At 43.6% G+C, this 144,179-nt stretch overlaps 2 protein-coding genes and 2 long non-coding RNA genes across 7 annotated transcripts; 2 read left to right on the forward strand and 2 right to left on the reverse strand.

The window, feature by feature from the left end:
- Positions 1-30,563: 30,563 nt before the first annotated feature.
- On the forward strand, positions 30,564-33,163 carry LOC117519462. The gene is made up of 3 exons (XR_004563289.1): positions 30,564-30,601; positions 30,700-30,809; positions 32,692-33,163. It is a non-coding gene; the product is annotated as an uncharacterized LOC117519462 (long non-coding RNA).
- Positions 33,164-38,089: 4,926 nt separating this feature from the next.
- On the reverse strand, positions 38,090-59,049 carry LOC117518266 (GDP-L-fucose synthase-like). 2 transcript variants are annotated; one of them, XM_034179359.1, is made up of 11 exons: positions 58,923-58,966; positions 56,457-56,461; positions 51,974-52,125; positions 51,742-51,856; positions 51,538-51,666; positions 51,391-51,464; positions 46,771-46,904; positions 39,995-40,126; positions 39,832-39,911; positions 38,364-38,463; positions 38,090-38,275 (listed from the first exon to the last, which is right to left on the reverse strand). In XM_034179359.1, exons 3-11 carry the CDS (start codon positions 52,096-52,098, stop codon positions 38,220-38,222), a joined length of 945 nt encoding a protein of 314 aa, XP_034035250.1. In that variant the 5' UTR covers positions 52,099-52,125; positions 56,457-56,461; positions 58,923-58,966; the 3' UTR covers positions 38,090-38,219. The 2 variants fall into 2 exon arrangements, with proteins under 2 accessions (XP_034035250.1, XP_034035249.1); XM_034179358.1 differs by lacking the exon at positions 56,457-56,461 and having other exon boundaries at positions 51,974-52,152; positions 58,925-59,049.
- LOC117518267 lies at positions 38,362-39,954 on the forward strand. The gene is made up of 2 exons (XR_004562934.1): positions 38,362-38,466; positions 39,834-39,954. It is a non-coding gene; the product is annotated as an uncharacterized LOC117518267 (long non-coding RNA).
- A 3,667-nt stretch (positions 59,050-62,716) lies between the features above and the next one.
- Positions 62,717-89,217, reverse strand: LOC117518268 (leukocyte elastase inhibitor-like). 3 transcript variants are annotated; one of them, XM_034179361.1, is made up of 8 exons: positions 88,750-88,814; positions 80,359-80,368; positions 73,114-73,305; positions 70,684-70,821; positions 70,483-70,600; positions 67,868-68,010; positions 67,540-67,707; positions 62,717-63,163 (listed from the first exon to the last, which is right to left on the reverse strand). In XM_034179361.1, the coding sequence occupies exons 3-8, from the start codon at positions 73,279-73,281 to the stop codon at positions 62,762-62,764; spliced, it is 1,137 nt and encodes a 378-aa protein (XP_034035252.1). In that variant the 5' UTR covers positions 73,282-73,305; positions 80,359-80,368; positions 88,750-88,814; the 3' UTR covers positions 62,717-62,761. The 3 variants fall into 3 exon arrangements, with proteins under 3 accessions (XP_034035252.1, XP_034035254.1, XP_034035253.1); XM_034179363.1 differs by lacking the exons at positions 80,359-80,368; positions 88,750-88,814 and adding an exon at positions 89,206-89,217 and having other exon boundaries at positions 73,114-73,302; XM_034179362.1 differs by lacking the exon at positions 80,359-80,368 and having other exon boundaries at positions 73,114-73,302; positions 88,740-88,877.
- Between the last annotated feature and the right edge of the window lie 54,962 nt (positions 89,218-144,179).

Genomic DNA, 144,179 nt, shown 5'->3' on the forward strand with positions numbered 1-144,179 from the left:
ATGGGTCACAGAATCCTCCACATACGGGTCATATTGTAAACAGTTAAAAAGAGAACTAAAATGTTTTCTCCATAGTTCAACAATATTATCTTCACCAGAAACTCCTTCAACAGTACAAGGAAGGGAAGATTTACAGTTATTGAGGGACCGCACCTCTTTCCAAAAGTCAGTAATACTGTTACCCATCATTTTACTAGCCATAGAGTCGGCCCTCATGGCTTGCTCATTTCTAGAGATAAAACGAACAGCGTACTTATATCTGGCATTAGCCAGCTTTTTACTCTCAAGCTCTGGGCCCAGCCTAGGTCTCCCAGCCAGGACCCACAGCTTATACGTTTCCCGGGCTTCAGCATGATATGGGGCCACATGTTCATGCCATCCAGGTCTTACTTTATTTTCCCTGATTCTCTTGTTTTTAGCAAGCGGTTTTCCAGCTTCATACAGAGCAGCCACTACAGCATCATACATGGCACATAGGTCATTCTTGTGTTCATTTTGACAGTGAACATCTTTACACAAAATGGCTTCTTTGGGGAGATGAATATTATTCAGGTATTGTACTGTGTGTGTTTGATATGTTACCAAGTCCTCATCAGAGAGATTGACCAGTCTATTTTAGTAGACACATTACCTCTAACATTATCAATGTTGGTAATTATAGATGGCAATTCTGCAACATTAATAGTGAAGGCCAAAGGTATGTGATCTGTTAGCGCTACCCCATATTTAATATCCATTTTCTCAATGGCAGCATGACCATCAGCTGTACTGAAACAATGGTCAAGCCATGATGTAGTGTGCCACGCTTCACTTATGTATGTATAACTGTCTATAGGCAACAATACTTTACTTGATAGAGTGAAGTTATTATCATCACAGAAGCAGGTCAGATGATGAGCAAATAGTGAACTGCTGTCAGACATATCAGAGTTCATATCCCCAACCACATATACACTGCAGCTGCTATTATCTTGAATAAAAGCATTAATAAAGGCCAGTCTCTTCAGATACTCAACCTCATTTTCACTGGACTCATATGGAGTATAAACATTTAAAACAATAAAGTTATTACATTTGTGAATATATTGTAAACCAATACACCAGTCCACATCAAGCCTTACTGGCTTTATCACAGCATCAAGCTTTTTGTTCCAGAGAACAGCCACCCCACCAGAGATTCTGCCTCTGACAATAGCTTTGCTGAGGTCAGTTGTTGACTCTCCCACTCCAAGAAAATTTGGATCAAGAGTGTTTAATTTATCCAAATCTTGTTTAGCAGTAAAAGTCTCTTGCAAACATAAAATGTCACATTCTGCCAGTAGACTGTCTGTTGGAGTTATTCTGTAGATACACTGTTTTGTTTTATCATGCATGTTTTGTGTTCTCTGCTCTGGTAGAATGTAGTTCTCTCTGCTCTGATAAAGTGTATTGTACTGATGTGATGGGTGAAGGTTGCTTAAGATATGTGACATGACGTGTTTCTGCAAGTTGTGGTATCTCTGTGTGCACGCTAAACTCTTTTTCAGGACATGTGAAGATGACCCAGGCAGGATGCAGCCGTAAGCGGACCAGTGAGATAAAGAATAGAGAATTGAATGTTCTAACCATAGTGTGATTATGATACATTAGTCCTTGTGTCAGAAGAAGTGTGATTAACTGTTAGATGTCTTAAACACATCTTAATCGAGCCCAAGATTAAGAAGGTTCTGAACGTCCTGAATGTATTGCGCAATCAGCAGTTTCTGCTGCAACAGCTCACGCGCTATTACCCTTCCCCTCAGGAGCTGTACCGCCCATGTATGTAGGGAAGTCCTTAATAAAAGGAGTGGGAGCGCAGGCCAGACTTTAGTGTAGCTTTGGTGTACAGCCTGACTGCACTCCTCGCGAGCTTAAAATTGAATTCTATCTCCCACTTGTTTTTATTGCCTGGTTGTCTCTTTCTCTTATCTAAAGGTAAACCCGACACTGTCCACAGCAGAACGCTGAGCTTTATCTCCATCACTCTGCCCTAGCCGTAGGCCACGGCAGTTGTAGGATATCACCCGAATTGACGTTTCCATAACGACTAGCTGTCACTGACCGCGGTGGGCACTTTGCGTGGCTCATAATAACGCCTTATCAGAGCTCCTTCAGGCCACAGTTCAGGGTTATACATTTCACCAACATCATTGCATTCAGCAGTGACTTTAAAAGAGCTAACCCTGCTGCTACGTGCATTGTCAAATTTCTGGCAGGTGACAATTCTGTTCAGTTTACATTTAAGGTACTCAGCAAGTGTGTCTGCATCAAGGTCTGGGGAAAATTTTGTCGCAAACACATTCACTATTTTTGTTGGGAAGGTGTCGTAACACGGACCCACAACAGGGGGCGCAAATGAACGGACAATGGATAAGACAAAGAGTAACAATTTAATGTTGTGAAAACGCACAACGGAATACAGACAGAAATATGTAATGCCAATTATACACAAGGTGACGTGCGGGCAGGCTCGAAGATAGGAGACCTCTGGCGATCGAAGAGCCGGGACCCACACAGCTTCCACCACCAACGGCCTGAAGAACACTGGAACCGCCAACTCCTGAGTCCCCAGGTGGTCACCGTCTTCCGTTGTCGACCCTGGTACTGCTGGCAGAAGATAGACAAAGTTAATGGTGGGTGTGTGAATACACACCCAGCAATCCTTCACACTCAGTTCCTCCAGGAGGGAGAACCTCCACCTCCAGATACGATATCACCCGTGCAGCTCCTGTTTGTCTCCTTTCTGGATGGAGTGAGAGATGAAGACCGTCGTCCTCTCACTGTCCGCCAATCCAGCCTTCAACAGACCTCACAGGAACACGGCTGCACACAGATCACTGTTTAGATTCAATAATAATCACTGCAGAGAAAGATTACCTTGAACGGTAGCTGATTTCTCGGCGAGGAGGTGGAGTTGCAATCCGGCTTTTATGGGATGGTGGAATGAGTGACAGCTGGTGCGGTTGACGAGTGACAGCTGTCACTCTCTGTTGCTTCGGCGCCCTCTCATGCTTGAAGCCCGCACTCCAAGCAGGGCGCCGACTGGTGGTGGTGGGCCAGCAGTACCTCCTCTTCAGCGGCCCACACAACAGGACCCCCCCCCTCAACGGGCTCCTCCTGGCGCCCGACCAGGCTTGTCCGGGTGTCGATGGTAGAAATTGGCCAGGAGGGCCGGGTCCAGGATGAAGCTCCTCTTCACCCAGGAGCGTTCTTCGGGTCCGTACCCCTCCCAGTCCACCAGGTATTGAAAACCCTGGCCCTTCCGACGGATGTGCAGGAGCCGACGAACAGTCCATGCCGGCTCCCCGTCGATGATCCGGGCAGGAGGTGGAACGGGTCCAGGGGTGCAGAGTGGTGAGGCGTGGTATGGTTTTAATCTGGACACATGAAAAACTGGGTGGATCCGCAGTGAAGCTGGGAGTTTCAGTTTCACTGCGGCCGGGCTGAGGATCTTGATGATGGAAAAAGGTCCGATGAACCGGTCTTTCAGTTTTTGAGATTCCACCTGGAGTGGGATGTCCTTAGTCGATAACCACACCTCCTGCCCAGGCTGGTATGCAGGGACCGGGGAACGCCGGCGATCTGCATGGGCCTTAGCCCTCGTCCGGGCCTGCAACAGGGCAGAACGGGCGGTCCGCCACACCCGGCGGCACCTCCGCAGGTGGGCCTGGACCGAGGGCACCCCGACCTCTCCCTCCACAAGTGGGAACAATGGGGGCTGATACCCCAAACACGCCTCAAAAGGGGAGAGGCGTGTAGCAGATGAGACTTGGCTGTTATGAGCATACTCGATCCAGGCCAGATGGTTACTCCAGGCCGCCGGATGCGCGGAGGTTACGCAGCGGAGGGCCTGCTCTAACTCCTGGTTCGCCCGCTCTGCCTGGCCGTTCGTCTGTGGGTGATACCCGGACGAGAGACTCATGGTGGCCCCCAGTTCCTTACAAAAACTCCTCCAGACCTGCGAGGAGAACTGGGGACCACGATCCGAAACAATGTCCGATGGTATCCCATGCAGACGCACGACGTGGTGGACCAGGAGGTCTGCTGTCTCCTGGGCCGCCGGGAGCTTCGGGAGGGCCACGAAGTGGGCCGCCTTGGAGAACCGGTCCACTATCGTGAGAATGACAGTGTTGCCCTGGGACGGCGGAAGGCCCATGACGAAGTCCAGGCCGATGTGGGACCAGGGGCGATGAGGCACAGGCAGGGGCTGGAGGAGGCCCCTGGTCTTGTGGTGATCAGCCTTGCCCCTGGCACAGGTCGTACAGGCCTGGACGTAGTCCCGGACGTCGGCTTCCAGCGATGCCCACCAGAAGCGCTGCTGAACTACTGCCACGGTCCTACGCACTCCGGGATGACAGGAGTACTTGGATCCGTGGCAGAAGTCCAAGACGGCAGCCCTGGCCTCTGGTGGGACGTAAAGTCTGTTCTTCGGACCGTTCCCCGGGTCCGGGTTCCTTGCCAGGGCCTCCCGGACGGTCTTCTCCACGTCCCAGGTGAGGGTGGCCACGACAGTGGACTCGGGGATGATGGTTTCGATGGGGTCTGACAACTCGGCCTTGGCTTCCTCTTCGTGCACCCGGGACAGTGCATCGGATCGTTGGTTCCTAGTCCCGGGGCGGTAGGTGATCTGGAAGTCAAAGCGTCTGAAGAACAGGGACCAACGGGCTTGTCTGGGGTTCAGCCGCTTGGCGGTCCGGATGTACTCCAGGTTCCGATGGTCTGTGAAAACCGTGAAAGGCACCGTAGCTCCCTCCAACAGGTGTCTCCACTCTTCAAGAGCCTCCTTCACCGCGAGGAGTTCCCAATTGCCCACGTCATAGTTGTGTTCAGCGGGGGTCAACCTGCGGGAAAAGTAGGCACATGGATGGAGAACCTTGTTGGACTCCCCACTCTGGGACAGCACGGCTCCTATCCCTGAGTCAGAGGCGTCCACCTCCACTATGAACTGGCGAGTAGGATCAGGCTGCACCAGAACTGGCGCAGACAAAAACCGGCATTTCAACTCCCTAAACGCGGCTTCGCACCGATCCGACCAGGTGAAAGGGACTTTAGTGGAGGTCAGGGCAGTCAGCGGGCTAACAACCTGACTGTAACCTTTAATGAACCTCCTGTAGAAATTTGCAAAGCCGAGGAACTGTTGCAGCTTCCTACGGCTTGTTGGTTGGGGCCAATCTCTCACCGCCGCAACCTTGGCCGGATCCGGGGCGACGGAGTTGGAGGAGATTATGAACCCCAGGAAGGACAAAGAAGTGCGGTGGAACTCACACTTCTCGCCCTTCACAAACAACCGGTTCTCTAACAACCGCTGCAGGACCTGACGTACATGCTGGACATGAGTCTCAGGGTCCGGAGAAAAGATGAGTATATCACCCAGATATACGAAAACAAACCGGTGCAGGAAGTCCCGCAAAACATCATTAACCAATGCTTGGAACGTCGCGGTGGCATTTGTGAGGCCAAACGGCATGACCAGGTACTCAAAGTGACCTAACGGGGTGTTAAATGCCGTCTTCCACTCGTCTCCCTTCTGGATCCGAACTAGGTGGTACGCATTTCTAAGATCCAGTTTGGTGAAAATTTGGGCTCCATGCAGGGGCGTGAACACCGAATCCAACAGGGGCAACGGGTATCGATTGCGAACCGTAATCTCGTTCAGCCCTCTGTAATCGATGCATGGACGGAGTCCGCCGTCTTTTTTACCCACAAAAAAGAAACCCGCACCCATCGGGGAGGTGGAGTTCCGGATCAACCCGGCGGCTAAGGAGTCCCGGATGTAGGTCTCCATCGATTCGCGTTCCGGCCGTGAGAGGTTGTACAGTCTACTGGACGGGTACTCAGCGCCCGAGATCAAATCGATGGCACAATCGTACGGTCGGTGCGGGGGAAGAGTGAGCGCCAGATCTTTGCTGAAGACGTCAGCAAGATCGTGGTACTCCTCGGGCACCGCCGTCAGATTGGGGGGGACTTTGACCTCCTCCTTAGCTGTGATCCCGGGTGGAACCGAGGATCCAAGACACTCCCGGTGGCAGGTTTAGCTCCACTGCGTCACAACCCCAGACGAGCAATCAATCCGGGGATTGTGCTTCACCATCCATGGAAACCCCAAGATCACTCAGGAGGTAGAAGGTGTTACATAAAACACGATCTCCTCCCTGTGATTCCCAGACACAGCCAAGGTCACGGGCTGTGTCTGATATGTAATTAATGGGAGTAGAGTGCTATCTAGTGCCCGCACCTTCAATGGTGAAGGCAGAGCCACCAGAGGGAGCCCTACTTCCCTTGCCCATCTGCTATCCAGCAGATTCCCTTCCGACCCCGTGTCTACGAGTGCTGGGTGGTGAAGGGTTAAATCCCCACTCAGGATCGTTACTGGGATTCGTGCAGATTTACGGGATTTCCCCGTGTGCATATTATGGCCCACCCTTAGCCCAGTTTCTAAGGACGGGCGTTGGAGTTTGATCGTTTGGGGCAGTCTTTTAACATGTGCTCACAAGAGCCACAGAAAAAACATTCCCCGCGGGCCAGCCTCCTTTGTCTGATATTTGATTTTACTTTGGCCCTGCTCGTGTCCATAGCTTCATCAGCAGGGGGAGCTGTTGCCACACGGAGCCCTCTGGCAGTGGAACGTGGGGACGATGACACCCTTTCGGACCCGGAAGAAAGAGGGACGGCTTGTGCCCGACCACGCCCCCCGGCCTGCTCCCGACGGTGTTCATTCAACCGGTTGTCTAAGCGTATAACCAAATTGATAAGCCCGTCGAAATCTTGCGGTTCCTCCTTAGCCAGTAGATGTGCCTTCAGGACCGGAGACAGTCCGTTTACGAAGGCGGCGCGGAGCGCAACGTTATTCCAGCCAGACCTTGCAGCCGCGATGCGGAAGTCGACTGCATACTCAGCTGCGCTCCGGCGCCCCTGTCTCATTGACAGCAGCACGCTCGAGGCGGTCTCGCCTCTGTTGGGATGATCAAACACCTGTTTGAATTCCCGTACAAACCCAGCATATGACGTTAGGAGCCATGAGTTCTGTTCCCAAAGCGCCGTAGCCCAGGCCCGTGCCTCTCCTCGAAGCAAGTTAATCACATAAGCCACCTGGCTGGCATCTGATGCGTACATAACTGGACGCTGTGCAAAAACGAGCGAACACTGCATTAGGAAGTCTGTGCACGTTTCGACACAACCTCCGTACGGTTCTGGAGGGCTTATGTATGCTTCAGGGGACGTTGGGGGGGGGGGGGGGGGGGGTCGTTGAACAACCAGTGGAACGTCTGTATCAGGCCCAGGACCAGCAGGAGGAGAGACTGCAGCAGCGCTCGAGTCGCGCGCTTCCACTCTAGTGGTGAGAGCCTCCATCCTCCGATTGAGGACAACATTCTGCTCGGTTACCAAATTCAACTGAGCGGTGAAAGCGGTAAGGATTTTCTGCAGATCACTTACCACACCTCCTGCTGATGCCTGCGCTCCTTGTTCTTCCATTGGCTGTTCAAGCTGTGGTTGACGCCCCTCGGGATCCATGACGAATGGCCGAGAAATCCTGTTGGGAAGGTGTCGTAACACGGACCCACAACAGGGGGCGCAAATGAACGGACAATGGATAAGACAAAGAGTAACAATTTAATGTTGTGAAAACGCACAACGGAATACAGACAGAAATATGTAATGCCAATTATACACAAGGTGACGTGCGGGCAGGCTCGAAGATAGGAGACCTCTGGCGATCGAAGAGCCGGGACCCACACAGCTTCCACCACCAACGGCCTGAAGAACACCGGAACCGCCAAGTCCTGAGTCCCCAGGTGGTCACCGTCTTCCGTTGTCGACCCTGGTACTGCTGGCAGAAGATAGACAAAGTTAATGGTGGGTGTGTGAATACACACCCAGCAATCCTTCACACTCAGTTCCTCCGGGAGGGAGAACCTCCACCTCCAGATACAATATCACCCGTGCAGCTCCTGTTTGTCTCCTTTCTGGATGGAGTGAGAGACGAAGACCGTCGTCCTCTCACTGTCCGCCAATCCAGCCTTCAACAGACCTCACAGGAACACGGCTGCACACAGATCACTGTTTAGATTCAATAATAATCACTGCAGAGAAAGATTACCTTGAACGGTAGCTGATTTCTCGGCGAGGAGGTGGTGTTGCAATCCGGCTTTTATGGGATGGTGGAATGAGTGACAGCTGGTGCGGTTGACGAGTGACAGCTGTCACACTCTGTTGCTTCGGCGCCCTCTCATGCTTGAAGCCCGCATTCCAAGCAGGGCGCCGACTGGTGGTGGTGGGCCAGCAGTACCTCCTCTTCAGCGGCCCACACAACAATTTTAGTCTTCACAGTTTTGATGGTACTGACACTTCCAGTGCCAGCTATGGACGCAGAGCCAGGTCTTTTACGCACCACAGAAGTGGAAGCGTGCCCATCCAGAGCTGTAGAGACAGCAGCCTTTGTTTTTGGCCGGACCGAAACCGGCTTACCCTTTTTCACAATGGTACTCCATCGCGGGGATCCACTGGAAGCCACTGATCCAGCAGCATGGCTCCTCACAGCTACATCCACGGCAATAGACTCATCTCCATCACACTGCACCGGTGCGGTACAGCGCACTACGTCACCTGTCGCATTCAGGTCCGCGAAGCCAACGGCGCCTTGATGTAGGTCCTCATGCAGCACATCACCACTTCTCACACCCGACGGCGACATCAACGGCTCCATCGCGCGCGCTGTGTCTCCCGTTGCCTTCAGGTCCGCGGCTCCCAGCACGTGCTGCGTATCGCCTCCTCTCACCCCCAGCAGCGACGGCTCCATCACGCTCCCCGGGCCATGGTGAGAGGCCTTGTCAGGCCCCGGAGCAAACACTGCAGCAGCTTGGCAGCACTGTAGCAGCTAGGCACTCCAATACTGTCACTCACCTGTTGATCTCCGCCGTTTCAGCACGAACAGTTTCACAAACACCCGTCTGAAGCTGGGTGATGTGTTTTAGAGCTCCCACTTCCGCACATAGCTGCTCCATTCTCCGAAGCAAATAGGAAACATCTAGGCTTGAGAATGTCACCGGCGGCAGCTCATCCAAATAGTGAGACACAAATCTGGGGATATCCTCCCCCCGTTCATTTAAAACTTTGAGGCAGAGATTTATGTTGTTAGCATCTCTGTTTTGTCCTTTGTGCGCAATGCATTGCTGTAAAGTCCCCGGACAGACTTCAAAGAGAACTTTCTTGGAGGCTTCAATCGCTTCCGAGTCAAAAGTGTTTGTAGCCAACAGCACAATTTCTTCCTGGCTTAGAGTTTTGATTTTCACAGCAAGAAAATTTAAAAGTTCGTCCTCCATTATGACTTTGCCGTCGTCCGTTTTAAAAATCTCTGGTTTTAATCATCGGCGTTTGAAAGCAGGAGCCCCCAAACTAGAAACCAGCAACCAGCCGTATCCGCCATATTGGAAAAAAAAAATCATCATTGATGATATGGGACTGCATGTCAGGTAAAGGCACTGGGGAGATGACTGTCATTACATCATCAATAAATGCACAAGTTTCCATTGATATTTTGGACACTTTTCTTATCCCATCAATTGAAAGGATGTTTGGGGATGATGAAATCATTTTTCAAGATGATAATGCATCTTGCCATAGAGCAAAAACTGTGAAAACATTCCTTGCAAAAAGACATATAGGGTCAATGTCATGGCCTGCAAATAGTCCGGATCTTAATCCAATTGAAAATCTTTGGTGGAAGTTGAAGAAAATGGTCCATGACAAGGCTCCAACCTGCAAAGCTTATCTGGCAACAGCAATCAGAGAAAGTTGGAGCCAGATTGATGAAGAGTACTGTTTGTCACTCATTAAGTCCATGCCTCAGAGACTGCAAGCTGTTATAAAAGCCAGAGGTGGTGCAACAAAATACTAGTGATGTGTTGGAGCGTTCTTTTGTTTTTCATGATTCCATATTTTTTTCCCTCTGCTTGGTCTAAAAAAGTAACCGTTACTGACTGCCACGATTTTTTTTTCCTGATTTCTTATAGTGTTTCTTAAAGCAAGAAAGTTGCCATTTGAAATGACTTTAGTTTTGTGTCATGTCTGTGATCTGCTTTTTTTCTACAAAATTAAACAACTGAATGAACATCCTCCGAGGCCGGTGATTCCATAATTTTTGCCAGGGGTTGTATACACCACAAATACATACCATACATTAACAAGGTTATACATCATATTTATACATTATTTAATTCAATTATATTTTTCATTATATCCAGAAATTATTAAATTTTCTTAAAACAAACTAAAGAACCACGTAATTTCAACAGGACATTCGTTCCAAACCTTCACCCCTTTAACTGAAACACAAAAACCCTTTACATTGGTGCATATAGGAGGCTTCTTGAATACAGCACATCCTCGTAAACTATATTCAGAGTCCCTCATCTTGAACATGTTCTGGACATGAAGTGGTAAGGCTTGGTTGTTAGCTTTGTACAAAGTTTGTATTGTGATGTAATCCACTAAATCTCTAAATTTCAATAAATTTAAAGTCGTAAACAGGGAATGCGTTGATTCAAGATAATGTTTGTTACAGATGATTCTAATGGCACGTTTTTGTAAGAGAAATATTTGATTGGTGTTTGATTTGTAAGTGTTACCCCAAGACTCAATACAATATGTCATATATGGTGCTATTAAAGAATGATATAAAGTAAGTAACCCTTCCCATGACAGTATGTCCTTGGCCCTGTACATGATGGCAATAGATTTTGACATTTTCGATTTTATGTAATTTATATGTGGTTTCCAGCTGAGTTTATTATCAATTATAACACCTAGGAATTTATTCTCAGTTACTGTCTCTATTTCCATATTGTTAATGGTTACATTTTTACATTTAGGTACAAGTTTATTTCCAAATATAATACATTTTGTTATGTGGGCCGCTGAAGAGGAGGTACTGCTGGCCCACCACCACAAGAGGGCACCCTGCTTGGAGTGCGGGCTCCAAGCACGAGAGGGCGCCGGACCCTGAAGAAGTGACAGCTGTCATTCATCCCCTGCACCAGCTGTCACTCGTTCATCATCATCATCACCATCTTAAAAGCCGGATCGTGACTCCACCTCCTCGCCGAGAAATCGACTACCGTGAGGTACTTTTCTCTGCTGATTAACACGTTGTGTAGGATTCTGAACTTCTGTTGCAGCCGGTATCCTGTGGTGTTCATCCTTATCTGGGAAGTGGCGTGGAGCGTGACGACGACAACCGCGCTACAGATAAGTGGTCACACTAGGAGCTGCACGAGTGTGTGATTCGGAGGTGGAGGTTCTCCTCCTAACCGTGTACAGACTGTAGACCACTGAGTGTAAGGATTTACACTCATTCATCTTTTCTCTGCTTTCTGCCAGCAGTACCAGGGTCGACAGCCGAAGACAGAGGTCACCTGGGGATTCGGGACTTGGCGGCTCCGGTGTTCTTCAGACCGTTGGTGGTGGAGGCCGTGTGGGACGCGGTCTCTCTCTCGTCGGGGTGTTCTATCTTCGAGCCTGCCCACACGTCACCTGGTGTTCATTGACTTTGCAATTTCTGTACATTTAGTTGTGTATTGTCACAACAGTAAATTGTTACCTTTTGGCTTACTCATTGTCCGTTCATTTGCGCCCCCTGTTGTGGGTCCGTGCTACGACACCTTCCCAACACATTTAGTTTTTCCAAGGTGGAGTGACAATTTGTTAGCGTTAAACCAAGCCTTAAATTTATCCAATTCATTTTCCACAGTGTCCAGAAGCTCTTCAAGATTATCACCACTGCAGAACACAGTTGTCATCTGCAAAAAGGACACACCTCAGTGATCTTGACACCCAACTTATATCATTTATATACAGTATAAATAACAAAGGACCTAACACCGAACCCTGGGGCACCCCACATGTAATTTCCCAGAGTTCAGAGTCAATGTTGTTATATTGAACGTATACTGAGACAGACAATGTAAATAACTATTTATCCAGTCATATGCCAGTCCTCTGATTCCATATTTCTGTAATTTGGTTAGTAATATTTCATGGTTAACAGTGTCAAACGCTTTCTGTAAATAAAAAAAATACTTACTGTATATTGCTTATTATCAACTGCAGTCGCTATATTTTCCACAAAATCCATCAATGCATGTGAAGTAGTCCTAGATTTTCTAAATCCATATTGTTCTTTGCAGAGTATCTCATGCTTTAGTAAGTAATTATTCAGTCTTTTTACAAAAAATTTTTCTAGTATTTTGGAAAATTGTGATAAAAGTGAGATAGGTCTGTAATTGGAAAAGGTGTGTTTGTCACCAGTTTTAAACAGAGGTATTACTTTAGCTATCTTCATTTGAGAAGGAAATTTACCAGAACTTAATGATATATTACAAATGTAGCTGAAAGGTTTTACTATACAATCAATCATTTTTTTCAAAAAAAGCCATATCCAGATTGTTGAAGTCAGTAGATTTCTTGCTTTTGGAATTATGCACCAGATCAATTATTTCTTTTTCATTAGTTGCACCAATAAACATTGACACAGATTTATTGAATGTTATTTTATTTTCCCAAGAGTTGGCGCTCGATGAATCAATATTGCTAGCAAGATTTTTCCCCACATTGACAAAATATTCGTTGAAATGGTCAGCAATGGACTCATTATCATCAATCACAGTATTATTCAGAAGAAAAAAAGGATAATCTCTAACATTTTTGTTCTTTTTTATTATTTCATTTAAAATGTTCCATGTATTTTTTTATGTTATTCTTGTTTTTAACAAGTAACTCACTATAATATCTTTTCTTACTAAGTCTCATAATATAAATTAATTTATTCTTATATATTTTATATTTACTTTCAGCTTCCTTTGTTTTTAATTTTATAAATTGTTTATACAGTAAATTCTTCTTTTTACAGGCCCTCTGAAATCCCTTGGTTATCCATGGTTTATTGCTGTGTCGATTAGTGTATATTTTGTCAACAAGAGAACAGTGTTTATCATATAACTTGGAAATAATAGAAATGAAACCATCATCAGGATTCATCAACATCATCAACTTCATTCCAATTCTGGCGTAGTAAATCCTCCCTTAAATTGTCAATAGTTATTGGTGTGACTTTTCTACTCAACTTTTTAAAATCCTTTCGAAACACTTGACCATGTGATGCAAAAACAGTGAACACTGGCAGGTGATCATTAATATCACTTACCAGTAGTCCCGCACTGAGATTACCAGATATGACATTAGTTAGGATATTATCTATAAGGGTTGTTGAGTTCAAAGTTATTCTACTTGGATGAATGATAGTTGGAAATAATCCCAAACAATATAAAGAATTTATGAACGAGGTAGCTTGTGGATGATTGTGAGGATTTAGAAAATCAATATTAAAATCACCACAGATGAATAAATGTGCATTCTTATTAATTTTGTTGTACATTCCCATAATTATTTCTTCAAATGTATCGATATTTGCTCCAGGAGCTCTGTATATGCAACTAACAACCGTATTATTTGAATTTATAGATGTAATTTTGACTGTAACATATTCCATAATAATATGTCAGGTTTGTGCTCGGCTAGACATACAGGAAAGAACCAGACAGAGAGCCGACATGTCTTTAGTGAGCTTTGCCAAGGAGAGAAACACAGAGCCTGACAGCCTCGTGCAGTTCTCTGACTGTGACCTCCTGGCGGGCTCTTTTATTGAGTAAGAAAAACAAAAGATAAGAGGAGTGAGTTGCAACATGTGTTTATTAGTCATATGTTTGTAATCAACTGAATCATTCATTACGCCATTAGTCATGTGTAGATACATTTGTAATCAACTGAATCATCCTGATTTTGTACAGAGTGAGAACTGAATCATTCCTGATCTTAGGTACAGAGTGAGTGGTTTTGCTGAAGCTTGCTAAAAACTATAAACAGGCTGCAGCTGTGAATATCTGAAAGAAAACAGTGTGCAGATTTTTAACATACAGAAAGAACAATTTGCAAATGAGCAGATGTTAATAGATGATAATGAATGATAAACATGTTTTTGACAGTATAATTTATCTAACAATTATCAACTGTAAATGACATGTTATTGACTAGTTTGCAGTTATAATCAGACCTTACATACAATGCCACGCCTCCGCCTCTTCTCATCTGTCTATTAACCAGAAACAATTGATAACCATCCAGCTGTACTAAATCTTGATTGACATCAGTTAACCATGTTTCTGACATAGCAATCACTGAAAAACTTTTTTTTGGATGTTATCAGACAATCATTTATACTTGAAAACTTCCGGGAGAGACTTCTACTGTTAAAATGTATTATTGAAAAATCTCCATCATTGATTTTATAATCATTAAATTGTTCTTGTGTGAAGTAATTGCAATGTCGCTCGATATTATCACTAAAAAAAGGATCTGGATCCGATTCCAGTCCAAAGTGGCGAGAGGCAGAATGACTGTAATTAAATGTTTCCAGGCAGAGCTCCTTAGCAGAAATAAACTGATTATTGACCATGATCATTATGTTTTATGCAGATTTTCCTCCATCGTCACAATCAACCAGTACATTTCTTTAAGTATTATTTCACAACTATATCACCCAGGACACGCTGGAGGGACTATATCTCTTGGCTGGCTTGGGAATGCCTTGGGGTTCCCCCGGAGGAGCTGGGGGAGGTGTGTGTGGATCGGGAGGTCTGGGTGGCTTTGCTTGAGCTGCTGCCCCCGCGACCCGACTCCGGATAAAGCGGAAGAAAATGGATGGATGGATTATTTCACAACTTACATCAGTTAAGCTTACTAAGGTCATGTTCATCTTTAATCCATAGGGTTTTAGCTTGTTCAGGTGTTCCATTTAATTTAATGTAAACTTTACAATTAAATGTCCATGTGGCCTGTATCTTATTTTGTTTTCTTAAGAGTCGTGCCTGTCTTGCTAAGTCTGAGTTCTTTCTGGTCAAGTGTTCATTAATATATACATTGGTTCCTTTTAAATTCTTTGCTTGTTTTAGAATTGCAATCTTCTGTTTCCTGTTTGTAAGCCTCAATAATGTGACTTTGGGTTTATTTTGACCTCTCTGCGGTAAAAGGTGACTACTTTCCATATCATTGGGGTTTATTAGAATTCCTTTGTCCTTCAAAAGTGAAATCAGCTGTTCCTCCACAGAGAGGTTGTCCATTTCAGAGGGCTCCCCTCCTGGGTCCACCGCTCTTCCATAACTTCGAGGCTTAATGTCCAAACCTGTGATGAGAAGGTCATTTGACCTGGTCTGTTGTTCGAGTTCTGCAATTCGATTTTCCATAAGTTTTAATGATTTGTCTTTTTCTTCGTTTGCCTTTTGTAATTCAGCAACTTGCTTTGTTAAGTCCAATATTTTTTGTTGTTGTGAAATAATTTTAAGTTGATCAGCCACTTCTTTAATAGGCTTCATTTGTGCTGACATTTCATTTAACATTTTTCTGATGTCCTCAAGTTCTTCCTCCATAAACGCAGTACCCTTTTTTGGAGCCATAGCTGACGGGCCCTGAAGGCAGGCCTGCGACGCCGACAGCAGGGGCTCCAGCAGGAGCGGCAGCCGCAGATGTGATGGGCCTCAGGACAGGCCGACGTGGCATGAACAACCCTCGATGGCAAGCCGACAAACGGCCACAGCGGAACTCTAGCAGCAGCGGCCGCAGCGGATCTGATGACAGCTGATGAACGCCGACGATGGTATGCAGCGGCACAGCGGATCTAACGACCTCTGAGGCGGCTGACACGTGCTAACGGTGGCGTCCCAGACGAGCGTTGACAGCAACACACCAGCAGTATTGCAGCCGCAGATCTTACAGGCCTCGAAGGCAAGCTACCGGGCTCCGACGGCAGTGTTCCAACCGTTGCAAAAACCGCAGGACTTACTTCGAGCTTTTCGCTGGCAGTCACAGTAGTGTTCCAACAGCAGAAGCAGAGCAGCACTTCAGTTAGCCTCCTAGAGTTGACGCCACACCCCCGACTCAAAGTACAAATGTTGCAGCTAGCAGTGACACCACAACCTGACACAAAGTACAAATGTTGCAGCTAGCATTACCAGCACTTCTGTTAGCCTCCTAGTAATTTGTGTGATCGGTTGCTACTTAAAACTTAAAACTACTTCCTCACTAGAAGCAGGTAGGAAGACATTCACAAAGTTTGAACCGGTACAGTAACACCCGGCAGGTTGCCCACCACGACACAAACAGGGCTCCGCTGTGAAGTCTCACCTGCTGAGCCGAGCCAGGCCTGGATCACATGAAGCCGCTCCTCTATGCGGCTCTGCATGTTATCCAGATAGCGTAACGCAACTCCCAGCGTGCTGTTCATGCACTCCAGCTTCCTCATCAGGTCAGCGTAGTACTGTGTGGACTGGTCTTGGTACTGCAGGAACTCGGACATGCTGTGGTCTGATCGCGCGCACACGCACACCACTGACACAAGCTATAGGTTAAATAGCGCTTTGATCAATTTACAGTTGTGATGCACTAGTGATTACCAATTCTCTGGTAGATGTCCTGAGCTTGGTGTCAGACATCACCGAGGTCTTTGACGATGGCGCTGTGGCTGTCCTGCACCTCCGAGCTGTGGATCTGTAGATGCTTGCTCACATTTTCTGCAAGAGAAGGCACAGAAGACACCCATCCTTATATTTCCTGGAATGAGTCCGTGTCTGTGTTGATTTAACAGCTGATTGACCCTCTACCCACCTACACTCCTCAGGAATGTTCCCAGACAAGACCGGATACATAATCCCTCCACAGTGTGTTCTGTATCTACAGAGAACTAGACGGGCTCCACAAACTGACAGAGGGAGGTTTCCTAAGATACTCAATTGGCTCCTGACACAAACCAGAACTTCTACTTTGAGTTCTTTCTGCCTTGAAGATTGGGTCCAACCACCAGACAATCAATCAATCAATCAATCAACTTTTTTCTTGTATAGCGCCAAATCACAACAAACAGTTGCCCCAAGGCGCTCCACATTGCAAGGCAAGGCCATACAATAATTATGAAACACAGTCTACGTCTAAAGCAACATAACCAAGGGATGGTCCAGGGTCACCCGATCCAGCCCTAACTATAAGCCTTAGCGAAAAGGAAAGTTTTAAGCCTAATCTTAAAAGTAGAGAGGGTATCTGTCTCCCTGATCTGAATTGGGAGCTGGTTCCACAGGAGAGGAGCCTGAAAGCTGAAGGCTCTGCCTCCCATTCTACTCTTACAAACCCTAGGAACTACAAGTAAGCCCGCAGTCTGAGAGCGAAGCGCTCTAATGGGGTAATATGGTACTATGAGGTCCCTAAGATAAGATGGGACCTGATTATTCAAAACCTTATAAGTAAGAAGAAGAATTTTAAATTCTATTCTAGCATTAACAGGAAGCCAATGAAGGGAGGCCAACACGGGTGAAATATGCTCTCTCCTTCCAGTCCCTGTCAGTACTCTAGCTGCAGCATTTTGAATTAACTGAAGGCTTTTTAGGGAACTTTTAGGACAACCTGATAATAATGAATTACAATAGTCCAGCCTAGAGGAAATAAATGCATGAATTACTTTTTCAGCATCACTCTGAGACAAGACCTTTCTAATTTTAGAGATATTGCACAAATGCAAAAAAGCAGTCCTACATATTTGTTTAATATGCGCATTGAATGACATATCCTGATCAAAAATGACTCCAAGATTTCTCACAGTATTACTAGATGTCAGGGTAATGCCATCCAGAATAAGGATCTGGTTAGACACCATGTTTCTAAGATTTGTGGGGCCAAGTACAATAACTTTAGTTTTATCTGAGTTTAAAAGCAGGAAATTAGAGGTCATCCATGTCTTTATGTCTGTAAGACAATCCTGCAGTTTAGCTAATTGGTGTGTGTCATCTGGCTTCATGAATAGATAACGCTGGGTATCATCTGCATTACAATGAAAATTTAAGCAATGTTGTCTAATAATACTGCCTAAGGCAGGGGTGGCCAAGTTCAGTCCTCGAGAGCCACATTCCTGACACTCTTAGTTGTCTCACTGCTCCAACACACCTGAATCCAATGAAAGACTCGTTAGCAGACTTTTAATGAGTCTTTCATTGGATTCAGGTGTGTTGGAGCAGGGAGACAACTAAGAGTGTCAGGAATGTGGCTCTCGAGGACCGAACCTGGCCACCCCTGGCCTAAGGGAAGCATGTATAAAGTGAATAAAATTGGTCCTAGCACAGAACCTTGTGGAACTCCATAATTAACCTTAGTCTGTGAAGAAGATTCCCCATTTACATGAACAAATTGTAATCTATTAGATAAATATGATTCAAACCACCGCAGCGCAGTGCCTTTAATACCTATGGCATGCTCTAATCATTTGTGATTAAAACCACAAGCTCCTTAAATTATTTCACTTGAGGAGCCAACCTACTTCAGATTTAAAGAGGGGCACCACCAGTTTCCAGAAGACTACCACAAAGTGATCCTCATCCAAAGTGCTTCACTGAACTGTGCACCGGCGGGTTTGCTGTGAGAACCAACAGAACCAGATCATATATATATAAAGTTTGAGGAATGCCCTGAAGATCACAACAACAGACACGCCATCACTCGCCGGATCTTGTCCATATCGCTCTGAGTCTGGTCTGCTTGAGGTTTCTTCCTCTTTATCACCAGAGGGAGTTTTTCCTTAAAGGTTCCACCTATGTGCTTGCTCAGGGTTGAGAGATCGGGAAGGTTGGGCCTTACTCGCATGTGTAGCACCTTGAGCCAGCAATGTTGATTTGGTGCTGTATAAATAAAATAAACTGAACTGAAATGGAATTTACTGATCACATAAAGTACACACAAATAACTGATAACTGAATCAAAAACAAGTAACTGATTGAATCAGTCATTTGTTTATTTTTTTAAATATGTAAATGTGTCTGTGTTGGCATTTACCAGAAGCACAATTTGCTACAAGCAGTATATATGACCAAACAAAAAACAAACAAACAAAAAACCTACCCCTTTATGACATCACTTCCTGTTTTGTATTCAAGTTTTAGAATTTTGGACCTTTTTTTATGTTTTGGCCTGGTATTGATCTTAGAATAAGAATAAAAGTACAGATCATATGATCTTTACTTTAATTTATGATCTTTACTTTTATGTTTTTCTCCTGCCTTTAATGTGTTATTGACTAGTCTGAACAACAAGAAAGATTAGCGTCTGGAAGACATTTGACAGCAGTGGAAAAGATATTTATCATCACAGAGAAACAGACGTTATCACGAAGCATGATGGATGAGAATATTCCTCAACCTCAATGTATGGATCTTTCAGAAAATACAGCACAAAACAGAAGTGTTATTGGAGACGAGAGGAACAGTGTCGAGAGGAACAGTGTCGAGAGGAACAGTGTCGAGAGGAACACTGTCGAGACGAACACTGTGGAGATGAACCGGCAGCGCCGGTGGTCACGGAGGTCACAGCGGCTTGATCACCAAAACAAGGAGACAAACATGGATCAGGAGCAGAGCCACAAACAGCGACAACAGAGTCACGAGTTAAGGCAGAAATCTGAATTCCTCAAACAAAGTGATGATGAGGAAAAGCAGCTAAAAGAGCATGAGGAGCGCCAGGAAAGGCCGCTAAAAGAGTTCAAGGAGTACAAGGAAAAGCTGCTAAAAGAGTTCAAGGAGAACAAGGAAAAGCTGATAAAAGACAGTGAGGAGCGCTGTGAAAAGCTGCTAAAAGAGCATGAGGAGCGCCAGGAAAGGCTGCTAAAAGAGTTCAAGGAGTACAAGGAAAAGCTGCTAAAAGAGTTCAAGGAGAACAAGGAAAAGCTGATAAAAGACAGTGAGGAGCGCTGTGAAAAGCTGCTAAAAGAGTTCAAGGAGAACAAGGAAAAGCTGATAAAAGACAGTGAGGAGCGCTGTGAAAAGCTGCTAAAAGAGCACGAGGAGCCCCGGGAGAAGATGCGGTTGAAGTGTCAGCAGTGTGAACTGTCAGTGTCAACTGTCGAGACGAACAGTGTCGAGACGAACAGTGTCGAGATGAACAGTGTCGAGACGAACAGTGTCGAGACGAACAGTGTCGAGATGAACAGTGTCGAGATGAACCGACAGTGCCGGTGGTCACAGAGGTCACAGCGGCTTGATCACCAAAACAAGGAGACAAACATGGATCAGGAGCAGAGCCACAAACAGCGACAACAGAGTCACGAGTTAAGGCAGAAATCTGAAATCCTCAAACAAAGTGATGATGAGGAAAAGCAGTTAAAAGAGTACGAGGAGCACCAGGAAAAGAAGCTAAAAGAGCAAGAGGAGCGCTGTGAAAAACTGTTAAAACACAGCAAGGAGCTCTGTCAAAGGCTGCTAAAAGCATGTGTGAGCAGGTGTGAGCAGGGTGAACTGTCAGTGTCAACTGTCAAGATGAACAATGTCGAGACGAACAGTGTCGAGCCGACCACTGTTGAGATGAACACTGTCGAGATGAACACTGTCGAGATGAACCGGCAGTGCCGGTGGTCACAGAGGTCACAGCGGCTTGATCACCAAAACAAGGAGACAAACATGGATCAGGAGCAGAGCCACAAATAGGGACAACAGAGTCACGAGTTAAGGCAGAAATCTGAATTCCTCAAACAAAGTGATGATGAGGAAAAGCAGTTAAAAGAGTACGAGGAGCGCCAGGAAAGGCCGCTAAAAGAGTTCAAGGAGTACAAGGAAAAGCTGCTAAAAGAGTTCAAGGAGAACAAGGAAAAGCTGATAAAAGACAGTGAGGAGCGCTGTGAAAAGCTGCTAAAAGAGTTCAAGGAGAACAAGGAAAAGCTGATAAAAGACAGTGAGGAGCGCTGTGAAAAGCTGCTAAAAGAGCACGAGGAGCCCCGGGAGAAGATGCGGTTGAAGTGTCAGCAGTGTGAACTGTCAGTGTCAACTGTCGAGACGAACAGTGTCGAGACGAACAGTGTCGAGACGAACAGTGTCGAGATGAACAGTGTCGAGACGAACAGTGTCGAGACGAACAGTGTCGAGACGAACAGTGTCGAGATGAACAGTGTCGAGATGAACCGGCAGTGCCGGTGGTCACAGAGGTCACAGCGGCTTGATCACCAAAACAAGGAGACAAACATGGATCAGGAGCAGAGCCACAAACGGCGACAACAGAGTCACGAGTTAAGGCAGAAATCTGAAATCCTCAAACAAAGTGATGATGAGGAAAAGCAGTTAAAAGAGTACGAGGAGCACCAGGAAAAGAAGCTAAAAGAGCAAGAGGAGCGCTGTGAAAAACTGTTAAAACACAGCAAGGAGCTCTGTCAAAGGCTGCTAAAAGCACGTGTGAGCAGGTGTGAGCAGGGTGAACTGTCAGTGTCAACTGTCAAGATGAACAATGTCGAGACGAACAGTGTCGAGCCGACCACTGTTGAGATGAACACTGTCGAGATGAACAGTGTCGAGATGAACCGGCAGCGCCGGTGGTCACAGAGGTCACAGCGGCTTGATCACCAAAACAAGGAGACAAACATGGATCAGGAGCAGAGCCACAAACAGCGACAACAGAGTCACGAGTTAAGGCAGAAATCTGAAATCCTCAAACAAAGTGATGATGAGGAAAAGCAGTTAAAAGCGTACGAGGAGCACCAGGAAAAGAAGCTAAAAGAGCAAGAGGAGCGCTGTGAAAAACTGTTAAAACACAGCAAGGAGCTCTGTCAAAGGCTGCTAAAAGCACGTGTGAGCAGGTGTGAGCAGGGTGAACTGTCAGTGTCAACTGTCAAGATGAACAATGTCGAGACGAACAGTGTCGAGCCGACCACTGTTGAGATGAACACTGTCGAGATGAACACTGTCGAGATGAACCGGCAGCGCCGGTGGTCACAGAGGTCACAGCGGCTTGATCACCAAAACAAGGAGACAAACAAGGAGAACACTGTGGAGAGGAACAGTGTCGAAACGAACAGTGTCGAGAGGAACACTGTCGAGACGAACAGTGTCAAGACGAACCGGCAGCGCAGGTGGTCACTGTGGTCACGGAGGTCACGGAGGTCACGGATGTCACTGTGGTCACTGCAGTCACCGTGGTTACTGTGGTCACTTTGGTTACTGTGTTTCCTGTGGTCACGGAGGTCACAGTGGTTACGGTGGTCACGGTGGTTACGATGGTTATGGTGGTTATTGTGGTCACGGAGGGCACGCTGGCTACGGTGGTTACTGTGGTTACTGAGGGCATGGTGATCTTGAGGAGCAACGGGAAAGCTGCAAAAAGCTCTTGAGGAGCACTGGGAAAAGCTGCAAAAAGATCACCCTAACCCTAACCCTAATAAATAGTAAATATTTATATTTATTTACAGTGTCTGTTTTTTTCAAGTTGAAGTTGAAAAAAACCTCCATCACACGAGAGGCCGAATGAGCCTGAATGAGTTGAATGAATGTCAAAGTTGGGTGCATTTGAAAGCCTCCGACAGCCATCTGAGTGCAGTCCAAACACTTAGGCACATTCGAGCAGCCAGCACGTGCCTCTGGAGGGCAACCTTACTGATGTCAAAATCAGAGTTCAAAATGCCACTTTTCCGATCCACAAGGTCATCCTTTCTAATTGCAGCCTGTACTTCACGTAAACATTTCCTTTTGAAAAAAATAAAGAGCAGTTAATAAAATGAGCAGCAAACTTATACAAGAGTAGTGATAATCAGTATGGCAACAGTAACCTTGAAAAGTTACTTTATTATACATAAACAGTTACATTTTATATTTACTTTATACAGTTACTTCATTAGCAGCGACGGACAAATAACCAAAACCAAAATTGAGTACCCAGAAAAGACGGACAAATAACTAAAACCAAAATTGAGTACCCAGAAAAGTAACTATTAGTTACCTGCTGATCAGTTACTTTGATGATTACTCAGTCTAAAGAGTAACCAAGTTAGATTACTTGTTACCTTATTAGTTACATTACTTATTAGTTACAAGTTGTCAACAGCTCCTAATAAAGTAGCTACATAAAGCTGCTAATGAGCCCTGAATGAATAGTTGAATGAATGTCAAAGTCGGGTGAGTGCAGTCCAAACACTTAGGCACATTCGAGCAGCCAGCACAAATTGCAGAGCGCACAACCTCCCACACCTAGCACCACATCACTTTTAAAAATACACGAGTTTACACAATACTATTTAAAAAATAACATAACAAGAAAAGAATTAAGAAGTATAAATACCAAGAAAATATATACAAATAAATATTGCTAAAATATATTATTAAACAATAATTAAAAAGAAATAAAAAATAAATCCCCACCTGACTGGAAAATCACTAAGGGCCCTTGGGCAAGGGCTTTAATCCCCTATTGCTCCCTTCAGGGACCATTTTATGGGGATTACACAGATTTTTCGGCACATTCCACTGTTACAGGAGTTTTTTTTCATGGAAAGATAAGAAGCAGAGGGACCACCTCCGCTGTGTTGGTCTCACAGGACGGCTTTGAGATGGCTTTCAAATGGCTTCGGGTTGCTTTTCAGTCGTGTGATTATCCGAGAAATTGAGCATGAGCTGGACATGCCCCAACATGTCCTGTGAGGCTTTAGAAATGAACGGCATTGTGGGTCGACAGTAGCATTAAACTTGGTCTGTGGGCAGGAGGTTGGGGTTCGACTGAACTGCGCACTTTAAGCGAGCTGTGAGAGGAAAACTGTTACTGAACAACTTCTGTCAGTGATCTGCGTTTGGGGAAAAAAAACAAAAATGTAATTTACATCTTATTGGACCTGTAGCTTTTCCTCGCTTTGGGTAAAGGTCATCTGGTTATCATGTAGCTGCTGTTGTAGCTGTTGCAACCAAGATTTTGCTCGTTTACTTTGCTTCAAACGATCAAATGTTTTGTTGCAAAACTGTCAACTGGGTCACAAGAAATCTGTGGATAAGAAAAGCTGCAAATTAACTACCGAAGACTTGAAGAATTAAATGTGTGTCTAGACGTACAGCATGCTCAGCGCTCGGAGACACAAGACTCACAAGGAGAAATGTCAAGATTGGACCGAGAAATATCTGAAGACAGAGTTTTCAAAGGTTTTGTGGACTGATGAGACATGCCTCTTGTTGGACCTGTGCCCACTATAGTACAGCAGATAACTGAAAACAGCAAGAATGGTGACAAAGGTCAATTTCAGTTTGTACAGGGTTCAAAAGTTGCTCCAATCTTTGTAAAATGTGAAGCACATTACTGAGTTAATAAATCAAATCAAATCAATTTTATTTATATAGTGCCAAATCACAACAATCACAGTTGCCCCAAGGCACCTCACATTGCAAGGCAAGGCCATACAATAATTACCTAAAAACCCCAACGGTCAAAACGACTGGTACCTTGTTTCCCATGTAACAATAAGAAATATACTCAAAACCTGGATTAATCTTTTTAGTCTCTGGTGGTTGGCTCTCACTGTGGTATTGTATCACTTCCTGTTCCGGAGCACAGTGGTGTTTTGCTGTATCTGTTTGCTGTTTAATCTGCATAGTTTGATTGATCTAGATAACTAGATAACGATTTGTTTCACAGTGTTCATCTTCACGTGCCTTAACTAAAGCACTCCCTCTGCTGAATCACCTCAATTATTTACACATTATTCACTTTGTGTGTTTTTAGGAATCCGCTAGCTTAGCACAGCTACTAGCTCTTAGCCGGTTTAGCATGGCAGCTTCTCCTGTCTCTCCCGCACTTCTCTGCTCTGGGTGTGAAATGTTTAGTTATTCCTCAGCCTCCTTTAGCAGTAATGGTACTTGTAATAAGTGTAGCTTATTCGTAGCTTTGGAGGCCAGGCTGGGCGAATTGGAGACTCGGCTCCGCACCTTGGAAAATCCTACAGCTAGCCAAGCCCCTGTAGTCGGTGCGGACCAAGGTAGCTTAGCCGCCATTAGCTGTCCCCCAGCAGATCCCGAGCAGCCGGGAAAGCAGGCCGACTGGGTGACTGTGAGGAGGAAGCGTAGTCCACGTGGTCATTACTGTGAGTTTCTCTGTGAATTTTCAGACCTTTTGTCTGACTTAGTGCTTAGATAAGATAATTATAGTGGGCGATTTTAACATCCATGTGGATGTAAAAAAAGATGCTGAGAATGACAGCCTCAACACTGCATTTAATCTATTATTAGACTCAATTGGCAAAATGTAAATGAGTCCACCCACCACTTTAATCATACTTTAGATCTTGTTTTGACTTATAGTATGGAAATTCTTCAATTTGTGTGATCATTTCTTAATAAGATTTACATTTACTTGAATGGACTACCCAGCAGTGGGAAATAAGTTTCATTACAGTAGAATTAGTAGCTACCTAAGTAGCCACCTGCAGAGTAGCTACCTAAACTCTGAGTGAGATAGATTATCTCGTCAATAGTTTTACATCCTCATTGAGCACAACTTTGGATGCTGTAGCTCCTCTGAAAAAGAGAGCCTTAAATCAGAAGTGCCTGACTTCGTGGTATAACTCACAAACTCGCAGCTTCAAGCAGATAACCCGTAAGTTGGAGAGGAAATAGCGTCTCACTAATTTAGATCTTCACTTAGCCTGGAAAAAGAGTCTGTTGCTCTATAAAAAAGCCCTCCGTAAAGCTACGACATCTTACTACTCATCACTAATTGAAGAAAATAAGAACAACCCCAGGTTTCTTTTCAGCACTGTAGCCAGGCTGACAAAAAGTCAGAGCTCTATTGAGCCGAGTATTCCTTTAACTTTAACTAGTAATGACTTCATGACTTTCTTTGCTAATAAAATTTTAACTATTAGAGAAAAAATTACTCATAACCATCCCAAAGACGTATCGTTATCTTTGGCTGCTTTCAGTGATGCCGGTATTTGGTTATACTCTTTCCCTCCGATTGTTCTGTCTGAGTTATTTTCATTAGTTACTTCCTCCAAACCATCAACATGTCTATTAGACCCTATTCCTACCAGGCTGCTCAAGGAAGCCCTACCATTAATTAATGCTTCGATCTTAAATATGATCAATCTATCTTTATTAGTTGGCTATGTACCACAGGCTTTTAAGGTGGCAGTAATTAAACCATTACTTAAAAAGCCATCACTTGACCCAGCTATCTTAGCTAATTATAGGCCAATCTCCAACCTTCCTTTTCTCTCAAAAATTCTTGAAAGGGTAGTTGTAAAACAGTTAACTGATTATCTGCAGAGGAATGGTCTATTTGAAGAGTTTCAGTCAGGTTTTAGAATTCATCATAGTACAGAAACAGCATTAGTGAAGGTTACAAATGATCTTCTTATGGCCTCAGACAGTGGACTCATTTCTGTGCTTGTTCTGTTAGACCTCAGTGCTGCTTTTGATACTATTGACCATAAAATTTTATTACAGAGATTAGAGCATGCCATAGGTATTAAAGGCACTGCGGTGGTTTGAATCATATTTATCTAATAGATTACAATTTGTTCATGTAAATGGGGAATCTTCTTCACAGACTAAGGTTAATTATGGAGTTCCACAAGGTTCTGTGCTAGGACCAATTTTATTCACTTTATACATGTTTCCCTTAGGCAGTATTATTAGACGGCATTGCTTAAATTTTCATTGTTACGCAGATGATACCCAGCTTTATCTATCCATGAAGCCAGAGGACACACACCAATTAGTTAAACTGCAGGATTGTCTTACAGACATAAAGACATGGATGACCTCTAATTTCCTGCTTTTAAACTCAGATAAAACTGAAGTTATTGTACTTGGCCCCACAAATCTTAGAAACATGGTGTCTAACCAGATCCTTACTCTGGATGGTATTACCCTGACCTCTAGTAATACTGTGAGAAATCTTGGAGTCATTTTTGATCAGGATATGTCATTCAATGCGCATATTAAACAAATATGTAGCACTGCTTTTTTGCATTTGCGCAATATTTCCGTAATTATTGTATGGCTTTGCCTTACAATATAAAGTGCCTTGGGTCAACTGTTTGTTGTGATTTGGCGCTATATAAATAAAACTGATTTGATTTGATAAATCAATATGCAATCAAATTTATTCGAGGAACCAACTTCCATCATAAGCGCCTCAAAAGAGGGGGCGTGTTCTGCGCTCGTGAGTCTGCATGTGTACCTGTTCCGGTACACCGCAGCCAGTCCTCCACCACGGCGGCAGGGGCGGGGCTTCCCAACAGCCAAGCAACCCACAGGACAGAGCTCATTTAAATGAATGAACTCATTTTCCCTCATTTTCAGCTTAATCGTGCGTCCTGCGTCGTGCAGTCTACATGGAGTAACGAGCTGCGTTTAACATCTCACGACCACCTCCCGATTGGGAATCATATGGTCGGAAGAAAATCAAACTTGTTAGATATTTTGATCGGCCGTCGTGACTCGTGAGGGTTACGCGCTGTTGAAGCAGCGCTACAAGCGTCTACGCGCTGATTACCTCGCGCACTGTGCATGAGCAAACACCGGAGAGAGCAAACAGTGATCTCATGTAAAGTCTTTTTATTTTATTTTTTTTATTGCGTTCCCTCGCAATGATCTAATATAATATTAAAGTTCATGCCTATCAGCGCGCACACTGAGTGGAATCAGGTGGGGAGAATGAACGTATATGCGCGTACGCGCGCGCACACACACACAGCAGACAACAACAGGATTTACGACAGATGAGCACAGCTGTAAGACTCCGTATGAAATATAGTTTATTTATACAACAGTGTAAGTAGCAGCACCTGTAATGAATGTTTGTTTTCTTTTTTTACCGTCCTCTCATCAATCATGTTGCTGTCTGCTGTGTGTGTGTGTGTGTGTGTGTGTGTGTGTATAAGTGTGTGTGTGTGTGTGCAGTCCGACGTGGTGTTTTTGAACGTACAATGTGAGCAGTCAGATCGCATCAGCGCATCGGGCTGTACAGTGTGAGAACATGAATCTGAACTTTTGCGCTCTGAACTTTTAAACCCTGTGGTTTTGTTGCACAGTTTGAGCTGGAGCCAAGTACAACGATTGAAAATATCGTACAGTGTCTGTCCAGCTTAAGTCAGTGAAGTCTGTAAGTAGCTGGAAGACGTGGTACTGGACTACAAAGGTTGATACGGCTGACATCCGGCATAACAGGCATGCCGGCCCTATTTACCATTTCCCTCTTCACTCTGTCTTCTTGAAAAAATATCAGTGAGCTTTGCACACTTGGCAGCAACTTCCTCCAAAGCTTTTCTTTTTCTTAATCTAGCCTTTTCACCTCCACCTGGCTTTTTTCTGTCCATCTTTTCACTCACGGGTCACTCCTCCTATACGAGGTCTGTCCATAAAGTATCGTACCTTTTTATTTTTTTTTAAACTATATGGATTTGAGTCATGGTTTCATGTCAGACAAGCTTGAACCCTCGTGCGCATGCGTGAGTTTTTCCACGCCTGTCGGTGACGTCATTAGCCTGTGAGCACGCCTTGTGGAAGGAGTGGTCCCGTCGGATTTTCATTGTCTGGAAATGGCGGAATGATTTGGGGTTTTTTCCATCAGAATTTTTTCAGAAGCTGCTAGAGACTGGCACCTGGAAACCATTCGAAAAATTTCTCTGACTTGCGGTGAAAATTTTACGGGCTTCACAGAGAATAAGGTCTGTTACTACAGCTTTAAGGACCCCTTTAAGGACGTTCGGTGCTCCGAGCTGCGACGACGCGGCACAAGCCACTGGACCATTTCTAAACAGATGGCTCTGTGGATACGAGACCATCGTGTGCTCTTTCTCTGGTTATCACAAGAGCTGGACATCAGCCATTTTCCGGCAGATTTCACTTTTAACGAGAGATTTTGTCATGGAAAGCCATGCAGAGGCTTCGCGTGTCACGACCAATTCGCTTTGGAAGTGAGACAAAGGAACACCTCCGTTTCGGCGTGTCAGAGGACGAGTTTAGACATGCCTATCTCGGCTTTCAATGCTTACCAGTCGAGTGAGTTATAAGAGAACTTGTGGAGAGCTGGGCATGTCCGAACTTGTCCTCTGGCACGCCGAAACGGAGGCGTTCTTTGTCTTGCCTGAACAGCGAATCGGTCGTGCATATCAGCCCAAAGCTGGTGGTGCTGCTGCCGCCGCCGCCGTGTGAAATTGTGGCACCAGAGAAGCTGCCCGTTGTCTCGTCCACACCGCGGAGGTGAGACGCCAAGTCCTCCTGCAGGGCTGGAAACCAAGTATCTGTAACCGGTTAGTGACTGGACCTACAAGTAACTCTGTGAATGAAACGCCATCTTTTCTGGCTCCGCCCCTTCAAAAAGATCACTTCAAAAGGTTACTGCAACTATTCAGTCCACCGTTATCCAAAACTGTCCCTCCACTGACCTTTTCTGTAAATCCACCTCAAATGTGACTAGTTCTGTGTCCCCTCAGCAGGTTTTTTTGAGATGTGCATCGTTATTTTAAGTTGACTAAAAAAAAAAAAAAAATCTGAGTGGGTTATCTGATGTCTTCCAGCGAACTACTGGATCATGACAGTTTCATATCAGGTATTACATATAAACCTTAAGACCTCAAGTACGGTGGCCGCGAGAGGCTAAACACTTCCAAATCAACACTAGCAAATGCATAAAACAGATGCCTGCATCAATTGAGAAACAGAAATTCACACGTTGCATTGTAAAGCTCCACAACGCCATGAAGTACCAACGATGACCCAACCATGTAGCAGTAAAGATAATAAAGCTCTGGGATGCACTCGGGATTTCTCCACCACTGCTTTATATACTAGTTCACATCTTCTTTGTGACGGTAGTTGACTAGTTTATTTAACCGACATGTAAGAAAGACACACAGTGGAGTTCAGTGCCGCTGCACACAACTTACACATAACTGTTGCGTGGTCATGTTTTCTATAGTGTTTCAATATGTATGAATGTTTTGACCATTTAGCCTTTAGCTAAATGTTGGTGCCCACTGCTACAGTAGCTGCACTTTTGTCCACAACTAGTTGATTGCTGCCTAGAGTGCAGTCTTATGACAGTCAACTAGTTGTGCCTCTTTTTGTGTTGCATGTACTTCTGTTGTGCTGTGGTTATTGCAGCTCATCTGTTTTTACATGTTGTGCGAATTTGCCGCAGACAGTGGCTTTCAGTGTAGAAACGCCACTGGCTGCAGATATGTAATTGTGTGCTATAGGCTATTTGTTTGCATTTCCAATTTGCAAGACTTCTTTTTTTTTTTTTTTTTTTTTGGTGCAACTCCCTGTTTAATCAATGCAGCGTTGTATGCATTTGTGAGTGTTGTGGCATCTCTTGGCCACCGTACTTGTGTCCCATCTTCAGTTTGTTTACACTTGCATACTTGTGTGTTTGCTCACAGGTGATGTGGAGCCTCTGCTGCTTCAATCTGGCGTCACAAACAGGATGTGGGTCACAGAGTATGTTAACATGCACCTGTGACTTCGGGATGAAGTCAAAAATGGTGGGGAGATGTGTAGCGGGATGAAAGTCCCGGGTCCCAATTGAAAAGACGTTACCGCTAGCTTGGCTAACGGGGAGTTCCCCTTTGGCTGACCTGGTAGAGGAACGGTCTTTTGGTGCGAGCCGCGTGGGTTCGATCCCCCACCGTCGTCCCGGCCACGAAGGTCCTGCTGCTTCACCAACAATCAGCAAACCCGATCACTCCACTCCCTGGACAGTAACGTCCCGGCGGCATGCACGGCACCACAATGTTAAGAGAACAGTGTCCACACCGGAACGCCACAAACTCACTGAATGTGGTCTTATTTTCTTCAGGCTCTGCTTGATGAAACCCCACCCAGGAACCCCAGAGGAGCGACAGACTGGCGTGATGTTGGGAATGATTCCCGAAGTGCAAGTCCGTCCCTGTCGGTACTCAGTAACCGGTCAGTATTTGATCCAATGTGGCCTTTAAGGACATGTGCTCCAAACCCCACATACTCATCGTCTTGCATAATATAGAAGTGCACCTGCATGCACAATCAATGCTGCAGGACCAGTCAGTCCACCTGAGGTAGTAATCCAGGCTGCTTGTTGGAGCGTCAGAAAATAATTTTAGTTAACGCCCATAAAGACGGCGGCCTGTCGTCTGTCATCTTCACCAGTTACTCAGAGACTCACTGAACCTGGAGCTGCTCCCGCAGAACCCCACCAGCCGTTCAGCCAACCGGGACTTGAGAAACTCCAGATCTTTAATCTGATTCTGGTGAAATGAGTCCATCTGGTTTAGTTAGTTATCACCTGTAAGACCAGTAGGGGGCGAAGCAGGAATGGATTCAATCAATACGGTGAACAAAATCCATCCGATGTTCACCAAATTTGAACCGTATAACCTACATAAGTATCACATAGGAGTTTGAATTTGACCATAATCTGGTTTCACCATGACCTTCTAAGGACCGCCCACTTTACAGACCAGATTATTTTACTATTCCATGATAGCTGTAGAGTTTGACAATTGGCTCTCTTCCGTATCCTAACCTTGGTCTGTATAAATTATAAACCTTCCAGCTTTAAGATTTGAAAGCAAACCCGCCGATATTGTTTACCCAAATCTTGCCGCGGTAGCGCAGCAACACTGCCGGCTGTTTTTATTTACAACTACAGCATCTAAACACAAAAGACGAGCTTCAGTGAATGTCTCCTCAGTTATCAACCAAAGTGATCAAGCAAACGCTCAATGCCACTAGCAGCACTTCCGTTGTCAACGTCGATATTAGAGTTTGTCACACTTTTATTTAAAAGAGCCTTTTAAAATGTTTGATTTTATCTGTGTGGTTATGTTTTATGAATATATTTTATTGTTCTTGACCCTGTACAGTTTGTTTTTAGTCTCTGCTCTGTAGCACTTTGAGATTCCATGGAATGTAAAGTGCATTACAAATAAAATGTATTATTATTATTATCACTGATGGAAGAGCTGGTAGGCGTGTGACAGATTGGTGGAAATGCCACATCTGGACATTTTCCCATGATGCTGTGTGAGGTTTGGCCTAATTGACAGACGGAACATCAAACTGAAACTGGTCTGTTGAATAACCAGCAGGGGGTGCTGTCTGCACAAACAGTCTTACCCAACTGACATTGACAAGCAGTTGATTTTGTCACTTGATGGGCGTTCCCAGTTTCTGCGTGGTAAGAGATCTTGTAAATCACTTCGCAGGTGTTATGTGGTTACAAAAACAGAGTTTTTAGATGTCAAAGTGTTTTTTCTCACTAATATTTGCTAAATATGAGCAACATTAGATTTATTCAGAAATGCAGCTGTTTCAGTGCGTATTCTACCGTCTTGGATTATTTTGTTTGAGCCAAAGACCAGCTGACGTCACGCTGCGTTTTCACTCCGATTGGCGGTTGCTGTGCCACGTTGTTCAGCATTTGCATAAAATAGACTGGCGGTATACGCGACTGTTGTCTCTCCGCTGCAACACGCCCACTGTGAAAATGAACGGCAAGTTGTCGCTTGCTGACTCTTGTCGCTAATGTGACTGTTGGGTTATTTTATTTGGGTCAGTTTTATTTATTGCTTTCTTGACAAAATCCTTGTACTTGTATTAATTCTTTTAAATTATATTTGTTGTTGTTCTGCTGATGTTGGAACCTGCGCTGGTGAAGCAACTTGCAGTAACTTTATCGCAGTTTGGTGTTCTATAAAAATAGTATAATTTGTATGTTGAGTCACATTGAGTACATTTTTCCACTTTTAAAATCTTTGCATGTTTATGTTGGATGAGTTTTATCGGAGTCGTGTTGTCTTCCACGCGGCAGCTCAGCATCAGGACGCCAGCTGTGCAGCGCCGTCACGAAGATCGGGAAGCCCTGCAAGAAGAGAGCCACAGCGGGGCAGGAGTACTGCAGAGTGCACGAAGGCGGCCACACCTCCTACATGGACTGACTTCCTGTTAGCACTGTGACATCACACCAGACTCCACCTTCCTGTGGTTTGTAGTATTTTGAGCAGCTGGCGTATTCCGCTGTCAACCCCAGTGCATTGGGCTCAGTGTTCAGCCTGAATTTATTACTTTTTTTTTCTTCCTGTTTGTTTTTCATGTAAAACAACTTTTAAAAGCTCTTATTCCTTTTACCTTCTCACTTGAAAGTTAATAAAAAATGTTTTAACCTTTTGTGTGTTCACACTACATATTTAAATGCAGTATGATGGAACTACTTTTCAAAACCTACAACTAGAACTTTATCTCAGATTCCTTTAGGTTCAAATGGCCTTGAAATAAACTCCTTAAAATATCACGATTCCACCATCCATCCTCAACCGTCACTATCCCTGGTTCTCAAGACCAGGCACCTAAGTGGTTCTACTCTACTCTTTTCTACTCTATTTTACTCTTCCTTTTTAGACATACCTTTGTAGTATGCTGGCATAGTTCCACCTTAGAATTGGAATAAAATATATAACATTCCTTACTGAATTTTCATGATTGAAAGGTTTTTGAAGTTGCATTTTTGTGGTCCACCTCCTATTGGCTGTTAGCAGCAATCGAAAACATTTTAATTCTGGGAAAACAAAAACAAAATGTATCTTCTAAACTTGGTATTCACTGCAGATCCTTGAATGCCTTTTGGGAATCTAAGGTGTCCAATCTGCCTCGTTCTTGCACGTTTTGTTTTGGTGCTCACTGCTGGGAAATCTGTCAGTTTTCTTTTCAAATATTTCATTTGTGCATTGTTACACAGAAGTAGTCACCACCTACTTTAAGAACTCGTTAATCAGTTCTGCTTTAAGTAGAAGGGGGGAAAAAAAAAAAGCCCACCGGATATACTGCACGTGCAGGGTATTTTAATTATTGGAGTGCTGCAAAAGTTCTGGTTTCAGTCACAGAATTGCAGCGAGCTGATCTGAGGATTGTTATGGTGCTTTCGCAAGATATAGTTTAGGACTACAGGGGCAGAGCCTGATGGAGGTTTGCTTATGTGTAAAATAGTGATATTTTAAATATGGGGGTGAAACATGGCAACACGACATTCAATCATGAATTCCGTGAAAACGTATGCAAGCCTTTATTGTATCGTGTGCCGACGGCCCGTTTGAACAGATGCACACAAGCAGAAGGTTTACAGTGGGTCTTCATATGGAGCCCCAAAACCCAAATACGAACAAAACAATAGAATTTCAGAAACTGACTATACTGTGCGCACAACTATTAGACGAGTTTTCTTGAGGATTTAATTCATTGTTGAACAAATTCAGTGCTGTCAGCAAATCCAAAATGTTAACCCCCCAAACCTGAATGTTTTAGGAAAGAAAAGTGAGTTTCGGCTTCCTCTGGAATGTGTGTGGGCGTGCGCACAATTACACAACTAAATGAAAACCTGTTCATGAGTGAGAAAGGCACAACTAAGAATTAACACCAGATATTTCAAATGTGTTCAGTGATCATTATACCCATCTTTTCAGTAGCTGTCGTGATCCGTCTGTCCGTTTCTTGGTCTGTCAGGTTTTGGTGCAGCTGGGACCACGGCCTCCCAAACTCTGTTCATTAGCTGTAATTTCTCTCACGTTTAAAAGGGGCCCACCAGTTCACGGTAGTGTTCAAGTCAAGTGAGGACGGTTCCTGTGTTTTTATTCCATCCTCTCTGAGGCCTCTGCTAGTGAACCCATGGGGTGCTGTGCGGCATAAAAATCATACCTGCCTTCTATGATCCAGACTTTGCCTGCACCACTGCTTAAAGAATCTTCTAAAAACTGGCCGGAGGTTTGAGAGTTGACTTCAAATCTATTTTCAACCCACAAAGCTCCAACAGTTCATCCTTAATATATTATCTCGCTGCCATCTGACTCAGCGTGTGTCCAATAGTAGTGGAGCAGATAAGTTTTGATTCTTGGCCATAATTGTTCACTTGATGATACAAGCATCAGATTTGGCATGAATGTTCTTCATAAATCAGTGTTTGAGGAGAAAGTGCTGGCCACTTGAAAATCCAATATGGCGGCCAAATAGGGGTCAATGAATTACACAGGGGTCAAAATGTAAAGATGTTCCAATCATATTGAAAAGTATAACGTTATTTGATCATAAATATTCCAAAAAGGTATAGTTTGGACTATCTATGACTAAATGTTATGGGGTAAAAACAGCAAGAATGGTGACAAAGGTCAATTTCAGTTTGTACAGGGTTCAAAAGTTAAAGTTGCTCCAATCTTTGTAAAATGTGATGCAAATTATTGGCTGAGTTAATAAGGTTTTTAAAAGTAATAGTTTGCACCATGTGTCATGCTCAGTTGTCATGTTACAGGCTAACATATGTCACATGCCATAGAATCCAATGGACATCCACACTGACGTACTTTGCAAACAAAGCATTCAACAGTCAAAACTATTCAATTTATTAACCCTATTAGCTCAACCAATAATCTGCACCACCTTGTACCAAAATTAGAGTTTAACTTTTGACTCCTGTACAAACTGAAATTGACCTTTGTCACAATTCTTGTCATTTTTACCCCTTAACATTCAGTCGTAGATAGTCCAAACTATACCGTTTTGGAATCTTTATGATCAGACACACTGTGGTATAGCTTTCAATATGACGGGAGCATTTTTAAATTTTGACACTTGTAATTCATTGACCCCTACCTGGCCGCCATATTGGCTTTTCAAGTGGCCAGCACTTTTTTCTCAAACACTGATTTATGAAGAACATTCATGCCAAATCTGATGCTTGTATCACCAAGTGAAGGATTGTTTCAGTTATCTGCTGTACTACAGTGGGCACAGGTCCAACAAGAGGCAATGTCTCATCAGTCCACAAAACCTTTGAAAACTGTCTTCAGATATTTCTCAGTCCAATCTTGACATTTCTCCTTGTGAGTCTTATGTCTCCGAGCGCTGAGCACACTGTACGTCTAGACACACATTTAATTCTTCAAGTCTTTGGTATTTAATTTGCAGCTTTTCTTATCCACAGATTTCTTGTGACCCAGTTGACAATTTGCAACAAAACATTTGATTGTTTGTGATCACGCCTCAATAGCTTGGCTATTTCAAAAGCATTTCATCCCTCTGAAAGACCATTTACCATTTCTGACTTTTCAGTGCTGATTAAATCTTTTTTGGCCCATTCCTTGATATAGGACATTAATCTCTTTAGGCCACCCCACCCCAAACTTCATAACACTTGAGTACTTAAATCCAATAAGCAGTCAGGTTTATATAAGGTGGAATTGGAAAATAGGCACAGAAATGATGAGGTCAGAATACTCACTCGTCTAATAATTGTGCACGCAGTGTAAGAGGATGGCTGGATCAGATCCACAACTGAAACATCTTAAACGTAGCGAGAACACCAGTATGCAGCTTAAAAAAATGAAAAGTGGCTTTAATTCTAAAATCCCACTTTGTACACCTCAGTTCAAACGCTCATTCTCACCCTGAAAAACCGTAATTACGCCACCTGGTCAAAACAAACACCATTTGTGTATTAGATTTATCCGATACACACACACACACAAAAAAAAAAAAAAAAATCACACACACGCACAAGGGATCAGATCGGGTGTTTACATATATAAAAATCAATTCCAAGAGAGGATCCAGCCACACTGATACCTGACCTGTAGAGAATCTCAAGTTCAAGGGTGTAATAGTGAAGACAGCGAAGTACAACTTCCAAATCTAAAAACCCTCCACAGTAACGGTACAGTAGTGTTCAGAATAATAGTAGTGCTATGTGACTAAAAAGATTAATCCAGGTTTTGAGTATATTTCTTATTGTTACATGGGAAACAAGGTACCAGCAGATTCTCACAAATCCAACAAGACCAAGCATTCATGATATGCACACTCTTACGGCTATGAAATTGGGCTATTTGTAAAAAAAGTAGAAAAGGGGGTGTTCACAATAGTAGTGTGGCATTCAGTCAGTGAGTTTGTCAATTTTATGGAACAAACAGGTGTGAATCAGGTGTCCCTTATTTAAGGATGAAGCCAGCACCTGTTGAACATGCTTTTCTCTTTGAAAGCCTGAGGAAAATGGGACATTCAAGACATTGTTCAGAAGAACAGCGTAGTTTGATTAAAAAGTTGATTGGAGAGGGGAAAACTTATATGCAGGTGCAAAAAATTATAGGCTGTTCATCTTCAATGATCTCCAATGCTTTAAAATGGACAAAAAACCCAGAGACGCATGGAAGAAAACGGAAAACAACCATCAAAATGGACAGAAGAATATCCAGAATAGCAAAGGCTCACCCATTGATCAGCTCCAGGATGATCAAAGACAGTCTGGAGTTACCTGTAAGTGCTGTGACAGTTAGAAGACGCCTGTGTGGAGCTAATTTATTTGCAAGAATCCCCCGCAAAGTCCCTCTGTTAAATAAAAGACGTGCAGAAGAGGTTACAATGTGCCAAAGAACACATCAACTGGCCTAAAGAGAAATGGATGAATATTTTGTGGACTGATGAGAGTAAAATTGTTCTTTTTGGGTCCAAGGGCAGCAGACAGTTTGTGAGACGACCCCCAAACTCTGAATTCAAGCCACAGTTCACAGTGAAGACAGTGAAGCATGGTGGTGCAAGCATCATGATATGGGCATGTTTCTCCTACTATGGTGTTGGGCCTATATATCACATACCAGGTATCATGGATCAGTTTGGATGTGTCAAAATACTTGAGGTCATGTTGCGTTATGCTGAAGAGGACATGCCCTTGAAATGGGTGTTTCAACAAGACAATGACCCCAAGCACACTAGTAAATGAGCAAAATCTTGGTTCCAAACCAACAAAATTAATACCTCGCAGATGTGAAGAAATCATGAAAAACTGTGGTTATACAACTAAATACTAGTTTAGTGATTCACAGGATTGCTAAAAAAGCAGTTTGAACATAATTTGAATTTGTAGCATCAACAGCAGAATTATTGTGAACACCCCCTGTTCTACGTTTTTTTTTTTTTTTACTAATAGCCCAATTTCATAGCCTTAAGAGTGTGAATATCATGAATGCTTGGTCTTGTTGGATTTGTGAGAATCGACTGGTACCTTGTTTCCCATGTAACAATAAGAAATATACTCAAAACCTGGATTAATCTTTTTAGTCACATAGCACTATTATTCTGAACACTACTGTAACTCACACAAATGGCGTCACTACAACAGCAGCTACATGATAACCAGATGACCTTTACCCAAAGCAAGGAAAAACTACGGGTCCAATAAGATGTAAATTACATTTTTGTTTTTTTCCCCCAAACGCAGATCACTGACAGAAGTTGTTCAGTAACAGTTTCCTCTCGACATCATAAATGACTCTGAACCATCTCGTTCGGAAGAGCGAGTGTTCACTTGCGAGCTGTTTCGTAGTTGGCTATAAACCAGTCACTGGTCTCCTTTAAAGCTGTAATAAAAGAAGACGAGTTGCAGTCACAACCAAAACCTTTAACAATGGTTTAAAGTATTGATACACACAATAGCTCAATCCCCACCTTGCTTGAAAGGTGTGAACTGGAACTCCGGAAGGTACTTTTTCAGCTTTTCATTGCTGGCTGTCTTCTTAAACTGGCCGTCTGATTTAGTGGTGTCATACTAGTGATCAAAGGTTAAAGAAATTGAAGTACATTTTCAGTAAAGCACACGGTATGTACATATAATGGACTCTACCCAGGTTTCAGATTTCAAGCATTCCAAGTGATCCCTTTTGACTGGGGAGGTGATTGGATGGAGGTTACAGAGACCTCAGTTTGAATCCCCATCAAGCCAGATGGGGGCGGGGTCAGTCACTCATACATGTCTTTATTTATGTGACTAACTTCATGTTTTGCCGAAACATTGGCAACCATATTCTTGAGGGAGCTGTGACAAAGACTGTTAAGTAAGACCATTCGGCTGCTCCCTTGTTTACACTCAGGGTCGCCACAACAAATACGAGGTGGATCCATATGTTGAATTAGCTCAAGTTTTACGCCAGATGCCCTTCCTGATGCAACTTCACATTAGACTGTTGAGGATTCTCCCAAATACCCAATAGTCTTCTCTCTGTATGACTGGAGCGCAAGACAGATTTGCAATGGTTGCAAAGGTACTGTGGCACATAGTATCAATGATGGCAGCAACACTGTTGTGGGGCGGTTCTGCGTATGTGGCAGGACCGTCATGCATAGGTCAGAAAACTGGTTTTCCCACCAAAATCTTTGCAAGAGTCACCAACATGTGCACCTCTGTTGCCCTCCGTGGCATGCTTCTTTAAATCCAGTTACCACATTTTAGAGTCGTTGAGCTGTACAACTGATTTCCAGTCGGCAACACATCGTAGACATCCATTTATTTCCCTGTAACAGCTGAGAAACTGGCGGGCACACACCTGCGCCATTTTATATTGAGCCTATGGCGAGGTGATCGTAATCCTCAGTGTGGGTCAGGATGATGTCTCTTGCAAACAGTGTGTCTCAGTGAGATACCACTGTGAAACACTAAGACAAGCGCAACACAAAGCGTGGCACACGCCGCCACTCCTACGTTATGTTGGTGTCGTTTTACAGGTGGTAATAAAGTCTGGAAACTATTGCTACACTGTACTGACCTCAGTTTTCAAAAGGATCCTTCTTGTAGCCTCCCCAAGACACCACTAAAAAATGGTTTCAATCAGACAATGCGTCCTTAAGTTATTGTGTGGAAACAAAATATTTAAAGATTGACGCCCGAACAAGCTGGGGTGTGGGGCATGAAAACTTGTTTTCTTCACTTGCATTCATGCCTCAGCATGGACATTGTGGGTATGGTTCCATCCAAGTCCTGTTAATTTCTGTGTGGAGTCTATATGTTGCTCCGTGACCCCGAGTCCTCCACCTCAAACCCACATGGAGACTAGTGTCAACCCCATAGACAAGTGGCGAGCTGCAAATGACCACGTGCTCCTTTAATGACATTATCCGCCTCTGAACATTTAAAGGATACAGTCACTTCACCTTTAAAGCCCATCACTTCCACAACTGCCTCTGCTGCTTCTTTGATGGACACCTCGTCTTCTTCACCAACTGGAACATCACCACAGTTCAATTTAAGATGCTCTCCATTAAATCCAGTTTCCACAGTCAACATTTTGTTTCGGGGAACTCACCGGACAGTATAATGGGCTCAACTTCATCATAATCCCTCAGAACCCAGAGAATGAGGCGAGCCAGGTCCAAAGAGTAAATGAACTGCCTTCTGGGTTTTCCAGTGCCCCAAATCACAAAAGGATGATTCTCCTCTAAAAAAAAAAAACGTGATGAAATTCAAACAGAATTTTCTTTTACACATGGCATAAATGATAACTTTTATATTCCAAAAAAAAGTACCTTCTAGAAAAATCAACCCTAGACTTCATTCTTCTTTTTAGCAGTCTTTTTCTGAGATGCTCTACCATATCCAACCCCTGACAAAAATTATGGAATCACCGGCCTCGGAGGATGTTCATTCAGTTGTTTAATTTTGTACAAACAAAACAAAGCAGATTACAGACATGACACAAAACTAAAGTCACTTCAAATGGCAACTTTCTGGCTGTAAGAAACACTATAAGAAATCAGGAAAAAAAATTGTGGCAGTCAGTAACGGTTACTTTTTTAGACCAAGCAGAGGGAAAAAAAAATATGGACTCACTCAATTTTGAGAAATAAATTATGGAATCACCCTGTAAATTTTCATCCCCAAAACTAACACCTGCATCAAATCAGAACTGCTCGTTAGTCTGCATCTAAAAAGGAGTGATCACACCTTGGAGAGCTGTTGCACCAAGTGGACTGACATGAATCATGGCTCCAACATGAGAGATGTCAAATGAAACAAAGGAGAGGATTATCAAACTCTTAAAAGAGGGTAAACCATCACGCAATGTTGCAAAAGATGTTGGTTGTTCACAGTCAGCGGTGTCCAAACTCTGGACCAAATACAAACATGGGAAGGTTGTTAAAGGCAAACATACTGGTAGACCAAGGACGACATCAAAGCGTCAAGACAGAAAACTTAAAGCAATATGTCTCAAAAATAAAAAATGCACAACAAAACAAATGAGGAACGAATGGGAGGAAACTGGAGTCAACGTCTGTGACCGAACTGTAAGAAACCGCCTAAAGGAAATGGGATTTACATACAGAAAAGCTAAACGAAAGCCATCATTAACACCTAAACAGAAAAAAACAAGGTTACAATGGGCTAAGGAAAAGCAATCATGGACTGTGGATGACTGGATGAAAGTCATATTCAGTGATGAACCTCAAATCTGCATTGGGCAAGGTGATGATGCTGGAACTTTTGTTTGGTGCCGTTCCAATGAGATTTATAAAGATGACTGCCTGAAGAGAACATGTAAATTTTCCACAGTCATTGATGATATGGGGCTTCATGTCAGGTAAAGGCACTGGGGAGATGGCTGTCATTACATCATCAATAAATGCACAAGTTTACATTGATATTTTGGACACTTTTCTTATCCCATCAATTGAAAGGGTGTTTGGGGATGATGAAATCATTTTTCAAGATGATAATGCATCTTGCCATAGAGCAAAAACTGTGAAAACATTCCTTGCAAAAGGACACATAGGGTCAATGTCATGGCCTGCAAATAGTCCCGATCTTAATCCAATTGAAAATCTTTGGTGGAAGTTGAAGAAAATGGTCCATGACAAGGCTCCAACCTGCAAAGCTGATCTGGCAACAGCAATCAGAGAAAGGTGGAGCCAGAATGATGAAGAGTACTGTTTGTCACTCAAGTCCATGCCTCAGAGACTGCAAGCTGTTATAAAAGCCAGAGGTGGTGCACCAAAATACTAGTGATGTGTTGGAGCGTTCTTTTGTTTTTCATGATTCCATAATTTATTCCTCAGAATTGAGTGATTCCATATTTTTCCCTCTGCTTGGTCTAAAAAAGTAACCGTTACTGACGGCCACAATTTTTTCCCCCTGATTTCTTATAGTGTTTCTTAAAGCCAGAAAGTTGCCATTTAAAATGACTTTAGTTTTGTGTCATGTCTGTGATCTGCTTTTTTCTACAAAATTAAACAACTGAATGAACATCCTCCGAGGCCGGTGATTCCATAATTTTTGCCAGGGGTTATAGATCCACTGAAGCAACAGGCCAAAACTTCATCCATCCATCCATCCATTTTCTTCCGCTTTATCCGAGGTCAGGTCGCAGGGGCAGCAGCTCAAGCAAAGCCGCCCAGACCTCCCGATCCACACACACCTCCCCCAGCTCCTCCGGGGGGAACCCCAAGGCGTTCCCAAGCCAGCTGCGAGACACAGCATCTCCAGCATGTCCTGGGTCTTCCCTGGGGCCTCCTCCTGATGGGACGTGCCTGGAACACCTCTCCAGGAAAGCGTCCAGGGGGCATCCAAAAAAGATGCCTGAACCACCTCAGCCGGCTCCTTTCGACGTGGAGGAGCAGCGACTCGACTCCGAGCTCCTCCCAAGTGACCGAACTCCTCAGCCTATCTATAAGGGATCGCCCAGCCACCCTGTGGAGGAAACTCATCTCAGCCACTTGTACTCGCGATCTTGTTCTTTTGGTCATGACCCAAATCCCATGACCATAGGTGAGGGTCGGAAAGTTGGGTGACAGTGACCGCATCACTGCATATGCTGCACCAATCCGTCTGTCGATCTCACGCTTCATCTGTCCCTCTCTCGTGAACAAGACCCAGAGATACTTAAAACTCCTCCACTTGTGGCAAGGACACTCCACCGATCTGAAGAGGGCAAAGCACCTTTTTCTGTTTGAGAACCATGGCCTCGGATTTGGAGGTGCCGATTTTCATCCCGGACGCTTCACACTCGGCTGCAAACTGCCCCAGTGCATGCTGAAGGTCCTGATTTGAAGAAGCCAACAGAACATTGTCCACAAACAGCAGAGACAAGATTCTGTGGTTCCCAAACCGGATCCCCTCTACACCAACTGTGCCGAGAAATTCTGTCCATAAAAGTAATGAACAGAACTGTTGACAAAGGGCAGCCCTAGCGGACGCCAATGTGCACTGGAAACAGGCTTGACTTACTACCGGCAATGTGGACCAAGCTCCTGCTGCGGTCGTACAGGGACCGGATAGCCCTTAGCAAAGGACCCCGGACACCAGACCGTGTACTCCCGGAGCACCCCCACAGGGCGCCTCGAGGGACAAGGTCGAACGCCTTCTCCAGATCCACAAAACACATGTGGCCTTGTTGGGTGAACGCTCATGAACCCTCGAGCATCCGATGGAGGGTGTAGAGCTGGTCCAGTGTGCCGCAAGCAGGACGAAAACCACACTGCTCCTCCTGAATCCGAGGTTCAACTATCGATCGAATTCTCCTCTTCAGTACTCTGGAATAGACCAGAGGAGGAGTGTGATCCCCCTTTAGTTGGAACGCACCCTCCGGTCCCCCATCTTAAACAAAGGGACCACCACCCCGGTCTGCCAATCCAGAGGTATTGTCCCCGACCGCCACGCAATGTTGCAGAGACGTGTCAACCAAGACAGTCCCACAACATCCAGAGACTTAAGGTACTCCAGACGGATTTCATCCACCCCAGGAGCCTTGCCGCTGAGGAGCTTTCTGACCACCTCGGTGACTTCGGCCTGGGTAATGGATGAGTCCGCCTCTGAGTCCCCAGTCTCTGCTTCCTCTTCGGAAGATGTGACGATGGGATTGAGGAGCTCTTCGAAGTATTCTTTCCACCACCCGACAACATCCCCAGTCAGGGTCAACAGCTCTCCACCTGCACCGTAGACAGTGTTGGTGGAGAGCTGCTTCCGCCTCCGGAGGCGTCGGACGGTTTGCCAGAATTTCTTGAGGCCAACTGATAGTCTTCCTCCATGGCCTCCCCGAACTCCTCCCAGACCCGGGTTTTTGCCTCTGTGACCACACAGGCTGCAGCATGCTTAGCCTGGCAGTACCTGGCAGCTGCCTCCGGAGTCCCACCTGCCAACAAAGACAAGTAGGACCCCTTCAACTTGACGGCATCCCTTACTTCCGGCGTCCACCACCGGGTTCGGGGATTGCCGCCGTGACAGGCACCAGAGACCCTGCGACCACAGCTACAAGCGGCCGCATTACAAATAGAGGTGGAGAACATGGTCCACTCGGACTCCCTCTCTCCAACCTCCCCCAGGATCTGGGAGAAGCTCTCCCGGAGGTGGGAGTTGAAGACCTTGATGACAGAGAGTTCCGCCAGTTGTTCCCAACAGACCCTCACGATACGTTTGGGCCTGCCAGGTCTGACTGGCTTCCTCCCCTCTCAGTGGATCCAACTCACCACCAGGTGGTGATCAGTTGACAGCTCAGCCCCTCTCTTCACCCGAGTATCCGAGACACGTGGCCGAAGGTCAGATGGTACGACTACAAAGTCAATCATCGACCTCCGGCTCAGGGTGCCCTGGTGCCACGTGCACTTATGGACGCCCTTGTGCTCGAACATGGTGTTTGTGATGGACAAACTGTGGCTAGCACAGAAGTCCAACAAATGAACACCACTCGGGTTCAGATTGGGGAGACTGTGCTTCCCGATCATCCCCCTCCAGGTCTCACTGTCGTCGCCCACGTGGGCATTGAAATCCCCCAGGAGAACAATGGACTCTCCAGTCGGAGCACGATCTAGTACCCCTCCCAGGGACTCCAAGAATTTCGGGTACTCTGCACTGCCACTTGGCCCGCAGGCCGAGACAACAGAGAGAGACCTGTCCCCAACCCAAAGGCATAGGGACGCGACCCTCTCGTTCATCAGTGTGAAGGCCAACAGATGGTGACTGAGCTGGGGAGCAATGAGCAATGCTACCCTAGCCCGCCGCCCCCCCCGTGGGCAACGCTAGAAAAGTGGATCACCCAGCCCCTCTCCAGGAGTTGGGTACCAGAGCCCAAGCTGTGCGTGGAGGTGAGCCCGACTATCTCTAGTCAGTACCTCTCAACCTCCCTCACAAGCTCAGGCTCCCCCCCCCCCCCCAGCGAGGTGACATTCCACGTCCCAACAGCCAGAGGCTGTGAGTGCAGACCGGGCCGCCGGGCCACCCACCCTCGACCCCTACGACCCCCTCTGCAGGTGGTGAACCCACAGGATGGGCCCACGTCGCTCTTTTAGGCTGGGCCCGGCCGGGCTGGGCCGGGACAATGGAGTATATAACCCTAGACTTCATTCTTCTTTTTAGCAACGTCTTTTTCTGAGATGCTCTACCATATTGACCCAGTTAAGCAACAGGCCAAAACTGTTGTGTGCAAAGCATCAATGTAAAATGTGGTGGTTCTGTATCCTGGTTCTTGAGAGAAGACCTCAGTGGAAAAGTCTATCCCCTTTTGCTGGTGATGGACTCTGATACCATCATAGTGCTAGATCTTCCATTGTTGAATAGGCTTGAGAGCTACTTTGGTATTACTGGTAGACAGGAACATATGTCAACCATGAGAAATATTACTAACAGTTCTTAATGCATCTTGTATAACTACCAGAGACTGCTAAACAATACTTTACTTTGAAACAACCTCACGTAAAGCATGGGGTACCACAGGGTTCTGTATGAGGCCTGCTTATTCCCCCTTTACATGGCATCTCTTGGACAGATATTACAGAATTACTTTCCCCGGGCGCCTAATGGCGACTTCTGCTCCTACTGGCAATTAGGCTGGGTTGAATGCAGTAGACACATTTCATTGTGCAGGGAACATGTTCTTCTGTGCATATGACAATAAAATTCCTTTGAATCCACCGTTACACTGATGAAACATGCAGATTAATGAAATTATCTCTCAAAGTACGATGCTAGAGAATTGTGTGGCATTAGTGGAAAACCGGAATGTCCTGCCTCAGCAATGTGATTTCCTGAATTTGTTTTTTTAAGATTCTGTCTCTCACAGCTGAAGTGCATCTACGATAAAAATTACAGAACTCTCCATTCTTTGTAGGTGGGAAATCTTGCAAGATCAACAGTGGATCAAATACTTTTTTGCCTCACTGTATATACACATGTGACTTCTTAGTTTTTTTATTTTAATACGTTTGCAAAATTTTTTAGAAAAAAAACCTTTTTCATATTGTCATTATGGGATGTTGCGAGTAGAATTGAGGGAAAAATTAACGTGCTACATAAACAGTGGAAAAAGTGAAGTGCTGTGAATAATTTCCAGATGCACTGTACACTAAAAATTACCATCAGATTAGGTACTCATTTGCAACAGTATCAATACCAACATCACCAACATCACAGAATTCACCTACTCTGTTCAAAATAAAAATGAAAGTTGGCCAAAGAGAAACGATGGATGGAGAGGCATTATGTATGATGAGATTGCACCGTCTCGATTGTCATCTGCTGTTAAAGCTGTGACTTCTGGTTGACCTGACTCAACCTATTTGAATACTCTACTTCACTGCATTGCCAGGAAACAGGGAAAAAAACCCTCAAATTTCAATCATCTTCCCTTGAAGATAAAAAAAAAAAAAAAAAAAAAAAAAAAAAAAAAGTATTTTCAGCTTCTCCATTTCTGCTTGGGGTCGCCACAGTGGACACATCATGCGTGTTGATTTGGCAAAAATTTGATACAACGCTACATTACACCAATAAAGGGCACGGGTGACCTTGAACCAGTAGCCTTCTGTTTTGAAAGCAAGTGCACCAACCACTTGGCCAGACATGCTGCTCCCATGTGTTATATTTTATGGTAGACTGGAATCCTCATGCATACTTTTTTTTAAATTTTTTTTTTACATGGTGTGCCACTATTGTGCGACCTTTCACTGAAATCCATAAAGCAGTTTAGTAGGAGGTGCGCTAACAAGATTCATGGACAGATCCATGCTCTTAGCGTGTGAGCTGTGAGAGAACATGGCATCACGCATTTCCCCTGCAGAAACTATAAAATATGAGGGGCTTTTACTGAATACAACTTACTTTGTGCAGTGTACGCTTTGTGGATGAGGCCAGGCAGAACGTGACAGTCCTCGAGGTTGAAGTTGTCATGAGGGCCAAACACATTTGTAGGAATCACAGCTGTGTACTTACGTTTATGCTGCTCGTAACACGCCCTGTGAAGTACACACATACTTTTATAGACTGCCTGCACTGGAATCCTTGATGTTATACCAAAATAACAGCTTTCGTGACAACAGTAAAACCAGATTTTGCTCTGGGAGTCATGATGGGGTTCATGAAGTGAAGTAGTTCAAGTACCTTGGGGTCTTGTTCACGAGTGAGGGGACAATGGAGCGCAAGATTGGCTGAAGAATCTGCGCAGCAGGGACGGTGTTGTATTCGCTCTGCTGTACTGTGGTGACAAAAAGGGAGCCGAGCCAAAAGGCCAAGTTCTCAATCTACTTGTCAATCTTCATTCCTACAGTAGTGTTCAGAATAATAGTAGTGCTATGTGGCTAAAGAGATTAATCCAGGTTTTGAGTATATTTCTTATTGTTACATGGTAAACATGGTACCAGTAGATTCTCACAAATCCAACAAGACCAAGCATTCATGATATGCACAGTCTTAAGGCTATGAAATTGGGGTATTAGTAAAAAAAAAAAAAAAAAAAAAAAAAAAAAAAAAAAAGTAGAAAAGGGGGTGTTCACAATAATAGTAGTGTGGCATTCAGTCAGTTTGTCAATTTTGTGGAACAAACAGGTGTGAATCAGGTGTCCCTTATTTAAGGATGAAGCCAGCACCTGTTGAACATACTTTTCTCTTTGAAAGTCTGAGGAAAATGGGATGTTCAAGAGATTGTTCAGAAGAACGGTGTAGTTTGATTAAAAAGCTGATTAGAGAGGGGAAAACTTATATGCAGGTGCAAAAAAGTATAGGCTGTTCATCTACAATGATCTCCAATGCTTTCAAATGGACAAAAAAAAAAAAAAAAAAAAAAGAGACGCATGGAAGAAAATGGAAAACAACCATCAAAATGGATAGAAGAATAACCAGAATGACAAGGCTCACCCATTGATCAGCTCCAGGATGATCAAAGACAGTCTGGAGTTACCTGTAAGTGCTGGTGCCAGCATCATGATATGGGCATGTTTCTCCTACTATGGTGTTAGGCCTATACATCTCATACCAGGTATCATGGGTCAGTTTGGATATGTCAAAATACTTGAAGAGGTCATGATGCCTCATGCTGAAGAGGACATGCCCTTGAAATGGGTGTTTCAACAAGACAATGACCCCAAGCACACTAGGAAATGAAAAAAATCTTGGTTCCAAACCAACAAAATTAATGCCTCGCAGATGTGAAGAAATCATGGAAAACTGTGGTTATACAACTAAATACTAGTTTAGTGATTCACAGGATTGCTAAAAAAGCAGTTTGATCATAACAGTTTTGAGTTTGTAGCGTCAACAGCAGATGCTACTATTTTTGTGAACAACCCCTTTTCTATTTTTTTTTTTTACTAATAGCCCAATTTCATAGCTTTAAGAGTGTGCATATCATGAATGCTTGGTCTTGTTGGATTTGTGAGAATCTACTGGTACCTTGTTTCCCATATAACAATAAGAAATATACTCAAAACCTGGATTAATCTTTTTAGTCACATAGCACTACTATTATTCTGAACACTACTGTACTCTCACCTATGGTCAGGAGCATTGTCATGACTGAAAGAACTATATTGCAGGTACAAGCGGTCTAAATGGGCTTCCTCAGGAGGGTGGCTGGTGTCTACCTTAGAGATAGGGTGGGGAGCTCGGAGTTGAGCTGCTGCTCCTTCGCGATGAAAGGAGCCAGCTGAGGTGGTTCGGGCATCTGGTAAGGATGCCCCCAGGGCACCTCCTGAGGGAGGTGTTCCAGGCACGTCCATCTGGGAGCACACCTTGGGGAAGACCCAGAACCAGGTGGAGAGATTTTATCTCCACACTGTCCTGGGAACACCTCAGGATCCCCCATTCACAGGTGGATAATGTGGCCCAGGAAAGGGAAGTTCGGGGTCCCCTGCTGGAGCTGTTGCCCCCGTAACCTGATCCCAGATAAGTGGTTGAAGATGAGTGAGTCATGATGGTACTGAAATGGAGTTGAATGAGGCAATATCTATGGATGTGGAGGGCAGTTTAGAGTTGTGAAAGACTAGCATTAGATCCTCCACTTACAGCTTTCACAGCTCGATTATGGCTGGATAGAAAATATAAAATGAATGCAGCTGGGTATTACAACATGTTTTCTTGATACTGTATCGGTTCTCCTGCACTCATATCAATCATTTAATGGAACTAAAATGTGAAGAAATTTCCCCTCAAATCTCTGCAATCAGTACAGCCTCCACTCCAGCAGATGTCACTGTATGACCAGTTGGCTGGTTGCCTCCTGGCACCCACCAAAAACGCCATTATTTCAGAGATGAACATGGAGGAAAATAAAAGAAGTTACTTCAATTTTTTAATTAAGCGTGGAATATACAAAATAAATACATAATGAACACTTACAGACAATAATTCATGGTGGCCTGAACCCTAAAACATAATTTTGTCCATAAAGGAGTATTTCCTTTGAGGTATACAGTATTTACGACACGGAGTCTAAAACACCACGACGCAAAACGGAGTGGTGTTACTCTGTGAGAAGCATTCAAACTGTATAATGCACGGCTTCTCGTTGTTTAATTCGCTTATACCATGGTCCCACACAGTGAGCTAACACTCAAATATTTATTTAAGTTAACAGAACTTGATAAAAATGTGGGAGTATTTTGGACTATTTTATACCATTCTCAAGATATTTTGCCTCCGATGCGCTTACCGAGTTCGCAGGCTTGCGCCGCAGCCACTCACACTGCCCCACTCACACCGCCCCACTCTCTGCTGTATGGAGCTGCGGCCAACTCTAGAAAACAAGTCCAGAAACTACGCTCGCTGTTTTGATACGGAGCGCTGCGGCAGCCCGCAAGGATAGAACTGTTCTCTTCTTCTTTCCCGTCTTCAATCTTGTCTAGTTCGTCCGATGTTAAATCTTTATGCCGTTGCTTTTGATGTTCTTCTTGTTTGCTCTCCTGCTTTTTCCATTCCTCAAACTTTTTTATTTTGGCCCAAAATATTATTATTATTATTATTATTAATTAAATTGGAAATCCATGTTTTATCGCGTTTCTGTCATTCACCTGTCAAAACACAGCTGATCTGTGCGTTGCTGTGGTGGCGACCAGAGCGGAGTGATTATAACAGTGACTTAACTCGCCGAACTACGTGTGCATATACATGAAAATAATGCATGCCAGTTAGACATGGAATTCTCACTGACCATGGTATGAAATATATATAATATATACACTCAACAAAAATATAAACACAACACTTTTGGTTTTGCTCCCATTTTGTATGAGATGAACTCAAAGATCTAAAACTTTTTCCACATACACAATATCACCATTTCCCTCAAATATTGTTCACAAACCAGTCTAAATCTGTGATAGTGAGCACTTCTCCTTTGCTGAGATAATCCATCCCACCTCACAGGTGTGCCATACCAAGATGCTGATTAGACACCATGATTAGTGCACAGGTGTGCCTTAGACTGCCCACAATAAAAGGCCACTCTGAAAGGTGCAGTTTTATCACACAGCACAATGCCACAGATGTCGCAAGATTTGAGGGAGCGTGCAATTGGCATGCTGACAGCAGGAATGTCAACCAGAGCTGTTGCTCGTGTATTGAATGTTCATTTCTCTACCATAAGCCGTCTCCAAAGGCGTTTCAGAGAATTTGGCAGTACATCCAACCAGCCTCACAACCGCAGACCACGTGTAACCACACCAGCCCAGGACCTCCACATCCAGCATGTTCACCTCCAAGATCGTCTGAGACCAGCCACTCGGGCAGCTGCTGAAACAATCGGTTTGCATAACCAAAGAATTTCTGCACAAACTGTCAGAAACCGTCTCAGGGAAGCTCATCTGCATGCTCGTCGTCCTCATCAGGGTCTCGACCTGACTCCAGTTCGTCGTCGTAACCGACTTGAGTGGGCAAATGCTCACATTCGCTGGCGTTTGGCACGTTGGAGAGGTGTTCTCTTCACAGATGATGCGAAGGAGATGTGTTGCACTGCATGAGGCAAATGGTGGTCACACCAGATACTGACTGGTATCCCCCCCAGTAAAACAAAACTGCACCTTTCAGAGTGGCCTTTTATTGTGGGCAGTCTAAGGCACACCTGTGCACTAATCGGGAGATATTAATGGTCCACACCAGAGAACTGTATCATTGGTTGCCCCATGAAAAAGCACGTTAATGAGGAGCGCATAATAACTGTCCAGTGTGAAATGGCGGCCAATCCTCACTTCTTGCCCACACCAACTGAAAAGAGTGACTTTAATCAGCAGAAAGGTGAGTCACGATTGACATTTTTAAATGGCTTTGATGGAGGTTGATGAATGAACTGTGGATCTGCCGCTTATGAATCAGAAGCAGCAAGTCCACAATCAACATAAGGAAATGATCATTTTCCTGCTACGTACCCTAAAAAAACAATGTAACAACCCAACTGCAGTGCAATGTTTTTTCAGGCAGGAGCATAATGGGCCTCAGGAACCATTTGCATACCTGTTGAAAATGTCAATCAGTCTTTTTGCATACGCGTAGCCAAAGTTTGACGTGTGAGGTGGACCATTGTGGACCTGAAACCAAGAGATAAAAGCTGATCAGTTGCCGCTACAGAAGGACAAGCAGAAACATGCCAGTGCTTCTTACCATTCTCTCATCGATAGGGTAGGTGGTTTTATCAGGAAAGATGCAGGTGGAAAGGCACGACACCACTTTTTCAACGCCCATTTCAAGAGATGTGTTCAACACATTATCATTCATGATGTAGTTTTTCCTCTGGAAGAAACAAACATCATCAACAATGGCAACTACAGACTAGGAAGAACCAAAATGTTTGCAGTGTCTTCATACCAGAAAGTCCAGGTTGTACTTCATGTTCTTGAACAGACCTCCCACCATGGCAGCCAGGTGGATGACATGAGTGGGCTTATATTTCTCAAACACCGCCCGCGTCTCCTCCATGCTCCTGATGACACCACACAAACAAAATTAGACAAATGTTAAATTTGACTGGCACAAATTTGTTAAAACATTTTTTTTTTTTTTTTAATAAATGTGAACAGAATCAACAAGCAGTCCTTACAAGAGGTCAGCATCTTTGGAAGAGAGGAATATCCACTCTTCCCCTTCCTTGGGTCCTTGTTCTTTGACCACATGCTGTACAGCATGTCCCACCAAGCCAGAGGCACCAGTTATCATCACCTTCATTGTTCTGTTCTGTTTCTGCACAGATCACTGTATTTTCCAGAGGATAAATTGCACCTGTCAAAAAACACATTGGGGTACAACAATAACAAATGAATAAATACCAAACATTTTTTCTATAAGTGGAATTTACTGTGTAACACAGCATTTCTCTCCGGGCAATTTAACAATGGAAGGGCAGCACAAGTGCACAGCACAGTCTGTGCTGTTACTTAAGGACTGTTAAATTCCAAAAATAAGATAGATTAACAAATAAACATGCACTGGACAACACATTGGATGTTATTTGATACAGCTTGGACAAAAGAAATCAGACAGAAACTGTAACTTGGAGACGTGAACAGTGCAGGAAGTCCTCACTGTGGTGTGCAGGGTTCTCGCCAGTGCAGTTGAGCATAGGGGATACTATGCTGTGATTTGAATGAATGAATGAATAAATTTATTCAGCACAGACAGTCCAACACAAAACTTACAACGAAGAAAGAAAATGGATTAACAATGCATCCGTGTGCCTGAAAGTGTATAGGCAGAAGCAAAGCTTATCAACACCTACCCCTTTAACCAAAAATAAAATGATCTGGTCTGAAAGGAGTGGGGGGGGGAAGTAAAAACCCAACTATTCCCACTCCCATTTTCAACCATTTCAATTTATTCAGCTTAAAGGACACAATCTGAATGCTACCAAAAAAAAAATTTACATTTAGAATTTGGCAACACACAAAACTCAACCTTCGCCAGCAGATACATATCTTGAAAACATCATGTCTTTATACTGATTTTTAAATTGATTGATATTTGGACATCGTTTGAGTCCCTCCATCAGGTTATTCCATAGTCTAGGGCCGCACGCGGAGACACAGAAACCTTTCCTAATCGTCCGAATGCCAGCAATTTTAAAATGATACAAGCCCCGTATTATATTTTCCCTCTCTCAGTAAAAAAATGATTGAATTCCAATGCTACGTTTACACATAACGACAAGTCACGAATGCCACGAAGTATACATTCTTGGCCAATGATCACGAATGTGATGATTCGGGGCAGAGGCGTCAGGTGTCCTCAGGAACTGCTGCAACCTGTTACCACACGTTACGATTAATGGCACATGTTGCCGGAGAATTATCAGGAACCATTACACACGGTCAAGAATAGTGTTCCGCATTGTTGCACGCTATTGCGCGTAACAGCGCATCGTTAAGTTCTGTCACGTTGTGAACGAGGTGAATTTTTTCTACACACACACACACACACACACACACCCATATTCATCCAACCAAATTCAGATCGCTCCAGTTTTTCAGAAGAACTGTGACTGCATGCGTAGTTGAGCTCTGTGCCATGGAGTGGTGCAGAGAGGATGAGGAGACGGACAGCGCCAGATGTGTGGCTTTATGCGGCTCTCGTCTCGTGCATTTTCCCAAACATCAGGCACATGCAGCAGGTGGAACACCTGCAGGAGCGCGCTGAAGAGCACTGAAATTTGACTTTTAGCCGACATGGTGTCAGCAATAAAACTGAATGCGATGCAGCAGGGTTTAATTGTGCACGCGCTTCTTCCTCCGCCGGACTGGAGGAGGTGCAGAGATGTCTGGCTGCACATGAGTCTCCTCTCCCTCCCCTGGTTCCTCTGGCTCAGACTCGTTCTCCCACTCATCAGTTACAACAGCAGGTGGAACACCTGCAGGAGCGTCCTGAGGAGCTTCAGCAGGAACTGTGGAATGACATTTGGAGCCAAGTTTAATTGTGCACACGTGACAGAAAACTGGTTTGTCTTGGCGAACAGTCAAATGTGACGCCGCGTTAAAAGTCGTGTCAAAACTTGACAGTTGCCTGCACTTCGTAATAACGCGTGACAGTTTGGGCTCCAAGAACCATCACAGGAACCACTACGAACGTCGTCATGTTCTATTAAGGATCAATACTCATCAAGACGGATCAATACGCTCAGTTGCGACCTCCACGACGTGAGACGAAATGAGGATGGTGTTTGACATTCATGGAAGATTTGACAGGCAAAAACATGCTCCATGAATATCAAGACTATCACGCACCAACACGCACTATTAAGAAACCTGTTCAGATGCGTCAAGTCACATTAAGAATGTCAGGAATGTGTCACGAATGACAGAAAAATGACATTCGTAACATGTCTTGCTTATGTGTAAACGCACCTTAAAGGACATTTAACCAGCATAGCCCCCCCCCCAACCCCCCCAACCCCCGCTTTTTTTTTTTTTTTTTTTTAAAAGGACATGTCGCATGTTATTTAACATTCCAATTAGAAACACAGAGTGGCCCTCAAAATGCAGGAAATAGTGTTTCAAAGTGTTATAAATTTGAACATTTTCTGGCGGTGGGGGGTCAATGCCTCTGGACTCTCCTACTGTACTTGCGCCTGCAACACTCATTACATGGCTATGCCCAGTTAAGTTCCCCCCAAGCTGCGACAAAATCCTGGTGAGAGCCCTGGTGTAGAACATAAAGACTGTTCAATTCCAAAAAGTGCAGTGGAAAACATGATGGGTGTTATGTGACACAATTTGGACAAAAGAATTCTGCAGATGTACACTGAAAACCCACAGCTTTGGAAACACTACATTAAAAACATGACTCCATTTAAAAAAATTTTGTTTGCTCTTTAATTTCAGATTTCTGGAAACTGCTGTAATAGTATTCTTGTTTATTCTTTTATTACTGGAGTTTATTTTGTTTGTTGCTTTGATTATTGGGAAAGCCTGATAAAAATAGTTATTATTATTGATGATGAGATTTTTCACTGCACGTCTTTTTCCCAACACATTTAATGGAGGAATGAGGACTGCAAGTGTCACAGAAATGGCAATAAAGCATTTAATTAATATCTACACTATCAATGACTTAACAATAAAGCAGTTAATTACCAGACATTATATTGGGCAAAAAACAAACAAACAAAAAAAAACATACCACTTAAATATTCCTCAACAGATGCCTCTCCAGAACTTCAGTTTTTGGGATCCGTTTTGGTGTGCAGGTGATGGAAGTTGTAATATGGTTTGCTTGAGGTTTTAGGTTGCAGCTGCATCATTCCAAAGGGCAACTCATTCCAAAAGTATATTTATTTTATTTTTTAAAGCCAGAAATTTGATTTTAATTTTTTTGTTGTGTGCTGTCAATTTCAATTTATTAATTTATATAGCGCCAACTCACGACAAAGTCGCCCCAAGGTGCTTCACACAATTAATAACAACACAAAGTAATTTAAAATCAAAATTAAAATCAAGAAAAGCACAATAAAAAGATAAAACACAGTAGAATAAAAAGAAATTACAAAGCAAACATAAAAACAAATTAGATTAATGATAAGACAGTCTAAAAAAGTGGGTCTTCAGTCTTCAGTCAGATTTAAAAGTCTCCACCATGTCAGACTGCCTAATAACTGCAGGTAGATCGTTCCAAAGAGTCGGACCAAGGTAGGAGAAGGCTCGATAACCCACAGACTGCTTGTTCACTCTCAGAACACACAGAAGCCCTGCGTCCTGCGAACGCAAGGGCCGCGCAGGTACGTAGGGCTTAACCAAGTCCGCCAAGTAGGAAGGTGCCAGTCCATGAACAATTTTATAAACCAACAATAAGGCTTTAAAATCCAATCTGGCAGAATCTGGTAGCCAATGAAGGGATGCCAGAATGGGTGTAATGTGGTCAAACCTTCTACTTTGTGTCAAAAGTCTGGCAGCAGCATTCTGTACCAACTGAAGTCCCAGAATGCTAGACTGTGGCAGGCCAGAAAATAAAGCATTACAATAACCCAGTCTGGAAGAAATAAACGCATGTATCAAAGTCTCAGCATCAGCCATAGACAGGATGGGACGAATCCTCGCCACATTTCGCAGATGGAAGAAGGCAGTCCTCGTAATGACTCTAATGTGGGGGCCAAAAGACAACGTAGGATCGAAAAGTACTCCAAGATTCCTCACTCTGTCCGTACGATGCACAACACACAAACCCAAATTAAGCACCATCTGGTCAAATTGATGCCGATGTCTGGCTGGACCATGAACCATCATTTCAGTCTTATCAGAATTCAAGAGTAGGAAATTACTAGACAACCAACTTTTCACAGATATAAGGCTTCGATATCTTCTAAGGCTTTTATATGGGCAAGATTACCAGCAGTTACTGGCATGTACAATTGAGTATCATCAGCATAACAATGAAAGGCAATCCCGTAATACCGCAGAATATGTCCAAGGGGCGCTATATCAAGTGAGAAAAGCAAGGGGCCTAACACAGACCCCTGTGGAACCCCAAATTTCATTTCACCAAGGCCAGAAATAGTGTTATTATACACAATACCATAAGAACGACTGGACAAGTATGACGTCAGCCAAGCAAGAACACTTCCAGTAATCCCAAAGTAATTTTCCAGCCTATCAAGTAAAACACGATGATCCGCAGTATCAAACACAGCACTAAGATCCAAAAGCACTAAAACCATCGTGCTGTCCGAATCCATTGCACACAGAAAATCATTCACCACTCTGATAAGTGCTGTCTCTGTGGAGTGATGTTTTCTAAAACTGGAGTGGCTCAAAAAGATCATTCTCAGTAAGATGGTCCACAAGCTGCCGTGAGACCACTTTTTCCAGAATTTTAGAACAGAATGACAGATTTGATATCGGCCTGTAACTACTCAATACACCAGGGTCAAGACCAGATTTCTTAAGCAATGGTTTAATCACTGCAGATTTAAAACACCCAGGAACAGAACCAGAGTTTAATGAAAGATTAACAATTTCCAGCATAGTCGGCCCAAGAACAGGCCACAGGTCCTTAAACAATTTTGTTGGTATAGGATCAAATAGGCAGGTTGTGCTTTTTGTAGAGGTCACGAGCTTTGCCAGCGCGTCTAGCGAAATACTATCAAATTCTGTAAGTCTAGGTGTCACCTCATTATTAACACCCACCTCCACAGCAGGGTGCAATGATTGAGCCAAAGCATGTTTAGATATGTTCAATCTAATGTCTTCTATTTTCTTCTCAAAGTACTCCAAAAAGTCTTGAGCTATAAACAGAGAAGGACTAACAGGTGACCGACCATGGATAAGAAATGCTACAGTATCAAACAAAAATTTGGAGTTGTGCTTATATTTATTGATCAAATCCAAATAGTAAGCCTGCTTTGTAGTCCATAGTGCATGCTTATACTCTGCAACTGCATCATGCCATGCAGAGTGGAACACCTCTAATTTAGAGCTACGCCACTTCCGTTCCAGACCTCTAGCCCTCTGCCTGAGGTTCCGCAAGTAACCATTAACCACTGTCTTTATTTACTCTGACCCAGTAACATATACAGTGCGGTGAAAAAGTCTGTGCACCTCTTGAAATTGTTTAGGACATCAGAAAACAAAACAAAAAATCCAGCCTGTTCTGGTCAGAGATGTACAAACAATAAGATGACACAGGTGGGCATGTGCTTGAAGTAAGGCAGGTACCGTGAACGCCACGTCACTCAGCGCCTTCTCCGCATGACTGCCTTCAAATAACGGCACAAATAAATACATAGCTCAGATTAAACAAACCCGGTAAGGTGTATGCAGAGGTGGGAAATGAAATAATTTGAAATTGAAGAAAAAAAAAAAAAAAAAAAACACAAGAAAAAACAAACTGGACACTACACCACCACTTCCGCAGAAGGACGGATGCCAGGAAGGCACAAGGCACATTACATGTAGAATTTAACAATTCTATTAAAATGAATAAATAAATAAATCCAATGATCAACGTCCCCAAGTAGCTGTGTGATACTTTTGAAGTTGAGGAACCGCAGGATTTTTTAAAATAAGTAAACAAATAACCCTTTCAGTTCTACATTTTAATTTTTTTTTTATTTATTTTTGTTAATTTCACAGAAATAAATAACTTAATAATGCTGTAAATAACTGTAATTCACCGAAAGGAGGCGCAATTACTGCGTTAGTACCAGAGTCCTTGAGTCAGGGCTGTACCTAATGTTCTGGTCACTGAGATGTACAAACAGTAAGATGCCACAGGTGGGCATGTGCTTGAAGTAAGGGAGGTACCGTGAACGCCACGTCACTCAGCGTCTTCTCCGCGTGACTGCTTTCAAATAACGGCACAAATAAATACATAGTTCAGATTAAACAAACCCAGTTAGGTGTAAGCAGAGGTGGGAAATGAAATAATTTGAAATTGAATTGAAGAACTGTATATATTACAAAAAACAAACAAAAAAAAAACAGAAAAAACAAACACTACACCACCACTTCCGCAGAAGGATGGAGGCACAAGGCACATTACATGTAGAATTTAGTAGCTGTGTGATACTTTTGAAGCTGAGGAACCGCAGGATTTTTAAAATAAGTAAACAAATAACCCTTTCAGTTCTACATTTTTATTTTTTTGTTAATTTCACAGAAATAAACAACTTAATAACGCTGTAAATAACTGTAATTCACCGAAAGGAGGCGCAATTACTGCGTTAGTACCAGAGTCCTTGAGTCAGGGCTGTACCTAATGTTCTGGTCACAGATGTACAAACAGTAAGATGCCACCTTGAAGTAAGGGAGGTACCGTGAACGCCACGTCACTCAGCGCCTTCTCCGCGTGACTGCTTTCAAATAATGGCACAAATAAATACATAGTTCAGATTAAACAAACCCGGTTAGGTGTGAGTAGAGGTGGGAAACCCTGGTTTCAGTGAGTAAAACGAAAGTCGTGTGCATCTTAAGAGTTAAAACTCATTATTGGGTCGGACTTTTACTAACCGAAACCCGAGATTTCCACTTTTGAGCTGTAAGTTAAACGCATAAAAACGTTGCTTGCTCACCGGTAAGACTTGAAATGTGAAGACTAATCCCTGCAGCGTAAACTTCGACGGAAGAATACAAAATGACGAGACTCACTGACTGCTGCCACATATAATCTTCCTTTTGTCACATTGACGGTTGACATCCAGCGTTGGGCACATTACCGCCTCTAGCGGGCTGGAGTCAAAACGCGCCTACGGCAGGAAGAACCACAGTGCGCACGAGATGGCGCATTGATACCAGATGAAAGAAAGAGAACAAGGTTTTGAGTTTGAATCTGCACCTGGTTTGTTTGATGTTGCTGGATTCAACTTAGATGATGTTGAAGATGATGTTGCACTTCTCTTTGGGAGTGACAACAATGGACAGGATTAGGAATGAACATAACAGGGGGACAGTTCAGATGGGACAGTTTGGAGACAAAATCAGAGTCGAGATTGAGATGGTTTGAACATGTGTAGAGGAGGGACCCAGGGTATACAAGGAGATAGTGCAGCAGATAACTGAAACAATCCTTCACTTGATGATACAAGCATCAGATTTGGCATGAATGTTCTTCATAAATCAGTGTTTGAGAAAAACGTGCTGGCCACTTGAAAATCCAATATGGCAGCCAGGTAGGGGTCAATGAAGAATTGCACAGGGGTCAAAATTTAAAAATGGTTCAATCATATTGACAGCTATACCAAATTATGCATCTGGTCAGAAAGATTCCAAAAAGGTATAGTTTGGATGATCTATGACTGAATATTCTGGAGTTATGGGGTAAAAACAGCAAGAATGGTGCCAAAGGTCAATTTCAGTTTGTACAGGAGTCAAAAGTTAAAGTTGTCCCAATTTTGGTAAAAGGTGGTGCAAATTATTGGTTGAATTAATAGGATTAATAAATGGAATAGTTTTGACTGTGTTGAATGCTTGGTTTGCAAATTAATGCCAATGTCGACGTCCACTGGACTCTATGGCATGTGACGTATGTTAGCCTGTAACGTGACAACTGAGCATGACACATGGTGCAAAATATTCCTTTTTAAAACCCTATTAACGCAACCAATAATTTGCATCACATTTTACAAAAATTGCAGCAACTTTAACATTTTGACCCCTGTACAAACTGAAACTGACCTTTGTCACCATTCTTGCTGTTTATACCTCATAACTCTAACATTTAGTCATAGATAGTCCAAACTATACCTTTTTGGAAAATTTGTGATCAGACAAATAATGTGTTATACTTTTCAATATGATTGGAGCATCTTTATATTTTGACCCCCGTGTAATTCATTGACCCCTACCTGGCCACCATATTGGATTTTCAATTGACCAGCACTTCTTTCTCAAACACTGATATCTGAAGAACATTCATGCCAAATCTGATGCTTGTATCACCAAGTGAACAATTCTGGCCAAAAATCATACTTATCTGCTCCACTAAGAAGGATGTTGAAGATGAAGCCACCAGGCAGGACTCCTCCTGCAGGTGGTTGGTGTGACAGAGGAAGTTACAGAGGACGAGGTGAGATGGAAACGACTGATCTGCTGTGGTGCCCCCCAACGGGAGCAGCCGAAAGAAGTAGACATTCCTTGACCTTGATTGCGACCCTCAAGCCTACTCAAGGTCAAATGTTGTTGCATTAAAATTCATATACGACATCCTATAATTGCAAATCAGGACAAGTTAGGTTAGTACCTGCAACACATTCCAAAATAAAGTTGGGAAACTAAAGCATTTACTTCATAATGTTGCCACTCCTTCTCACAACACTTAGAAGACATTTTGGCACAGAGGTTACCAAGAGATGAAGCGTTTCTGGTGTTATGTTGTCCAGTTCTTCCTAGAAACATGACTTGACCCTTACCAAAAAGTAGTACATGCAAGTATGTTTCAAGTATACTTCCAGTTTACTTTTTACATACTTAGTACTTTTTTTTAGTAAGGGGAGGTGTGCAGCAGTATGGGGTTGTCATCACTGCATTTTCCATTTCAAAATATTCCAGACTGCAGGCAGGCCAGTCCAGTATCCATACCTTCTCCTTCAGCAGCCATGTCATTAATGTGTGCAGAATGTGGTTTTGCCTTGTCTTCTTGAAAAATGCAGGGACGTCCCTGTCATCTTGAGGGCAGCATGTGTTGCTCTAATGTTCTTTTCTGCATTAATGCAGCCATTACAGAAGTGTAATTTACCTTTGCCAAGGGTAATGATACACCCCCATACCACGATAGACCCTGGCTTTTGGACTTTTTGCTGATAAGTCCGGATGGTCCTTTTCATTTTTTTTTTTTTTTTTTTTTTTTTTTTTTTTTTAAAGGAACACACAGCATCCATTTCTTCCAAACAAAAAAGATCTGGAATACTGATTTGTCTGACTACAATATGTATATCCATTGTGTGATGCCTCAGAATGTAACTCTACTGTAGTGCACGAGAAAGCTCTCCCAAAGTACCCCTTGTCCATGTGGTTATATCAGCTATTGATGAATAATGGTTCTTGGTGCATTGCAGTCTGGAGGATTGGAAATCACAGGTTTTCAGCTTAGTCTTGCACCTTCATCCAGATTACTTGAGTCCTTTAATGATATTCTGCACTGCTGAGCGAGAACTATGCAAATCCTTTCTTATCTATCTTCAGGCACATTGTTTTTTTAAAAATTTCAATGATTTTCTCACACATTTGTTGACAAAATGGAGATCCTCTGCCCATCTTTGCTCCTCAAAGTTTCAGCCTTTAATGGATGCTGCTTTTGCATCACATCATGGTTATGATCAGGTTTGAAGAAAAAACATTGAATTTTGTTTAACCTGATAAGTAGCCCTGAACTGCCCTTGTCTCAACTTTTTCTTTTTGTAAATGTAAAAATCACTTTGGATTATTAAATTTAAATTATCATTGTCCATACCATCCCAACCTTTTCTGATTTGAGGTTGTATTTATGCTCAGAGATAACTATGGCCTATCTGGTATCATATAGCTGTAATGAGCTGTCAACCTTGATTGTGACCTTCAAAACTAAAGATCAACATCCAATCGTGTGCTTTGCAAGCCACATAAAACTTCCGATTCATGTCTGACTTTTGACCAAATATCATACATGAATACATTTGTACTGTAGCTTTAGTGAGAAAAAGAGATGGATGACATCTGTATAGTTTGTGCGGTAGACCGACAGATTATTTGTTTGACTACGCGGCGCAGAAATGCACGTTACAAAGGTGATGCATGTCTCACAGGAAGAACCTGTCAGGTAAAAGTCAATGTCAAATCAGAGACCATCGTCTATTGTCCGTGGTGATATCTTCAAAATGTAAAGGGCAATTTAATTCAAACTTGGTAGACAAACTCTTGACCATGCTCTCACAACATAGGTCACGTCTGGGTCAAAGGTCAAGATAAAATAAGAGGCCATCATAGACTGTCTGTGGTAATATCTTCAAAACACAAAAAGCCATTTCAATCAAACTTGGTGGGTTTAGGTTTAGTATACTGGACTTTTCTCTTGCAATACAGGTCCTGTCAAGGTCATAGGTTGAAGGTGAAGGTCAAATCAGAGGTCACTGTCTAAAATACATTAAAGACCGTATGCGAGGAACTCGATAAGACCTCTGAAATTAATAACGTCATGTGATAACATCAAGCAAAGTTGGCAAATTAGCAGGCGACGGTGAGGCATTGTAACTGTCACCATGCCAACCATTTATCAAAAACAGAAGTGAAATGTATTTGCTTCACTGACATATGGTTTAAGGGTGTCACATAATTTTTATTTGCAAAATCTGTTAATGGGGAAAAAAATAAACAGCTTCCATTTCATACCATTGATTTATTTTTCTTTAATCTGAATCTTCTTGTGCTGCTTCCACCTACGGAGAGGAGAACGTGCCGAGGAAGAGGATGGCTTTGCTCTTATTGTGCCGGATGAAGAACAGGAAGGGGTGGTCAGCTGTGAAATGTTCCTCTCTTAACATGCACATCGCTATGATGCCCGCTGTGGCTGCAGCTGCCTCCGTCCCCTCCTCCTTCACCTCCATGAAGGTCTTATGGGCCACCGTTGACAGGAAGAGTCCCCCTGCACCATTCATTCCAGACAGGTCAGCTCCAGAACCAAAGACGTCGCTCATGCCCACCTGAGACAGTGGATCATTCAGCTCGTACTCGTCCTCCAGTTTGAACTTGGGGAGGTGAACGAGAACTTCTAAGTGGACGTCCATGTTGTCCCTCTTGGTCCACTCCTCCAGCTTCTCCAAAGTTAGTTCTTTCTCCAGCTGGAACACGGCACATGTAACTGATCACAAAAGGCTATTTCCTCAAGTGACGATTGAAGGCATATTAGCAGCAGAAATAAACATGTTTATAACCTGATACAAAAAAATAAATATAACGGCTTTTGATATTGATAGTTAATTTCCTTGCTTGTGAAAACTGTATGGGGGTTCATTTATTTATTACTTCCACCAAGGAGGTTATGTTTTTGGTCGAGTTTGTTTGTTTGTCTGTCTGTCAGCAGGATAACTCAAAACGTTTTGAACGGATTTTGATGAAATTTTGTGGAGTGGTTGGAAATTACAAGAGGAACAAGTGATTCAATTTTAGTGGTGATCCAGATCACGATCCGGATCCAGGAATTTTTTAAAGAATTCTTCACCATTGCGGGATAGGGGGAATTTTGACATTCTACTTTCTAACTTCACAAAAACAAGGCAGAAAGGCTTGAAAAAAATAAGGGTGTAACATAGTCAAATGTTCTATCAAACAACAAAGTCTGGTGATGATCGGATCCGGATTTGGTGATCCAGAATATGCAAAAATATAGGGAAAATAGAAAATGTCAGTGTGAGGTGACAAATGAAGCTAGAGATGCACAACTAATACCAAATTGTAGCTGGATCTGTACTGATTCAGTAAGGTGTCATCAGATTTGATGTAGCTTCAAATGTTATGGAGCTAGATCCAGAAGAAAACCGCCATTACCGAAAAATAATTTGTATACAACAACTTTTGAACTAATAAAGACATAAAAGTGATTCCAAGTTCTAGTTTTATGCTTTCATGGTCAAGGATGTCAAATATAAAGGAAAGAAAAGTGTATGTATCATAGGTTTGGTTGTAACACTGAATTGTTGAATAGATCACTGTGCCAAGGAGGGAATCTCTTTAGGGTCAGTGACCCTATGGTCTTGTGTAGCACATGCAACACTTAAAAAATAGTTCTATTTCAGAATTTACTGTTATTTATTTAGAGAAGTGTTTCATAAATGTTAAAAAATTCATATATTTGCAGTATAGTTGAATAATAAATTGAATTTTGTCTCTTATTTGTTTTTGTCTATAAGCACATGCAATATCAATATCAGTGCTCAGATGACAGTAGCTTCTGGCAAAGGTGCAAGTTGCAATAAACTGTGATGCCAAGCGCTAAGGATACATGCTATCCAGTCACAGCAGATGAAACTTAGCAAATATCATTGTTAGACTTTTTTAGGTTCAATGATTCCACGGTGTGTAGACGTTATGGCGTCAGTGACCCCATGGCCTTGGCGGAGGTTTGCACTCCCAGAGTGCTTCTAGTTTTTTTGTTTTTTTTTTTTAAATAAAACCCAGTTTAAGGGACATTAAGACAAAGTAATGCAGTTTTAGGGGTGTGGTTGAGTGATAGCGACCACCTGGCTGCTAACAGATCGCTTAGCAAGCAGGCAGCTCCTTTCTGAGTATCTGAATACAAGTATGAGATAATATACAAATAGTGAATTTTATGAATTCAATGGGACGAATATTTCATGAGGTGAAAGATGGCAGCCGAGTTGAATGATACATTCAAGCTTTCATCAAGTTAAATATTCGTACCACTGAAAGAATGAAAAAACATTCATTATTTGTTTTACAGTGGAATGTAAAGGTTTGGGCACACCTGATGATTTCCATGAATTTCCTTTATAAATCATTGGTTGTTTGGATCAGCAATTTCAGTTAAATATATCATATAGCAGACGAACACACTGATATTTGAGAAGTGAAATAAAGTTTCTAGTATTTACAGAAAGTGTGCAATAATTATGTAAACAGAATAAGGCAGGTGCATAAATTTGGGCACCCTTTTCATTTGACTGATTTGAATACATTTAGCACTAATACAAACACAAAGTTGGTTTGGTAAACTCATTAACCCTTGACCTCCTTACACAGGTGAATTCCAATCATGAGAAAGGGTATTTAAGGTGGCCATTTGCAAATGTTTCTCTTCTTTGCATCTCTTCTAATAAGTGGCAACATGGGAGCCTCTAAACAACTCTCAAATGACCTGAAAACAAAGACTGTTCAACATAATGGTTTAGGGGAAGGATACAAAAAGCTGTCAGTTTACACTGTGATGAACATAGTGAGGAAATGGAAGACCACAGGCACAGTACTAGTTTAGGCCTGAAGTGGCAGGCCAAGAAAAATCTCAGATAAGCTGAAGTGAAGGATGGTGAGAACAGTCATAGTCAACCCACAGACCTGCTCCAAATTCCTACAATATGATCTTGCTGTAGATGGTGTCTCTGTGCATCGTTCAAATACAGTGCACTTTGCACAAGGAAATGCTATATGGGACAGCAGATGAAGCCTTTCTGCATACACACTACAAAAAAAAAAGAGTCGCTAGAGGTATGCTAAAGCACATTTGGACAAGCCAGCTTCATTTTGGAATAAGATGCTGTGGACTGATGAATCTCAAATTGAGTTATTTGGACATAACAAGGGGTGGAAAAAGAACACAGCATTCCAAGATAAACACTTGCTACCAACAGTAAAATTTAGAGGTGGTTCCATCATGCTGTGAGGCTGTGTGGCCAGTGCAGGTACTGGGAATCTTGTTAAAGTTGAGGGACACATGGATTACAGTCAATATCAGCAGATTCTTGAGAATAATATTCATGGATCAGTGACAAAGTTGAAGTTGCGCCGGGGCTGGATCTTTCGGCAAGACAGCAACCCTAAACACTGCTGAAAATCTACTAATGCATTCATGCAGAGGAACAAGTACAATGTTCTGGAATAACCATCTCAGTCTCCAAACCTGAATATTATTGAAAGCCTGTGGTGTGATTTTAAGCGGGCTGTCCATGCTCGGAAACCAACAAACCTGACTGAACTGGAGATGTTTTGTAAAGAAGAATGGTCCAAAATACCTTCTACCAGAATCCAGAGGAAGCTTTTAGAGGCTGTTATTTCCATAAAAGGAGGATCTACTAAATGTTGATGTATTTTTTCCTGTTGGGGTGCCCAAATTTATGCATCTGCCTACTTTTGTTTAACTAATTATTGCACACTTTCTGTAAATACTAGAAACTTCATTTCACTTCTCAAATATCAGTGTGTTTGTCTGCTATATGATATATGTAACTGAAATTTCTAATCCAAACAACCAATGATTTATAAAGGAAAATCATGGCAATCATCAGGGGTGCCCAAACTTTTACATACCACTGTATATAATGGCTAAAACAGTTCCTTGTCATTTGATTTTATATTATACAAATAATGAATGTTTATGAGTTCAACAGTACAAATATTTCATGAGGTGAAATGGTACGTTCCAGCCTTCATTGAATTAAATATTTGTTCCATTGAAAGAATGTAAAAACATTCATTATTTATTTTATATAATGGCTAAAATAGATCCTTGTCATTTGATATTTTCTTAATTTATAAACAACAGAAAAGGGACTTACATTTTGGTGCTGACGTGTGTGTGTGCGCAGAGTGCAATGCACCAAACATATGGAACCAAATTTGCACACTAACTGGAACCAAACTGCACTCTAAATGAAACACAAATGGGACGAATAATCCATGTCAGGTGACATACAAAGCACCAATCAAATGACAAGGATCCACTCGGCCGTTATATGATTTATAAACAACCGAAAAAGGACTTACATTTTGGCGTTCCACTGCTGCTTTGACATCAACAGTCCAAAATCGTTCTCAGTCAACTTGGAAAAACATTTAGATCATTCAAAAATAATTATGGTGATGTAGTCTGTGATACTTAAAAAAAAAAAAAAAAAAAAAAAAAAGACTGTGTACTTCCTCAGTCCAGAAAAATCACATCAGAAATTTGTCCAGGTTTTCATCCTAACAGCTCTTCATGACTCCTTACAGTGTAGTGGAATTGTTTGTGTGTGTTAGGAGAATTAGCACCGTCAATTAACTTGTTCAAATAATCGTCCGTCAGCAAAACAATCTCCGTCATGTTTAGCTAAACGCTGCCCCCACTAGTGTGTGCATGGGTGGGATTCGCAGTGTGCAATGTACAAAACGTGTGGAACCAAATATGCACAGTAAATGGAACCACATTTGCACGGTAAATACAACGCAACACAAACGGGACAAATAATACATGTCACGCGACATACCACGCACCAATCAAATGACAAGGATCCACTCAGCCGTTATATAATATGGCTAACTGTGCCATTAATTGTACAAACCAATCTTCTAAGAAGTTGACACCTGTGTTTTCAATGAACAGAATTTAGTAGCACAGTTAGCTAAACTGATGTGCTATGATTATTGAGGCCATTTGTCACTTACGTACATATACACATATATATGTGTATACACACACACACACAGAGTTTATGAATGGAACCTCTACCTTAAGCAGAGGGTCTGAGCCGTCAGTGGACTCCTCGGGCAGCAGGATGAACATGCTGAGCTCTTCCTCTACATATGGCAGCTCCAGGATTTGCAGCTTGTCATCTTCGATGTAGTTGTAGGGCAGCTTCTTCATCTGGTACATCATCTGAACCGGCTTGGTCACATTCTAACTCAAAACAAACAGACGGTTGTGACGGATGTGACTTAAATTCCACAGTTCATGAGCCACACTGGCTCCAGCATAAACACCATAAAGGACTGCACTCATGTCAACATGCTTGTGAATGTTCTTCAGCAAAATGAACATATGTTTGCATTTATCACACCTTGTTAATTTTGAAAGGCATCTCTTTGGTCTCCGCCTCACTGAAGCGGTTTTTCCAGTTACCCTTGAAGTACACGGCATTCACCAGAGCCAATCTGGTATCACCGCGGACTGTTCCGGGCTTCAATAGATCTTTAATCTTCTCTGAAAAGATACAGGTGGAGGTGGGGGGGGGAGTATTATGATAATTAAATTACAGTTTATTTAGTTGAACAAGAGTCATCAGGAGATAACATATCCCCCGCGGTCCCCACAAATCAGTAATGCAAAGACTTGGGGGATCACCTGAGTACACACTTATGCTAAATATGAATGAAATTGGTCAACTGGTTCTTGAGATATCACACTAAAAAGGGCAGCAATGGCAATATCTTGAATATCTAGCTGTGATCTTGAAACTGAACCCAACATCCCTGTAAATGACAGGTGTTGGGGGATCACCCAAGTACACGCTTATGCTAAATACGAATGAAACTGGTCAACTGGTTCTTGAGATATTGCGCTGAAAAACGAAAACATGCTGATTGCTCTATCCCCCCGTATTTCTTACTGGGCGGGGGAACAGGGGGCTAAAATAATGCACTATGACTTCTCTGATGTCAAATGGCTTCAATTTATGAAAGAACGGTGAAAAAGTTATTTTCATTTCATTTTTTCAAAAACTCAACTGAAATCAGTTTCAGTTTGAGAAAGTTTTAACCGAGTTTAAAATGACTAAATTAACCATTTTAACAGCATTTTAAAGATTCTATCCCTGCAGTTGAAAACCAAGTTATGTCTTCAGAGGCAAGGATTCAAGGATCTTTATTGTCATACCAACTCACATTTCCATGTTAGCGGCACGAAATTTGTACTCAGGTCCCGGTTATTTAAAAACATAAATAATAATTCAATATAACCTGTTAAAATGAATCAGAATGATAACCAATATTACGACATTTAATACCAAGTATAGATACATAACTATGATATTGCACTGGGAATTAATAAAAACCAATATTGCACATATGTTGCACACAGGAAGTTTTTGCATATGGACAATTAAAGTGGTTTAGTGCAGTCTATATATGATGATGTAATTCTTATAGAACACAGCTCGAGTTCAACAGCCTTACAGCCTCAGGGAAGAAGCTGTTTCTGAGCCTAGTAGTTCTGCTCTGAATGCTCCTGAACCTCCTGCCTGAGGGAAGGAGCTGAAACAAACTGTGTGCGGGATGGGAGGAGTCCCTCAGAATGCGGAGAGCCCTTCCCCTACACCGTGATAAGTAGAGATCCGAGGTGGTGGGAAGGCTGCCCCCTACAATCCTTTGTGCAGCCCTTACCACCCTCTGCAGAGCCCCCCTCTCAACAGCTGTGTTGCTGCCGTGCCACACAGTAATACAGGTGCAGAGGATGCTCTCCACTGCACAGTGATAGAAGCTCCTCTAAATGGAGCTCCCAAGTCCAGCTCTCCGCAGCTTCCTAAGGAAACAGAGGCGTTGATGGGTTTTCCTGACCAAACGAGAGGTATTGGCACCCCAGGTGAGATCACTAGATATGTGCACACCCAGGTACCTAAAGCTGGAGACCACTTCCACAGCTGCTCCTCCAATATACGAAGGAGAAGGAGTGCCCTTGTTCCTCCTAAAATCCACTACCATTTCCTTGGTTTTCTTCTTATCCCTGCACCACTGCACCAGATGTTCCACCTCCTCTCTGTATGTGGACTCATCATCATCCTTGATGCATCCCACTACTGCTGTGTCATCCGCAAACTTCACTATATGACAGCTAGGATATCTTGCTGAGCAATCATATGTTAGCAGAGTGAACAGAAGATACAGATTTTAAAAATTTAATAATAATGATTAAGGGCTGTTTAGAAACAGTTCATAAACAGCTCAAAATGTCTGTCTTAATATCAGTTTAACAGCATTTCAAACTAGTTTATCCTGAGTCGTAGAAGAGTTCAAAATGATTCCAAATTAGGTTTTCTAATTCAAAGTGTTTACATTCAGTTTAAACCACTTTAGTCTTGATTTACAGCTGTACTGGAGATAATACCTGATTAAAAAAAAACAAACATTTAAATCAAGTTAAGAGCTGTGTGTATCTCTGGTGTAAAACATTTCATAACAGGATAAATCCATTTTCAAATTTTTATAGATGTTGAATAAACATTCACCTTTAGACCACTTTTCAACACAGTTTTCATTGGCAGCTTTTAAATGATAAATGCGGACGTGCCTGGCTGGCTAGGCCTCAAAATGATAATTTAATCATTGTACAGGTTGAAAAATACCACTATTCAAAATCACGGTTAAAAACGGTCCAAACCCGAACGTTAATTAAATGTCTACAAATAGACATTGAAAAAACCTTTCACTTTTCAACCATTTTTGAAAGTTTTTTTCAACAGTGGGCATAGACATTTTATAAAGATCTTTTCAACATAAAAAAAAAAAAAAAAAAAAAAAAAAAAATTCTCACTGGGAAGTTGTATAGTGTAAACAATGGTGGCGTCGGACATACGTAGAAATCCTTACAAGTGCCTCCCAAAAAATCGGCAATGAAATTTGGCCAAGAGTTTACTTTGCCCAGTTATTTATTTTGTATACAATGTTAAAAAATTCTCACGTTCTGTCTGCTGCTCCACCCAGCTGTTGATCTCCGCTCTGCACTCCTCTGCAGCGCCAATGAAATCAACCGGCTTCATGTCCGCCTGGTAGAACTTCCGTGTGGCTTCTAGAAATTCCTGCAGATAACAGAAAACATCTCTAGGAATTCACAGATCATCTGTGATGAGCAGATGAGTAGGTGGGGGGTGGGGGGCCTCACTGGGAGAAAGTTGCTGGTTTTCTCTCCGTAAATCCGGTTGGCCATTTTCAGGTTGTATGATGTTGAAGGAGCGTTGATATCAGAAGTTAGCTGCTGGAAGGTTGGGTGGACGTCTGTTTTACCGTGGAACGAGAGGGCCTATGTAAAAACACACAAAACAGAGTAAACAAGATGAAAATAAAGCTGACGTTCTCTGCAAAGAGGTCACAGTTTATATGTTTTACTCGAGGCCAAAATATGGCCATTGGGTATTATGAAGACATTACGTCCGTCTGTCTGTCTGTGCTCAGCATAACTACAGTCCTGTTACTGCCACGGTCTTCAAATTCACAGGGAACATTCTTGGAACACAGACCTTGGACAAGTTCAAAGATGCCTAATCTTGACCTATTTTAAGAAGTCAAAAGGTCAAATTTTGTTTCCTATTTTAATGCTCATACGGCTGAGGGTATTTTAGCATTGTTTTATATTCTTGTTTACTTTCTTTCAAGAAAATTCTGACTGGCGATTTGTTTAAACACGGCTTAACTGAGGACAAAGTTTAAGTTATTTTAGACACATTCCCTTAGAAATCTGGATTGGATTTGCAAAAGGGAGGAAATCATTAATTGTAAGATTCAGCAGTTCAGGTGCATAATTTTTCAAACACCTCATCTCTACTTTTTGCAGTGGGAGGTATTATACAAAATTACACATTTAAATAATTGTAATAATAATCTGCCCCCCCCCCCCCCCCCCCCAAAAAAAAACAAAAACAAATAAAAATCTCTTTAACGCTTCCCCCAACCAAAGGCAAACTTCAACTACCAGCAAATACACCGCTATAAACAGACAAAGGGGCTACGTGTATTACCTGATGGGTGTAGGTCATAAAAATCAAACTAGGTGAACGAGCGTCATAAACGCAATAGTTATCAGCTTTACAAACTTCTGCTTCTCCATCAAACAATAAGTTATTTGATAATGAGATCAAAGTACAGCACACCTGCACTTATTCACCCTGCTTTACAGACACACCTTTGGATAAGTATTCATACAAGACAGATATGATGGTGATCACATGACTTCCTTTACAGAGATTATAACAAGAACTAGAAGTGCTATGACAGCACGTACCTCCACCAGTACTTCAGTACACACTTTAACCACGTTTCATAATGGGAAACTTTAGGGAGAAGAAAAACATAGGAATCTCCTCATGCTGTACCTCTTTAGATCTGTGTTCAAATCCCAGTCACGCTACCTGTCAGTGTCCTTGGATGAGACATCTAATCTGCATCATGATATCAGTCCACCTAGCTGTAAAAATGGGTACCGGCCTTGGCTGCTAGATTAAATGTGAGACATCACTGTAAAGCACTTTGAGCATCTGCTAGGTGGAAGGTAAATGGGGCAGGAATGCTGCAACTTTTTTTTCCAGACTGTGACAATATACACACATAATAATAATAATAATAATAATAATAATAATAACATTCAACACAGCTAAATGTGTTCACTCCATCTGAATATGTACATTCACTCCATAATGCCTATACTGTAATACAGGTATTGATACGGGGTGCAGACTATTATTTTTTTTATTACGATTATTTTTTTTCTTGGTCATACGGCACAGCCATGTTCAGCTGATATGTCTATGTTTCTACATCAAAGTTAGCCACGTTTTCAGTAGAAAGCATCAGACATCAGAATCTGACATCTCCACCACAGATTTAGACTCCAACCAAAATAAAAACTGGACATTACTCTCCACCTCCAATTACATTTTTCCTTTGCAGACTTTTTTCATGAAACATTCCATTTGTGTGATCCTTTGCTGTTGTTAAATCTCCTCCTCCACAAATCCTGCTCACACCAGAATCTGAGATGAGTGTTATTTTAAAAAGGGAACACTTTACCAGGATGCCTGGAGTTAAACTTTGAAGAAGAACAGTGGATGCACATGCACCCTGAGATCTGCCAGTAATGACTGGGTGGATTTGGACAAATACATATACACATTAAATTTTGCTTATACCCAAATATATTGTTTGCACTTATCCAGTTGGTGGGGTGGGGGGGAGGGTGTAACTTATGCTAAAGCCAAATAATCTTGTGTATTTACTGTGAAAAGTATTTTTTAACCAATTTTTCTTTTTAGCCGCTAATTGGTTCCATGAAAATAAATATTCAGCGAGGAGCCAGCTGGCCCCTCGCTGAATATTTATAAATCAAGCCCTGTGAGCATCTATGACTCCCAATGGATGGGACGCCAATCCATCACAGGTTACATCCCCAGCCAAGACCAGTACTAATTTACAGCTGGGTGGACTGGTATAATGCAAATAAAGTGTCTCGTAGCATGAAGCACAGACTTAGAATTAAACTCCAGCCTATGGATGCACCTGCTGTGGAACACATAATGAGTAGTAAAGTAATTCTCCTCACCTGTTTCATCTGATCTGCAGTTTTTCCTTTGGCTCCCAAGAAGACCATGGCCATAGCTGAGCTGATGCTCAGTGGGGAGATTAAGATGTTCTTGCCAGGGTTTGCCTGGCTCAGAATGTGGAACAGGTCCAAGATGAAAACTGAGTTTGAATTGCTGACGGTGCTCATGACTGATGACAAAGTGTTTCACTGTGAAAGTGATTGGATTGAAATTGATCAAAAATCTGATACTGCAGCACTGCATTCCATACAGACTTACAAACATACAAAAATACTCAGAAATTATGATCATTTAACATGAATTGGAAACTTTAAATTGACCGTAGGTGTGTGTGTTTGTCTGTCTATGTGTCCAGAGTGAACCCCACCTCTTGCCCAATGACTGCTGGGATAGACTCCAGCTTCTCCGTGACTCTTACTTGAAATAAGTGGGTATAGAAAATAAATGAATGTTGTCAATTTCACATTTATTTGACAGTTTTGCTTATTTTTGGAATTTAACAGTCATTATGTTATGCACCACAAGCTGAGGGCTTTCTTAAACCAATCCACTGCTGACTTCTCCATGTTGCTGTGGGCCAGCAATCCATAACTGTCTGACAGCTTATTTTGTCCAAATGGCGTGAGATAACATCCAGTAGGACTGAGTAGGACTCTGGTCCTACTCAGTCCTTGTCTATCTCTGACCAGCCAGTTGAGGCTGTGAGCAGCTTTAAGTACTTAGGTACCCTCATAGATAACAAGCTTAGTTTTTCACAAAATGTGGACGAGATTTATAAGAAAGCCAACCAGAGACTATTCCTGATTAGGAAACTCAGGGGCTTTGGTGTGAGCTCACAGACTCTTCAGAAAGTCTATGTTAGTCTCATTGAAAGTGTTCTTGTGTTCAATATAACTGTATGGTTTGGGTATCTCACAGTTGTAAACAAGAACAAACTGAAAAAAACTGTTAAAAATGCAGCGAAGGTGGTTGGTCAGGAGTAGGGCTGCAACAACGAATCGATAAAATCGATAAAAATCGATTACAACAGGCGTTGGCAACACATTGCGTCATCGATGCGTTGTGTCGAGCGATTATGGCGCCAGAAGCTGCTGGCTGCTTCTGACGCCAGTAGCGACCAGTGCACAGAGCAGATCAGAAGCTGTTTCGTAGAACTACACAGTTAGAATATGGCAGATGCAAGTAGATGAAAGAAAGTTAAGACTTCAAAAGTGTGGGAGCACTTTACGTTAAACAACACAAAGACGTTTGTTAACTGCAACATTTGCAAGTCGGACCTCGCATGGCACGGGAGGCAGGCTGTCTGCGCGTCTCCCAGAGCAGCAAGGTGAGGGGCAGAGAGTGAGAGAAAAAGAAAGAACATTAACAGCACCGACAGTTTTTTATTAATGTTGTCAAAGTCCTACCATAGGGTGATTCTTTAACTACGGGCACTATTGGCCTTGTAAATGTAATTTCCACCACACCATTGCCTTACAATATAAAGCGCCTTGGGGCAACTGTTTGTTGTGATTTGGCGCTATATACATGTGCTCTGATGTCACTGTTTATCTCCATAGAAACTACCCACACAATCTTTCATACAAACTTTTTAAAGGGACATTATTGTTGTGGTGGAAATTACGGCAATAGTGTGGGACAACTACATTTCGTTTAAAAAAAAATCACAACAGTTGTATGACATTGAATACCCCAATTATGTTTTGATTATTTTACTGATATTTTATTCAGAGATATTTTAAAACACTAGAAAAAACGTTTTTTTACTATTCATTTTCATCATTGAAGATCATAAGTCTGGGTGTGGGACAAGCACAAAACGGCAATATTTGCATATAATGATGCTGAAAAAAGGTGAAAAAGTCATCATAGACTACTAGGACAAATTTCTTAAAACACTTTCATTGTAAAGATAACTATAAAAGTGTGAAATTTCCCCTTTTTTTTTCTTTTTTTCATAAAATATGATCAAGGGACATAAAAGTGCCCGTAGTCTAAGAATCACCAAGTATTCACAAGAATCACAAAGTTCTTCTGAAAAACTGGAGCGATCTGAATTCGGATGGATGAATATGGGTGTGTGTGTGTGTGGAGACAATTCACAACGTGACAGAACTTAACGATGCGCTGTTACGCGCAATAGCGCGCAAGAACGCGGAACACTATTCTTGACCGTGCGTAATGGTTCCTGATAATTCTCCAGTAACATGCACGTGCCATAAATCGTAACGTGTGGTAACAGGTTGCAGCAGTTCCTGAGGACACCTGACGCCTCTGCCCCGAATAATCACATTCGTGATCAGCGGCCAAGAATGTGTACTTCGTGGCAATGGTCGTGACTTGTCGTCGTTATGTGTAAACGTAAATTGTTGTCCGACCGGAGAAGTGGCTTTTTTTTCTTGGTTTAAAACGTTCGAATCCTTCTCGCACCTCGCGAGAAAGCGTCTTCGGTTTTTCCTGCCACACTCCACGCAGCGGACAATCGGAAAACGTGATAACACTGAGTTCTCCCCAGACAGTGGAACAACGACGCCGCGCCATCAGTGTTCTGACAGCGCCGTCACACTCTGCCGTGCTCTCAGGTCGTTTTTAAAAATTCAGCCCTCCCCTCCCCCGCAGACGCTGCTGCGTAAAAAAAACTCCGTCAAAGTCTTCACATAAAACGAGCTCCTTCTGGATGTATAGCTCCAGAAATTCATTTATAGGCTTTATTTTACTGTTGAAAGTCTTCATGTTTCCAAAGTTTGCTCAAATACGGTGTGTGTGTGTGTGTGTGTGTGTGTGTGTGTGTGTGTGTGTGTGTGTGTGTGTGTGTGTGTGTGTGTGTGTGTGTGTGTGTGTGTGTGAGTGAGTGAGTGAGTGAGTGAGAGAGTGAGAGAGAGAGAGAGAGAGAGAGAGAGAGAGGAGGAGGAAGAAAGAAAAAGAGGGCGAAAGACAGAGGAGAAGCAGAGAGAGAGAAAGAGAGGGAGGGAGAGAAGTACGTGTATGTGGGATGAGTCACATGTGTCATTGTGAAATGACCACATAGTTTCCAAGTTATACAGAGAATGTGTCACATATAATGATTCAGGCTACAGTTCTTGATTTAGGTTTTATGGTTAACTGGTTATGCAAATTTTGCTCATTTGCAGCAATAAAATACCTCTTTTTTCACCATATACATATTTTATAACATTTATATGTTTTAATGTTGTTTTATGGCAACTCAGCACTTTGATAAAGCAATGCCATTTGAAATAATTATTTTTGTTCTTTATTATAAACTGTTTTTTTCTTTATTATTTTATATTTCAACAGCCAAGGGACATTTGACAATTTGTTGATTTTCAAGTATTTTAAGTTTTTAAATAATGTTCTGTTGTTAAATAAAGTGATGAAGGGGGTGGTGGCCAAGTGGTTAATGTGCTTGGTTTCAGTGCAGAAGGTTCCGGGTTCAAATCCCACCCCCGCCACCTTTCTCCATGTAATGTGGAGTTGCGTCAGGAAGGGCATCCGGCGTAAAACCTGTGCCAATTCAACATGCAGATCCACCTTGGATTTGCTGGGGCGACCCCGAGTGCAAACAAGGGAGCAGCCGAAGGGACTTACTGTTAAATGAAGTGATGGAAGGAGACAAAAACTGTTTCCCTAGCACATTTTTTAAAAATTCCCCGCTAATCCGATTAATCGTGTCGAAACCCCATCAGATTAATCGATTACCCAAATAATCGTTTGTTGCAGCCCTAGTCAGGAGCAAAAGTCACTGGATGTTCTTTACCAGGCAGCTTTGCAGAGAATGACGAAATCCATCATCAGTGACAAGGACCATCCTTTGTTTGAGGAGTTTGAACTGATGCCCTCTGGGCGCCGTTACAGAATGCCTTTTGCAACAAAGGTGTATAGGGGGTCATTTGTGCCTAATGCAGTCAGTCTACTGAACAGGTGCTAGTGAAGTTATGCAGCACATGAAATTGGATGAATTTTTATGAAATCATTATTTATTGTAATTTTATTTATTGTATATTAACTGTCATGTTTTGTGATTGTTTAAACTTTTTTGTGGTGAACCAAAGACAAGTTTCCATTGAGGTGGACAATAAAGTTTAATCTAATCTAATCTAATACGATGTCAAAGCACATTAACTTGTCCATCTTGCTTATTTTTTAAATGTAAAATTTCTTATGTTAAGTAGCAGCACAGGCTGTGGTGTGCACATGTGCTACACTGAGGTCCAGTCCATGTTGTCAACTTGCCCTCATGGAAACATAGCAAATCCACAGCAAAATGGAATTACGACAGCTAACTCTGGCGATATTTCAGTTTACCATTAAAAATTTGCTCTGGTTGTAATTCCATGACCATAAAATTACCCAGGTGCAATGTCTACACTTTTATTTTCCTCCTCACAGTGCTTTTTTTTTTTAATAACAGGTGTGACTTACACTCCAGAAAATATGGTAAATATGATACAACCCCAATTCCAATGAAGTTGGGATGTTGTGTAAAATGTAAATAAAAACAATGCAAGGCTTGCAAATCCTCTTCAAACTATAGTCATTTGAATACACCACAAAGACAAAATATTTAATGTTCAAACTGATAAACTTTATTGTTTTTGTCCAAACATTTGCTCATTTTGAAATGGATGCCTGCAACACGTTTCAAAAAGCTGTGACAGTGGTATGTTTACCACTGTGTTACATCACCTTTCCTTCTAACAACACTCAATAAGCATTTGGGAACTGAGGACACTAATTGTGAGTGTCATGACTGGGTATAAAAGGAGCATGCCCAAAAGTCTCAGCCATTCACAAGCAAAGATGGGGTAAGGATCACCACTTTGTGAACAACTGCATGGAAAAAAAAAGTCCAACAGTTTAAGAACAATGTTTCTTGATGTTCAATTGCAAGGAATTTAGGGGTTCCATCATTTACAGTCTATAATATAATCAGAAGATTCAGAGAATCTGGAGAACTTTCTACACGTAAACGGCAAAGCCAAAAACCAACATTGAATGCCCGTGACCTTTGATCCCTCAGGCAGCACTGCATTAAAAACCGACATTGTGTAAAGGATTTTACCGCATGGGCTCAGGAACACGTCAGAAAACCATTGTCAGTCACATCTACAACTGCAAGTTAAAACTCTACCATGCAAAGCGAAAGCCATACATCAACAACATCCAGAAACGCTGCCGCCTTCTCTGGGCTCGAGCTCATTTGAAATAGACAGACGCAAAGTAGAAAAGTGTGCTGTGGTCTGATGAGTCCACATTTCAAATTGTTTTTGGAAATCATGGACGTCGTGTCCTCTGGACAAAAGAGGAAAAAGACCATCCAGATTGTTACCAGCGCAAAGTTCAAAAGCCAGCATCTGTAATGGTATGGGGGCGTGTTAGTGCCCATGGCATGGGCAACTTACACATCTGTGATGGCACCATCAATGCTGAAAGGTACATCCAGGTTTTGGCCATCCAAGCAACGTCTTTTTCAAGGACGTCCCTGCTTATTTCAGCAAGACAATGCCAAACCACATTCTGTACGTGTTAAAACAGCGTGGGTTCATAGTAAAAGATTGCGGGTACTAGACTGGCCTGCCTGCAGTCCAGAACTGCCGGCCATTGAAAATGTGTGGTGCATTATGAAGTGCAAAATACGACAATGGAGACCCCGGACTGTTGAACAACTGAAGTTGTACATCAAGCAAGAATGGGAAAGAATTCCACCTACACAAACAAAAAAGTTTATTAGTTTGAACATTAAATATCTTGTCTTTGTGGTGTATTTAATTGAATATAGGTTGAAGAGGATTTGCAAATCATTGTATTGTTTTTATTTACATTTTACACAATGTCCCAACTTCACTGGTACTGGGGTTGTACATGAACATTTCCATAATAGTGAATATGTATTGAACTTAATTTTCCTCAATCATTAAGAAATACAAACAGTATGTAACATCTGTGACACAAACTAGCCGAAATTTCACTTTTTTTTTTTTTTTTTAAGAAAAGCCTTCTCTGTTCTACTCCACTATGAAACTGTATAAGCGGCACTGCAGATTTGCAACAGCTAAATATCTGAGTTTTCCTGTTACTAAAAATTAATTTGAGCCTGAGGGGGTTAAAAAAAAAAAAATCACTATGCAGTTTCTCCGGCCATGACCACATAATCTGTGTTTGTACTTTGCATTCCAACAGTGACACTCTTTGTGCGCTCAGCGTGTGACTCAGTGGTGCAGGCAGGTCAAAACAGAAGGTTTCCAGTTCAAGACCACCTGTGCCTATTTTTCATGTAACGTGTAGTTGCGTCAGGAAGGGCATCCAGCATAAAACTTTAAAAAGCAATTGTAATATCGCAAAAAAGTTCATTATTTGTTTTGTCAACTATTTCGGAAAGTGAAAATACTATATATTCTAAACAAAATCCATGTAAACTAAGCAGCCAGTCTGCTCCGCGTAAACCAATGCAGATCTGGCTGTATCTGCTGTGGCGACCATGAACAAACGGGAGCAGCCAAAAGGAAAACAACAACAGTCCGTATAAACTAAAACATTTCAACTATTTTACTCATTTTAATAATTATGGACTATAGCTCCAAAATGTAGAAAAATATATATCTCAACATATAGAATATTTAATTTCAGGCTTGACAAACTCACCATGCAGTCTGAATACCAGGAATCTTTCATTCTGCTTTAGACACACAACCACAATTATGGGGAAGACTGCTGACTTGACAGTTGTCCAAAAGACACTCAATGATGCCCTCTACAAGGAAAAGACGCACAAGCAACGGAGGTAATTACAGCAGTCTAGAGAAGACTGAAGAACTTTGACTGAGGCTGGAGTCAGCCCATCAAGAGCCACCACGTACACATGCCCAGGAAGTGAGCTACAAGTGTCACATTCCTCGGGTCAAGCCACTCCTGAAACAGAGTTAATGTCAGAAGCGTCTTTTTGGGCAAAGGATAAAAAGAACTGGACCATTGCTCAGTGGCCCAAAGTCCTCTTTTCAGATACAAGTAAATTTTGCATTTCATTTGGAAATCAAGCTTCCAGAGTGTAAAGGAAGAGTTGAGAACACAAAATCCAAGTTGCTTGAAGTCCAGTGTGAAGTTTCCACAGTCAGTGATGGTTTGGTGCCATGTCATCTCCTGGTGTTGGCCCACTGTGTTTTATCAAGTCCAAAATCAATGCAGTCATCTACCAGGAGATTTTAGAGCACTTCATGCTTCCATCTGCTGACAAACTTAATGGAGATGTTGATTTCCTTTTCCAGCAGTACTTGGTAGCTGTCCATAGTGCCAAAACAGCTAGGAACTGGTTTGCTGACCATGGGATTACTCTACTTGACTGGCCCCATAGACAATACAACACTACATAGAATCTCTACGGGCTATTGTCAAGAGGAAGTTGACGGTCACCAAACCAACCTGGAGTTGAAGAACACCTCAACAGTGCCACAGGTTGATCACCTCCATGCTGCACCTCATTAATGCAGGAATTCATTTAAAAGGAGCCTCAACCAAGTATTGAATGCACAAATGAACCTACTTTTCAGAAGTTCATAATTTCAAATCAAATCAATTTTATTTATATAGCGCCAAATCACAACAAACAGTTGCCCCAAGGCGCTTTATATTGTAAGGCAAAGCCATACAATAATTACGGAAAAACCCCAACGGTCAAAACGACCCCCTGTGAGCAAGCACTTGGCGACAGTGGGAAGGAAAAACTCCCTTTTAACAGGAAGAAACCTCCAGCAGAACCAGGCTCAGGGAGGGGCAGTCTTCTGCTGGGACTGGTTGGGGCTGAGGGGAGAGAATCAGGAAAAAGACATGCTGTGGAAGAGAGCAGAGATCAATCACTAATGATTAAATGCAGAATGGTGCATACAGAGCAAAACGAGAAAGAAACACTCAGTGCATCATGGGAACACCCCAGCAGTCTAAGTCTATAGCAGCATAACTAAAGGGTGGTTCAGGGTCACCTGATCCAGCCCTAACTATAAGCTTTAGCAAAAAGGAAAGTTTTAAGCCTAATCTTAAAAGTAGAGAGGGTGTCTGTCTCCCTGATCCGAATTGGGAGCTGGTTCCACAGGAGAGGAGCCTGAAAGCTGAAGGCGCTGCCTCCCATTCTACTCTTACAAACCCTAGGAACTACAAGTAAGCCCGCAGTCTGAGAGCGAAGTGCTCTATTGAGGTGATATGGTACTATGAGGTCCCTAAGATAAGATGGGACCTGATTATTCAAAACCTTATAAGTAAGAAGAAGAATTTTAAATTCTATTCTAGAATTAACAGGAAGCCAATGAAGAGAGGCCAATATGGGTGAGATATGCTCTCTCCTTCTAGTCCCCGTTAGTACTCTAGCTGCAGCATTTTGAATTAACTGAAGCCTAGAGGAAATAAATGCATGAATTAGTTTTTCAGCATCACTCTGAAACAAGACCTTTCTAATTTTAGAGATATTGCGCAAATGCAAAAAAGCAGTCCTACATATTTGTTTAATATGCGCATTGAATGACATATCCTGATCAAAAATGACTCCAAGATTTCTCACAGTATTACTAGAGGTCAGGGTAATGCCATCCAGAGTAAGGATCTGGTTAGACACCATGTTTCTAAGATTTGTGGGGCCAAGTACAATAACTTCAGTTTTATCTGAGTTTAAAAGCAGGAAATTAGAGATCATCCATGTCTTTATGTCTGTAAGACAATCCTGCAGTTTAGCTAATTGGTGTGTGTCCTCTGGCTTCATGGATAGATAAAGCTGGCTATCATCTGCGTAACAATGAAAATTTAAGCAATGCTGTCTAATAATACTGCCTATGGGAAGCATGTATAAAGTGAATAAAATTGGTCCTAGCACAGAACCTTGTGGAACTCCAAATTGTAATCTATTAGATAAATATGATTCAAACCACCGCAGCGCAGTGCCTTTAATACCTATGGCATGCTCTAATCTCTGTAATAAAATTTTATGGTCAACAGTATCAAAAGCAGCACTGAGGTCTAACAGAACAAGCACAGAGATGAGTCCACTGTCTGAGGCCATAAGAAGATCATTTGTAACCTTCACTAATGCTGTTTCTGTACTATGATGAATTCTAAACCCTGACTGAAACTCTTCAAATAGACCATTCCTCTGCAGATGATCAGTTAGCTGTTTTACAACTACCCTTTCAAGAATTTTTGAGAGAAAAGGAAGGTTGGAGATTGGCCTATAAATAGCTAAGATAGCTGGGTCAAGTGATGGCTTTTTAAGTAATGGTTTAATTACTGTCACCTTAAAAGCCTGTGGTACATAGCCAACTAATAAAGACAGATTGATCATATTTAAGATCAAAGCATTAATTAATGGTAGGGCTTCCTTGAGCAGCCTGGTAGGAATGGGGTCTAATAGACATGTTGATGGTTTGGAGGAAGTAACTAATGAAAATAACTCAGACAGAACAATCGGAGAGAAAGAGTCTAACCAAACACCGGCATCACTGAAAGCAGCCAAAAGAGAACGATATGTCTTTGGGATGGTTATGAGTAATTTTTTCTCTAATAGTTAAAATTTTATTAGCAAAGAAAGTCATGAAGTCATTACTAGTTAAAGTTAAAGGAATACTCGGCTCAATAGAGCTCTGAGTCTGTCAGCCTGGCTACAGTGCTGAAAAGAAACCTAGTAAGATGTCCTAGCTTTACGGAGGCCTTTTTTATAGAGCAACAGACTCTTTTTCCAGGCTAAGTGAAGATCTTCTAAATTAGTGAGACGCCATTTCCTCTCCAACTTACGGGTTATCTGCTTTAAGCTGCGAGTTTGTGAGTTATACCACGGAGTCAGGCACTTCTGATTTAAAGCTCTCTTTTTCAGAGGAGCTACAGCATCCAAAGTTGTCCTCAATGAGGATATAAAACTATTGATGAGATAATCTATCTCACTTACAGAGTTTAGGTAGCTACTCTGCCCTGTGTTGGTATATGGCATTGGAGAACATAAAGAATGAATCATATCCTTACACCTAGTTACAGCGCTTTCTGAAAGATTTCTACTGTAATGAAACTTATTCCCCACTGCTGGGTAGTCCATCAGAGTAAATGTAAATGTTATTAAGAAATGATCAGACAGAAGGGGGTTTTCAGGGAATACTGTTAAATCTTCAATTTCCATACCATAAGTCAGAACAAGATCTAAGGTATGATTAAAGTGATGGGTGGACTCATTTACATTTTGAGCAAAGCCAATCGAGTCTAACAATAGATTAAATGCAGTGTTGAGGATGTCATTCTCAGCATCTGTGTGGATGTTAAAATCGCCCACTATAATGATCTTATCTGAGCTAAGCACTAAATCAGACAAAAGGTCCGAAAATTCACAGAGAAACTCACAGTAACGACCAGGTGGACGATAGATAACAACAAATAAAACTGGTTTTTGGGACTTCCAATTTGGATGGACAAGACTAAGAGACAAGCTTTCAAATGAATTAAAGCTCTGTCTGGGTTTTTGATTAATTAATAAGCTGGAGTGGAAGATTGCTGCTAATCCTCCACCTCGGCCCGTGCTATGAGCGTTCTGGCAGTTAGTGTGACTCGGGGGTGTTGACTCATTTAAACTAACATATTCATCCTGCTGTAACCAGGTTTCTGTAAGGCAGAATAAATCAATATGTTGATCAATTATTATATCATTTATTAACAGGGACTTCGAAGAGAGAGATCTAATGTTTAATAGACCACATTTAACTGTTTTAGTCTGTGGTGCAGTTGAAGGTGCTATATTATTTTTTCTTTTTGAATTTTTATGCTTAAATAGATTTTTGTTGGTGATTGGTGGTCTGGCAGCAGGCACCGTCTCTACGGGGATGGGGTAATGAGGGGATGGCAGGGGGAGAGAAGCTGCAGGGAGGTGTGTAAGACTACAACTCTGCTTCCTGGTCCCAACCCTGGATAGTCACGGTTTGGAGGATTTAAGAAAATTAGCCAGATTTCTAGAAATGAGAGCTGCTCCATCCAAAGTGGGATGGATGCCGTCTCTCCTAACAAGACCAGGTTTTTCCCAGAAGCTTTGCCAATTATCTATGAAGCCCACCTCATTTTTTGGACACCACTCAGACAGCCAGCAATTCAGGGAGAACATGCAGCTAAACATGTCACTCCCGGTCCGATTGGGGAGGGGCCCAGAGAAAACTACAGAGTCCGACATTGTTTTTGCAAAGTTACACACCGATTCAATGTTAATTTTAGTGACCTCCGATTGGCGTAACCGGGTGTCATTACTGCCGACGTGAATTACAATCTTACCAAATTTACGCTTAGCCTTAGCCAGCAGTTTCAAATTTCCTTCAATGTCGCCTGCTCTGGCCCCCGGAAGACAATTGACTATGGTTGCTGGTGTCACTAACTTCACATTTCTCAAAACAGAGTCGCCAATAATCAGAGTTTGTTCCTCGGCGGGTGTGACGCCGAGTGGGGAAAAACGGTTAGAGATGTGAACGGGTTGGCGGTGTACAAGGGGCTTCTGTTTAGGACTACGCTTGCTCCTCACAGTCACCCAGTCAGCCTGCTTTCCCGGCTGCTCGGGATCTGCCGGAGGGGAACTAACGGCGGCTAAGCTACCTTGGTCCGCACCGACTACAGGGGCCTGGCTAGCTGTAGGATTTTCCAAGGTGCGGAGCCGAGTCTCCAATTCGCCAAGCCTGGCCTCCAAAGCTACGAATAAGCTACACTTATTACAAGTACCATTACTGCTAAAGGAGGCCGAGGAATAACTAAACATTTCACACCCAGAGCAGAAAAGTGCGGGAGAGACAGGAGAAGCCGCCATGCTAAACGGGCTAAGAGCTAGTAGCTGCGCTAAGCTAGCGGATTCCTAAAAACACACAAAGTAAATAATGTGCATAAATAATTTCTGCATTACAAGTGCTTTTTTAGGTTGATTTTATGAAATATTCAATTTTTTTGAGAAAAGTTTTCTACGGTTTTTTATAGGCTGTAATTCTTAAAATAAAAAAAAAATATGCTTGAACCATTTTAGTTTATACGTATGACATGAGTCTAGAATATGTACATTTTTCGTCACATTATGAAATACCTGACAAAAAATATTTAACTTTTCCCACAATATTTTAAGGCAGTGGATATTTTGCTGGATACGGCAAATGCACCTAGCGCTATTTGACCAGATCTCCTCGCCGATTGGCTAGTTCAAATGATGTCATTGAAGAGTTTATTTCAACATGGCGGTGCCCTCGGTAAAGTTGAACTGGACGATATTTCGCCATACGCGGCACTAGCAAAATGGCGCAACGGGCCGTCTAAATTTATTCATGACGGACGGGACAGAACAACCACGGTCGGGCGGAAACTTAAAGGCGATCGGAGTTTAAGATCTCCTTATTTCACATTCATGATAGCAGCTCGATATTGGTGATTTTCATTATTGAAAATTGGCATATTTTACCATTCACTATTTTCAGGAGTGGACTGACTGAAGGTTTTGCAGACTTGACACTGACAGAGAAAAAACAGGATAAACACACGTGCCGATGTGGACTTCTGTATTTCTGTTTACCGTGACATTTTGAATGTTTTATCATGTTAGCTACACAAAATGAGGCCACTTAAGGCCAAATAAAAAAATAAGTTTATCATTCCTGTCCGACAGAGAAAATTACCAAGACCAAGACTTCCACCGTGCCTGAAATAATTTCCACCGCGTGGCAAAAAATGCTGGTGAAAATCATTTTCGCCACATGGTGGAAATAATTTCGGCCACGCGTATGCCGCGTTTTTGAGCTGCTTTTAACGATGGCACCCAAAATGGTATAGAATCCCTCCCCCAGTTGGTGATTTTCTGTTCCGATTCAAACGCCTTTCTGGCACCCAAAACGGCATAGAATCCCTCCGACTTCATGGCACCCAAAAACGGCATTAAAAGATGAAAAATTAGCACCAACACTCAATGCCGAAGGCGCCACCATGTTGAAGTAAACTCTTCGATGATGTCATTTGAACTAGCCAATCAGCGAGGAGATCCAGTCAAATAGTGCTAGGTGCGTGTCTGCCACATGGAAATAGAGACCTGGAATGGATGTCATGTGACTAGTGGCATGCCGCACGGCGGCCATTACTAAGGGTGGACAGAGCGCCTCGAGCCAGTTAAGGCACCTGTTAAACAGAAGCGAAATGAGAGGAAAAAAAGCAGCCAGTGCTTCACCATCAACTGCACCAACTACAAAAACAAATTCTCAAATACTAAAATGAACTGTACAAGAGTCTTAATGTAATTATGTACAATAAAAGTCTATTTTAAAGTCATTATGTTGCAATTTAATATCGATATACTGAGACTATAACTCAACGACATAAGTTCTTTTCATTAAGCTGCGTTCACATGCATACAGATACGGAAACAAAAATGTTTAAATATATTTACAGTGAGGAAAATAAGTATTTGAACACCCTGCGGTTTTGCAAGTTCTCCCACTTAGAAATCATGGAGGGGTCTGAAATTTTCATCTTAGGTGCATGTCCACTGTGAGAGATATAATCTAAAAAAAAAATCCAGAAATCACAATGTATGATTTTTTAATAATTTATTTGTATGTTACTGCTGCAAATAAGTATTTGAACACCTACCAACCAGCAAAAATTCTGTCTCTCACAGACCTGTTAATTTTTCTTTAAGAAGCCCTCTTATTCTGCACTCTTTACCTGTATTAATTGCACCTGTTTGAACCTGTTACCTGTATAAAAGACACCTGTTCACACACTCAATCAATCACACTCCAACCTGTCCACCATAGCCAAGACCAAAGATCTGTCTAAGGACACCAGGGACAAAACTGTAGACCTGCACAAGGCTGGGATGGACTACAGGACAACAGGCAAGCAGCTTGGTAGAAGACAACAACTGTTATGATTATTTATTAGAAAGTGGAAGAAACAGAAGATGACTGTCAATCTCCCTCGGTCTGGGATTCCATGCAAGATCTCACTTTGTTGGGTAAGGATGATTCTGAGAAAGCTCAGAACTACACAGGAGGACCTGGTCAATGACATGAAGAGAGCTGGGACCAGTGTCACAAAGATTACATTAGTAACACATGATGCTGTCATGGTTTAAAATCCTGCAGGGCAGCAAGGTCCCTCTGCTCAAGCCAGCACATGTCCAGGCCCGTTTGAAGTTCACCAGTGACCATCTGGATGATCCAGAGGAGGCATGGGAGAAGGTTATGTGGTCAGATGAGACCAGAATACAGCGTTTTGGAATCAACTCCACTTACCATGTTTAGAGGATGAGAACAACCCCAAGAAAACCATCCCAACCGTGAAGCATGGGGGAGGAAACATCATACTCTGGGGGTGCTCTTCTGCAAAGGGTACAGGACGACTGCACCGTATTGAAGGGAGGATGGATGGGGTCATGTATTGAGAGATTCTAGCAAACAACCTCCTTCCTTCGGTAAGAGCATTGAAGATGGGTCATGGCTGGGTCTTCCAGCATGACAATGACCCCAAACACACAGCCAGGGCAACTAAGGAGGGGCTCCGTAAGAAGCATTTCAAGGTCCTGGAGTGGCCTGGCCAGTCTCCAGACCTGAACTCAAGAGAAAATCTTTGGAGGGTGCTGAAACTCAAAACCTGAAAGATCTAGAGAAGATTTGTATGGAGGAGTGGACCAAAATCCCTGCTGCAGTGTGTGCAAACCTGGTGAAAAACTACAGGAAACATTTGACCTCTGTAATTGCAAACAAAGGCTACTGTACCAAATATTAACATTGATTTTCACAGGTGTTCAAATACTTATTTGCAGCAGTAACATACAAATAAATTATTAAAAAAATCATACATTGTGATTTCCAGATTTTTTTTTTTTTTAGATTATGTCTCTCACAGTGAACATGCACCTAAGATGAAAATTTCAGACCCCTCCATGATTTCTAAGTGGGAGAACTTGCAAAATCACAGGGTGTTCGAATACTTATTTTCCTCACTGTATGTATATATACTTGCAGTGTTGTTTAATATGATATGTACATGGTGGTCACAGGCGGCATTTAAATTTTAACAGTGTGGTTGGGGGGGATGGAGGAGGTACTTTTTACCCTGACTGAGGGTCAAAAGTCATAAAACTCTGAATGCCTTTATATCTATTTGTAATAAAATGTTAGTAAAAATCATATATATTGTCATTAAGACTAGCAATAATATTACAGTGGAAAAAGCAGCAAGGTAAATGAGCACAATGGCAAGGCAAAATATCCACTTCGATATTTTAATATTCTGAGATGCACCTCTATTTGGTGATGCGCGCGCACTTTAATGCACTGAAATCAGTTTCCGTAGTTTGATGCTGCACGATTTCAAACCTCTCATGATGCACAACCGCGTATTTTTAAAGACCATATAAAAGGAGTTTGCCTTTAACTTGCATAATAAAAACAGGAGGTACAGTAAATATATTAAGTACTACGTGAGCTAAATTATAAAACGTGTCCGGATGTAAGAAAACACGTAACTTTATAAATAAAGGTTTTTTTTTTTTTTTTTTTTAAACTACACCTAAACCGTAAAGCACAACATCAGCAGCCCGGAAATAAACTGAAAAAGCGAAACCATTAAATTACTGTCGTATGTGTGGAGTTACCTGATGTTTAAAACAGCTGAAGCACAAATAGAACGTATGACGAAGTGAGAGGAAAAAAAAGGTGAAGTAAAACTTGTCACTAGCAGAAAAAAGGCGGCACAGAGGAGCACGTTTGATGATCACAGCCTGTGGGCGTGGTCAAACGACGACGTCACATTGGGCGGCTGTAAATATTGCAGTTTTGATTAAAACACATCTAAACATTTGCTTCCAAAGGTCCAAACGCGGGGAGTACAGATTTTTTTTCGATCCGATTTATTTATTTGATTTATCAGCTTCATACGATTCTGTTAACAAAACAAAACAAAGGGAGAAAAAACAAACAAAAAAACATTAGTATTTTATTAAAATTAATTGCTGTATAAATTATATATATATATATATATATATATATATATATATATATATATATATATATATATATATCGGCAGGTTCATAAGTAAGCAAAGGGAGGAAAAAAAAAACCTGATTAATTTATTAAAATTGATTTATTTGATTCATCAGCTTCATAAGATTCTGTTAAAACAAAACAAACGGAGAAAAACGGAGAAAAAAAACAAAACATTTTTTATTATTTTATTAAAAGTAAATGCTGTATAAATTTATATATATCAAATTTATACAGCATTTACTTTTAATAAAATAATAAAAAAAAATTTGGTTTTTTTTGTTTATATATATATATATATATATATATATATATATATATATATATATATATATATATATATATATATATATATCTGTGTGTGTATGTGTGTGTATCGGTAGGTTCATAAGTAAGCAAAGGGAGAAAAAAGAAAAAAAACATTAAATGGACTGCATTTATATAGCACTTTTCCATCTGCATGAGACGCTCAAAGCGCTTTAATGCCTCACATTCACCCCAATGTCAGGGTGCTGCCATACAAGGTGCTCACTACACACCGGCAGCAATAGGGGATTAAAGACCTTGCCCAAGGGCCCTTAGTGATTTTCCAGTCAGGCGGGGATTTGAACCCAGGATTTTCTGGTCTCAAGCCCAACACCTTAACCACTAGACCATCACCTCCCATACATTAGTAATTTATTTAAAATGATTTGAACAGATTCATTATTAAGACATTAAATGCCGCATAAATTTAAAATATATATATTGGCACAAGTATCTGGGCAGTGTCACATCAAGATCTACTCCTCATGTGGACTTTTAGGCTTAATTCAAGGGGTTTAACAATAATATTGTGTTCGCCATTTAGGGATTACCTTCATTCAGGAGTCATGGGTAGAGGTGGGCGGAAAAAGTAAAGTATGGGTATGAAAAAGTATGGGTATCAATATTGGCGATACTGGGCCTGTATTTACTTGGTATCGGATCAATACCAAAATTCCCGGTATCGCCCACCTCTAGTCATGGGTGTCTTGACCTCTTAACCCGTTGAATTTCCTTTTGGAACATCCACTCCCACTGTCTGCAGAGCAGGTGGGTTCCACGGTATAGGAGTTGGATGACCATTATAGACGAGGTTGGACTCCAGGTTTGTGCTTCTAGCTAACCGTCTGTGTCCTTGGACACTTCACCATCATTGTCCCAGTCCACTCAGCTGGAAATGGGAACCAGTGTTTAGGGAGTACTGATCCCATCCCAGGGGAAGAAGTCATAGACTCTCATCCACTTCACTCTAGTAAATCAAGTCCAATATATAGTGAGTGACTTGGAAATGTTCCTGTATCTATCTCTTGGCCTGTATAAATAGAACTGGCTGCAAAAGTCAAGATTTAATTCTTATATGTAGAATTATGTCAGTTTTTACTTGTACCAGCTCACTCGGGGGTAACGGCAATGAGTGAATTTAACAGCAACCCAGGTTATGAAGCATGGAGATCATTTTCACACTGTAAATTTGAAGATAAAACAATAGTCAAGCACCAAACAGCAGGGAAGACTTTTAAATTCTTGCTAATTTTGATCATCGTATGGATCTGCACATTGATTTGGTGCATTTAGTCCTCTGTCTTTGGTCTTGGCTGCCTCCCCTTGTGCCTGTCTTTGGTTTTGCATTTGGGGATTTATTTTTGTTTTGGTCCTTGCCCTCTGACTCCCTCTGGTAACTGTTTCTAGTGTTGTCTTTGTCTAAGTCCCTGTAAGCTTTCGTCTTTATGACTGTCTGTACCTGTTTTAGTCTTGGGTTATTTCGTCACTGTTCTGCAATTTAGTTTGCTTTGTTATTATGTCTTATCCCTGGGTTTATTTTAATCATAGTTTTGTTTTGGGATCAACTGCAGTTTGTTCTTCCTGTTTTATTTGGTGGTCTGACTGAGCTTATATGTTTGAGATAATTTCTTCCTGTGTTTTCTTCACTAGGTGTGGTTGATTATTTTTCCCTCACCTGTCATCCGTTTGTGTCCTCACCAGTGTGTATTTAACTCTGAGATTGCCCTTGTGTTTTTGCTGGTTCCTTTATATTGATCTCACATTTCTCCCTCCTGCATTTTATACGTACCTTATGACTGGATTGTCACCTTTTGTTGGCTGCTGTATTCAGTTTATGTTTCTTCATTCCTGGTATACACCATGAATGGATTCCTTTGTCAAGTTTTTGTTTAGACTCTTTTACCCTCATTCCTTCATGTCACCTTTGTCATTAAATCACCTTGGTTTCCAATTTACCATCTGACTCTTTACTGCCTGCATTTTGGGTTCTAGTTTGCCTTTGTGAAATCACAAGAAATATCACACTGCAGAAATACTCTATTGCAAGTAAATGGCATGTATTAAAAGTGTTACTTTTGTATTTTTTAATTAAGTATTAGCATTAAAGTCTTCCTAAAGTAGCTCAATTAATTACACTACACTTTTGACACCTACAGACATTATTATTATTATCAACAGCAATAATAATAATGTAAATCAAGAAGTATATCTGTAAAAACAAACAAAGTTCAAGTATTCATGTCCAGACCAGACTTGGGGAAAAAAAACAAGCTGCTGCTTTACGAAGTACGAAATGGTTTGGGGCCAAAATACTGTATATACCAGAACTGTCTCTGTGTTGTGAATTCTCCAGACCTCTTACGTCACCTGGTCCTGTTCCCTGAGCCAGATCCAAACATTGGGAGCAGCATTTAGAGTTTGTGCAGCAGTTATTTGGAATAAACACCTACAAACTCCAAATGCAGTCCAGTTTAGCTGAAAGTGAGGATGACTGTACAACCCCAATTCCAATGAAGTTGTGAAGTTGTGTAAAATGTAAATAAAAACAGAATACAATGATTTGCAAATCCTCTTCATCCTATATTCAACTGAATACACCACAAAGACAAGATATTTAATGTTCAAACTGATAAACTTTACTGTTTTTGTGCAAATATTTGCTCATTTTGAAATGGATGCCTGCAACACGTTTCCAAAAAGCTGGGACAGTGGTATGTTTACCACTGTGTTACATCACCTTTCCTTCTAACAACACTCAATAAGCATTTGGGAACTGAGGACACTAATTGTTGAAGCTTTGTAGGTGGAATTCTTTCCCATTCTTGCTTGATGTATGACTTCAGTTGTTCAACAGTCCGGGGTCTCTGTTGTCATATTTTGCACTTCATAATGCGCCACACATTTTCAATGGGTGACAGATCTGGACTGCAGGTAGGCCAGTCTAGTACCCGCACTCTTTTACCATGAAGCCACGCTGTTGTAACACGTGCAGAATGTGGCTTGGCATTGTCTTGCTGAAATAAGCAGGGACGTCCCTGAAAAAGATGTTGCTTGGATGGCAGCATGTGTTGCTCCAAAACCTGGATATACCTTTCAGCATTGATGGTGCCATCACAGATGTGTAAGTTGCCTATGGCATGGGCACACCCCCCCATACCATCACAGATGCTGGCTTTTGAACTTTGCGCTGGTAACAGTCTGGATGGTCTTATTCCTCTTTTGTCCGGAGGACACAACGTCCATGATTTCCAAAAACAATTTGAAATGTGGACTCATCAGACCACAGCACACTTTTCCACTTTGCATCTGTCCATTTCAAATGAGCTCCTGCCCAGAGAAGGCGGCAGCATTTCTGGATGTTGTTGATGTATGGCTTTTGCTTTGCATGTTAGAGTTTTAACTTGCAGTTGTAGATGTAGCGACGAACTGTGTTAACTCACAATGGTTTTCTAAAGTGTTCCTGAGCTCACGCAGTAACATCCTTTACACAATGATATCAGTTTTTAATGCAGTGCCGCCTGAGGGATCGAAGGTCACGGGCATTCAATGTTGGTTTTCGGCCTTGCAGCTTAGGTGTAGAAAGTTCTCCAGATTCTCTGAATCTTCTGATTATATTATCGACTGTAGATGATGGAATCCCTAAATTCCTTGCAATTGAATGTTGAGAAACATTGTTCTTAAACTGTTGGACTATTTTTTTTCATGCAGTTGTTCACAAAGTGGTGATCCTCGCCCCATCTTTGCTTGTGAATGGCTGAGCCTTTTGGGGATGCTCCTTTTATACCCAATCATGACACTCACAATTAGCTTCCTCAGTTCCCAAACGCTTATTGAGTGTTGTTAGAAGGAAAGCTTGAAGAGCTAGGTTGAAGAGGATTTACAAATCATTGTATTCTGTTTTTATTTACATTTCACACAATGTCCCAACTTAATTGGAATTGGGGTTGTAGAGCAAGGACTATGATTTTTGCTGTCTGACTCAAGAATGTGTTCTTTGATTGTTCTTGTTGGGATATTTGCCTTCAGCTCTGCAGAATTGCAGTAAAGAAACATGTTTTAATATATACAACATAAAGACAATGCAGAAGGTGACAGGATGTGAGGTTCTGCCTGGTTTTGTTTTCATGCTTTTGCTATGTTTGCTTCTGTGTAGTCTTATTCTCTTGTCTGGGTTTTTCCCTGCTTGGGTTTTACTGTCCCTGTCTCTCTTGGTTGTATCTCCTGTCTCTTGGTGGTGGGTGTTTCCCTCTCCCTGGCCACCCCCTCATTCTGGTGAGTACCAAGCACACTTGCTCCCAATCTACACCTCATCACTTGGGTGTATTTAAGATCCTCTTTTTGCCCTGTTACCTCGCCAGATTGATGCGCTATATGCCTTCTCTCCAGCCTTCTTTGTCTTGTTCTCGACCTGATTGCTTCCCGTGTTCTTGTATTTTCGACCACGCACCTGCCTGATGTTCTTGCTCTTGTTTGCCTTGTTGGATTGCTTACCCATGTACCAGACCCTGTGTTTTGCCCAATTAAACTGCTTTTGCCTTGAGCCTTGAGTCCAAGTCCAGCATTTGCATCCTGTCACACCCGTTTACCAGTCTTGATAGAAGGTAAAACATATAAGAACATGAAACACTAAAATGACGACAAGAACATAAAACTGTGATTTTAAAAAGTACTGTGAGATCAATACTCAACATACTCGCACATAAACAAGCTTAAAATGCAATTAGGTCAATTTAATCAGTTGGGTTTTTTGTTTGTGTAATTTTTCTCATAAATACTAACATATTCTGTTTAAACCTATATAAAGGTGCTGTGTGGCACGGGATGGTCTCTGGCTTCTGGGCAGGGAATTCTGGTGTTAATGAGGGATGTGTTCTCTATCCTCCTCCATTTGATGCTTGCATGGACTAGGTGATGGGTGGGAATGTGGAGTCTAGCAACTTGGGCAATTTTGTTTGTGAGGAAAGTTATGAAGTGATCGCTGCAGTTTAACGTAGTATAACGTTGTCATCTATGTTAACGTTGGTCTCACCTACTGTCTCGAAGTGTAAGTACTTTACGTTATAGTCCCCCTCTTTGTTTTTCATCCGGTGTTCGTTTTGTTTATTCTTTTGTCCACCCTGTTTGGACTCTGCCCTGTGTTTTTGTTTGGACTCTGTTTTCCTGTCCTCGCACATCATTCTGTTGGATTGTTTGTTCACAAGTCGATCATTAAAATCACAGTGGTTTTTGCAACTTACATTTTGTCTTCTGACTGCCTGCATATTGGGGTCCTGTTTGACTTTGCTCAAGATGTAACAGTTCATCTGGGCATGATCCAGCACACAGGTTCCTGAGTGTTGAGTAGCTGGACAAGACAAAGGGATGCCCACTTTTCACATGGCTGTAGCAGATGGATGCAATGAAGCACGGCACCAGCACTTGCTCCCAGACTTGACTGGCTGGGACTATTGCACATTTCTTCTGCTTGTGTTGTGAATGGAGCTGGTTATGAATAACAGGTTTTCTGTGGTGTTCTGACAGTGGAAACATTTTTCATGTTGGCCTACAGGATAAACCTGTCTGTGAGCAAATGTCGTTCTTTTTAGACATGCACAAATAGGTGTGTGTATATATGATTTAGAGTGCAGATTTAATCCGGTCTCCACCCGTCACAGAGGTTTACAGCCTATTAAATGCGACTGAGTCCCATAACCTTTGGACTCCAGACTTCATCCTGCAGCCTCTGATATCAACAACCACCTCCTACATGAAAGTAGATAGTGTGTAGTTGTGCAACACTCTTTTGTTCTTTGTACACTTATATTGTTACTGTGCTGTTAGAAAAATATGAGATTCTTATCAATCACCAAATGAGTTGTGTATATTGCATATGACTCATAAATGATGGAAATTTTAATCACTTCACAAATGTAGCAATTTTCTCTTCTTGTGGGTCCCTGCATGAACCACACTATAGAACACTCATTGGTCCCAATTGGTAACCACCCAGGCAGTCGAGTGGGTGACCCCCCCCACTTCCTGACTCAACCATCTAACTGTTGCATCTAGGTATAATGAGCATCTCCTTGGAGTTCCAGTATATCCACTCACTGTGATCAGGCAATATCCAGACAGCAATGCCACTGCCATGTAGAGCTTTCCAAGGTGTAAGAAGGTCATCTGTGCTGACAGAAAGGGTGTTTACTCACATGAGGTACCTCCAGTTTAGGCCTGGGTGCTGCTGTACAGTGGACAGCCTTAGTCCTGTACCAGATGCCAGCCTCCAGGGACAAGACCACTGATGCTCTCTGGTAGTTTCTTCTTTTCTAGAGCCCCCCCACCAATTCCCTTCATATGCATGTCATTCTCCAAAGGAAGACAGAACACAGTTACTCCCACTGAGTGCAGAAGTAAGAGTTTTTACTGTGAAAGTTTCAACAGTAGTTGAAGTGCAAATTCCACCACCAACCCCCAAGTGGAGCTATTCACAGACTGGAGGACCGCCTACATAGTCCTGGATGCAGTTTAATGTAATGCCCTGATGTCTACTAAAAAAGTTTTAAAATTTCTTGCAATATACAAGTACTTTGGGTCTTAAGCCCTCTGAGGTCTCAGAGTATGTTTTTCATATCTTCAGCTATTCTCTTTTTAAGGTACTTTTTTAGTATAATGCCCATGTATTGCATATCGCAATGTCCAGAAGAATCTCATCTTTCATAATATGTGGCACATACATGTCTAAAATACTGCATGTTGAAATATTTTGGCTGTAAATTTGAAAAAAACTGAAATGTATTTTCAGAAAATTCTTCAAATCTTTATTGAAAATACATCTTTGATCATATGGATGAACTATTTGTTTTGTTTTGTTTTGTTTTGTTCCTAGAAATGAGTTTATCAAAGTCTTTGGCTCACAAAAGTAATGTAATATATAAAGGAAATTGTATATCAGTATAAATAATGAAAAATGAAATCACTCATCATTTCCAACTAGATCTTTTCTGTCTTCCTTCTATGCAGAAATGTACGTAAATATGTCTTTGAAAGAAAATTGGAAGGTCCCTCACAAAAAAATGCCCACTCGCTCCATTGGGGAGGGGTGGGGGAGCTTGTAGATCCTAGAAAAAGAAAATAGCTCATACACTTTTTTTTATGTTGGTATGATTTATCTGTAGGACTTAACATGTAAAAGGTTTTTTTCTGGCTGACAGGATGGTTTTGTTATTTTTTAGCATTTATGAGTGTTTAGTGGCAGTATAAATTTGTCTGCCTCCTGAACAGGGTGACAGTGCGCTCTAAAGGAGCATGTTCTCAGTACACTGACTGAAACAAGAGGTGACACTCTGTAGTTTCAGGAAGTGGTCAAAGGAAGTTGCTGTGACATTCCATTGCTGATTTATTAATAGACATGTTGGATGCATCAGTGAGTCTATAGACCTCAAAGTTTTAATGAGCAAGCAGAAAGCTGACGTTAGCATATAAGTAGTGCCAGTGGAGGAGAATTTGATCTACCATAAATCTTGTTATTGATTCAATTCTAGGTATACCAGATCATATAAGGACCCACAAACTGTCACTATATGCAGATGACATAATACTATACATTAGAGACCCAATGACCTCAATACCAAAACTTCTAGACTGTTTACATGACTTTAGCATCATTTCGGGATATAAAATAAATGAATCGAAATCTGAAGCAATGATGTTAACAGGGAATTGGCCTATAGAACTCTCTAAAAAAGTTAAATTCAATTGGTCACACAATGGTTTTTGATACTTGGGAATAAATATTACCAAAGATAGTTCCCAATTATACAAAGAAAATTATGGAAAACTACTCGATCAAATTCAAAAAGATTTAGACAGGTGGACAATTTTACCTCTTTCCCTCTTCAGGAGGATTGAAACAATTAGAATGAATATTGTTCCCAGGCTGTTATATTTATTTTCATCTATCCCTATCTGGATCCCAGAAACCGAATTTAATAAAATGCAAAAAATAATTTCTACATTTATATGGCAAAAAAGAAAGGCTGGAATCAAATTCTCTTTACTGTCCAGCAGTAAAGCTTGTGGAGGTCTTAATTTACCAAATTTGAAGTTATACTACTGGGCAGCACAACTAAATGGAGCAATGGAATGGTTAAAACAAAACAAAGAAATGCAATGGCTGACATTAGAACAAAGTTATTGTCCCAAAATCCCATTACAATCTTTAATATTCTGCTCAAATGAGATATAGAACAAATTTAAAATCTCAAATAATTACATGAAGTGCACTCACAGAGTTCTAAATACTGTTAGGAAAAAGATTAAAGCCCCCCAGTCAATATCCAGAGCCATGAAAATTACAGATATTTTAGATTTCATACCAGGGCAACAAGATCAGAGGTTCAAAAACTGGGAAAATAAGAATTTAATTTTCATTAATGATTTATTTAAAGGGGAGATACTAGGATCATTTAGTCAATGCCAGGAAAAATATGGCTTAACATCAATAGATTTTTATAGATTCCTGCAATTGAGAAGTTATTTAATGTCCCATAAAGAATGGTCTCTTCTTAATAAACAACCTACACATTTGGAAATGCTATTCATTAATACACTCAAGCATAAACAATATGATAAAATGATATCAAATCTATACAAAAGTCTACAAAGAAATATGTCGGAGAACTCTTTAGAGATAAAAGAAAAGTGTGAATTGGAAATGAACATAATAATTGAAGATCAAGAATGGGAACAAATTTGTGAAGGTGGACACAAACTGACAAATAGCCCAACATGGAAAGAGTTTTTATGGAAAATAAACACTAGATATTTTAAGACACCTGCTACCACTTTCAAATTTAATAAATCAAAAACAAACTTATGCTGGAGAAACTGTGGACAAATTGGCGATCACACTCATATTTTCTGGGATTGTCCAAAACTTAAAATATTTTGGGAGGGAATCAAGGAATTAATTTCAAAAATATTCTACAAATCTATATTGACTGGAACCCCCTTGTTTTTGTTTTTGGATTGCTCCCGGGGGACTTACTAGCTAAAGAAAAACTGTATCTTTTCAAGATAATGATACTGGTGGCTAAGAAAATGATAACTATATTTTGGTATAAACCTGATCCACCTACAACAAATCATTGGAAAGATAGGATGTTGGATGTTTACAAAATGGAGAAAATAACAGCAAGATTAAATCTCACTATGGACCTATTTAGAAAGAGATGGAAACCACTGATGACATATTATGACTGGATATAAATACAGATTGTGAGGTGGAGTAGAGCAGAAAAAGAAGGAAATGTATATACTCTTTCCAACACTATAAATACTATACATTAGATACCAAAAGTAACAATTTGAAATGTACAAATTTGCCAAGGTTTTCTCTGTTCTGATTCTTGTTCAGTTTTTTTTTTTTTTTTTTTGCGTGGGTGTGTGTGCTCTGTTCTGTGTTATATAAGTGAACATTATACGTTGTAAAGCTTTAAATGAAGTTGAATAATAAACACTTGTTCCAAAAAAAAAAAAAAAGAAAATCTTGTTATTGTTGTTGCAGCTTTGTTATGAGGGTGAGACCACCAGCAGCAGTTTTCTACAGTACCTTTGGCCGTAAGCTGACTTATGGAAGATGCTCTAAACATCCCAGGTCCCAGTTAAAACAGAACAGCTCACGTGATCTGCTCCAGCTGAGTACAAACAACTAAACAAATAAAGGCCTGAATCCTCTAAAGCCGGCCTGCTGGACAGATTGGAGGCCACAGGGCCTGAAAATAAGGTGGTGTGGTGGAAAAACGTGAGAGAAACAGAAAAATGATCAGCTGGTGGTTACAGTAATGATAGTGTTTAGCCAACTTCTAAGATGTTAACTGTTTAAGGTGCAAACAGCATGTGACATATTAATGTTTGATAAATACAAGTTTACGAGGTTAATGCTCCTAAACCAGTTTTTTTTTCCACGTTTCCTATTTTACACCAGAGCTCTGCCATGAGAGAGCAAAAAAATTAAATAAAATAAAAAAGAAGACCTTAATTATATTAAAACATTATGAGTCAATCCTCTGAATGTTCTGCTCACATTTGATAAATGTGTTGGACAGTGTGGTCTATAAGTATTTGGACACTGACACACTTCTGCTCATATCTTTGGATTCTCCCATGTGCCTTCTGGCAAACTGCAGCTAAAATTGCTGTTCCACTCCACTATTGTCAGAAATTATTGTAAATAGATGTTACCAGTTATAATGTCTCTATCCTGATTTTTCATATACATGTACGTTTGTGTGATTTTACTTTCTTAATGAACCTTCTAAATGAACCATTGAGCATTTCACACGGTAAAATCCTCTCTTGCTGCCTTGAGAAATATCTGAGAGTGTAAATCTTGCTTACTGAGTATAGTAGTACGTTTAATTAGCTGAATGACCTTGAACAAGAACACTACGCCCTGTGAAAGCTAGTCGGAGCCAGTCTTGTTTTGACTCTGTAAGAAAATTCACAAAATTATCTTATATCTGTATGAGAACAGACTTTGAGACTCCAAGATGTTTTTATGCCATTTTTCTGTATCTGTCTTTGCTTCAATAAAAGCAGGAAGAGTTGGAGTGGGCCCTTCAGAGCTGAGTAGTGAAACAGTGAGGGAGGGGTTCTCGCTGTCAGCTCTCTCCTGCGCAGGAAAGAAATTTAGTGTTTGCGCGTGGTCATTTTCTGTGATATGTTTGAGTTGTGTTTCCTTTCAACAGGTTCAACTCTGACATTTTCTTGGTCCTTCGAGCCTGATTCGAACCAGTGACCTAAGGATTTTAAGGATTCCAAATAATACACATGGACTTCATTGAATTAAACCAATGTGAGGGAAAGAAATACTGTCCAGTGCTGATAGATGCATATAGTAAATGGGTGGAAATATTCCCTGTTAAACATGCGGATGCTCTGACGGTAGCCATGATTCTTTGTAGAGGTATAATACCGAGACATGGTATACCAGAAACATACAGCAATAACGGCTCACATTTTGTAAATAAAATCATTCAGTATTTAACAGATCACTTGAGAATAAATGCAAAAACACACTGCGCTTATCACCCTTAAAGTGCAGGTTTAGTGGAAAGGACGAATGGCACAATTAAGAATAGGCTAAAAAAGTGCCTGGACGAAATAGGAAGAAATTTGATTTATTGCCCAGATTTAGTAAAGTTGTACATGCATATAACGCCCAGTTTAGAAACTGGTTTTACTCCAGTTGAAATCCTGTATGGCAGGCCCTACAAGTTGCTAGATTTGCAGGCAATAATGGGGCCTGATAGTGAAGATGAGGAATTAGTTGATTACATGAGACGAGTGTTGACCGACAAAGATGTAATACACGCTAACACGATGCCAGATTCTCCTGTTTCTGTGCAGGAAACTGAGAATTCGATCCAGATTGGTGATTGGGTGCTGATAAAGGCCATTAAGAGAAAGAATTGGTCATCTCCAAAGTGGGAAGGTCCATTCCAAGTGCTGCTAACCACCCCCACTGCTGTAAAAATTGTAGAGAGGTCATCTTGGGTGCATCTATCCCACTGCAAAAGGCAAAGATATCTGAACGACACTGAACCAGATGAAGGAGACAGCGTGTAAAGGTGTCGGGGGGTGCTCTGGGGGTGCTCTTCTGCAAAGGGGACAGGACGACTACAGCGTATTGAACGGAGGATGGATGGGGCCATGCATTGCAAGATTTTGGCAAACAACCTCCTTCCTTCAGTAAGAGCATTAAAGATGGGTCATGGCTGGGTCTTCCAGCATGACAATGACCCCAAACACAGCCAGGGCAACTAAGGAGGGGCTCCGTAAGAAGCATTTCAAGGTCCTGGAGTGGCCTGGCCAGTTTCCAGACCTGAACTCAATAGAAAATCTTTGGAGGGAGCTGAAACTCCAAACCTGAAAGATTTGGATGAAGATCTGTATGGAGGAGTGGGTCAAAATCCCTGCTGCAGTGTGTGCAAACCTGGTGAAAAACTACAGGAAATGTTTGACCTCTGTAATTGCAAACAAAGGCTAATGTACCAAATATTAACATTGATTTTCACAGAGGATCAAATACTTATTTGCTGCAGTAACATACAAATAAATTATTAAAAAATCATACATTGTGATTTCTGAATTTTTTTTTAGATTATGTCTCTCACAGTAGACATGCACCTAAGATGAACATTTCAGACCCTTCCATGATTTCTAAGTGGAAGAACTTGCAAAACCGCAGGGTGTTCAAATACTTATTTTCCTTACTGTAATTCCTTGTGAACAGGACACGAGGAAATCCTTTTCCATTCCTGTGTACCTGTGTGCGTGAAACATTAAAAACAGGACAAAGTGCGTAACATATTACTGTACTTCCAACTGCAGCATGCTTTACACATACGGATATAGTACAGATTCATGCATTACATCTGAAGGAAAAACAGCATAAAAATAGTTCCTGGTTCCTTCAGTCCCCAAGCCAAGAACTTCTGAACTGAAATCCTGAACCGTCACCAAAGAAAGAAGACATCTACTCTCCAAGCATAGAACTGTTAAAAAAAGAAGGGGAGAGATATCGTTTTTAAACTGTTCCAGCTATGGAAAGATTTGCTGCCAGAGCAGGGTGTAAAATGCACACTTGGCTGATAATATTGGTGATTATTGCTATAATTATGGCATCTGCCTTTTGGTGGGATGAGGTTATGTACAAACAGAATCATGAAGTAAAGATAGAAGATAGAGAAGTAAGGCCGCAAGTAGGGAGTTGTCACAGACAGCAGATGTACAGGTTTGGAGCAACTTTATGCATTCCAACTAATCTGTCATATACATTTCAAATCTCATTAGGGACACTTTTTCAAGGATACTAAAATTACGAGTATTACTTAACTAACGACACCCGGGATACCTCCTGGGGAACTGTGGTTGCTTACACAGGGTCAGATTGGATCATAAGGCCAACAACTGAGTATGTCCAACATCACAAATCCTTAATTACTTTAGCAAAGGGAAAAGATTGGGGTTCTGGGGAGACCCTTCTGTTGACTGTGGATTTACGAAACGGACAAAACCTAGATCCACGGCCAACTGCAGCAAGACATGGGTGTTGGGGCTTCTATTTATGGGCCTATGCTTCAGGATATAACCCAAAGCATATAATAATGATCTGTCAGGATCATGTTGTAGAGGCATTTTTTGAACTATCAAGTGTCCCCATCTGAACTGTGTATCCTCTGGTTGAACTAACAGGTGTCCTCCTAATGAGTGCCCCATTAGTCACTCAGACTGTCAGGTGCTTTCCAACCTGGTAGCAGAGCTGGCTGGCGCCCAAGCAGTAATGAGCCCTCACGCCAGGTGCAGCTGGCAGAAAGTGATGAAAAACAGTTGTAAATCCATCAGAACTTAATGGTGGAACTGTCATACAGGAATAATTAAGCTTTACACCTGCTTAGGGTGAACTAGAGATCGCTTCCATTAGAAACCCATTTTGGGGAATGAAATAAATAAAATATCAAAGGAGGAGCGAAGCCAGCAGGGTTTTCTATAAAAAGATGAGCACGGTTGGAACATATTCAGTCTTTCTAGGGGACTTGGTTTGTGCAAGGGTTCTGTTTTGAGTGCTTGAATAAACTTAAAACTCTGTGCATTTTATCCTGTCCAAGGTTTCTGTGTAGGCTCTCAGTTGTCCAGGTGGTTTCCATAGTAGAGAAGGTTGAATCTTCAACTGGACTGGGTTGCTTGATGTGAGGACGTTTCGCTTCAAATCACAGAAGCTTCCTCAGCTAAAATTCTTGCTCTGGTAGTCTGACTTCTGTCTTGACTCTTGTAGAGAAGAATAAACCAGAAGCCAACAAAAGCTGGAGTTTTTTAACCTAACCAGACCCCACCTACCGAGAGGCTGACTGCTATAGGCTAGTGACTAAACAATAACTCTAATTAGCACCTATTGTGCTCTAGTTAGCACTCTCCTCTTGACAGGACGGAAGCCTCCCCTGATGTCTCCCTTGACGACTCTCTCCTGATGACGTGAATGACTCATTACCATGAACAAAAGACTGAAACTGCTTTGACCTGAGTACCACATTGTAAACAGGGGACAAAGTGTGTCTGAGACCCGCTCCGCGGTTAAGGCTGGGTTTCAACTGTTTTACAAAGAATGCTTCCTTGACACCTCTCTCAAACCATTTCTTCTCTCTGGCTAAGATTTTAACTTCCTTGTCCTCAAACGTGTGGTTAGTGTCTTTCAGGTGGAGATGAACTGCAGACTGAGGTCCACTGGCGACCTCTCTGCGGTGCTGGTATAGCCTCTTGTGTAAAAGTTGCTTCGTCTCACCTATGTAGTGTTCATTACAGTTTTCCTGACATCTGATATGATACACTTCATTACTCTGTTTGTAACTAGGGATCCTGTCCTTAGGGTGAACTAATTTCTGTCTCAAGGTGTTGACTGGTTTAAAGTAAACTGGGATTTTGTGCTGTCTGAAGATCCTCTGTAGTTTTTCCCCTACTCCTGCTAAATAAGGGAGAGACACTCCTCTTCTTCTTGTCTCCGTCTCCTGTCTATCTGGTCTCTTTGTTTTCTGGGACTTCTGCACTTTGTCCAGGGACCAACATGGGTACCCACATACTGTGAGGGCTTTCCGTACAAGTTGTTGCTCTTTTGCCCTTCCCTCTGCAGTTGTGGGCACCTGTAGGGCTCTGTGTTGAAGAGTCCTGATCACCCCGAGCTTGTGTTCAAGGGGGTGGTTTGAGCCAAAGAGCAGATATTGGTCAGTGTGAGTGGGTTTTCTGTAAACCTCTGTCTGGAGCTGCCTGTTCTCTCCAATCGTAACATCACAGTCCAAGAAGGCTAAATGGTTGTTTCTGGCATCCTCACGTGTGAACTTGATATTGGAGTCCACCGAATTGATGTATTCTGTAAAGTCCTTGACCTCCTGTTGCTTGATTTTAACCCATGTGTCATCGACATATCTGAACCAGTGACTGGGAGAGATGCCCGTGAACGACGTCAAGGCTGTCTTCTCCACTCGCTCCATGTGCAGATTGGCCACAATGGGGGATACCGGAGACCCCATTGCACAACCATGGATCTGCCTGTAGTAATTCCCCTACTCTGACTGTGGTCCCAAGGAAGGTTCAGTGGGAAACAGGTAAATTTGCATATTTGGTTAAAGAAAAAGAAGATGGAAAATACAGATGGAAATTTAATCCATTTAAGAATTTAAAATACAAAACTGGTGTTACAGCAGGCAAACTATTAGTCTGGATCAGGACAGTCCCCGAGGTACTACCGGAACACCATAGGCACACCTCACACAGTGTTTGCCAGGGTTATTTGGGTAACGCTCAAGGCCAAGGTCGGGGAACTACCCCGCTAGACTTAGTACTAAGAAGGTATCCGGGAAAACGCATTAAGGCCAACCGATGTATGAGAAAGTGGCATAAGAGGTCACATGGGGACAGGCAATGGCCATTGGAGGGATCATTTGATCCAGTTATGTGTGAAGCAGTTGCTGTAGAAATACAGAAAAAAGAAATTAAAGATAAGCAGAAAAACATGAATAATAACAAAAAATGAGCTGAAGAAAAAGAAGTTTTGGCCCTGTTCAAGCAGGAAGCACAAAAGCTACAGCAGAGAAAAGAGAAAGTGGCAGAGGAAAAATCCAAAGAGACCAAGGCCAGTGCACCGAGCTGGGAAGCAGAGCCACCCCTATATAAACGTCATGATATGGGGAAAACAGCTGGCCAATTTGTACTAGGCACTCTTGAAGAGGACCAGGGCATGGATGTAGAGGGCAAATTCACATTGACACTAAAGGCCCGAGAACCACAAGGAGACAGGCCCTCAACCTGTCAAATGGATCCCATGAGGCCTCCGAGTCCAGGGAGGAGTGGCACCCCACTCCAGTCAACAGAGGGGGCCACATATGGCAGTGAAGCTGAGTTGGAAGAGGAAGAAGAAGGAGGGTCGAAACCTTCACCTGCGTCCAGAGGCCGACTGAAAACCATCCCCTCCCACCATAAGTCAGCCGACTGGACACTCTCAGGCCTAATGGGCTCCGCGGAGTGGGACCAGAAGTTTAGGAACACACTGGATCTGGCCAGAAAAGATAATGAAGAACTAGCTGAACAACTTCGGCTAGTGGAGGAAAGAAGACAAAAATACTGGGACGCCGAGGAAAGAAGGAGATTACAGCAGTCAACACCCAATCGAGGGAACCACACTGAAGAGCCACCCACCCGGAGGATTTCTGGTGAGGTCACCATTGAGAGTGCAAGAGAGGCCCGACTCAGGCAAAGACAACAACGTACAGCCAAAGAAATAACAGCTCTGGAACAGGACATAAATGGCTTACTGGGTCGCCTGGGGACCGTCAGTAGCACTCGATCCGGCAGAAATTATGGAGCTCCCACAGGGATAGTAGAGGACGAGGAAGACTCTATGTGCCCACTGGTAATTAGAAATGGTCATCATGTGTACATCCCATGGAGTTGGACGGACATGGTGGGGCTGTCCAACAGACTGCCAGACGTCACCCAAGGAGCTGGGAGATGGATAACCGGCCTAGAGGAAGGCACTGCAGGGGTAACCTTGTCTTTAGGTGACATAAAGGCCTTGCTGATGCATGTAATGGGGAAGCATGACACTGAAGAACTAGCAGAAAGGGTCGGACTAGCACAGATGATGGGCACTAATCTATACGATGAAGTCCCCTTTAACCGCTATAGGAACACTATGTGGGAGGAACTGAGAAGAAAATACCCTGAGGTCTTGGACCCCTCTAAGTTGGATGATGAGGAGTGGAAACCCGAGGAGTGCCCAAAGAAATTCCTGCACAGGTTCCAGAAGAGGTGGGCAGAGGAAACAGGAAATGCATGGAACCATTCCCCAGCAACTGAAATCCTGTTCAAAATAACTGTAAAAAAGCTCTGCCTGAAGCTGTTCAGAAAGCCCTAGATGGAGTAGTGGGACTATCAAAAATGAACTGGGCCTTATATTCTGAACATGTTTGTCACCACCTCGAAATCTACAAGAAAGAAAAACAAAAAGAAGAAGATGCAACCAGATCCCTGACGCAAAAACTGGTACAGATGCAATTGGGAGAACTGACCAAAGCAAAGAAAGAAAAAACAAAGACCCAAGCTCCTGTGATGACCCCTGTTTCTGACTCCCGTCTGACTCCTTCCGAACCGGCGGGCATCGGCACTACAGCAAACACTGCTGCCACCATACAGGTGCCCGTGGTAACAACTACACAGAGCCCCCAAGGAGTAACTGGACCCAATGGAAACACTGCTCCCACGGGGGGAGCCTCAGCACCAGTGGAGCATCACCATCATTACCATAACACTGGCACACCCAGAAATGGGCCCACCTACAGTCATGGGTGGAGAGGAGAACCACGGAACTTCCAGGGTCTCAGAGGGGGGTGGCGAAGAGGACCTTGCCAAAATCCATTTGGAAACAGATTCCAAAACTTGGCTCCCAGGAACAGTCAAGCGGGACCACCTACAGGACCAACACCCCCAGCAGGGGATCAACCTCCCAATGAGTGTTGGAGCTGTGGACAACCCGGACATCGAATGAGAGACTGTCCAGCCCGACCTTGGGTCGGACCCTCCGCCTATTGCCAATAGGGGGGCCTAGAGAAGCCGGAGGGGGAAACTGTGGCATTGGCTGTTTCTGCGATACCAAAGGAGGAGCCAACCGTCACTGTTAATATTCAAAACAGAGATTTCCCTTTTATGGTGGATACAGGGGCAACATACTCTTGCATAGGGAAAATGGGCGCTCATCTCCCCCTCTCTGGGTCTGTAATTAAGACCGTCAGCTTCTCTGGGAAAACTCAAATAATACCTTTTACACGCCCACTTCCTGTAACAGTTGCAGGAAAAACGAAACACCCATGTTATAAATCAAATCAAATCAATTTTATTTATATAGCACCAAATCACAACAAACAGTTGCCCCAAGGCATTTTATATTGTAAGGCAAAGCCATACAATAATTACGGAATAACCCCAACGGTCAAAACGATCCCCTGTGAGCAAGCACTTGGTGACAGTGGGAAGGAAAAACTCCCTTTTAACAGGAAGAAACCTCCAGCAGAACCAGGTTCAGGGAGGGGCAGTCTTCTGCTGGGACTGGTTGGGGCTGAGGGAGAGAACCAGGAAAAAGACATGCTGTGGAGGGGAGCAGAGCAGAGACAGGTGTATCTTGTGTTATGCTCATGAGATACACCTGTGAACCTGTTGGGAAGAGACATTCTATGCAAACTACAAACCAAGATAGTGTGTACCCATCAAGGGTTGCAAATAGACTTTCCTGACGAAGCACTCACCAACGTTATGGTTCTCATGGACATGGAAGATAAGGTCCGAACCGTACAACCTATGGTGTACTGAAGTTACAACCAGAAAATTCAAATCTCCAATTGGAGTGAGAAAAGTGGAAGCCCTGGGCAGAACAACACTATGCAGCAGTACATCCACCCAATTTACCTCTGCATGTCACCATGATGTTTGATGCTAAACAAGAACAAACTGACTATGCATGCTGCTAGGACACATTGATGAATCAACAGCTGTTTCACATAACCACCACAGAAATGTATTTAGGCCCCCAAGGGGCCGCAGCCTCTGTCAAGCTGAGTTCAGCTGAACAGCAATGGTACCAAGTGCCAAATGCCACGCCTCATGTGACCCTTTTAGTTTCAGATAAGTACGAAACTCATGACCTAGGCCCAATGGTAAAGACAGCTTTAAAAGTCAGAGAATGGCAAAACATAGAAAATCGACAGGTACATCGTTCAAAAGACAAGCAGACCTAACCGAACTGACCTAAAAGTAAATGATGAGGCTATAGCTCAAAAAGTGGAGCTCAATCCTAGACCAGAGACACAGATGGTGTTATCGGCCCGACAAGAGAAACTGTTAGAGCAGATACCACCAGTGGTGTGGTCCAAAAGCAAAACAGATGTAGGACTGGTAAAAACAGCCCTACCAGTAAAAATAAAAGTAAAACCAGGAGCAAAACTGCCTCACCAAAGACAGTATCCATTAAAGCCTCAGGCTATTGAGGGCATAAAACCAGTAATTAAGGGACTAATGGCAGCAGGAGTTTTATTAAAAACTGAGAGCTCATGTAATACTCCCATCTATCCTATCCCTAAAAACAATACCAAAGAGTACCAGCTGGTACATGATCTGCGTCCAACGCAATAGTACAGATGGATGCACCTGTGGTTCCTGATCCACATACTATACTATCAAGCATCCCTGCTGAAGCAAAGTGGTACACAGTAATTGATTTGTGTTCAGCCTATTCCAGTGTACCCGTGCACCCAAATTCACAACATTTGTTTGCATTCACATTTCTGGGACAACAGCTAACGTATACATGTCTGCCTCAGGGACTGAACCTGTCCCCAGCTATCTTTAACAAAGTTCTGGCTGAAGATTTACAACACCTTGACATACCCAGCACATTGGTGCAATATATGGACGATCTCCTCATTGCATCAGAGACCCAAGAACAATGTGAAAAGGATTCATTAACTGTATTGCATGCTTTGGCGGATGGAGGTCACAAAGTAAGTAAGGACAAACTGCAGTTCTGCCAACAACAAGCAGAATACTTGGGGAGGCAGTTGTGTGGGACTACACGATGTATAGCCTCAAGCCAAGTGGAGGCTGTAATCAAGGCTCCCAAACCACAAACAGTGGGACAAATGCTTTCATTCCTTGGGATGGCAGGTTACAGTCGGCCATGGATTTGTGACTATGCTATAAAAACCGCACCTTTGCGTGCTATGATCAGAGCTGCGGGTCAAACAAACAATGCAGCTCTCCTTATCTGGACAGATGAGGCAACTAGAGCTTTTGAGGCCCTAAAGACAGACATGCAAACTGCTCCAGCTTTAGGCAACCCTGATTATGGAAAACCTTTTCATTTGTGTTACTGAAAAAGCTGGTTATGCTTACGCTGTGTTAATGCAGGATACAAACGAAGGAAAACAACCATTGGCCTATTACAGTACAAAGCTTGACAACATTGAAACGGGATTACCACCATGCTATCAGGGTCTAGCGGCAGCTACCTTCGCATTTCAAAAAGCGTCATCCATAATCATGGGACATGCGGTAATATTGTACACGTCACACCAACTACATGCCCTGTTGACCAGCCAACGTTTCTTCCTAACACAAGCTAGACTCACCGGGTACGAAGTCGTGTTTTCCGCGCCAGAGATAACAATACAACGTTGTCACACAGTGAACCCCGCCACCAAATTGACCACACCGTTAGATGGCACTCCACATAACTGTGTGGCAGAAACTGAGAAATTCTTGAGAGCCAGGGAAGACTTGTATAATCACGTCATAGATGCAGATCTAACTCTGTTTGTGGATGGCTCATGCTTTAGGGATGCCACAGGATTGCATGCGGGCATGGGTATTGTTAAACTAAACACTGATGGTGAGACCTTTGAATTGCTGGAGTCTCAGGGAATTGATCAGCCTTGTTCAGCCCAACTGGCAGAAATCAAAGCCTTAACTGTGGCTTGCCAGATAGCTAAAGATCAACGTGTTAACATCTACACAGATTCAGCCTACGCTTACGGCGTATGTCATGTACATGCAAACATCTGGAGACAGAGGGGATTCTTGGATGGCACCCCTGTCACACATGGAGAGGCAATTTCCCAACTATTACAAACCCTCCAACTACCATCTGCAGTAGCCATCATTAAATGTGCAGGTCATCAAAAGAATAATAACATTATAGCTCAAAGTAACAACCTGGCAGATGATGCAGCACGAAAAGGAGCACAAGGGGAAAATATGTTTCCCCTATTAACCATACAAGATTGTGCCCCACTGGTTTCACTTGAGGCACTGATAGTAGCTCGGAGTAGAGCCAGTGGAAAAGAAAAGCGTATGTGGGTTAAACAAGGTGCCATTGAGACACATAGCCAAGGGCCAGCTGACAAACTGTGGCGCAGTAGTCATGGACATTTTGTGTTACCCACCAATCTATTACGACATGCGATCATTTGGGCCCATGGACCAGATCATTGTTCGCGAGCCCAAATTATGAACAAATTAAAAGCTGTCTGGTGGTCACCATCTATGGCAGCCACGGTGGACCGTTTGTTGAATGAATGTGAGGTGTGTGTGCAGTACAATGTCAGAAAGTCATTCACAGCACCTCTAGCCCATATTCCGGTCCCTGATGGACCGTTTAGACATCTCATGATGGATTTCATAGACATGGGAGCCGACAATCGAGTCAAACGAATAAGATATGTTCTGGTAGTGATATGCAGATTCAGCCAATGGATCGAGGCAGTGGCCTCCCCAAATCAAGACCATAAAATGGTAGCCAAGTTCTTGTGTCGAGACGTCTTCCCAAGATTTGGCATTCCAGATACTATCTCGTCTGACAACGGCAGGGCCTTTGTAGCTAAGGTCACACAAGAAACATTCAAACAATTGGGCATCAAGCAAAAATTTGGGTGTGTCTATCACCCCCAATCAAATGGGGCAGTGGAACGGGCTAATGGCATCCTAAAAAGCAAACTAGCAAAGATCATAGCAGACAGCAATGGCAAACTAACTTGGCTGGATGTGCTACCGCTTGCCCTCTTGTCAGTGTGCTCACAAACTAACCGACTAACCCATCTAACACCATTTGAAGCTCTTACAGGTCGGGTGATGCCTATTCCATACCTGAGAGGACCATACGAGGGACCATCGCTGGAACAGCTACAGGATGAATGGCATAATTATCTGAGGCAATAACCCAAATACACAAAACTATCTTTTTGCAGGTCAAAGGTGCCACAGAAGACAGAGAAGCGGAGATTCCACCGGAGAATCAGACCATCCAGCCTGGTGATCTGGTTTACGTTAAGGAGTTCAAGATGAAGTGGGACCAGCCCCGTCGAGAAGGTCCTTTTAAAGTGATTCTTGCCTCGCGAACAGCAGTCAAAGTAGAAGGTAAGGACACTTGGTTCCACTTAAACCACTGCTGTAGGGTTGGTGGCCCAGCGCTCCTGCGGCCTCAGCAAGCTCGTCTTGGCAGTTCCGCCGGGCCAAGGGGGGAAGCGAGAGAAGCCAGGGACCCTACAGCAGCACCGAGGGAAGGCCATGCCTCCCTGCAGCCAGAAACAGCACCAAGGGAAGGCCACGCCTCCCTGCAGCCAGGCGAACACCGGCCAAGGCGCTCACAGAGACTGATCAAACAAAGACAACGCACACCCTCAGAGAGTAGTGGATCCCTGCCAGATAGAGCAGCAACAGACTCAGATGCCGACTCAGAGCTAGAGAGAGACCCATTTAGTGACATTTCAGAAATAACAGGAGACGCAGACCGACAGATAGAGAGGCCACAAGAGACATCAGACTCACACATTAACTCAGTGGACTTAACCACAGTAGAACCGCAAGAACAACAAGCCAGAGGAAGCACAGACACACCTAGTGATAGCTCACCTAGTGAAAGTCCATTCAGTAGCACATCTAGTAGCACACCTCAACCAGCACCAGAACAATGATCAGGGAACTACTCAAGGGATTGACCGTACTACTGGTGGTTAGTATCAATCAATCAATTTCAATCAATCATTTTTTTTATATAGCGCCAAATCACAACAAACAGTTGCCCCAAGGCGCTTTATATTGTAAGGCAAGGCCATACAATAATTACGTAAAAACCCCAACGGTCAAAACGACCCCCTGTGAGCAAGCACTTGGCGACAGTGGGAAGGAAAAACTCCCTTTTAACAGGAAGAAACCTCCAGCAGAACCAGGCTCAGGGAGGGGCAGTCTTCTGCTGGGACTGGTTGGGGCTGAGGGAGAGAACCAGGAAAAAGACATGCTGTGGAGGGGAGCAGAGATCAATCACTAATGATTAAATGCAGAGTGGTGCATACAGAGCAAAAAGAGAAAGAAACACTCAGTGCATCATGGGAACCCCCCAGCAGTTTAAGTCTATAGCAGCATAACTAAGGGATGGTTCAGGGTCACCTGATCCAGCCCTAACTATAAGCTTTAGCAAAAAGAAACGTTTTAAGCCTAATCTTAAAAATAAGAAGGTGTCTGTCTTCCTGATCTGAATTGGGAGCTGGTTCCACAGGAGAGGAGCCTGAAAGCTGAAGGCTCTGCCTCCCATTCTACTCTTACAAACCCTAGGAACTACAAGTAAGCCTGCAGTCTGAGAGCGAAGCGCTCTATTGGGGTGATATGGTATTATGAGGTCCCTAAGATAAGATGGGACCTGATTATTCAAAACCTTATAAGTAAGAAGAAGAATTTTAAATTCTATTCTAGAATTAACAGGAAGCCAATGAAGAGAGGCCAATATGGGTGAGATATGCTCTCTCCTTCTAGTCCCCATTAGTACTCTAGCTGCAGCATTTTGAATTAACTGAAGGCTTTTCAGGGAACTTTTAGGACAACCTGATAATAATGAATTACAATAGTCCAGCCTAGAGGAAATAAATGCATGAATTAGTTTTTCAGCATCACTCTGAGACAAGACCTTTCTAATTTTAGAGATATTGCGTAAATGCAAAAAAGCAGTCCTACATATTTGTTTAATATGCGCTTTGAATGACATATCCTGATCACAATTGACTCCAAGATTTCTCACAGTATTACTAGAGGTCAGGGTAATGCCATCCAGAGTAAGGATCTGGTTAGACACCATGTTTCTAAGATTTGTGAGGCCAAGTACAATAACTTCAGTTTTATCTGAGTTTAAAAGCAGGAAATTAGAGGTCATCCATGTCTTTATGTCTGTAAGACAGTCCTGCAGTTTAGCTAATTGGTGTGTGTCCTCTGGCTTCATGGATAGATAAAGCTGGGTATCATCTGCGTAACAATGAAAATTTAAGCAATGCTGTCTAATAATACTGGCTAAGGGAAGCATGTATAAAGTGAATAAAATTGGTCCTAGCACAGAACCTTGTGGAACTCCATAATTAACCTTAGTCTGTGAAGAAGATTCCCCATTTACATGAACAAATTGTAATCTGTTAGATAAATATGATTCAAACCACTGCAGCGCAGTGCCTTTAATACCTATGGCATGCTCTAATCTCTGTAATAAAATTTTATGGTCAACAGTATCAAAAGCAGCACTGAGGTCTACCAGAATGAACACAGAGATGAGTCCACTGTCTGAGGCCATAAGAAGATCATTTGTAACCTTCACTAATGCTGTTTCTGTACTATGATGAATTCTAAAACCTGACTGAAACTCTTCATATAGACCATTCCTCTGCAGATGATCAGTTAGCTGTTTTACAACTACCCTTTCAAGAATTTTTGAGAGAAAAGGAAGGTTGGAGATTGGCCTATAATTAGCTAAGATAGCTGGGTCAAGTGATGGCTTTTTAAGTAATGGTTTAATTACTGCCACCTTAAAAGCCTGTGGTACATAGCCAACTAATAAAGATAGATTGATCATATTTAAGATCGAAGCATTAAATAATGGTAGGGCTTCCTTGAGCAGCCTGGTAGGAATGGAGTCAGACATGTTGATGGTTTGGATGAAGTAACTAATGAAAATAACTCAGACAGAACAATCTGAGAGAAAGAGTCTGACCAAATACCGGCATCACTGAAAGCAGCCAAAGATAACGATACGTCTTTGGGATGGTTATGAGTAATTGTTTCTCTAATAGTTAAAATTTTATTAGCAAAGAAAGTCATGAAGTCATTACTAGTTAAAGTTAAAGGAATACTCGGCTCAATAGAGCTCTGACTTTTTGTCAGCCTGGCTACAGTGCTGAAAAGAAACCTGGGGTTGTTCTTATTTACTTCAATTAGTGATGAGTAGTAAGATGTCCTAGCTTTACGGAGGGCTTTTTTTATAGAGCAACAGACTCTTTTTCCAGGCTAAGTGAAGATCTTCTAAATTAGTGAGACGCCATTTCCTCTCCAACTTACGGGTTATCTGCTTTAAGCTGCGAGTTTGTGAGTTATACCACGGAGTCAGGCACTTCTGATTTAAAGCTCTCTTTTTCAGAGGAGCTACAGCATCCATAGGACTAGTCCCTGTAGTCCTAAGAACATAGGACTACAGGGACAGCTGGGGGATTACATATTAGGTGAAGCTATTAGCACCAAATGTGAAGAGGAGGGAACAATCAACATAGAGGTAATTTGTGATAAAAAAAGGATGCAGGGAAACCAAGCAAGACGTAACTGTTACAGTACATGAAGCCACAAAATGGGTAAAAATCAAACCAAGGAAAAAGAGGACAATTAGAAGCCTAGAAACGAGTAGTCACTTAGGGAGATGGGATCCCAGTGTAGACCTAGCCCACACACAAAGTTTGAAGACTAATTTATTTTACCAGTGGTTAAAATTGTCAGCTAGACAGGTCAGTGAAAAGCCTTGCATAGCCTTTCACTGGAAAAATGTGATACGTCAGGCTAAACCCCTACCTGATATCAACAACTGTTATAGGAGTCCCCAACATAACTCACACCAAGCAGAGTGCTATCCGCAATGTGTCATGAAAATGGCAGTAGGTGATGAAAGGTATGCAGCCGACAGTAAATTTTGTCCTGTGCCCTTAAATACACAAGGGGGGGGGGGACAACCCTCCCACCCATTATTAGAATAGAGAAAGGGATGATACACCCATTTTGTATAGCTAAAGGCTCAGCAGCACAATACATAAGTAATTGGCAGGTAGGGATGGCCAAGTCAAAACACCCCATACAGTGTATGCAAAAGAAACAAGAATATAAACCGGTCAAAACATCATGTAATATTACTGTATGTCACACCCTGCTTACGGTAGGCATACAGTGTGAACAAGTAGTACCGGCCACAGGGGGGTCTGTAATTGGAATGAATCTCACCCATGCTTCATGGATATCTTGTTGTGAAAGTGTTGGAACACGGACCCACAACAGGGGGCGCAATGAACGGACAATGGAGAAGGTAAATAACAAGATTTACTTCTGTGAAACAGGCACAATTAATATAACAAACACAATTTGGGGTCGAATCCGCTGGTGTCGTGTGGGCAGGCTCGAAGGTAGGAGATGTCTGTCTCAGTCGAACCGGAACCACCCAGATCTCCTCTGCCACCGAACCCTGGAAATACTGGAACCGCCAAGTCCCGAATCCCCAGGTGGCCACTGCCTCCGCTCGTCGGATCCGGTGCTGCTGGCAGGAGAGAGCGACAACACACAGGCGTGGATGACCGCACCCAGTAACGGAGAGGGGAGAAGCCGCCTCCACCTCTTGTCAAAGAACAGCAGGAAGGTGAGTACTTATCCAAAACAGTGAAGCTATCTGTAGTCACCAGTCCTGAAAAGGTTTAATAGGTTTAGCTGGTTAATATATATAAATGCAGAGAATACTACCTTAGTCTTAGGCGATATCTCGGCACTGAGGTGGAGACGCTGTCCTCCTGATATACCTCTGTGCTGAGTGGAACAGCTGTGTCTGGTGATGGGTGACAGCTGTCACCCAGGCTACTCCCATGATGCGGCAGCGCCCTCTGGTGCCTGGAGCCCGCACTCCAGGCAGGGCGCCCTCTGGTGGTGGTGGGCCAGCAGTACCTCCTCTTCAGCGGCCCACACAACATATCTATCCCAAATTTAGCTAATGGGATGGTACCCTTAGCTGATATTTTTTGGACATGCGAACAAAAGAAGAAACTCTTGTCATCTCTGTCCCCTAATTGGAAAGGCCTTTGTGCCCCCGTAATGCTCACAGGAGCAATAACAGTAATTGAAATGCCACATTCAACACAAACCATACCCCAAAAACTTTGTAAGAAAAGAGGACTAATGACACTCAAAATAGACCACAACATCATAGTTAAGGATGGGGTACCAGAAGGGATACCCCGACAATTAGAAGCCATAGACAGTAGCAGAGTTAAAGCAGAAGAAGACTGGGACAAATGGGGATGGATAGCAGCTCTGTTCGGGGTAACCCCAAAAGTTCGTTCTAGGTTCCAGGAGGCGCAGTGGATTAATTACCTGTGGTATAATCAACAAAGATACTTGAATTGGACATTAGCAGCTGTAGGAGTTTTATCAGAACTGCACGCCACCTCACTAATGACAATGCAAAACAGAATAGCTATGGAGATGATGATGGCTGATGAGCAAGGAGTCTGCATAATGATTGAAGCAACAGAGTGTTGCACAGCTATACCCATGCATACGGGGGAAGATGAAAATTTGACCGAACTCTTAATCGAACTCGGAGAGATTCAACAAGAACTATTAAGTAACTCCATAGGAGGGAGAAACGGAACTGACGAGACCTCTGGAAATATCTTAGGAGATGGAATAAATATTGGCCCACTGTTCACACTTTTTGGGGCTTTAAGGAAAGGGTGGATATCATGGAAAGACTGGTTATATCAGATGGGTGTGGTCTTGGCGCTAATAGGAGTGGCTATCTTGCTAGTAATATGTTGTGGTATTCCCTTGATAAAATTTCTGGTTAATAAGTTGATTGCATCCACAGTAGGACAACTCCCCCTGTTAGCCATCCGAGCCCTAGGTGAAGACACAAATGAAATAGGCAAAGAACCAGAATATATGGAAATGGATGAAATACCAAATAGCCTCCCTGACACCCCCCACAGAAACAGAAAACAAAAACCAAGCCAGCCAAACACCCCAGCACATAACATGGACAACCCTGCAAATCTTTAAGTTCAGTGACTCCTCCAAACGTTCTTGTCAGGAATGGAAAGTTCAAAGTTGAAAAATCAACTGGATCATCCAGAACAGCAGGCTTTCCCTTGTCTATATCCAAGAGGATGTTTCTGCAGCGGGTACAGATGCCATTTGGCAACTTTTGATCACTTGGATCAAAATCTTCCATGAAATATTTTTGCGCTCTGTCAAGAACAATGCCAATGATAGCAGTCATGGATGAGCCTTTCAAAGCAGACAAGGCAAACAAAAAATCTATTGACATCATGAGTTTTTGCTGGAGGCATGTTGAGTTCAGCTAAAGTCACTATTTATCTCACCTTCCCCAAAAAAGAACCAATTGCTTTTGAAAGAGCTGATAATTTCTTTTTGTATATATCAAATGCTTTTGAAACAGTTGATCACAGCCCTAAAATTATAATTTTTATGCTTTAAATGCTCTTTGATTCCAAAATTTGCAATACTGCGCTTTTGCAAAGGCCTCAAAATACGTTACTTAAGTGAAAATAAGCATAATTTTCAAAATGCAATTTCCTGAGAATCCCTCATCAAAAAAATTATTGTTTTACATTTTTTTTGATCCTCAGACAATGAACTTTAATTTGGCACATATCTTTTCTTCTGCACTTTTTTTAAATACCCTAACAATACTTCGCAAGACCTGTGGGGCAATTTTAACATCCACATAGATGCTGAGAATGACAGCCTCAACACTGCATTTAATCTATTATTAGACTCAACTGGCTTCACTCAAAATGTTAATGAGTCCACCCACCACTTTAATCATACTTTAGCTCTTGTTTTGACTTATGGTATGGAAATTGAAGACTTAACAGTATTCCCTGAAAACCCCCTTCTGTCTGATAATTTCTTAATAACATTTACATTTACTTTGATGGACTACCCAGCAGTGGGGAATAAGTTTCATTACAGTAGAAGTCTTTCGGAAAGCACTGTAACTAGGTTTAAGGATATGATTCCTTCTTTGTTATGTATTGTGTGGGCCGCTGAAGAGGAGGTACTGCTGGCCCACCACCACCAGAGGGCGCCCTGCCCGAAGTGCGGGCTTCGGGCACAAGAGGGCGCTGCCGCCTCACAGGAACAGCCGGGAGTGACAGCTGTCATTCATCAACTATGACAGCTGTCACCAATCACCTACCTTACATAAGCCGGACGACATCTCCACCCCGTCGCTGAGATATCGTCTACCTAATAGGTAAACACTCAGCCGTGGTTGTGCCGACACACATTCCTTTGCTTCTCTTGTTGTGATTTGTTTGCAGGTGATCAGCTCGCTACTTTCAGCTGGAGGCTGGGGTTCATAGATGGTAGAGGAGTGTCTGGTTTTCACTCCTCGCTCCGAACTGCATTAAGTAGGAAACTGACTCTGCACAAACTGTGAACTGGTTTCAGAGGTGGAGGTGTCATTCCCACCTGGAGACAGACTGCTGTGTTGCTGACTGTTTAGTGGGTGTGTCTTCACACACTCACCCATAACTGTCTTTCTGTATTCTGCCAGCAGTACCAGATCCCGCAGCTGGAGACGGTGGCCACCTGGGGACTCAGGACTTGGCGACTCCGGTGTGTTCCAGATCCGGTGGCGGTGGAAATCGTGTGGGGCCCGGCTCCTCTTTGGACGGTGGTCTCTTATCCTCGAGCCTGCCCACACGTCACCTTCATACATTTGATTGTAATCCAAATTCTGAATCTGTCTGTATTTCATTGTGCACCTTTCACAACAGTAAAGAGTTGTATTTTTGACTCATCCATTGTCCGTTCATTTACACCCCCTGTTGTGGGTCCGTGTCATTACACTTTCCCAACAGGATATCTCGGCCAGCGTCATGGATTCTGAGGGGCAGCAACCATTTGTTGAACAACCAATGGAAGAGCAGGGTGCCCAGGCATCAGCAGGATGCGTGGTCGATGAGTTGCAGCAAATCCTCACCGCCTTCACTGCTCAGTTGGATCTAATGACCAAGCAGAATATTATTCTCAATCGCAGGATGGAGGCTCTCACCGCACGGGTGGAAGCGCGCGCACAGGGCGCTGCTGCAACTCCTCCTCCTGCTGTCCTGGTGCCGGATTTAGACATTCCAATGTCGCTCAACGAACCCACCCACCATCCCCTGAAGCATACATAAGTCCCCCTGAACCGTACAGAGGCTGTGTAGAGACGTGCACAGACCTCTTGATGCAGTGTTCGCTCGTCTTTGCACAGCGTCAGAGGCCAGCCGGATGGCTTACGTGATTAATTTGCTTTGAGGTGAGGCGCGCGTCTGGGCTACGGTGCTTTGGGAGCAGGTGGGCCAAGACATTCATGTGAGACACACCCACATTTCTGCACGTCTCCCAGTTACGATCCTGAGCGGGGATCTAACCCTTCAAGCCCCAGCACTGGTGGACACGGGGTTCAAAGGGAATCTGCTGGACAGCAGATGGGCAAGAGATTTAGGGCTCCCTCTAGTGGCGCTCCCTTCACCATTGAAGGTGTGGGCACTAGATGGCACCCTTCTCCCTTTAATCACACACAAGACACTGCCAGTAACTCTGGTAGTGTCTGGGAATCATCGGGAGGAGATTGAGTTTTATGTGACTCCTTCTACCTCCCGCGTAGTCTTGGGCTTCCCGTGGATGGTAAAACACAATCTCCGGATTGATTGGCCGTCTGGGGTTGTGGCTCAGTGGAGCGAAACCTGCCACCAGGAGTGTTTAGGATCCTCAGTTCCCCCCGGTTTGACTGCTAATGAGGAGGTTAAAGTCCCCCCCAATCTGACGGCGTTTCCCGAGGAGTACCACGGTCTTGCGGAGGTCTTCAGCAAAGATCTGGCACTCACACTTCCCCCGCACTGTACGTATGATTGCGCCATTGATTTGATCCCGGGCGTTGAGTACCCGTCCAGTCGGCTGTACAACCTCTCACGTCCAGAGCGCGAATCAATGGAGACCTACATCCGGGACTCATTAGCTGCCGGGCTGATCCGAAACTCCACCTCCCCGATGGGTGCTGCTTTCTTTTTTGTGGGCAAGAAAGATGGCAGACTCCGTCCATGCATTGATTACAGGTGGCTGAACGAGATCACGGTTCGCAATCGATACCCATTGCCCCTGTTAGATTCAGTGTTCACGTCCTTGCATGGAGCCAAAATTTTCACCAAACTGGATCTTAGGAATGCTTATCACCTGGTTCGGATCCAGAAGGGAGATGAATGGAAGACGGCATTTAACACCCTGTTAGGTCACTTCAAGTACCTGGTCATGCCGTTCGGCTTCACTAACACCCCCGCGACGTTCCAAGCATTGGTAAATGACGTCTTGCGGGACTTCCTGCACCGATTCGTCTTCGTGTACCTGGACGATATCCTCATCTTTTTCCCGGACCCTGAGACCCATGTTAAGCATGTACGTCAGGTCCTGCAGCAGTTGTTGGAGAACTGGCTGTTTGTGAAGAGCGAGAAGTGCGAGTTCCACCGCACTTCTTTGTCCTTCCTGGGGTTTATCATCTCCTCCAACTCGGTCGCCCCTGATCCGGCCAAGGTTGCGGCGGTGAGAGATTGGCCCCAACCCACAAGCCGTAGGAAACTGCAACAGTTCCTCGGTTTTGCAAATTTCTACAGGAGGTTCATTAAGGGCTATAGTCAGGTAGTTAGCCCCCTGACAGCCCTGACCTCCTCTAAAGTCCCCTTCACTTGGTCGGTTCGGTGCGAGGCCGCGTTTAGGGAGTTGAAACGTCGGTTTTCGACTGCACCAGTCCTGGTGCAGCCCGAACCTAGCCGCCAGTTTGTGGTTGAAGTGGACGCCTCCGACTCAGGGATAGGAGCCGTGTTGTCCCAGAGCGGAAAGTCTGATAAGGTCCTCCACCCCTGTGCCTATTTTTCCCGCTGGTTGACCCTGGCTGAACGGAACTATGACGTTGTCAATCGGGAACTCCTCACGGTGAAAGAGGCTCTTGAGGAGTGGACACACCTGTTGGAGGGAGCTGCGGCACCATTTACGGTTTTCACAGACCATCGGAACTTGGAGTATATCAGGACCGCCAAGCGGCTGAACCCCAGGAAAGCTCGCTGGTCACTGTTCTTCGGGCGTTTTGACTTCTGGATCACCTACCGCCCCGGGACCAAGAACCAAAGATCCAACACCTTGTCCCGGGTTCACGAAGAGGAAGTCAAGATCGAGCTGTCGGATCCACCGGAACCAATCATCCCCAAGTCCACTATCGTGGCCACCCTCACCTGGGACGTGGAGAAGACCATCCGGGAGGCCCTGGCACGGAGCCCGGACCCGGGAAACGGCCCGAAGAACCATCTCTACGTCCCACCAGAAGCTAGAGCTGCGGTCCTGGACTTCTGCCACGGTTCCAAGCCCTCCTGTCATCCAGGGGTGCGAAGAACCGTGGCAGTGGTTCGGCAGCACTTCTGGTGGGCATCCATGGAGGCGGACGTCCGGGAATACGTCCAGGCCTGTACCATCTGCGCCAGGGGCAAGACAGACCACAAAAGGGTACAAGGACTTCTGCAACCGCTCCCAGTGCCTCATCGCCCCTGGTCCCACATCAGCCTGGACTTTGTCACAGGCCTCCCGCTGTCTCAGGGCATGATGACCATCTTCACGATAGTTGACTGATTCTCCAAGGCGGCTCACTTTGTGGCCCTCCCGAAGCTCCCAACGGCCCAGGAGACAGCAGACCTCCTAGTCCACCACGTCATGCGTCTGCATGGGATACCAACAGACATTGTCTCGGATCGTGGGCCCCAGTTCTCCTCTCAAGTCTGGATGAGTTTCTGCAGAGAACTGGGGGCCTCCGTGAGTCTCTCATCCAGGTATCACCCCCAGACGAATGGACAGGCAGAGCGGGCCAACCAGGAACTTGAACAGACCCTTCGTTGTGTAATATCCGCGCACCCGAAGGCCTGGAGTGACCATCTGGCCTGGATCGAGTACGCACATAACAGTCAGGTATCCTCTGCCACCGGCCTCTCCCCGTTTAAGGTGTGTCTAGGGTACCAGCCCCAATTGTTTCCTGTCGTGGAGGGAGAGTTCGGTGTGCCTTCGGTCCAGGCCCACCTGCGACGATGCCGTCAGGTGTGGCGCGCCGCCCGTTCTGCCTTGCTGAAGGCCCAGACGAGGGCTAAGGCCCATGCTGACCGCCGGCGTTCCCCGGCCCCTGCATATCAGCCCGGGCAGGAGGTGTGGTTATCCACAAAGGACATCCCCCTACAAGTGGACTCCCCAAAGCTGAAGGAACAGTTCATCGGTCCCTTCAGAATCCTCAAGGTCCTCAGTCCAGCCGCAGTGAAGCTGGGAGTTGGAGCTTCACTGCGGATCCACCCTGTGTTTCATGTTTCCAGGCTCAAACCACACCACACCTCACCCCTCTGTGCTCCCGGACCGGCGCCACCTCCTGCCCGGATCATTGACGGGGAGCCGGCTTGGACAGTGCGCCGGCTCCTGGACGTCCGTCGGAAGGGTTGGGGGTTCCAGTACTTGGTGGACTGGGAGTGGTATGGACCTGAAGAAAGCTCCTGGGTGAAGAGGAGCTTCATCTTGGACCCGGCCCTCCTGGCCGAATTCTACACCCGTCACCCCGACAAGCCTGGTCGGGCGCCTCCTGGCGCCCGTTGAAGGGGGGGTCCTGTTGTGTGGGCCGCTGAAGAGGAGGTACTGCTGGCCCACCACCACCAGAGGGTGCCCTGCCCGAAGTGCGGGCTTCGGGCACAAGAGGGCGCTGCCGCCTCACAGGAACAGCCAGGAGTGACAGCTGTCATTCATCAACTACGACAGCTGTCACCAATCACCTACCTTACATAAGCCGGACGACATCTCCACCCCGTCGCCGAGATATCATCTACCTAATAGGTAAACACTCAGCCGTGGTTGTGCCGACGCACATTTCTTTCCTTCTCTTGTTGTGATTTGTTTGCAGGTATCCTCGAGCCTGCCCACACGTCACCTTCATACATTTGATTGTAATCCAAATTCTGAATCTGTCTGTATTTCGTTGTGCACCTTTCACAACAGTAAAGAGTTGTATTTTTGACTCATCCATTGTCCGTTCATTTACACCCCCTGTTGTGGGTCCGTGTCACTACACTTTCCCAACAGTTTTGTTCTCCAATGCCATATACCAACACAGTGCAGAGTAGCTACCTAAACTCTGTGAGATAGATTATCTCATCAATAGTTTTACATCCTCATTGAGGACAACTTTGGATGCTGTAGCTTCTCTGAAAAAGAGAGCCTTAAATCAGAAGTGCCTGACTTTGTGGTATAACTCACAAACTCGCATCTTAAAGCAGATAACCCGTAAGTTGGAGAGGAAATGGCGTCTCACTAATTTAGAAGATCTTCACTTAGTCTGGAAAAAGAGTCTGTTGCTCTATAAAAAAGCCCTCCGTAAAGCTAGGACATCTTACTACTCATCACTAATTGAAGAAAATAAGAACAACCCCAGGTTTCTTTTCAGCACTGTAGCCAGGCTGACAAAGAGTCAGAGCTCTATTGAGCCAAGTATTCCTTTAACTTTAACTAGTAATGACTTCATGACTTTCTTTGCTAATAAAATTTTAACTATTAGAAAAAAAATTACTCATAACCATCTTTCGCTGCTTTCAGTAATGCTGGTATTTGGTTAGACTCTTTCTCTTCAATTGTTCTGTCTGAGTTATTTTCATTAGTTACTTCCTCCAAACCATCAACATGTCTATTAGACCCCATTCCTACCAGGCTGCTCAAGGAAGCCCTACCATTAATTAATGCTTCGATCTTAAATATAATCAATCTATCTTTATTAGTTGGCTATGTACCACAGGCTTTTAAGGTGGCAGTAATTAAACCATTACTTAAAAAGCCATCACTTGACCCAGCTATCTTAGCTAATTATAGGCCAATCTCCAACCTTCCTTTTCTCTCAAACATTCTTGAAAGGGTAGTTGTAAAACAGCTAACTGATCATCTGCAGAGGAATGGTCTATTTGAAGAGTTTCAGTCAGGTTTTAGAATTCATCATAGTACAGAAACAGCATTAGTGAAGGTTACAAATGATCTTCTTATGGCCTCAGCAAAACACCTCCGTTGGAAGCATTACAGGACAAGTTTGAACATGCCCAGCTGTTAAACAATTTCTCGGATACTCACTCGACTGAAAGCCATCAAAAACCTCCTGAATCTTACGAATGGTTATCAACATGGAGGTGTTTTGCTGAGGCGCCGCGCCATGAGCGGCTGGGTGCCGACGCGCGAATCCGTCTGCTCGTCTTTCATTACAAAATCTCCTTTAACAGTGGAATGCCTGGATAAACTGCTCATCCGACCTCTTCTGAAACTCTCACGAGTCTCACGATGTCCTGGGTCAACAGAGGCTTAAATTTGGAAGTTTTCAGCTCGAAACAGGCTGACGACGGCGGCTTCGGGCGCGGCGCGGCGTTCGGCTCCGTGGGCAGTCCTTAAAGCGACAGTAACACTCCATATTCTCTTATCAGCCCTTAAAATTTTCACCGAAAACCGTCTGAATTTCTTGAATGGTGTCCACTTGGATGTGCCTTACAGTTTCTGAAAAAATTTTGATAAAGCAAAGCGCCAGTCTCTCAGGAAGAAGTCAGACAAAGGAATTCCGACGAGGGGGGTGAACCAGTGCTCACTCAAAGCCTGCCCACAGGCGAATGACGCAACCGACAGGCGTGAAAAAACTCATGCATGCACACGAGGGTTCAAGCTTGTCTGACGCAATCACACGTGATTCAAATCCATATAGTTTTTGAAAAAATAAAAAGGTCGGTTTCTTTTCTAATAGACCTTGTATTTCCTCTAGGCTGGACTATTGTAATTCATTATTATCCGGTTGTCCTAAAAGTTCCCTGAAAAGCCTTCAGTTAATTCAAAATGCTGCAGCTAGAGTACTGACGGGGACTAGAAGGAGAGAGCATATTTCACCCATATTGGCCTCTCTTCATTGGCTTCCTGTTAATTCTAGAATAGAATTCAAAATTCTTCTTCTTACTTATAAGGTTTTGAATAATCAGGTCCCATCTTATCTTACGGACCTCTTAGTACCATATCACCCCAATAGAGCACTTCGCTCTCAGACTGCAGGCTTACTTGTGGTTCCTAGGGTTTTTAAGTGTAGAATGGGAGGCAGAGCCTTCAGCTGTTAGGCTCCTCTCCTCTGGAACCAGCTCCCAATTCAGATCAGGGAGACAGACACCCTCTCTACTTTTAAGATTAGGCTTAAAACTTTCCTTTTTGCTAACGCTTATAGTTAGGGCTGGATCAGGTGACCCTGAACCATCCCTTAGTTATGCTGCTATAGACTTAGACTGCTGGGTGGTTCCCATGATGCACTGAGTGTTTCTTTCTCTTTTTGCTCTGTATGCACCACTCTGCATTTAATCATTAGTGACTGATCTCTGCTGTCTTCCACAGCATGTCTTATTCCTGATTCTCTCCCCTCAGCCCCAACCAGTCCCAGCAGAAGACTGCCCTTCCCTGAGCCTGGTTCTGCTGGAGGTTTCTTCCTGTTAAAAGAGAGTTTTTCCTTCCCACTGTCGCCAAGTGCTTGCTCATAGGGGGTCATTTTGACCGTTGGGGTTTTTCTGTAATTATTGTATGGCTTTTGCCTTGCAATATAAAGCACCTTGGGGCAACTGTTGTTGTGATTTGGCGCCATATAAATAAAACTGATTTGATTTTGATTTGATTTGAATAAAAATGTTGATAGAATTAACTATATCCATTATAATGTACAGCGTTTGACTAATTATACCAGGGACAGATTAAAAGCTGTCCATGAGCAACTTGTAGCCACGTCACTGATGGCTTTCCAAAATCGAATTGCAATAGACGTTATTGGCGGAAAGAGGAGGTGTTTGTGCAATATTTGGAACATCTTGTTGCACGATTATACCCAACAATACTGCACCAGATGGCTCTCTAACTAAGGCACTCAACCATCTACAAACGATGTCAGTAGAATTACAAGAACATTCTGGCATAGACACTGATCTATCGGGTAAAGCGCTCGGGTCTTTCGGGAAATGGAAACAACTGATAGAAGTCAACTTTGATGGCAATTGCTGTTTTCACTGCAATACCTACCCTCTGTGTCTGTTGCTGCATTCCCTGTATCTGCTCCCTATGCAGTAGGTGCATAGTGACTGCAATTGAGGGAAAAACAGAGGAAGTGCGAGCTTTACTGCTGACTAACTCAGACGATAATGACCAATACGAGGACCTACTCTCTAATAGTGTGAGAAGTGTCTATTTGTCTGTGACGGGAGAAAATTATGACAATGTTGTAAGCCTTCGACAAATGTTCAAAGATAGTGAATCTCTCTCTGAGCGTAATATGTAATGCTTAGACATTAAAATTGATAAACGGGGGAAAAATGTCAGAAATGATTGTAAATAGATGTTACCAATTATAATGTCTGTATCCTGATTTTTCATATACATGTACGTTTGTGTGATTTTACTTTCTAAATGAACCTTCTAAGTGAACCATTGTGCATTTCACACGGTAAAATCCTCTCTTGCTGCCTTGAGACATATCTGAGAGTGTAAATCTTGCTTACTGAGCACAGTAGTAGGTTTAATTAGCTGAATGGCCTTGAACAAGAATACTACGCCCTGTGAAAGCTAGTTGGAGCCTGTCTTGTTTTGACTCTGTAAGAAAATTCACAAAATAATGTTATATGTGTAAGAGCCAGACTGAGAAATATGCTTTTGCTTTAAATTTTTATCGTTGTTATGTTGAGATGTAGAATACTATGTAGATTCATGCAAAAAGAAATGTTGGTTCATGGTTGGGAAGTGTGTGTGTTTGACCACTAGGGGCGATGCGCTTGATATATATAAGTCACATGACAAGTGCATTTCCTCATTAGACGGTCGGGTGGAGGTTATATAGTTTTTTGACCGACTGCTTAGCTGAGACCTCGGCCACTATGGAAATACAGAGCATAGAATATCAATGTTTATTTTTTTGTACTTGATCTAATTCATCAGTAAACATTTTTAAATGAAGATTTTTTTTTTTGAGTTGGAGGAACTTTGTCGTGTCAGACTGGTTGCTTTTACACCCGCTCCGTTGTGGCATGCAGAGCAAGAAGGAGCAGCCACTACATAAAGTCAAAAAACTATACCGGAAAGTCAGAAACACTGAAAGGTATGAAGATTCCATTTGAAGAACAGCAGGCAACAGACCCATTGTAGAAGAGGAGCCAGCTGATATTGCTAAGTGCTGAGTCATGCAGTAAAGACACAGCGTCTCCTTCAGTCACAGAGGTTTGGAGCCATCTAATGTTAATGTATCGGCTTCTCTGAGGGTTCCTGACAGGCGTGAAATATTAAAAAGGAGACGGAACGACTGTGGACCGTTCGAGTGCAGCGTCAGCATGGCTCCTTTTATTGCGCATTCCCTTGCGCACGCACATACACACAAAAACGGGAGCCCGTCGCTCCTCACCTCCCATCTACGGCAACATAACAATGCCAACATTAACCCTGTGCAGCTTCACAGTAAATAAAGAAAATAAATAAAGATAAAGCAAAGACATCAGAAAGTCTGTTACACATGTCCCCCCCCCACCCCCCCCCCCCCCCCCCCCCAACATGAAACATCCTCGTTTCTGGTGCCAACGTAAACAAAGCACATATCTCATAACAAACAACAACATCAACAAACATATATATATAATAAAAAAAAAAAAACAGTATAACAGACTCCCGAATAGTTGGATTCAATTAGCATCCACCAATCACCATAACATCATAACAAACGCGCTGCACTGAACTCAAAACCTAATGAAGTCTGTGAGGTGCACTGGAGGTCGTACCACTCTCCCCCCACGAGACTGAGTGGGCACCGATGCCCTCAAATCCCCCCAGAGTTTGTAATCTCCCCTCGCAGCCTGAGGCTGACCCATCACCTCCGGGGCCTGGGCGACTGGCCGGATGGGACTACCGGCAAGAGGAGCAGCAGGAGGCGTATGTGTCAGCAACGGCAGAGTGTATGGCTTGAGTCTGTCTGGTGAACAACCTGGGTTCGTTCCATCGAGTCAAGAGGGTTAACAATGCGGTATGTCAGGGCATCTTCCCCACCTGAAGCTAACACCTGAGTGATCCGATAGGGGCCTTTCCAGTGTGGCGCCAACTTGGTTCGGTTTTCAGTGGGATTATTCAGCCACACCAGCGCACCCAAATCATAGGCGCGGTGACAGCCACTTTCGTCGTAGTACAGTTTCTGCCGATCATGAGATTCTGCCAAATTGAGCCGGGCCATGCCGAATGCGGACTCCAACCTCTCTGCCATGGACGACACATACTCCGCCTGCGTCCCCGTGCCCCAGAGATCTCGAATACCCAATGGTACATGCACATCAGCTGGAACCTGCGCTTCACGCCCATGCACGAGGAAGTAGGGGGTGAACTGGGTACTGGAATGCTTAGAAGTGTTGTAGGCAAAAGCCACTTGCTTCACATACGAGTCCCATTCACCCCCCCTGACTGGCATATGCCACTGCCCTCTCGACACCCCCCTCATCCTGTGCCAACACCACGCCCACTGCCTCATTGGAGGCATCGGTATAAACTTTAAAGGGGACTGCAAAATTTGGCAGTGTTACCACAGGAGTGGAGGTAAGGACCCGCTTAAGGTAGGAAAAGGCCTCCTCACACTCTGTTGTCCACTCAAAAGGCACATTCTTACCCACCAGGTAACTCAGTGGAGCCGCATGTTTTGAGAAGTCCTTCACGAACCTCCTGTAATACAAACATAGGCCCACAAATGCTCTCACCACCGCAGAGGTACGTGGAGTGGGCCAGGCCCTCACCTTGTCTGTATTATGGGGATCCGGTTGGAGACCCTGCCAATAAACCACGTGGCCCAGAAAAACCACTTGATCCCTCGTGAAATGACATTTGCTTGGATTCAATTTCAGCCCGGTCTGCTGTATCCTGGACAGAACCTCCTCGATGTGGAGGAGATGATCGCTGAAGGAGCGGCTGTAAATCAGTATATCATCCAGATATACCATGCAAATGTGCCAGGGCAAACCCCTCAGAACAAGTTCCATCATCCGCTGGAAGGTGGCCGGAGAGTTTGACAGACCCATCGGCATGGCCCGCCACTGGTTGAGGCCCCTGCCGGTCGTAAAGGCTGTCTTCTCACGATCCTCCTCAGCTACCTCAACCTGCCAGTAACCGTTAGAAAAGTCAAGTGTGCTGAACCAGGCCGAGCCTGCCAACGCATCAAGGCTGTCATCCATACGTGGTAGAGGGTGTGAATCTTTAACCGTCACCGCGTTAAGGCGATGATAATCGATACAAAATCTCCACTGTCCCCCTTTCTTCCTTACCAACACCACTGGGGATGCCCAGGGACTGCAACTCTCCTCTACCACTCCATCTGCCAACAGACTAGCTACTTGCTGCTCAATCTCAGCCCTTTTCTCAGGAGATGTGCGATAGGGCCGTTGTTTAACGGGGGCATGGTCACCGGTTCTAATGCGATGCGACACCAATCTGCACTTGCCCGTGTTCCTGTCAGACAGGTTGAAAACATCTGAAAACCTCAGAGGGAGCTCTGAGAGCTCCTCCCTCTGCTGCATCATGATGGGTGACCCATCTAAGATGAATGTGCTCCTCGCCGGCGGCGGTGAAGGGCTTCCAACATTAGCAATACTGCGGAGGGTTACCAGGTCATCTCTCCCCACCGAGTGGAACTGACCTAGGTGCAGCCCCCGCTTAACTTCTACGGCTCCCCCAGATGGATTGAGAACATGTGCTAATGAGACCCCATCTTTCACACTATTCACAGAGTGAGCTACCACTAGCCCTGTCGACTCTGGGGCATTGGGTTCCAGATACCCCTCAAAATCTTTACCAGGCGACATAGCACCACCGAGAGAACCAATCGTCACTGGCACCAGGGCCTCACTTAAGGGGGTATAGTCACAACATTCGCCACCGTCATGTTACAACAGTCGGGGGTGAGCTCCCCACCTCGCAGCAGGGGCACCGCGACATCCCATAATTGCAGTACCCCCCGCCCCAGGCCCAGCAACGCACAGTTCCTAGTCAAAAAATCAAGCCCCAGTAGAACACTCTGAGTCGACTCCCTCAGTACATAAAAGTTATGCTGCCAGCAGGTCGTGCCCAATCGGAATGTCACCTCAATAGAGCCCAGCGTATCCAATATTTGCCCATTAACCGCACGAGAACTAACATAGTTCCTTTTCAAAAGCCGGTTCCTCAAAGCGGGAACCGACATTCGAAAATCCGCACTGATCAATGAGACATTAGCTCCCGAGTCAACTAAAATAGGAACCTCACAACTTTCCACCACAACCCTGACGTAGGATGTGGGACGATCACAACTGTCCCCAGTAGTGGCGCCCTCAGTCACGTCCTCAGTCATGTCGTGCCGTACAGGGCCCTTGGTCTGAGTGGCTGGCGTCCGGGCCTCAACCCCAGCTACTGTCCGTTTCCCTGGTGACCGCCTTTCACAGATGACTGTTTTAGAAAGAAACGCACACCGCGTCTCCTCGGCTCCTCCTCTCTGCGGGACCTCCAACCAGGACTGGGACTCCTGCCCCAGGATTGCCTGGCTGTTGGAGAGAAGCCTCTGTCACGAGGATAGTCATGGGGCGGGCGGTTGGGAGAGCGTCCCAAGCGTCTGTACTCAGACCCTCTGGATTGACTTCCGGACTCCCCGCAAGCACAGCTACAGCGCCCCCCGGATGGAGAGCAAAGGCCACGATCTCTCCTGTCGGCATCTCTGGCTATCAGTCTCTGATTCTCCCCATACAACTCCATCATTTCCATTCTCATTGCACACATGTCCTCATTTAATTTCTCCACGGCCCTCTGAAGGCCATCCGTAACAGACACAGACTGGACAGCTGCACTCTGACCCAGGTAAACACCCGTGAATGAGTCCCCACTGTCTCTCTGTAGGGTCACCCTGGCATTCTCACAGCGCTCAGCCACAGCCAGGGCCTTGTCAACACGGGATTTTGATGGGCTTGTTGATCTGGTTATACGATTAGACAACCGATTAACAGAACACCGACGGGAGCGAGATGAAGGGCGTGGTCAGGCACCAGCCGTCCCTCTTCCTCCCGGGTCCGAAAGGGAGCCGTCTTCCCCACGCTCCACAGCCAGGGCACTCCACATGACGACAGCTCCCCCTGCTGCCGTTGTTAAGGAAACGAGCAGGGCCAAAAAATCAGATCAGTGACAAAGGAGGCTGGTCTGTGGGGAGTGTTTTCACTGCAGCTCAACCGAGCACACGCAGAAAAACTGCCCCAAATGGTCAAAACAGCAGCACTCGTCCTTAGAGACTGGGCTAAGGGTGGGTCATAACACTCATGCGGGGAAACCCCGACGAGCTGTACGCATCCCAGTTACGATCCTGAGTGGGGATCTAACCCTTCATGCCCCAGCACTGGTGGACAGGGGAATCTGCTGGATAGCAGATGGGCAAAGGAGGTTGGGCTCCCTCTAGTGGCCTTACCTCTAGTGGCCTTACCGTCACCATTGTCGGTACGGGCACTAGATGGCACCCTTCTTCCACTAATCACACACCAGACACAGCCAGTGACATTGGTGGTGTCTGGTAATCACAGGGAGGAGATTGTGTTTTATGTAACACCTTCTACCTCCCATGTGATTTTGGGTTATCCTTGGATGATAAAGCACAATCCCCGGATTGATTGGCTGTCTGGGGTTGTGGCTCAGTGGAGCGAAACCTGCCACCGGGAATGTCTCGGATCCTTGGTTCCGCCTGGTGTGACGGCTAGTGAGGAGGTCAAGATTCCCCCCAATCTGACGGTGGTACCGGAGGAGTACCATGATCTTGCTGACGTCTTCAGCAAAGATCTGGCACTCACTCTTCCCCCGCACCGACCGTACGATTGCGCCATTGATTTCATCCCGGGCGTTGAGTACCTGTCCAGCAGGCTGTACAACCTCTCATGTCCTGAGCGAGAATCAATGGAGACCTACATCCGAGACTCATTAGCTGCCGGGCTGATCTGGAACTCCACCTCCCCGATGGGTGCAGGTTTCTTTTTTGTGGGCAAGAAAGACGGCGGACTCCTTCCATGCATTGACTACAGAGGGCTGAACGAGATCACGATTCGCAATCGATACTCTTTGCCCCTGTTGGATTCAGTGTTCACGCCCCTGCATGGAGCCCAAATTTTCACAAAACTGGATCTTAGGAATGCGTACCACCTGGTTTGGATCCGGATGGGAGATGAGTGGAAGACGGCATTTAACACCCCATTAGGTCACTTTGAGTACCTGGTCATGCCGTTCGGCCTCACCAATGCGCCCGCGACGTTCCAGGCCTTGGTTAATGACGTCTTGCGGGACTTCCTGCATCAGTTTGTCTTCATATATCTAGACGATATACTCATCTTTTCCCCGGATCCTGAGACTCATGTTACGCATGTACGTCAGGTCCTGCAGCGGTTGTTGGAGAACCGGCTGTTTGTGAAGGGCGAGAAGTGCGAGTTCCACCGTACTTCTTTGTCCTTCCTGGGGTTTATAATCTCCTCCAACTCCGTCGCCCCTGATCCGGCCAAGGTTGCGGCGGTGAGAGATTGGCCCCAACCAACAAACCGTACGAAACTACAGCAGTTCCTCGGTTTTGCTCATTTTTACCGGAGGTTCATCAAAGGCTACAGTCAGGTCAGGTAGTTAGCCCCCTGACAGCCCTGACCTCCACAAAAGTCCCCTTCACCTGGTCGGATCGGTGCGAAGCCGCGTTTAGGGAGTTGAAACGCCGGTTCTCGACTGCACCAGTCCTGGTGCAGCCCGATCCAAGTCGCCAGTTTATAGTTGAAGTGGACACCTCTGACTCAGGGATAGGAGCCATGCTATCCCATAGCGGGGAATCCAACAAGGTTCTCCACCCATGTGCCTACTTTTCCCGCTGGTTGACCCCGGGTGAAAGGAATTATGATGTTGGCAATCAGGAACTTCTTGCGGTGAAGGAGGCTCTGGAGGAGTGGAGACACCTGTTGGAGGGAGCTTCGGTACCATTCATGGTTTTCACAGACCATCGGAACCTGGAGTACATTCGGACCGCCAAGCGTCTGAACCCCAGGCAAGCCCGCTGGTCACTGTTCTTCGGGCGTTTTGACTTTCAGATCACATACCGCCCCGGGACGAAGAACCAACGGTCTGACGCCCTGTCCCGGGTGCACGAGGAGGAAGTCAGGACTGAGCTGTCAGACCCAACAGAAACCATCATCCCCGAGTCCACTGTCGTGGCCACCCTCACCTGGGACGTGGAGAAGACCGTCCGGGAGGCCCTGACACGGAATCCGGACCCGGGAACTGGACCGAAGAACAAGATGTACATCCCACCAGAGGCCAGGGCTGCAGTCCTGGACTTCTGTCATGGTTCCAAGCTCTCCTGCCACCCAGGGGTGCGAAGAACTGTGGCAGTGGTCCGGCAGTGCTTCTGGTGGGCGTCTCTAGAAGCCAACGTCCGGGAGTACGTCCAGGCCTGCACCAACTGCGCCAGGGGAAAAGCCGACCACCACAAGACCCAAGGCCTCCTCCAGCCTCTGCCCATGCCTCATCGCCCCTGGTCTCACATCGGCCTGGACTTCGTCACGGGCCTCCCACCGTCCCAGGGCATGACTGCCATCCTCACAATAGTGGACCGGTTCTCCAAGGCGGCCCACTTCGTGGCCCTCCCGGAGCTCCCGACGGCCCAGGAGACTGCAGACCTCCTGGTCCACCACGTCGTGCATCTGCATGGGATTCCATCGGACATTGTCTCAGATCGTGGTCCTCAGTTCTCCTCCCAGGTCTGGAGGAGTTTCTGCAGGGAACTGGGGGCCACCGTAAGTCTCTCGTCTGGGTACTACCCCCACACGAATGGGCAGGCAGAGCGGACGAACCAGGAACTGGAGCAGGCCCTCCGCTGGGTGACTTCCACGCACCCGACGGCCTGGAGTAACCATATGGCCTGGATCGAGTACGCTCATAATAGCCAAGTGTCATCTGCCACCGGCCTCTCCCCGTTTGAGGTATGTTTGGGGTACCAGCCCCCATTGTTTCCGCTAGTGGAGGGAGAGGTCGGGGTGCCCTCGGTCCAGGCCCATCTGAGGAGGTGCCGTCGGGTGTGGCGTACCGCCCGCTCTGCCCTGCTCAAAGCCCGGACGAGGGCTAAGGCCCATGCAGACCGCCGGCGTGCCCCGGCCCCTACGTATCAGCCCGGGCAGGCGGTCTGGCTATCTACAAAGGACATCCCCCTGCAAGTGGAATCCCAAAAACTCAAGGACAGATTCATAGGACCTTTCACCATCCTTAAAGTCCTCAGTCCAGCCGCAGTGAAGCTGAAGCTGCCAGCTTCACTGCGGATTCATCCGGTCTTTCATGTGTCACGCCTCAAACCCTGCCATACCTCTCCACTCTGTGCCCCTGGACCGGCGCCGCCACCTGCCCGGATCATTGACAGGGAGCCGGCTTGCACTGTGCACCGGCTCCTGGACGTCTGTCGGAAGGGCCGGGGGTTCCAGTACTTAGTGGACTAGGAGGGATACAGACCCGAAGAATGCTCCTGGGTGAAGAGGAGCTTCATCCTGGACCCGGCCCTCCTGGCCGACTTCTACACCCTGCACCCAGACAAGCCTGGTCGGGCGCCAGGAGGCGCCCGTTGAGGGGGGGGGGGGGGTCCTGTTGTGTGGGCCACTGAAGAGGAGGTACTGCTGGCACACCACCAGCAGATGGCGCCCTGCTTTAAGTGCGGGCTTCAAGCACGAGAGGGCGTCGGAGCCACTGGGAGTGACAGCTGTCACTTATCATCAGCACCAGCTGTCACTCATCTAACTCATCACCATCACCATAAAGGCTGGACTGCAACTCCACCTCCTCGCCGAGAAATCAGTTACCAGAAGAGGTAATTTCTCTGCTGAACTTAACACTGACTTATAGTCTGAACTTCTTTGCAGCCGTTTTCCTGTGGTGTTGCCTTATCTGTGGGATTGGCATTTGGTGTGATCAGCGACGGCTTCGCTTCACACCCCATCCAGATGAGTGGTTAGACAGGAGCTGCACGAGTGTGTGATTGGAGGTGGAGGTGCTCCCTCCCAAAGGAACACAGACTGTGGAATTACTGAGTGTGCGAACTCACACTCATCTATACTGTTTCTGTTCTCTGCCAGCAGTACCAGGTCTGACAGCTGGAGACAGTGGCCACCTGGGGATCCAAGACTTGGCGGCTCCGGTGTTCTTCAGGTCCGTTGGCGGTGAAGGCCGTGTGGGATCCGGCTCGGTTCTGGACGGACGTCTGCTATCCTCAAGCCTGCCCACACGTCACTCAACATATAATTGTCTGTACTACCAAAACTGTATTTGTCTGTATTCCGTTGTGCACTTCACAACATTAAATTGTTACTGTTTGGCTTATCCATTGCCCGTTCATTTTACGGCCCCTGTTGTGGGTCCGTGTTCCTACACTTTCACAACATCTACTCCAAGATGACCCTGAGGTCAAATCAGGTGCAGTAAAGGTTGAAGAGGATGAGCAGAACAAGACATCGGCTCTTAATAAGCTGATCACGTACTATTCCAATGGGACACGGCTGAAAAGGGCAGTGGCATGGCTTTTGAAGCTGAAACGAATGCTGCTACAGTTGAGAGAGGAGAGAAAGGTCTTTATGGACAAAATCAGACAATCAGAGAGCTGTCCAAACCAACAGGAGCTGCTGGCAACAGCTCACATGAAAAGGTGCATGTGTTGTGAAAGTGTAGTGACACGGACCCACAACAGGGGGCGTAAATGAACGGTCAATAGATGAGCCAAAAATTAACAATTTAATGTTGTGAAGGAGCACAACGAACATACAGACAATCTCAGAATATGATTACAGTCAATCCACAAAGGTGACGTGTGGGCAGGCTCGAGGATAGAAGACGTCTGTCCTGAGAAGAGCCGGAACCACACGATTTCCGCCGCCACCAAACCTGGTGAATGCTGGAGCTGCCAAGTCCCGAATTCCCAGGTGATCACCGTCCCCGACTATCGGATCTAGTACTGCTGGCGAGAACAAAAGACAGTCAAGTGTGGGTGTGTGTACACCCTGTAACAACAACGGTGGGAATGCCACCTCCACCTCTCACTCAATATGCTGCAGAGTACCGCAGTGATTCCTCAGGGGAAAAGAGTGCAGTCCAGCACTCAATCAGCTCCCGCAGACAGAGGATAACAGGTACTCCTGCAAAGACTCACAATATACAGATTGATGTGTAAAACACAAACGGCTGAGTATATTACCTCCAATGAAGTACGATATCTCGGCAACGAGGTGGAGATGACGTCTGGTCTTTATGGAGTGAGATGATGTTGAGTAGATGGGTGACAGCTGTCACGGGGTAATGAGTGACAGCTGTCACCCCCGGCTGTGTCTGTGGCGGCAGCGCCCTCTCGTGCCTGAAGCCCGCACTTCAGGCAGGGCGCCCACTGGTGGTGGGCCAGCAGTACCTCCTCTTCTGGCGGCCCACACACAACAGTATGCAGACGCTGAAGCCAACGTTGCTCACCATAGAAGACGTGGAAGAGGCAGAGAATGAGCTAATAAGGGTTAGTCAGCTTCAAGCTTACCCAGAGGAAATTATGGCTCTACAAACAGCTGGATATGTGAAAAAGACTAATTCAATCTACAAATTAGACCCCTTCTGGAAGGATGGAATTGTGAGAGTGGGCGGACGTCTCTCCAGACTCTCAGTGCCAGAGGAGACGAAGCATGCGGCAGTTCTACACAAGGGATCTCTGATTGCTGCTCTCATCTTGCAACACACCCACAAGGAAATTGGGCATTGTGGACGCAACTACATGTTGTCTAAGTTGCGCACAAGGTATTGGATACCTCAGGTGAACTCAGCAATTAGAAGTGTTTTTTCAAGGTGCACAATTTGCAGACGGTTCAACAGTAGGACAGGAGAGCAGAAAATGGCAGATCTGCCATCGGATCGCATAATATCAGATCAGCCTCAATTTACTAAGGTAGGCATGGACTTCTTTGGGCCTTTCGAGGTAAAGCGAGGGCGAAGCCACATCAAAAGGTATGGGGTACTCTTTACCTGTCTTACTATAAGGGCTGTCCACATTGAGATTGCCCATAGTCTGGACACCAACTCTTGCATAAATGCTCTCTGCCGCTTTGTATGCAGAAGAGTTTTTTTTAAAATTCATTTTAAATGATTTTATTCAATTTTATGTTGACTTGTTTTATGTAAGGCGCCTTGAGATGGCTTTTGCTGTGATTTGGCGCATTATAAGCTAATTAAATTAATAATTAATAATTAATAAGAGGTCAGGCAAAGATCAGGCACTCAGACAATGGGACTAATTTTGTCGCAACTGAGAGAGAGTTGCGAGAGGCACTTCAAGACCTGAACCAGAAGAGTCAAGTGGATCTTCAATGCTCCCACAGCTTCTCACCATGGCGGCGTGTGGGAAGGACAGATACGTACAGTCCGGAAGATCTTGAACTCACTTGTCAGACAGCAATCACTGGATGATGAAGGTCTGCTAACTGTCATGTGTGAGGTGGAATCCATCATCAATAATAGGCCTCTCACACTGGCATCATCATCATCATCATCAATTCATCAATTTTATTTATATAGCGCCAAATCACAACAAACAGTTGCCCCAAGGCGCTTTATATTGTAAGGCAAGGCCATACAATAATTACATAAAAACCCCAACGGTCAAAACGACCCCCTGTGAGCAAGCACTTGGCGACAGTGGGAAGGAAAAACTCCCTTTTAACAGGAAGAAACCTCCAGCAGAACCAGGCTCAGGGAGGGGCAGTCTTCTGCTGGGACTGGTTGGGGCTGAGGGAGAGAACCAAGAAAAAGACATGCTGTGGAGGGGAGCAGAGATCAATTACTAATGATTAAATGCAGAGTGGTGCATACAGAGCAAAAAGAGAAAGAAACAGAGCATCATGGGAACCCCCCAGCAGTCTAAGTCTATAGCAGCATAACTAAGGAATGGTTCAGGGTCACTTGATCCAGCCCTAACTATAAGCTTTAGCAAAAAGGAAAGTTTTAAGCCTAATCTTAAAAGTAGAGAGGGTGTCTGTCTCCCTGATCCGAATTGGGAGCTGGTTCCACAGGAGAGGAGCCTGAAAGCTGAAGGCTCTGCCTCCCATTCTACTCTTACAAACCCTAGGAACTACAAGTAAGCCTGCAGTCTGAGAGTGAAGCGCCCTATTGGGGTGATATGGTACTATGAGGTCCCTAAGATAAGATGGGACCTGATTATTCAAAACCTTATAAGTAAGAAGAAGAATTTTAAATTCTATTCTAGAATTAACAGGAAGCCAATGAAGAGAGGCCAATATGGGTGAGATATGCTCTCTCCTTCTAGTCCCCGTTAGTACTCTAGCTGTAGCATTTTGAATTAACTGAAGGCTTTTCAGAGAACTTTTAGGACAACCTGATAATAATGAATTACAATAGTCCAGCCTAGAGGAAATAAATGCATGAATTAGTTTTTCAGCATCACTCTGAGACAAGACCTTTCTAATTTTAGAGATATTGCGTAAATGCAAAAAAGCAGTCCTACATATTTGTTTAATATGCGCTTTGAATGACATATCCTGATCAAAAATGACTCCAAGATTTCTCACAGTATTACTAGAGGTCAGGGTAATGCCATCCAGAGTAAGGATCTGGTTAGACACCATGTTTCTAAGATTTGTGGGGCCAAGTACAATAACTTCAGTTTTATCTGAGTTTAAAAGCAGGAAATTAGAGGTCATCCATGTCTTTATGTCTGTAAGACAATCCTGCAGTATAGCTAATTGGTGTGTGTCCTCTGGCTTCATGGATAGATAAAGCTGGGTATCATCTGCGTAACAATGAAAATTTAAGCAATGCCGTCTAATAATACTTCCTAAGGGAAGCATGTATAAAGTGAATAAAATTGGTCCTAGCACAGAACCTTGTGGAACTCCATAATTAACCTTAGTCTGTGAAGAAGATTCCCCATTTACATGAACAAATTGTAATCTATTAGATAAATATGATTCAAACCACCGCAGCGCAGTGCCTTTAATACCTATGGCATGCTCTAATCTCTGTAATAAAATTTTATGGTCAACAGTATCAAAAGCAGCACTGAGGTCTAACAGAACAAGCACAGAGATGAGTCCACTGTCTGAGGCCATAAGAAGATCATTTGTAACCTTCACTAATGCTGTTTCTGTACTATGATGAATTCTAAAACCTGACTGAAACTCTTCAAATAGACCATTCCTCTGCAGATGATCAGTTAGCTGTTTTACAACTACCCTTTCAAGAATTTTTGAGAGAAAAGGAAGGTTGGAGATTGGCCTATAATTAGCTAAGATAGCTGGGTCAAGTGATGGCTTTTTAAGTAATGGTTTAATTACTGCCACCTTAAAAGCCTGTGGTACATAGCTGTTATATGGCTGGGGGGGCCTGGCTGCCGGTTTGTTTCTGTTTTTTGGTTTTCCTCCCAGGTGGCGTGCGTTTGGGACTGAGTGGCTGTGTTGCTGAGGCTGTCAGGACTTCACCCTGATCACCTGCGACTCATCAGGACTCACAGCTGTGGTGCATCTGGATGGATTGGAACATGTTGGCATTTAAGACTGGAATGCACAGTGTGTATTTGCCAGAGACTCGACCTTGTGACCAGACGGGTGAGATCGTCGTCTCGGGAGCCATCTCATCAGCAGCGGATGCTGAGAACGTCCAGGTTTGATGCACAGTCTGTGAAAGAGGAGGGGGTGAGGTCTCACGCTCGTCAGCACACTTCCTGAGGTACGTTAGATTTTGTGACTAACAGTTATACAGTCAGTAAATGTGGTGTCCCTCACACCTTATTATATTGAGCTGTACGTTAGTCATGTATCGGCTTCCACTGCAGTGGAGTTTTGTGAACGGGATGTTCCATGCCTGCAGGTTGGGAAGCTGATTAGTAATCAAGCCAGGAAGTGTTTGCTGTTTGTACACCTTTAAGTGTTCTGTGTGTAGAGTGTGGACTCACATAATGGTTCCTTCTTTCACAGACTCGGTTGTTGCGGCCACCTGGGGGGTGTCGGCGGGGTCCTTGGGTCCGAAACAGCTTCTGGCTCCGGACCGTTAGCGCTGCTGGGAGCGCACCACGCCAGGCCGCACCTTTTTATTATATTATCACTGTTATGTATTAAATTCCGTTAGCCTTTGTACCGTGCTCTGCTTATTTCATACTGGGTCCTTCAAACGCTGGTCGGTTCTCCGAGCTACGTCCGACACATAACAATAGCCAACTAATAAAGATAGATTGATCATATTTAAGATTGAAGCATTAAATAATGGTAGGGCTTCCTTGAGCAGCCTGGTAGGAATGGGGTCTAATAGACATGTTGATGGTTTGGATGAAGTAACTAATGAAAATAACTCAGACAGAACAATCTGAGAGAAAGAGTCTAACCAAATACCGGCATCACTGAAAACAGCCAAAGATAACGATACATCTTTGGGATGGTTATGAGTAATTTTTTCTCTAATAGTTAAAATTTTATTAGCAAAGAAAATCATGAAGTCATTACTAGTTAAAGAAACCTGGGGTTGTTCTTATTTTCTTCAATTAGTGATGAGTAGTAAGATGTCCTAGCTTTACAGAGGGCTTTTTTATAGAGCAACAGACTCTTTTTCCAGGCTAAGTGAAGATCTTCTAAATTAGTGAGATGCCATTTCCTCTCCAACTTACGGGTTATCTGCTTTAAGCTGCGAGTTTGTGAGTTATACCATGGAGTCAGGCACTTCTGATTTAAAGCTCTCTTTTTCAGAGGAGCTACAGCATCCAAAGTTGTCTTCAATGAGGATGTAAAACTATTGATGAGATACTCTATCTCACTTACAGAGTTTAGGTAGCTACTCTGCACTGTGTTGGTATATGGCATTAGAGAACATAAAGAAGGAATCATATCCTTAAACCTAGTTACAGCGCTTTCTGAAAGACTTCTAGTGTAATGAAACTTATTCCCCACTGCTGGGTAGTCCATCAGAGTAAATGTAAATGTTATTAAGAAATGATCAGACAGAAGGGAGTTTTCAGGGAATACTGTTAAGTCTTCAATTTCCATACCATAAGTCAGAACAAGATCTAAGATATGATTAAAGTGGTGGGTGGACTCATTTACATTTTGAGCAAAGCCAATTGAGTCTAATAATAGATTAAATGCAGTGTTGAGGCTGTCATTCTCAGCATCTGTGTGGATGTTAAAATCGCCCACTATAATTATCTTATCTGAGCTAAGCACTAAGTCAGACAAAAGGTCTGAAAATTCACAGAGAAACTCACAGTAACGACCAGGAGGACGATAGATAACAACAAATAAAACTGGTTTTTGGGACTTCCAATTTGGATGGACAAGACTAAGAGTCAAGCTTTCAAATGAATTAAAGCTCTGTCTGGGTTTTTGATTAATTAATAAGCTGGAATGGAAGATTGCTGCTAACCCTCCGCCTCGGCCCGTGCTACGAGCATTCTGGCAGTTAGTGTGACTCGGGGGTGTTGACTCATTTAAACTAACATATTCATCCTGCTGTAACCAGGTTTCTGTAAGGCAGAATAAATCAATATGTTGATCAATTATTATATCATTTACTAACAGGGACTTAGAAGAGAGAGACCTAATGTTTAATAGACCACATTTGACTGTTTTAGTCTGTAGTGCAGTTGAAGGTGCTATATTATTTTTTCTTTTTGAGTTTTTATGCTTAAATAGATTTTTGCTGGTTATTGGTGGTCTGGGAGCAGGCACCGTCTCTACGGGGATGGGGTAATGAGGGGATGGCAGGGGGAGAGAAGCTGCAGAGAGGTGTGTAAGACTACAACTCTGCTTCCTGGTCCCAACCCTGGATAGTCACGGCTTGGAGGATTTCAGAAAATTGGCCAGATTTCTAGAAATGAGAGCTGCTCCGTCCAAAGTGGGATGGATGCCGTCTCTCCTAACAAGACCAGGTTTTCCCCTGAAGCTTTGCCAATTATCTATGAAGCCCACCTCATTTTTTGGACACCACTCAGACAGCCAGCAATTCAAGGAGAACATGCGGCTAAACATGTCACTCCTGGTCCGATTGGGGAGGGGCCCAGAGAAAACTACAGAGTCCGACATTGTTTTTGCAAAGTTACACACCGATTCAATGTTAATTTTAGTGACCTCCAGTTGGCGTAACCGGGTGTCATTACTGCCGACGTGAATTACAATCTTACCAAATTTACGCTTAGCCTTAGCCAGCAGTTTCAAATTTCCTTCAATGTTGCCTGCTCTGGCCCCCGGAAGACAATTGACTATGGTTGCGGGTGTCGCTAACTTCACATTTCTCAAAACAGAGTCGCCAATAACCAGAGTTTGAGCCTCGGTGGGTGTGTCGCCGAGTGGGGAAAAACGGTTAGAAAGGTGAACGGGTTGGCGGTGTACACGGGGCTTCTGTTTAGGGCTACGCTTCCTCCTCACAGTCACCCAGTCTGCCTGCTTTCCCGGCTGCTCGGGATCTGCCGGGAGGGAACTAACGGCGGCTAAGCTACCTTGGTCCGCACCGACTACAGGGGCCTGGCTAGCTGTAGAATTTTCCACGGTGCGGAGCCGAGTCTCCAATTCGCCCAGCCTGGCCTCCAAAGCTACGAATAAGCTACACTAAACATGCTAAATTGGCTAAGAGCTAGTAGCTGTGCTAAGCTAGCGGATTGCTAAAAACACACAAAATGAATAATGTGTCAATAATTTAGAGGTGATTCAGCAGAGGGAGTGCTTTAGTTAAGGCACGTGAAGATTGCACTGTGAAGCAAATCGTTATCTAGGTAACTAGATCAATCTATCTGCGCAGATTAAACAGCTAACAGATACAGCAAAACACCGCTGTGCTCCGGAACAGGAAGTGATACAATACCGCAGTGAGAGCCAACCACCGGTAGATGATCCTAGTGATCTTGACGTCTTGACACCCAACCATTTATTGCTTTTGAGAGCACAACCAAGCATCCCTCCTGGAATCTTTTCCAAGAATGACCAGTATGTACGAAGACGATGGCGGCAGGTGCAATATATTGCAGATCTATTTTGGACCAGGTGGCTAAGAGAGTACCTACCGTTACTTCAGAATCGCCAGAAGTGGTCAAGCCCAAAGAGGAACTTTCAAGAGGGAGATGTTGTCTTGATCGTGGATGACACTGCTCCACGCAACTCTTGGATAATGGGCCGGATCACAAAGACCTTGCCTGATGCCAAGGGTGTGGTAAGGCGAGCTATTGTGCAAATGAAGACAAGCCAGTTGGACAGACCAGTGAGTAAGCTCTGCTTGATTCAAGAGTCAGGATAAATGACTCAATGACTATTACTGGACTGTGCTGAAAGTTTGAATATTAATAGTTTAAGTTTAGTTTAAGGATTAAGAAACCCATATCATTAGTTATATTTGTGTGAAGGGTGTAAGATTTAACTTATGTCCATGGCTCTTGTTTAGATGGGAATTTAATAATTGTTCTGCCCATTGCATAAACAATTAGGGGCCGGACATGTAAGAGCAAGACTGAGAAATATGCTTTTGCTTTAAATTTTTATCGTTGTTATGTTATGTTGAGATGTAGAATACTATGTAGATTCATGCAAAAAGAAATGTTGGTTCATGGTTGGGAAGTGTGCGTGTTTGACCACTAGGGGCGATGCGCTTGATATATATAAGTCACATGACAAGTGCATTTCCTCATTAGACGGTCGGGTGGAGGTTATATAGTTTTTTGACCAACTGCTTAGCGGAGACCTCGGCCACTATGGAAATACAGAGCTTAGAATATCAATGTTTATTTTTTTGTACTTGATCTAATTCATCAGTAAACATTTTTAAATGAAGATTTTTTGAGTTGGAGGAACTTTGTCGTTTCAGACTGGTTGCTTTTACACCCGCTCTGTTGTGGCATGCAGAGCAAGAAGGAGCAGCCACTACAATCTGTATGAGAACAGACTTTGAGACTCCAAGATGTTTTTATGCCATTTTTCTGTCTGTCTTTGCTTCA

Source organism: Thalassophryne amazonica, chromosome 10 (genome assembly GCF_902500255.1).
Source record: "Thalassophryne amazonica chromosome 10, fThaAma1.1, whole genome shotgun sequence".
In the NCBI taxonomy this organism is placed as follows: Eukaryota; Metazoa; Chordata; class Actinopteri; order Batrachoidiformes; family Batrachoididae; genus Thalassophryne; species Thalassophryne amazonica.

Excerpts from the sequence above, each read along its gene's own strand:
- LOC117518266 (XM_034179358.1), bottom strand. The coding sequence starts at position 52,098 with ATGAAGGTGATGATAACTGGTGCCTCTGGCTTGGTGGGACATGCTGTA. Across the intron at positions 46,905-51,390 it reads CTGATTGACATTTTCAACAG|GGCGTGTTACGAGCAGCATA; the intron begins GTATGCAAATGG and ends TGTACTTCACAG. Across the intron at positions 40,127-46,770 it reads CAAAGCGTACACTGCACAAA|AGGAGAATCATCCTTTTGTG; the intron begins GTAAGTTGTATT and ends TTTTTTTTTTAG.
- LOC117518268 (XM_034179363.1), bottom strand. The coding sequence starts at position 73,281 with ATGAGCACCGTCAGCAATTCAAACTCAGTTTTCATCTTGGACCTGTTC. Across the intron at positions 70,822-73,113 it reads CTGCAGATCAGATGAAACAG|GCCCTCTCGTTCCACGGTAA; the intron begins GTGAGGAGAATT and ends GTTTTTACATAG. Across the intron at positions 70,601-70,683 it reads AAACCAGCAACTTTCTCCCA|GAATTTCTAGAAGCCACACG; the intron begins GTGAGGCCCCCC and ends TGTTATCTGCAG.